We start from the raw sequence: 121,896 nt of genomic DNA on the forward strand, positions 1-121,896 counted from the left end.
CACAAATAATACTAAGACCATTATAAACATCTTTCTTAGTACAAATGCACAGTTCAGATCTTATTCCTAGAAATAAGAAAACTACAAGGAGCATCACCACCACAGATAAAATATGTCTACTTTCCTCAAAGCTGCTAGTGTTAGAACTGGGGAATGGGTGAGCAGTTTAAAAACTGGCAGCTGCTCCCTGTGTTTTGAATCACCTTTTCGAGGACCTACAGAATGACATGAAAGCCAGCAATGTGTGATAGCACAGTGTCAGTGGGGGTCACAGAAACAGGGGAAGAGTGTTCTGATCTAATGAGACGCTGGCAGCATACCCACATGGCTGTGTTATTCTTACAGTCACTGCATCTGGATTATCTGTGCCAACTCTTCTGCTCTTCCAAGGCTTCATCTGTGATGTTTCTGTTTCAGCTACCAAAGGAATTCTGCAAATGTCAAGAACAGTTATGACCAACAGAGAAATCACTCTCCAACATGTTTTTTCCAGAATTTTATTCATGCAAATGATGATGGAAATTACTTATCTGCTTTCAAAAGGCATATGGGAGATTAAATCACAAACAGAGCATCATATCTCAATCTGGTTTTTATCAGTATTTGTCCTCATAGGTCAGAAAATCTAAAATCAAAGCTGTTGCATGTTTCACAATGCAAAGTATAAGAAATCAAAATCTCACAATATGTAGTCCTATCTCAGATACTCTTTGGCCTTAATAACGTTTCATAAACTTTATTTAGTTATAAATTCTATGGAATCTTCACAAAACAATAAAAAAATTGTCTTCTCAAAGGTACAAAATGTCCAGAAAAAATGGGATGTGCTTTTTGTCACCATCTTTTCCTAATGTAAATAGGAGGCAATGAAGATCAGCAGCAATATTTTGTTTAGGTTTCCTTCATTCATACACATGCCCACAAGACCTTAGAAGAAAAATGAAAATTAATGCTTGCCTTCAGATAGAATTTAAAGACACAAATATTCAGGACATCTCACTTTCATTCTTCAATTTCAAACCTACTCTTAACTGCTTACCTCCATTTCCTCCACAGCCTGCAGGGAGAGATGGGCATGTTTAACCAGCTATTCACTTCATACATCCTAAAGACTCTCAGGATGCAATGTAGAGGAGATTTTCTCTCACTGAGAATTATGACAGCCCAAATGATTGTTTAAACTGGATATCTGACTTCTTAGAAAACTAACCCACAAAAATCCTACCTAAAACTCTTACAGTTAGATTTCCCATACAAACTGCACAGAAAGCAATACAACAAACAATAGCTGACACACATTATATTTCCCAGTTATTATCAGTCAATAATACAGAATACCAATAGCAGAGAGCCTGAGGATCCGTCTCAGATATTCACCAACCATTGTACACACTTGTGAACGCCAGGTACACCTCTGGTCAACCTGTATCAGAGAACAAGTCTGGAGGGACTTGAGTGAAGGCTGCCACCTCTTGGTGAACTAAACAGCACAAATTTTGGCTTATCTGCTGGTAAATGACACACCATAGGTATTGAGTTAAAATTCGTTCATTCAAAAGTCGGTAATAGGTCCTTTATGTCGTACCAGTGTAGGTTTTAATGTATGTTTGTATGACACTAAAGAAAAAAGAAAAAGCTAAATTATGCAGTCTTCTACAGAGGCCAAGATCACAAAATTTAAAAAAAAAAAAATTGACTTTCATGAGTTTCAATTCAGAAATACACCTAGACTGTCAAAGAGTCACACCAGTTTGGGTGATGTCTTATATTCTAAACAGATGATATATCACGAATAGCATTAAAATGTCCCCTTAAATACACAGCATGTCAAATAAATACTGAGATATGTTAACATCCTTTTTTCCCCTCCAACTGAAATGTAAGATTGATTTGTAATTAGTTGCCAATTTCTTTTTTTTTCTTCTGGTGCAATGTCACAATTTGAGCACTCCAGGCTTTTTCTCTTCCTTGGCATTTGTTCTGTAATATTGCTAAAATCCCCAAAGCAGCAAGAGCAGCAGTGCAAGAGTTGCTGCTGTTACTGTTGTTTTTATCACAGACCTTTATATTGAATTAAATCCAATGATGACTCTGCAAGATCTCAATAAATATCAGCATCCATTTGAAATAACATTTGTCTTGTATAATATTTTACAAATATTATCTTGTCCAACTTGTCCTCATGTCTTGCATGGGACAGCAATCTGACAGTGACATGTGGAAAAATCCACATATTTTTCTTCATGTAAAATCCTACAAGGTAAATACAGCATTTTCAAACACCATTTGTTTACCTCTGTTGAATTTTTGTTTGATGAAGAATGAACATATTGACTCCTCTGGCCAATACTACAAGCAGAAAAATTAAATGAGAAGACCGATTTAAAATGATACTTCTGCTATAGTATGAAGCAAGCGCACGGTGCACTTATTAGCATATGAATACAATTATGCTACTTTTGATGCTACTTTGACATCATCTTTGATGATGCTACTTTTACTGACACTGTATTTTATTTTAAAAAGTCAGATGTAAGTACCTTCTCCTGACTGTACGAAGTAATGCATTTGCATACCCATTGCAAGAAAAAGCAAGAGAGACCATTTTTTCCATGTGCAGTATTTAGCCTGGATTTCAGGTGTTAGGATGGGGGCATGAAGGGAAGAGATGAGGCACTTTCAGACTTTGAACCAACACCCACTGCACTTAATGAGAGCCTCTCAAAGGCAGGTCCCCTTCTTCCTCTACAGAGGAGCCATGGTTAAGTGGACAGTAGGTACCTAGTTAGTCTATAACTCTGTTTCAGGTAAATCTAAAGGGCACAGTCCCTGCAGAGGCCAGTACAGCTGGGGTCTGGGGCCAAGACACAAATGGTGGGTTGATGAATGCTCAAAAAAGTGCTTGTTCTACACAGTACAATATTTGTTGTTCTGCTGGGATCAGCACTGCGAAAAGTTCCTGAAACATTTTTAAAATACCCCATTATAGCTGTTAAAGCCAACTACTTTGAAAAGGAATTGAAAACTTTTGCCAGGTATCTGCAATGCTGACAGATCTCTTTATAAGCCTATAGAATGTGTTTCTAAAAGTTTTATCACATTAATTGCTTTGCAAAAGGCTCACTTTGACATTCCCCATTGGCTCCAAGTTTGTAGCTCACTGTCACATTAGGAAATATATCCACTTCAGTGGTACCAGATATTTATGGAATAAAGAAAAATATTTTAGCATCAAAGAAGTATTTAAGCCTTTAACAGGATGGATTACCAGCTCTGTCTCCAAAGAGGTGTACAGACACATATAAATATTGTGGCTAACCTGACACTGAAGAATTACTCCCACAATAGGCATATCTCAGAGAACAGGAAATTAATTAATTTGCTCACAGTGCAAATAATTTTGCTTTCTACTACAGACCTAATTTAAGGAGCACAGTAAGTTCTGGAGCCAATTTTTTACAGAAGATCTGCACAGTATGATTTAGCTTAACAGTGTCTAATTTGCCAGTGCTTTTTTTTTCCTATCTTCTGCAGAGCATTCCGACTTCTAAACAAAATCCTCAGCCAAAATTTTGTTTAGAGTAGAAAAATCATGAAAGAAACTTGAGTGTCCACATGAAGAACTTGATTTTATAATAGTAAATACATTCCTAGGAGAATGAAACATTCTTGTAGCCACTTAAACTCTGCTTTCTGGACTTCGAAGTATGAATTACTTCTAAAGACTGAATATCGCCCTAGCAGGCATTTTCATATTATATATGGATGGCTTGGTCTGTCCTGCTACACACAGAACATACTCCAGAATATGTTCACTTGGCACAGGGATTTCATGTCTTTCCCTATGGCTGGTCTCTGAGCATTGCCTATACCCCAACCCCACGTTCATATGTACCTACCAGAGCACGCAGTGTTACCACGTAAAAAATTTGGAGTCATCCCAGCCCATAATGAAAAATATGACACAGTATAAAAACCAAGTTGGGATCAAGCCAGGTTTTCACCTGGCTTTTGGCCTCCTTCATATTTGTCACTGGCTCTCTGGATACTTAATAAACCTTTTCCATCCTGTTCTGCTACCTCTTAATAAGGCTGACATTCTTCTCTTAAAAAGCTCAAACACACTTTCCTCCCACAGGAGAGCTACAACTACCCTGTAAGTATCTGTTCTAAACAGACTGACATATTAGGGGCAACTTGAAAATGTGGTAACCAGGGTATGCATGTAGTTTAGTCTAACCACTTTCTTCAAAATTTTGCTCCAGTGCATGGACCTGTTCCATCTGGAAACAGATGATTTGAGTTTGGGAGGAATGGGTTGCTTCTGAGGGGTCAGCAGGTTCCTGGGTGGAAATGGGGGTGTTTGGTGATTTGATAGAAGGAACTACTTTTATCTTCAGAGCAAAATGAGTTTTCAGGGTAGAGATATGAGGAGTAAATGTATCATTCATATCTGAACAGGTGTTAAAAATCTTATCCCTCCAGTAATGCAGTAAAGTAGCTGTACTGTTACGTCACTGTGCTCCCACAGCAGAGTCACATCTATGGACAGTATGTCTGAAACGTTGCTATCTCTATTTTAAAATAATCTAGCATAGAATCAGAGCAGGAGCTCCAGACGCTGTCACCAACAGTTTGTGGTGTCTAGGTGGGTGAGTCAAAGATAATCCATATGGTGGTGATAATACAATATGGAACTTAAGCTTAAATCCTAACAAAACCTACAGTTATCTACTATAAGAATATTTTTAAAATCTGATTTTAGGATCTTCAAGGAAACATGTTTAAATTATGGCCCACACCATTTATAATTAAATCAATAGAGAATCATCCTTGCTCATAATGTTCAGATATACTGAATATCTGAATAATCTGAATACTTTTTGTTGGACATTTCAAGGTTACTTTTCTCATAAAATTTACATTCAATCTGACTAGACAAAGGCATGTAAATAACCCCAAAGTCATAGTACAGTGGCTTTCCCTATATAAAATATGTAAGTTGATTAAGTAATAACAGAGCCTCCTCATGTATCAAGATAATTACATGATATACCAACACTTCTCTGGTCGTCTTAGCCACTGCTCAGTAATTTTTAATATCAGCTTATCTTGTACTTTGACTAGCTGTGAGCTGCCTGGACTAACAATAGTAGAGAGGATATTAATTTAGCACTGGAGATGTGTGCTGTAGTTTGACCCAAATACATCCTATTGTTGAGGACTGCTTGGTGCAATTTTATGGCTTCTGTTACTTAGGAATTAAATTCAGTGGAAATGTTCTGATGAATATTTGTCAGAAAATGTCAATGTGTGGAACACAAAATTTTATTTAAAATGTCTTGGACTTGACAACTTTTTGCCAAATGCTTGAGTGTTCTAGGCCTGAGTGTTTTAGGTCTTAGAGCCTATAGCAGAATCAAAATCCCTCCATGGTGTGTCTCTCCCCAGGACCTTCCCAAAGACAGGAGCACAGCTCTTTCAAGGTCCGCATTTTCAGGGTTATCTTTTGACAAATAACCCAACATTCTGGCTCTGCAGTGGAGCTGGGAATCAAAACCCCTCCCTCTATCCAACACAAACCCTGCCACTGTAGACCACTCCTCAGTGAATTCAGCACCTGGCCAATATGAATTGGACAAGGGTAAGAGGTTCACAGACTATCTCCAAAATGCAGCAAACATTTTTAATATTGAAAAAAACACAAATATTTTAAAACAATTTACTTGGTAACTTTTGAAAACAAGGTGGTTCCAGTCCAGTTCTTATCTGAAAAAAAAAATCATATACTTACAGTGGGTAAGGACCCAGCCTTGATAAGTGACCTTGCTTACTAACAACACATTAATGCCTGCACCTCTGTACATGAGCAGCACATCTTGAAAAAGCATACATTTATGCCTACTTATCTGATTCTAGAGCTGAGAGCTTTAAAGACAGATGTTTCCCACTAAACAAAGAAAAAACTCTCCCTTGCTTCTGAGAAATGTTAAGTTCTTGCTAGTAGATAGAAGATTCTTTAGACTTTACAGCATGGATGTGGAATGGAAACATTGATGGTTCCCTTATGATTTCATTGACCTTTCTGTCAGTAAGAGAACTCTTAAGGTGGAGATACTCTTTAATGAATAAAACCTGATTAAACTCTTTTCAAGCCAACCTGAAAAAATGAGAGCAGAAGGCACTTGCAGCTGCTTTTCTACCTCAAATAAGCACAAGATAATAGAATAAAGTATATTGATGCACTGGAAATATTACTTAATCTGATTCATGTGAGGAAGTCAAATTGCAATTACTATGGTGATCCATCTGAGCAGTGACCTGTTTAAAATGTGCATTTAAAATATGAGTTTTGGATTTGAAATCTGGTAGTATCTGCCTCTAACACAGACTTTCTCATCAGCTTAAGCAAACTAGTTGACACATCCATATGTCCTGTGCAAAATGAGGAGAGACTTACAAAAGTCACAGGAGCTCAGGAAAATATCCATTGAGAACTGCAGAGTGCCCAGGAAACTTAATAAATGAGCTTCTGAGGTTTTTTTTTGTAAATATGGTGGGGTTTTAATGAAAACTATCCTCACAAAGTATAATATGTAAGCAGTCGTACTGATCGTTCTTGCAGTTTTCATGTTTTCTATACTTAGAAATAATGTATCACATTCAAAGGTATTAAAATGGTAGGAAAAAAACTCAGGATTAGAAAAGAAACATAATGGAAGTAGCAATCAAAACAGATCACTTATGATTTTTACTTTTTCCCCAGTCTCACTGAGAATCTGAAGAATTACTATGTCTTATTTGAGGAATAAAAATGAAGCCTCTCTTCTGTAATTTATTTCTGTTGGGAATAGCATTAGAACTGCTGTAATAGTTTAAATACACAAACTGTGTGCATAGCAAATACTTCTGAAAAGAAATAGTTATAGTCCATCTCCTCTAGAAGATCACAGTAATCACGTGAGTTTTGCTTCAGCAAACTCAATCCAACAAAAGTCTTCAATTCACTCTCCATCAAGACTAGATGTGCCCCCCCTTTAACACCTGGATGTTCCCAGGTTAGGTCCTCAGGCTCCCCTCCATCTTTCATCCTTCAAAGTGCTTTTTTTGCCTCACATCCTTCCATAACTCCTCTCTGAGACCCTTTCCTTGGGAACTGCTCTGGTATCTTCCTGCAACTGCCTTTTGCTGAAACATTTTTAAGCAGAGAAAGGAAAATTATCTCAACCTTACCAGATGGGAGATAGTGATGGGATCAGGACACGGCCTCTCTGCAGTTTCCTACACTGACTGTCACTGTGGGAAGGTGGCTGCTACATCCTGAGTTTCTGAAGGCAAAATACCTCCAGGAAATACTATTATAGATATGTCAGATTTAAATAAGCAACAGAATATATCATTGACTTTCATTCACAACATAAGGGCTGTCTGTAAATAAGTTAAATGTTTCTGAGTCTGGACTGAGGAGCTCTTCCTACTCCTGTGCATTCAACCATCTTTCTCCTGCTCCTCCTGGAGGAGCCTCTTTCCTCCTCCGTAATCTTCTCTAGCTTGACTTTGCTTGCTACTTTACTTCTTTTTCTCTCTTTTTGTGTCTTGCCTTCTCATTGACATCCAAGGAATTGGTACTATCTTATCCTCTCAAATAAAATCCTTTTAACTCCAGTTTCTCTCTTCAACCTTTGTTCCTACGATTACCAATGAGTGTGACCCCTCTGCAAAAAGAATCAAACACACATTTGTGATTCCCCTTCATTTAAAACTCCTTTAAAAGGGAGTAAACCTCTACTACTCTCTTTTTTGTTGTTTTGGAACTTTTCTGGAATACATCAAGCAGAGTTTGGTTGTGAAGAGCCATTACTGTCTATACAAAATCACAGACTTTCCATTTGATGAGCACTTAGTGAACATGTGTAAATACCTAGATGCCTGTACAGAAAAAAGTTGTGCAATGAAAATATCCTCTTCACCAGAATATTAAGTGCAAGCTTATGCTTGGCAGACCTCCTCATATTTTTATAGATATTTTAAAAGAACTTTCAGGAGATCCTGGATGAAAAAGCATTAAAAATTAATTCCAGTTCACGGAATCGCAGAATCACAGAATTAAAAAACAGATAAGGTTGGAAGGGGCCACTGGAAGTCATCCAGTGCAACCTCCCTGCACAACCAGGGTCATTCTAAATTACATTAGTCAGGATTGTGGGCAAAACCTGTCTGGGCAACCTGTGCCAGTGCTCAGTCACCTTTAAAGGTGATTTTAAAGAAGCTCTTCCTTATATTCAGGTGGAACTTCCTGTGCATCAGTTTGTGCCCACTGTCTCTTGTCCTTTTGTTTGGCACCTCTGAGCCTGCCTCCATCCTCTTGACACCCTCTCTTCAGATACTTATACACAGTGATGAACTCCCCTCTCAGTCGTCTCTTCTCAATGCTAAACACAGCCAGCTGCCTCAGCCTTTCCTCACAGGAGAGATGCTCCTGTTCCTTTATCATCTTTATAGCCCTTCACTGCCTCTTAGACTCACTCCAGGAGATCCATGTCCCTCTTTTACTGGGACCAGAGCTGGATACAGCACACCACATGAGGACTCACCGGGGCTAAGTAGAGGCATCAAGACCTCCTCAAGAGGGATGATAGTAGCAGGCACAAACACTTTTAAGAAAACCTGCCACAGTCAAGGACATCAAATTTGCTTTGCTGAATGGTTCTCTTTATACCTGCTACCACAGCTCTATCCCAGAACTCCACAGCTGACAGAAAGCACAGCTGTCACACCAAAGGGAAAGGCAGCAACACAGGCTTTCACAGCACAGGGCACCCTTGCTACTGCTGCAATCACCTCACAGGCCTGGAGAGCTTTGTCCAAGACATGATGCTATCTAGAGCTGGATGGAACTGCTGCTTCCACCCTCTCAAATGAGCACATTTAACTCTAGAAAACTTTTTCTATAGAAGATAGGACAGCCTGTGATATGACACTTGTTAAATTATGACTAGAAATTAAAGGAAACTAAATTAAGCAAAGTGTCAGATGAGACAGTAATCCACAGTTTGTTGAAAAAATGCTGGAAAGGATCCTCATTCTCCCAGTAAGAATATGAAATAATATTATCTACTTAAGCCCATGACACAGAGTTCCAGAATGCACAATTCAGAAAACAGAAGCTTGCTCTTTTTATTTTCTTTAATTATTATTTTTTATTTTCTTTCTTGTTTATTTTGGATAATTTTGGTTTTTGTCACCCAGTTTGGTGGAACTACTGAAGCTAGTTTTCTGCTCAACATTTGCCACTTTGTTTTGCTCCTAAAAATTACCAGCCTTCTTTGCAAGTACACAGGGTCCTTTGTGACCACCAGGACATCCAGGAGGGCAGTCACTCTGTGAAGACAAGTGTCCAGTGCAATATCATTCATTCTGCTGTAGGGTGTTTGTTTCTGGAATGCTGCCCAGTTACTTCTGACAAGCTGGTTATGTTGCAATCCCAATAATGTGTTGTGACACAATTAAAAGGGAGGGGATTTTGCGCTAATTTCTATTAATTTAAAAATACTGATCCCAGTTGCTTCCTCTGTCCCCAAGAAAAGTGCACCATGAAGCTTACAGATTGTGCTGCTCAAACAGTAGGTTTTTCCTTTCATTTGGGCAAATAGCCAGGCAATGAAGAATTTCTTATCCAGAAGAACTAATGGCTGCCTCTGTCACCTTTTCCCTTCAATTATTTAGACTTCCTCCACACTTATGCTGGCTTCCTGCTGGCAGCAGTGTGGACTGTGTCTATTAATCATTAACTGTCATTGTGCTTTAAAAGAAGGAAAGTGAAAAGACTTTTTAAGAACAAAAATAGACCTTTCTTCTTTTCTCGTGAAAAATAAATGACAGCTGTATGCTACCTGGATTTACAGTGTCTTCAAATATTTTTTTTTTTCTTAAGGAATAATTAACACCCTGGACAAATGAGAAAATTGGCTGATCCAAGTAAATACATATTCCAGGGCTTCCTTTTTCCTGTCATATCAAGGTTGGTAGCCTCTGATAAAGCTTAAAAGTCATCCTCTGCCACCAGCTCCAGGCAAATATTAGGAGAACAGGACTACTTTCTCTATGTAGCACTGAAGGCTTAGACCATTAAATCAATGGGAAGCTGTCTCTTCCCAAGGACACCCCTCACTGTTTTCCAGGAACCCTCCCAACAGCATGTGCCCTTTGGCTCCTGTAACAGACTTAAAAATCATAATTCTTAAACACTGTTAAGATCACCAGAGGACTTTGTCCTCTGTAGCAAAGTGTTCAAAGAAGGAACTGCTCATCTCCATCACCAAAGCCCACCCTCCCTGGGCAGGATGCCTCCTGGATTTTGGGAAATTGGACAGTGAGTTAAGCCACCTGACGGGAACTTGAGATAAAACAAAGGTGGCTCTGTAGTCCAATTATCTCAGGTCTAAAAAGACATAAACAAGGCTGGGGGATGCTATAGCCCACAGACTCATTTGCTGAGTGTGGGTGTCCACACTCTTCCCCAAAAACTGAGAGGGAGCAGGAGACTTTTTGGGGTGATGGCAAAACCTCTAGTCTGCATAAAACAGAGGAAGTGAACATCCACCACCAGAGATTACAAGCCGAGTTTCGGGCCAGATAGGAAGCAGACCCTGCAGATGGTGCTTTTTATTCTGCCAATTGTCTTCTCTTATATAAACTAGCTTGGTTATAAAACTCCCCATCACCCCAAGGGAAAATGACATTCACACGGGGCATTCACATGTGCCGTGTCTCAGGAGGGTGCACAAACCACCAAAGACCCCTGAAGTGCCCCTCAGACACTTTTCTGAGGCCTTCCACCAGAGGACTGCACACAATCCACAAATGTTACAACAGTTCCAGTATTGTAAAAGACAATGTAAATCTACCCCCAGAGAATGTGCTTGGGCATTCCCACCTGTACCTGAACATATCCTAACTCATTGAGCTCTGAGTTTTGCGGGACCCCCACCACTGAGAGGACCAGAAGAAGAGGACCAATGGGACACTACTGTATCTACAGAAGTGGTGACTATATTTCTACTTAATTTGCCTTTCTGTCACTCTCTCTCCCCCACTCTCTCTGTTCCCTATTTCTTTCTATCTCTCTCTACCTCATATTTACTGTTAAATAAAATCCTTACTATTGGCTTTGGCATATGGTGTTGTTTGCACCTTAATTCTGGCAAGGCATCTCTAATATTGGGTCAGAATAGCTCCTGTGCTATCCTTCCCTGTGCTATCCTTCCCTGGTAGACCACAGACAGGATCCTCCCCTGCATGTCCTCCCAAGTGGCCCTCTCACTGAGGAGTCCACAAGAACACTCCAGGTCCAGATGATCTTTCCCTGAGCTTGGATTCCCCACAGCTTGTTTTCCTAGAAGTTCTTCCTCAGTTGTGTGCTACTATGGAAGCTGCAGGCAGAGCTGAATGCTGGCCTGTACCAGGCCAGACAGAACAAGAGCATTCCCCAAGCCTTGAGCTTTAAGAACACATAAAGCTCATGCCATGTCTGCAAACAGGAAAACAATCCAACATCCACTTCAATACATACTCTCAATTTTGGCTCTTAGAGACTGAAAAGCCACTATAAGCAGAAAATCACATCAAACTGCTGCTATCCACTGCACACTGTTTTTCACTGTTTTGAAATACACTACTGCCACATACCTGACACAGTCACTCCAATAAATAATTCATGGTATCTCTCACTCCAGTGCTTTCCTACAGGGTCCAAGAAAACAGGATTTCAGAGAAAATAACATGTCCATTGAAGAAATGGCCATTTGAGTGTACATAATGAAAATCCCCCTTGAATTGTAGCACATCCTGACAGATAAAAGTCAGCCCCAGTTGGAAAGGCAGAAGTGAGGACTGAAGAGAGCTGAATCTATATGGCAAAAAAAAATCTGATCATTGATCATCTTGGTGTGTCCTGAAAACACAGCAAGACTCTGAAATGTAGCAGCTATAAGGTGCCATCTGTTTCTATACTGTTTCAAAATATCCCCAAAGCCCTTAAGAGTACAAAAGTAAACAGCTTTATACATTTCACTGATACATAATTAAGTTTGTGAGTAATAAGTTTATTAAATTTTGTGAGACTTTACTATTGTCAGACATTTTCAGTGCTGTTTTCTCTGAACCATCATGATAATGCTGCACTCTGAACTGAAAAGAATTATTTGCTCAACAAATTATTCAGAACTGTGCTTTTATCTTCTGAACAGCTCAGCTGCCCATCTCCTTTGGAGAGCAGCAAGCAACCTCTATGACACCTTCTCTGTGAAGAATGAAACTTTAATTCATTGCTAAATACAAGTCACACCTATGTCAAGAAACCTCTGTGGTGCTGATGTCCCAAAATACTGCCAAACTGTAGCCACATTACTTGCCCAGCAGTGCTGCAGAGGTGGACAGAAACAGCAATGCAAATAGCACCAACACCTGCTCTGAGCTGCTAATGTTTCACACCTCAAGTTTGTGTCTTCAAAAAGAAACGTTCAGTCTTAAAAACTCGGTTGTGGTGTTATACCTTAAAACAAAAATTGAAAAAGGGACAATACAAACACACCATTCCAGCATGCAGTGTTTGTGAAAAATTCAAAAGATACTGCTGCTCAAGGGAACCATGAAGTGGAAATCACCAAGGAGGTGCCATGGTAACTTGTAACACCTATCTGCTCTCAGTGATTCAATGCCATAAGCTGAATTTAGCAGAGAATGTGGATCAAAATGCTATTTTCCAGGTGAAGAGTTAAATGACATCTTATGCAGTTGTGTTATGACAGCACCAAAAGTAGTCCTCTCAAGACTAGTAGACTCAAGTCCATTGTCCTGGCCAAATTCTGATTTGGTAAATTAGATTATTTCATTTTTTTTAAATTAAATTCCTTCATTTTAAGTATCACAACTACTGAAATTTGTAATGGGCATCCAGTGTAATCTGGAGGGTCTTATGCTTATGTTTTTCTCATGATTTCTAATGCTTTCATCATTCCTGGAGGCAAGGAGATACTACAGCTTGTATCTCAGCTCCCTCACCGCTTACTAATGAGGAAATGATGCATATAAACTTACTGCTAAACCTATTCAGTCATCAGCTGCAGCTTTGACTCCCTAGTTTCTGCATATGCCTGGAAATAATTATTTTCTAAGGAAGGAGGCTCTCAAAAACCATAAGGCTGAATGACCTAAATTAGCAATTATGGAACTAGGGATTCAGCAGCAGCCAAAGATGCATCATGATCACCTGGAATTATATCCTTAAATTTCTCAGATGAGCTACTCCTAATTAACTTGTTTAGTCATTGCAAATGTTGACAGGTCTTGGAGTTAAATCCTGACACCTTGACCATACCTCATTCAGTAGAAAATTCCATCAGCAAGTGGAAGAGAATACATAACACATATTTGAGGCCAAAAAAAAGCCTAAAGGAAAACCATTTTACTTAGCAGCATATTATAATACACCATAACACATTTTTCAACACCCAGTAACAAACTGAAGCCCGCATACTTTGTCATGCATACGGCACTACAAAGACAAAAAATTACTGTTGGCATGAGAATTAGTGGGGTAAATACATTCAATGCCCTGCCTGGCCTGGAGGGAATCATCTTCCTGACTCAGATTTAATAATTTGTTTAACTGTATGTGCTTCATCCCAGTTCTAGCTCTGCTCTGTCTCCTACTGAAATCACCAGGTGTGAATACTCACATCCTCAAAGGAAGACACTTCTCATCTTTCACATTTTTATGTGCTTTCATGAACAAATGAATTGGGGGGGGGGGGGATAAAATGCTTTCAATTGCTTTGATTATTTTTTTTTTAAACAGAAAAAGAGTAAAAATAGCCACCTCAACTGAGACTCGAGGAGAATTTGGGGTTGGGTTCCCCAAACATGCTTGAACTGTCCCTTTGCATCTCCAGGCCTCACTTTTGTCAATCGAAGGCAGCTACAAAAAAGCCAATAAAGCAATTTCACACACTCCTACTGGGAGAACAAGCTCTTATTCTGAAGAGGGAATTTATTATTTTTAGATTTTTTGTGGGTAGTTGGACACCTTAAAGCAAAGCTTTTACATACTTGTTTTTATAAAAGATTTAAAGCCATCCAACTGGTTTCAGTTGGCATCCAGACAAACAAGAGAAAACTGTGTCTCTTGGAAGAGCATCTGCCAACTCTCTTACACAGGAAAACTAAAAAAGGAGTGATTGCACCCTTCAGGCAGCTCAACTGATAGGAAATATCAAATGGCATGTAAAGCACACTTACCTGCTCACAGAGAACTTGGCAAAGATTGAGTCAGAGGTGGGTGCCTGGAGTTAAGCAGCCACTGAGTGTCCAGACACTTGTCTGTGCCTGGTACCTGCTGCTGCTCCCATCCAGCTCAAGGCTAACAGGCAGATCTTCTTCCAAAAAAAGGAATGCAGAAAAGGGGCTGGTACATCATCTCACCCTAACAGCAACCTCAATGACTGTAGAGCTGGGAGCCCTGAAACATTTTTGTTGTTCCTCATAGGACAAAACATGTTCTGTGAGGAACAGCTGAGGGAGCTGGGTTTGTTCAGCCTGGAGGAGGCTCAGGGTGGACCTCTGCTCCCCACAAGCACCTGAGAGGAGGTTGTAGGGAGGTGGGGGCTGGTCTCTTCCAACACACCTACAGTGAGAGGACTAGAAGAAATGACCTTAAGGTGAGACAGGGGAGATTCAGATTAGATATTAAAACAAAGGTTTCACTGCTAAGGTATTCAGGCATTGGAATAGGTTGCCCATGGATGTGGTGGAGTCACATCCCTGAGGTGTTGAAGACACATCTGGATCTGGCACTGGGTGATGTGGTTTAGGGGTTACAGGGGCAGTGTTGGGTGGATGGTTGGACTTGATGACCTTAAAGGTCTCTTCCAACCCTGACGATTCTATAATTCTATTTTTGTATCTGCTGGTTTATACACACCTACATTGATGAAAGAACAGACTGATGTAATTCCCTACAATAAGCAATGCATAGCTCATGGAAGAGAGTTACTGAATTATTTAAATAGCTCAGCAAATATGATTAACTGCCAAGAACAGACTAAACTATTCTTACTTCTGTAAAAAAAAAGAAAAAAAAAAAATTAAAAAATCATTCTACTGAAGCAATAAATCAAATGACCAAATATTTTTGTGGCTAAAGATTATGTTGAATTAAAGTTCACCCTTGGATGATGATAGCTGTCTTCATGATTCTTCAGCAAATGATTTTACACTGAGGCTGCCTAAGGGCCTTCACAACACTTCAGAGCACAGCACTGTACAACTGTGACATGGCAATGATTGCAAAACATGTCTGTGAAGACATTTGGTAATAAGGTACTCTGTGCTCCATCAACTTACAGAAATCACTATTAGCAACAGTAGACTAGACACAGAAATCCACTGCCACCACTTCTGTGCCAGATTAATCAGATTCATGCAAAGACTCTCCCTTTTGTTCTCATTGCTTGCCTCCAAGATCAGGTATATTGTTCTCAACTTGGAAGGTGGAAGTTTCCTTTTCCTCCAGCACAGCTGTAGTATCAATTCAGGATCCAGATGAAAAATGATGGCACATACTAAATAAGACTTTAAAAAGTGACAGATGCTTTTCCAGAGCCCCTGCAGGTTAAACAAAGCTTAGCAAGTTTTTTTGCTTTTTTTTCTTTATTTTGTTCTTAGCACAAAGAAGACAAATTAATGTTGTTGTTATAATCCTACTCCCCCAGGTCTTCATATGTCTAAAATAAACTTGCAATGTCAATAAATCCCATAAAATCACATTAACAATGGAGTGTAAATGGCATCATTTTCTATTAGCGCAAACACATCAGAGAGCAGTGACTTTATTCTGCATGTAATGTGCACAAATAAATAAATACATGCACAGAGACACAAATGCAAAATCAAAATCAGATTGTTGCATTTTATTCACCAGCAACCTTGCAACATGAATATTTTGACTTATGCATCTAAAGTTGACTTGCCACTTGTGCAGTAGGTAAATTTTAATTTCACTTAGAAGAGGAAAGCACTCATGAAACCTGCACAGCAGATGGGCCTCTCTTAACTCAGCTGCAGAGAGGCACATTCTCCCTAGGCTCAGCCTCTCCTAATTTCTGTTTCGGATATGATTCCAAGATTCCTTGCCACAACAATCTATGCAAAAGCAGTGACACAGAAACTTGGACAGGCTCTCAGAGAAACATCTCAGCCTTCTGTCCCTCCTCTTCCTTTACTTTCTGGTTTGTATTTGGATTGCATTTCCCCAGAGACAGTGCAATGTGTATCTTCTTTTTTGCCATAAGTAACTTCTAGACCCAGAAGACCTTAGGTCCATCTCAAATATCGTAATCATATGGGACTTTACCATGCTTGCCACCACTACCAGTATATATTCCAGAAGACTAAAGCTCCTTTTCACTGTCCTAGGAGAAGTGTTTGTCAGGGGAGAGCAGGGCCACTGCCCTTGCTGAAAGGGAAGAATTAAGTAAAATAGGGAACAGGGGAGAAGAGAAGCTCAAAACAGCTAAGGGAAGTCACACGTCCCAGAAAGCACAGGGAGAGATGAACTAAAAGTGAGTGGTTGGCCAAAAAAATTAGGACAAGGCGGGGAAAGGAGGGGGAGGAACAACAAAGGGACACTCACATTGCACAAAAAGCGGACCTGTAGCTAGAAGAAGGGAAAAACAGGTGTTGGGCAATGGAAAGAGACAAACATATTGGACAGGAATCTGGGAGATGTATGAAAGAGCTGGTTAAGACAAGCAGAATGGGATAAAGAAATGGGGAGTAGAGTAGGATAAAGTCCCTAGGGAAGCAGACCAAGTATGTGAGAAGACTCAGAGGGTGGGCTAAGGAGGGAAAGTGTGGCTTAATGAGTAAGTTAAAAGCACTTGGGAGCACATTTTGCCTATTTTATTGTAACTACCTTTAAGGATGATGCGGGACCATAAAATAAAGCAGATTGCAAATTTATTTTTAGCTGAGGTTAAGAATGGGACAATGAATTAAAGGAAAGAACCACTTTTTTTTTTTTTTTTTTCACAGCTAAGAAAGTGAACATTGCAGAGGGGGAGGGAATGACATTTTGTCCTGGCTCCTACCCCAGATTTCTTATGATGCTAATTAAGTAATTTAAATTGTCAGGGGTGGTCATTAACTCTAGGTTCTTCATTTTCTGGGAACCTGACTTGGAAGTCCTAAGGCTGATACAAAAAAAACCACTGAACACTCTCAGCTATAACCAAAGCTGACAAAAAATCATGCCTTTTACTGAGTACCTAATACCAGTTACTCTGAAAAATGCAGTCCTTGCTGTCTCGGAGAGGGCATCCAAAATTAATTGATACTTTAGGTGTTAGTTTTCCTGTGCTTCAGTGGAACAAGTCTGCTTCAATAAAGAAACATGAAACTTCCTCTGGCTTGGGTGTTACTCAGCTTTTGGAAATGCTTATATACTTACTAACTTAGGAAATTATATGGGACCCTTCACAAGTTAAAAATCTGCTTCTAACAGGGTCTTCACAGTGACCTGCAAGCGTGCCTCCAAACACACCCTGACAAAGAGCTGAAAACTGTTCATTAAATGAACACCCCTCTTTTCTGCACTGAGTTATGAAAAGGGATTGTAAAAGAGAGTGATGGGTCAGTTAATTATAGGTTGCTAAAACACTTATGTGCAACAAGGCAAAATTTAAAGGCATATAGGCAAATTTGAATTTATTACTGCATACTCCATGTGAATTTAGTTATCCATACATTCTTGTGTGTCTTTTGTGTGTACATGTGTGTATGCACCTATGCTTGGAGAGTGTACATCTACAAATGTGTGCAAGAGAACTCTAACTCTGCATGAATTAAAAGGATTCTTTTAATCTTCCAGTAGAAATAAACACACACCAAAAAAAAAAAAAAAAATTAATCATGTTATTTTAGGTCTGAAGAACCTTTTTAATTAAGTGTGAGACTAGACAAAACCATATATGTGCTGTAGCCACTTAGAACATTAGAGAAAAGGCTATGTTTGCCTTGCTCAATACCAAAGAAAACAGAAAATTTCTAAAGGAGATTTTAAAAAAAAAAATCCACACCAAAAAAAAACCCATAAACAAACAAACAAAAAAACCCCAGGGTGCACACCTCTTCAATTTCCAGTCCGTTGTCAAGCCAGGGGTCAAGGCAGATTCCCAGGTGCCAGGATTTAGAATAAAATAACTAAAACTTGGAGGTGGAAATGAACCACAGCTGTGCTTACAAAGGTACAAACCCAATCAGGTATTAACCTCTCTCTTTTCCTTGAAATACAAAATAATCTGTGTATTGTACAGATGCATAATCACATTGCTTGACTGCTCCTGAAAGCCAGGATTGCTCTTATTCCTCTGCATATTATAAATCATACTCTAGGCTGGAGTTCTCTCCTTAGCATTTGTGAAAGTGAAGTGATTTGACAACCTAACACGTATCCCATTACTACATATTCAAAAGCAAAATAACATAAGGGAAAATTAAAAAAAAAAAAAAAACTTCAGAAAATTGTGCAAAGAACACTGAGAAGTTAGCAGAATTTTATTACAGGCTCAACCACAAGAAAAATGTATTCCTGGATTAAAAATATGGAAACTCGAACTTGTCCTTGTTTTATGAAACCCAAGTTTAGCATCCTCTTTTGGATGAAGTAATGTAGGTGTTACAAAGCGTAAGAACATTCCAGTGGGCCGATGTGGGATAATCTGGCTCCCCTAAATCTCTTTTTGATGACACAGTGATTGACTAAAGTTGCAAAGTATAATGAAATGTAGTATGTTTTCCAAATTCTTATTACTTCTGATGAACTAGATTGTCTGTTTTTTTGTAATTGATACACATTTCCTTTCTTTCTATTACAGACCTTGATGTGTGGTGAAGGCTGACCTAGCAATGCTTTCAGGGCATGCCTTCGGATGGCACGATAAACCAACTGAGAACCTAAAGCAATCTAATACAGTGTCACCTCAGTCCCTGCAGTCAGCTCACAAATCTCTGCTGCTCCAAGCAGCTCCTCTAAAAAGCAGTAGGGCAAAATGACTGTCATTTCTGACAGGTTCTCTGTTACAGCTTGTTAACCATGTGGTCAGAGATACTGGTCTCCAGCGAGTCTATTAGCAAAGCCTGATACAGCAACCTATTCACAGCATGGAAGAGAACCATCCCAAAATTCTAGAGGTGTCAGAGCACAACCAGTGGAGCAAATGATGGAAACATTTTTAGCACCCAAAACTGGGTGGAAAATGGAAGCCTACATCAAGTAGTGTTAACTGAACCCTGAGATGGCAGTAAAATGTCCATATAGCAATCCAGTACCCATGTAAGATTTACTATTGTAAATGTACATGTCTTATTTCTTGCAATCAGTTTCTTGACATAAATATAAACTCAGTAAGTCTCAGCAGCTTGTCATTCCTAATTTGCAAGGCTAATAATAACAAGGGGATTTTTAGTGAAGCATGAATTTTGTGAGCTCTCTAGTCTCAGCACATCTGTCCCCGCTCTCCTGCCAATCTAACCATTTTGGCAAAAGTAATACAGCACTGTCAAGAAAAAAGAACAGAGGAGGAGCATATAAAGTTTCTCTACTTAGTTTCAGCAGCAGCAAGTTGAAGCAGAGACAAGCATAAATAGATGGGATGTTCAGGCAGCCACGGCCATGGCTCCTCTAGTAAGGAGCTTGCTCAGTCTCAGCACATCAGCACCTTGAGGCGAATGGTGCCTGGGGAATGCACTTGAGTCCTCATTAAGCCACCAAAAACAGGCACAGAGTCACAGGGTCTCGTTCTTGCTTAGAATGTGATTTTATTGCCTCCTTCTGTCTGTCGCTCTAGGCAACTGCCTTCGTCGCCTGCTCGTAAAACCGGGCCAGCTTGCTAGGGAGCAGCAAAGTAACACTCAGCTTTGAGTTACTACTTCACCAGATGATGTAACTCTACACAGGAATCTTTCAATTTCCACACAAAAGATGAGATGCTGGTCAATTTGCAGATGCTTAAACCTTGATTTTTGACCTGATTTTAAAACTTTGCCTTCCCAACTCCCGCAAATAGTTACTGGTTTGGAATGAAGACAATAGCAAGGTTGCACATGCAGCCCCTAGCAGAACCAGGCTCTAAATATCTGAGGACAACTGATGGGTATTTTAGGTATATACCACAGTGCCTGTATTTTAGTGCACAGCAAAACATTTTACTTTAAAGATATAAATAAAACCCCTCAACTATTGTGACCCTGTCACGTACTTGGTACAGATTTTCCAAAAGTGCCAGCTACAGGCATGCCTTCAAACAGAAGTACTGAGCCTGTCTCCACTGACAGCAGTGAGACTGAAATTTAACTACTACCAAGTGCTTTTGCACACCCCACAATATATATTGAAATATTAGAACACGTATGAACAAGAATGTAAATTTAGCTTGCAAACAGAATAAGTGTTTCTCATAGTTAAGTTCGCATCACAACGCTACCTGTAGCATATCATTCAGATCACTTCCCAAGCTCTTCAACATAGTAGAACTGATCTGTAATGCTCATTTTCAGACAGCTTGACTCAAAGTTGGCTTTAACTTGCAAATCCATATCATGCTGGCTTTAAGCCAAACAACTTGGTACATTTCTTGCTGACCATGATGGATGTGAATCAGGAGTACTGAACTGTTCTTCCTACCTTCAGTATCTTACCATTTCCTGCGGGACTACTCAAGAAATAAAGCACCACTCTGTTTGAATTACAGCAGGATCAAACCATCAGGAACAACTGGACTTCATGTGTTTTACCAAGGAATTAATTCTGTAGCTCCATTTAAATGTAACTCAACTTGGAGCAAATAAGCACAAAAGGATAACCAGAAGAATGTTATGTTGAAAGGGAAAAAACATACACCAAGTGCATATGTGCAAAGATTCCCTGCTACTATGCAGATTTATTGTTCTTCACGATCAAGCCATGTTTATATGAAGTGATTGCAGAATTATAGATCTGCTTTTACTCCTGTTTGACACAAGGAGACTTCCTGCACTAACTTTAATGACAGACACTGTAGATCTGCTGCAAGTACAACAAAGTCAGGGTGAAAGTTTGGGGATCATGACTTCAGGCTCTACCATCTTCCACAGGACAAGAACTTCTGCCCAGGTGGGTTCCACATAACTAGTGTGGGGACTCAAATACAGACACTGATTTTAACAATTTAAAAACACGTTATTCAATATGGAACAGGGTCATTTTGATGTATGTTTATAACAAACACAGAAGAACCCTAGACATGATTTTTATTTCAGTTTACATACTGTTTTTTGATATTGCTTTATTTTTTTGAATTAACAAAATAATTATTTTTAATTTGAGAAAAGCTACTAACTAATCTCCCAACTGAGTTCACCCGGAGTACTTTCATGCTGATGAAGTCACAGGTACAGCAACAAATCAGTTTCTCTGTAGTTATCTCTTTATCCTCTCCATTTCAGCCTCACTGTACTTCATTCACAGCATTTTATATTCACAGGTGCTAAAGCTTAGGACATTGAGCCCCAAACACAAACAGATTGAAGCTGAGCAGCAGAAGAGATTACCACTCTGAGGCATCTGTCCATTTCAGCTTTCACAGAGGTGGCAGCTACCGTGACAGGAAGCTGAGTCATGCATAAAGGCAATCCAGTGTACAGATCAAAATAGTAATATGGATCAGCACAGGTTCTGAGCTGCACAGTGGCAGCCTGCAAGCTGCACGGACTACCTGCTTCATATGCAACACAGCTATGCCTGCCACCAGCACAGCATCAGCCAGGCAACAGACAGGGTGAACAGCTGGAAGGGATACGCCTGCTCCCATTTCATTCAGCCTGGGTTCATGAAACAACATGTTCAGTTAAAGGCTGATGTTGTTGTCAATGCTGTCAAAGACGAAATTTCAAAAGAATTCAAATTATGCAAATTCAATTTTTCAACTTAGTAAAGATAACTGCCAAAAAAAGTCTTAAAAAACCACTGGATTATGGCTGGCATAGTAAATGATCAATGAGCCTCATCTTCCAAAGAAGCTGTCTGAGAAAATGATGATAACACTAAGGCAGCAGCAATGTGAAGTGATAGTCTCTGTATCCTTACCAGGAGCTGCTTCCACAAGCAAATTCCTACCTAAGAACTGCCTAGTAGTTTATGCAGGAGAAGCAATGGAGATGGCCCAGCTGAGAGTTAGTCTCAGCAAAGTACATAAGATGTAACTCAGCTCACACTATAAATCATTTCCTTTGTGCACTCATTAACTGTCAGCAGCCTCAAGGAGCTGCTTTTCATCTCTGTATTAGAGAAATTACCTGTTCATGACACCAGCCAGAAAAAGGCACGCCTAAGCGTATTGGCTACACAAAGGCTAAGGGAAGTACAGATAAAACCAACAGTCTTGTAGGCAGTGACATATATGAAGCCTCATTTCCTAGGGAATTGCATCTCATGACTGTCAGATTTTTAAACCAAATTATAGCAAAGCTTCAGGCTTGTCTTAAACAGAGCGTCAGAGAATCCAGAGAGAAGATAAATATGCATGTCTACCATGACAGGCTTCAAGTGAGATTAGCTCCTTATTGGACACTGCTGAATCCTACAGGAATACATTTGGATTAGAAGTGGGATTTTTCCAGTTCCTGGACATTCAGTTCCCAACAGTCCCACAACCCTTCTGCCCAGTGCTGACATTTCAATATTAATGGTTGAAATATATCTTGCTTTTTTTTTTTTTTTTTGCACATAAGTACATTCTCCCCTGCCCAGCTATGTTCACAAAATTTAGAGGAATGTTCTTTCTTTGAGAACTAATATCTCAAAATATACCTCTCTGTTTCATTTGTTTGCAATCAGCCCAAAATTTATGGGGTGCAGAACAAAGCAACAGCAAGCAAACAGCACCAAATTTACTCCTTTATACTCACATGCAAATGCATACGGGATGCAATTCTACATAAGCCATATTTCTTTAAGAAATCAGGATTTTTTTAAACAAATCTGCTCATCAGTACTTAAGGAACCCATCTGGCTGTCACCTTCGTTTCTGAAGCAGAGCTGAGCAGTTTGCTTTCGCCTACTTTAGTAGCATTGCCTCTGCGAAAGCCAGCTCAGGCTCCCCTACTGCTGCCACAGCGGGCAACTCGTCCGGCTGGGACCACGGCAGCGCAGGGGTAACGCAACCGAGTACAGGTCTGAAATACTACGTTTAAAAACACACTAAGACTGTTTCGTGTACATTGTACATACTGTGTTATATATCTGGAAATAGACAAATCAGCTTTGTATCAGTTACAGCACATGAAATGGATAAATACCACCCGCGTTAAAGACTTTTGTCACCAGCCTTTCAAACACGGACAAACACCTGCAGAGTGTTTGACAAATCCCTCTGTCTAAGGCTCCATCCTCCCCCCTAGAAAGGATTCCCACGGCCAACAGACCCACCCGGCTGTCTGCAGCCCCGTGCCCACCCCTCCCCTGCCCCTCCTCTCCGCCCTGCTGCCCGCCCGCCCCCGCGCTCGGCGGAGCCGCGGCCCGACCCCGCCGCCCTCCTGAATATTTCATCGGCGCTGCCCAACGGGATGCCCCGCCACTGACTGCTGCAAAGGGACCGCATCCCGCCAGCGGCGCGTCTCGCTGCTTCCTGTCTCTTTCATTCTTCAAACCGCAGCTTTTCATTTATTCCGATAAATAAATAACTGATTAAAAACAAAGGAAGTGTTTGACAAATCCCTCTGTCTAAGGCTCTATCCTCCCCCCTAGAAAGGATTCCCACGGCCAACAGACCCACCCGGCTGTCTGCAGCCCCGTGCCCACCCCTCCCCTGCCCCTCCTCTCCGCCCTGCTGCCATGTCCCTGCCTGCCCGCCCCTCCCGGGGAGGTTTCTAAACTCCGCGGCTCGCCCAGGGCCCGCTGGGGCTGGGGCCGCCGCTCCGCTCCGCACCGCCCCGCGCCGCCGCCCTCCGGCAGGGACCGGCCCGCCGTGCCCCGCCACTGACTGCTGCAAAGGGACCGCATCCCGCCAGCGGCGCGTCTCGCTGCTTCCTGTCTCTTTCATTCTTCAAACCGCAGCTTTTCATTTATTCCGATAAATAAATAACTGATTAAAAACAAAGGAAAGAAAAAAAGCAGCAAGAGCATCTGTCCTTTGTATGTGAGCAGGTGGGACTCCTGTGCAGGAGATTACGGAACACAAGAAGGGCTCTGAACTCTTCCGAGTCCAAAGGATGAGCCGGCAGCAGTTTTCCTATAAAAATCCGATCCCGGGGCTGTGACACACTCGAAGGAGCGAAGGCGCCGTCAGCCTCACCGGAGGCGTCCCCGCTTTGGACACCGCAAGCCCTCGCTGGCGGAGGGGGAACCAGAGCGACTCGCCGGCCNGGCGCGGGGGCGGTCGGCGCATCGTCGCCTCGCTCCCCCCGCGCTCCGGCGCCGGGCGGCGGCCACAGCCCCAGCCGCACCGCCGCCGCGGAGGCAGGCGGCGGCCCCGGGCAGCCCGAGGGTCCGTATGGCCGCTGCCCTTCAGCCGGTGGCGAGAGCTGCTGGCGCCGCCGCGGCGCTCCAGGGGCTGCTCTGAGCCGGCGGCTCGCCCTGCGGGATGTGGCCGGCCGGGGCGGGCGGCAGGCTGCCCTGCCCGCGGGACGCGGCGCTGCGGCGGGCGGCGTTCTCCGGCAACCTCTCTGCGCTGCCGTCCCACCTGGTGCCGAGCGGCAGGAGCGTCCGCGTCTTCATCAGCGCCAACCCCGAAGGTAACCGCGGCTGCCGCGCCCGCCCCGCAGCTCCCCCTGCCGCCCGCAGCGCCCGCGCCGCTCCCCGGCCCCGCTCCGCCGCCGCTGCTCCCGGGCAGCCCCGCTCAAGGGCCGGGACCGGCTCCTGGCCCTCTCCGCAGCGGATGGCCGGGACCCCTCCGGCCGGCCGGCCGGGCCCGGGCGGTGTGGGGAGCGGTGCGAGGCGGCAGCGGGGTTGTGGGGCGGGCTTTGCCGGGTGTGGGTGTACGAGCTCGGAGCGGGGTTCGGAGGCGCCGGTGTACGTCTCTTCCTAAGTTTTATGTCTGTAAATGACGCGCCTGAAAGGCACCGGGGCGCGGGGCATCCTCTCATTTTTGCGCTGTCGGAGCTGCAGGGCACACGCGGATCTGGAGTCTGGAAATGGGCTGCCTTCTAGCGAAGGGGAGGGAGGATTTTCAGGGGGGATGTTTTGAAGAGCTCTCCTGGGGGGTCTGGTTAATAAGAGTTTCCGGTAGATTTCATAGCACAATGAACCCAGGTCTTAGACGGCTGAGGCTACAGCTAAGGTGATCCTTTGATCCCGGCTGTACTCTGCTTCCAAGGAAGCACGCCTTGAAACCTGCAGTTTTAGCTTAATAAAGTCGGGGTCGTATACCCAGTACCTGAATTAATTAGGCATCCTGCTGTTTAAAGCCTATTTTTAAAATTACCCTTTGATTCGAGGAATTTGCATACATTCAGGAGGTGTCATTCCCACATGTGAGATAGGAGTTGCTGAAGCATATTCCCACTTGAAGCACGGAAATAATAAATTAAGCATTCACACTTGTGACGTTACTTGTCTGTAAAAAAATGAGCCCACTGTATTCACAATTATCTTTCACACCACCACCCACCACCTTCCCCCCAACACTTCTAATTCAACAATACTGTCACCTTTTATGCAAACATCAGAGATTTGAAAATCATGCCTGAAACGACAAAATAGTTTGAACTTTGAAGTGAAAATTGTCTTGGCACAAGTACTTACAGGAGTATGAGAAATAGTGCTCACAACCAAAAAAACTGGGCATAGTGCTGCTTTGAAGAACTCCCCCACACTTCCAGCACTTCTTACTTGCTTTCAACACAAGGAAACTCACTGGTCTCATATTCAACATTCCTGTTTGTTTAAAAAGATGACCTTCTTTAAGGAGGGCATGAAAATGTTTGCAGTTTATTGCTGGAATCCAAGCAAAGAGATATAAAAATAGTGATAATTGGAAAAAAATCTATTTGGCTCTGAAAGAAAATTACTGTGGATTTTTAGAAAAACTGAAACTCTGAAAGAAAATTACTGTGGATCATTAGAAATGGATTTCTGCCAGCATTGCCTTAACTGGGAAGCTGCTGATGCCTCTGCATTTGATGTGAATGGCATTTAGGGTAGCTTGGTATGTTAGCTAGTTATTTGCTAAAATAGAAAACGCACTTAACTCATTCTGAAAGTTGAGATTTAAAGCCATTATATATCCATTTCCAGGATTTTATCCTGGAATTGTAATTTAAAAATATCAGCTTTAAAAAAATCCCAACACTGAAAGAAAACAATTCAAACATTTTAGGATTGTTTACATTATCTTTCTTGTAGTCTCATGTGGTCACAATGATTAACACTCCTCATGTCAAATATTTTACCTGTGACATTGCTCCTGCTTTTAAAAATGATTTTAAAATTTAAAAATTTCAGAGTGGCTACAGGTTTTGTTTATGAACATTTAAGGACTCTCAATGACAAGAAACAACCATTACTAGTTATTGGTGATAACTGTTGTTGAAATATTACTGACTAAATATGACTTTTGAAAAAGGAAACGTGAATAAACAAGAAATTAGCCTATAATGGGGTTTACACATCTTCTAGTAAAGTACTTTGAGATAGAACTGTTGTTGGTAAAACACTTGAAAAAGTTCACCGTGCAGAAATTCTGGATGAAAAGGTTAAAGTATTCCCACTCAGTAAACCTTTTAACACATTCAACTACAATTGATATTTGCATGACTAGGGCCTCTCTTGTTAATTTTCAGCCTATCACTACAGTTTATACAGTTTATACCCATTCTTCTTGATTCAGAGCATTCCTGAAAAGGGCAGTGAGCCCCCAGACTCACAGAGGTAGACTTGAACTGTGGTGTCAGAGAAGCGTATGGGTTAATCCTGCTAGCAGTTACAAGAAAAATTATCTACCACTGAAAGTGTACAAACCTAAAAGAAGTTTTCTTGAATTATATTTAGGAAGTGTGTAGGGGAGAACTCTGGTAATCAGTGTTTGATCTGTTCTTTATAATCATGCTTTAGTATGACTGAAATACATTATGTTTTTATTATGCAACTAGGAAAGTGGTTATTTGAAAAATTTCTTAACTAGAAGTCCCTAAAAAGAACAACTGGAGACAGTGAGCATGGGTAGTAGGAGTGAGATTGCTTCATTTTGCAGTTTTGTTTTCTAGAGGAAATTTTGTAGATAAATGAAACTGTATTTACCTCTAGTAGTTAGCAGCATTGTCTTGCTCAAGTTGTTGATATCAATTAATCCATCTTCACATCACTGCAAATGACTGGATCTTTAGAAACATGGAAGTTGTTCTATTAGTTGTTCTATTTGAATGCAGATAAATCTGTTTTCACATTTCAGTAGATATAAGCAATCAGCAATATTTGAATATGCATTTAAATAGGCATTTTGGCTAAGAGAGGTTGAAGATTTTTATTGGTTTTGGTTTTCTCAAGATATTTTCATTATTTCAAAGTGATAAGTAAGTAATTTTTGCCTGATTGTAATGAGTGCTTACTGTTCCACGTAGCAATCTGTGCACTGTTAAGAGCAAGTCAGTTAATGACAGTTTCTCTGCTACTCAGTAGTGCCTGTGTAGACGCCTGCCATGAACATACAGTTCATGTGAAAAACAACAGGTGTAAACTCCCATATGGTTCCATTACACGGAACTGTGGTATCAGCCCTATATGGGTTCAGAGCAGTCCAATGATTCTCGTCACTACTTCAAACAGAAAATCATTTGTGTTGCAAAGTTGGCTGTTTCGACAAGCTGCGTGGTGGTGTAAGGAAATATTATGAGCTCTCATTGAAACTGGTTCCTGAAATGGAGTTAGGAATTTGTCTTGAGAATAAAATCCAGTGAATTGAAACAAGCAGTCAAAACTCTGAACATTTTAAATCCTATTGGCTCTTCTGAAAGTGAGGAAATCAGTCCTTTGCTAGTTTGACTTAAAGTCATGTTATTGTTTCAATTAGTTAAGACATGGATAATTTTTGTACTCTGAGCTCTTGGAGTTCATGTTGTGAAGATGCCTCAGTAACCAGTAGAAACAAATGAATGCTCTGACAAGGGATGTGTATAAAGCCAAATCCTACACACAGGTGGTTCCACTGCAGACAGGATGATAATACCTTTATATAGAACCTGAGTGTGTCCTGACACAGGTGGTGTTAGCCAGCCAGATCTCAAAATGTAAACAGGGTTGCATCTAGCACTTCACACGGCAAGGATGATCCTTTCCCAGCCACTCTTTCAGCTCTATACTGCACTCTCCTTTGAGCAGCACCCTTGCATACTTCCTGAGTTCCAGCACTGCATTGCTGGACGGTTAATAGTTTTTAGCCATTTTTAGCCTATTAATGCCCTCTGTTGTACAAACAAATAACTTTGATGAGATCATGAACAAGCTTTGTTTTACAGCCCTTTTTAATCCTCATGGTTTCTGTGTCTCCTGTACCCATTTTTTAAAACCATTAAACCAACTACTAGTTTTGACATGATTAACCATCTTAAATATGAAGTCCTATGTATACATGCAGAAATATAAAATGAAGATCTTATTATATTAGAAGATACTGCTGATATTACCACCACTGTAATGATTCCATTCTATACAAGCACAGTATAAAACCAACCTGTACAACTGGAACTTCACCAGCTTCCCCATGATTTGCCAGCGTGAGGTTTCCTTGTCTTACGCTATTGAATGACTTGGAGTTTTCTTGATTTACTATTCAGTTTTTCGCCTTAGTTCGTTTCCATTGACATGCATCATCCAGAACATTGTATTAATTTGAAAAACACTCAGTTTTAGTGAAGTGTTCAATGCCAAATTTACTTACATTCTCGTGATACGTAAAGCAAAATTGCCATCAGCAGTTAGTTTTGTTAACTAGAGAAGAAGTAAATAATGACTGGAGAAACAGGTCTTACTACTGTTTTCATTTGGACCTGCTGTTATAGGCTGCTTTGTAGGAATTACATGTGTTTTTATCTGTTTATGTACATGTGAAAGAAAAAAAAGTCATGTGAATTTGTAGTTTAGAACATGATGGTAGATAAAGCAGATGAAGAATTATGATTGCTTTATTTACAAAGTTATTGCCATATGATAAGAGAAAGGCATAATCTGACATTCTTATCATGCTCAAGGTCTGTTGTATTATTTTTACCTGAAATATTGTTTTCCTTAAGGAAAATATAGTTGAGGAAATGTTAAAGTGGAAAGATATTCAAAAGCCAGAATAATGCTTGGTTAATGATGGTCCTTTGTGACCGGTCCCAAAATACCATATGGTGTCCCTACTTGGATACGTTACATGAAGATCTTTTTATAAAGACAATTTTATATAATCTGAGTGGAATTTATTCCTTAGCTAAAGAAAACCACAGATGTTCAAGTGTATGAAATTGCAAAGGAGGTGTTGCGGAGATGTGGAGACAAATAACTCAGGACTTTTTTTGTGCTAAGTGTTAGTTCTGGTTACCTAATTTTGTACCTATTTATGGTTTTGTGTGACGCACATCACTGTAGTGTTTAAGAGTCAAAAACCAAGCTACCTCTTTGGGGGTGGGGGGGAAGGAGTTCAGTAGTTTTAAAGTATCTCAGAGTCTGGGGGAGAAAAATCATTAAAGTACCCAGGTTTGGTGTAAACCTTGACTTGAAATATGTCTTATTTCAGGAGGTCCAGAGGTCAGAGATACCAACAGTTTATTAAGTAGGAAAGCAGCCTGCCATTTCCAATACTTCTGCTCCTATGTATAATTTTCTCTTTTCTGTTGTGCTCTGAAACAACTCCATTGTTGCGGTGATTGAGCAAAAAGCAAGATCTGACTTTCCTTGAGACTGTATGACCAAGTTTTATGTAGACTTAAATTTTTGAAATGCAGAACCAGCCAGTACAAGATGGCTTTTTGCTAAGTAGATCCTCAACAAGTAGTCTTTGTTGCTGTTACTCTGTCACACAGATAAAACTGTAATAATCTGACAATCTGTATGAAAAGAACTGCTCTTCATGTCCTCCTGTTCTTCGTGTGGGTTTTCTGCTTGTGTAGCCTGTGGACTGGGCTAAGGATTTTCTCTAAATGTACTAAATATGCAAATGGAAACACTGAAAACTTTTGTTTAATTTTCCACAATATTTTCATTCATGACTCAAAAGGTAGGATGTGCATTTGGCAACAGTACTATAACCAAGAGGTGTTGGGTGGGGGTATTTTAGTAAAAGAGCAAGCTATGTAATTTGTTGGGTTTGTGGCTTCTTCTTGCTAATTAGAAATAAGCAGTTGTCTGAAACTCCTGGTCATCAATCATTTTCCTAGTAGCAACACCTGGAGTTATCAGCTTCAAATGGATTAGATATTTACACTATCTACTTAAATTTTTTGACCACATGTCCATTATTTTTAATATTAAAAATATTAAAATTGTAATTTTATGTATCTATAGTTGTCTGTACACACATATGCACGCATATACATAAATTATGTAAAATACTCTACACTGCTTAGGATGGTATAATGGATGTGTGACACTCAAATCACACTGTCATGTACTATATTCAGACTTGCTGGTAGTGCTCAGTTCTCTTGTGAGAACTGAGTATGTTCAAAGGGTATCACTCATGGTTGTATTTCTAGCAATACTGAAGAGCTGCCTAGATTCTGTGGAATGCTGTTGTAAAAGTGAAGGCTTTACAGAGGAGTATCACTGCTTTTCATAGCGTCGAAGAAATAATATTAAAACAAAGCAGAATCTACCTACAATTTCTTTTCTTTCTAACTTGGCAAATGTTGCTTTATTTCTTCAGATGTATTTGCATGCTAGACTGTGCCTCATTTTTAGGGGCAGTGGCTTTCTTTCAGTGATAAAGGGGAGCTTCTGGACCCTTGACACAGTTTCTAAGTACAGTGAGGGACAATGAAACAAGTGTGCAAATTTCATGCGATATTAATTTCTCAAACAATGTATTAGATGATGAGTAGCAGTGGTGTTGAATCAGGTCCTTATTGGGAATTGCTCCCTCAGCAAGGTATGAGACCTTTAAATGAGAGGCAGCACCAAGCAGGCAGCATCCCAGAGCTTTCCCCAGTCAAGAGAGTGGAGCTTCTTTTCTGCCTGCTCAAGGGCAGTGGGATGACCTCTCTGCTGGCAACAGTCTGCTGGGCAGCAAGCTGAAGAGGATTTCCAGGGCTGTGTTTCAAGGAGGCCACGTGTATTCTGTGGTAGGATTTGTGTAATCACATAAGAGCAGCGTAGTACAAAAGGTACATAACTGCATAACTCGGCATCCTATCTGAGCTTATGCAGCAAAATAATTCCTCTTAGGAAACTTGCATACAATGACTGTGTGAGCATGTGTCCACAGATTTGTGAACACGCAAGAGAAAATCCTACATTAGACTTTAAGTTTTTGTTTGGGCAATTTTAAAATATATGTCACAAAAAGAAAACTTAAAGGAATTACTAAACTTCTAACTCAAGACATGAGGGCAGTGCCCAAGTGGTAATTTTTTAATCTAAAACAAATGAAATTTCTTTGAAGTTAGCAGCTGAAGGAGTGTTTTGTGATGTGGTATCATTTCAGGCTGCAGTAATAATACATTAGTAGTAATACCTACAGTAATTTCAGGTTTTAATATATTGAAGGTGGTAGATATAAATAGAATATCATAAATAGTCATGTGCATGGATTACAAAGAAATCTGGCAGATTTTAATATAGGCAGCACTGTTCAAGAAAACTGCTTTAGCCCCTTAGTGGAATTTTAATTAAAGAAGGATAATAATAGAATTAGAGAACACAATTTAATAATGGTTGTGTCAGTGCTCCTCTAAAATAAGGCCTGACACTAGTCTTACTAATATAGGGTTTGTATTAGAGAGAAGTTTTTACTTCCAAAATCTGTAGTCAGAAGGGGAGTAGGGCTAAATCACAGGTAGCTGAAAACAAGCAGTGTAGCAGAGTTAATAGTAAGAAGGCCCAAATCAATGCAGCATGCCACGTGCATGGTGCTGTGCTGGGTAAGGAGGACATGTGCCAAATGCAACTCTTGTAAGCCACCTCACCACCATAATTAAATGGCTCCATCTGTCTTTGACCCGGTCTTTAGATCCCTCTGTCACCACCTGTTAGCGTCCTCTTGGAGATGGGACACTGGGCTGGACAGACCTTAGGCCTGAGCAGCTACAGTCATTCTGTGCAGAATATGCATCTAGAGAAGAAAGTCACCTTTAGAGACTAGATTTATCGGAGTGTTCGAAATACACTTCCTGTCAGAAACTGGAAAGACTAGAAAATGGCAGGACTTCCACACTGAATTTAATCCAGAGTCATGCTGTTGTATGTATCAATCATTGGGACTGATCAAGTAGCTAAACTGTCAGAGCCTGTCAAATACTCTTGTTCAGCCTGCTCCTAGCATTTCCTGGGGTGGCAGAGCTGCATTCTTCAGTATAGTAATACTCCTCTGTGGTATGATTAAACCCTTGAAAATATTTATTCATAGAGCCCATATCACCCTCCTAGCAATTGAGTACCTTCACAGTCTCATCTAGGCTTTACGAATCTCCAAACTGAAACAGGTGTTGAGATAGATAGTTATTATACTGTATGTATGATACATAGCAATGTTATTTGTGAAATTCTTATTTAGTCTCTAACTAATAATGTTTTCTAATACATTAAGATGAAAGGAGAATTAATGACCAAGAGACCTATCTGGACAGCTTTAGATTGAGAGTTTAAGTTAAAATATTAGATTAAGATTACTTCTAAATGATTGAGAACCAATGAGTAACCAAGTGGGTTAAATATTTTTAGATGAGAGGAGTTATCCATACTTAAAGAGTTATGCAAATCAGCTGTTACACACAAGATAAATGAGAAGCAAATGCAGTAAGATCGGGCTTAGTGATTTAGACTAGGGGAACCCAATACTCTTCTCTGACCCTGGCAATTTCAGATGTATGATGAAAGAATAATAAATCATGACAAGGACAAAATGATGAAGGTGATGTCTTTATGCTTAATAGCCTGTGAGACCCTTTGCTTCCATGAATTTGTCTAGTTGCTTTACTAATTAGTCAATAGTCTTGGCACTTGTAACAACCTTTCCAAATCTTGAGATGGATTATTGCCCAGTAAAATGCCTAGTCCTGCTAACTTTATTGTGAATTTTTTTATGAACAAGACTGTGTGCATTCACCCAAAGAAGAGATCTCGAACAACAAACGTGAGAGTTTCTGTGGAGAAAGGGTATCTAGAAGCAGGTCTCCCTAAAAGAGTAACTTTATCCAAAACCATCATTGTAGTGATCCATTTTTGTCTATCTGTATATAGAAAGAAAGGTTAGCTGTGAAGGCCTAGGTATCCAAATGTCCTTATTCCTACAGAGTTATTTAAATGGAACCATAATAAGAAATAAATAAGGAAATGACAGCATTCAGCAATCTAAGGAGCATAAGGTATGAAGTCTGATCCAAAGGAGTGTTATGAAGGTCTCTAATCTAAGGGTTACCTTATTATCAAGAATTTTCCACACCTAATTATGCCAGCATGACACATCTAGAGGATCTTGCTTTACTATCATAATTAAACATAAATCTTGTATGACCACCTTATAAGTGATTTTTTGAAATTCAGGAGTTGATATTTTTATTTTTCCATACCTACTGCTGTGTAATAAAGGCCCCATAAATTCTGGAAAAGGAGATCAAAAGAAAAATGTTTTCATTCTTAATAATAGTCCTGGTGGCTAGATTCACAGCCTGTACTGTTCTGGCAAGACAAAGTAGTAAGTTCTGAAGAAAATTTGTATTTTTTACTCTATAATATTTCTGATAGCTCAGATATCAGTGAGCAGTACATGTTGATCTTTTTAGGAGTGGTTGCTAGAAAATACTAGGAAAATTATAGAATCATATTATTATCTGATAATGGTCTTGTTTTATCTATATATGTATTGTATTACATTTAAAAGTGATGAAGAATTATACAGTGCCCTTGAAACAAGTTATTGAAGCATTTCTGTTTGTGTGATCCCTAATTTGGTACATCACAACACTAGCAAAATTTGGATCATGATTTACTTTGAAATGCAAGTCATTTCTGACATGAGATTATAAAGAACTGAGCCATCTGTGGTGAGCAGAGTTAGTGCCATTGAGTTCCGTGACATGCCACCTAAAGCAGGCGTGTGTGTGGCTGTAACAGACGTCCCAGGGACCTTACACAGATACTTCATTAGGCATTTCTTGTTGTGCAAATCACAGACTACAGGGGCTGCAAGGGACCTCTTGAGGCTTTCAGATCTGTCCTCCTGTCTGAAGCAGGAGCAAACGTACCTGTGCCATTCCTGGCAGATTACCTCACTCTTCATGAGCTCCCTCCAAACCAGTTAAGAAAACACAGAGGAAGGCAGACTTTAGAGCATGCTGCAGTGGTGTGTCTTCAATAACACTATGGTTGTGCTTACAAGCAACATATGGGCACACAATAAGCTCATTAGTCACTAAAATTACCAAAAGTAAAAAAACTACTTAAAACTTCCTTGTTTAGAATGAGTTTCAATAACTTTCAGTAACTGGTGTAAGTAATTATTCACAAATTTCTCAAATCCAGATTCTCCCTCCTCATACTTTTACCATGTCTGAGCATCTGTACAAAAGATAGATAATACAAATCAATAAACTCCTGCAGTGGTCTGCTTGTTTCAGGTAAAGCTTTTTTTAAAATGAGGCATTTATGAAGTGTCTATAATGTTATGGCTCATGTTACAGCTTTTGCTTTGGTGGTTTATATATGAATGGGAGACTCATTTACAGGATTTCTCTTATTTACATGGTGATTTGCTGGTCTGATTTGTTTAATGTCAGTTAATGTGTTAAGAATACTTTTCAAAAGAGAACAGAGATGTAGAAAATACAGTTCATCACTTATTCCTCCATTTTTTTAGAAAACGGAGATTAAAATGCAAATAATCTCTTTACACTCTACCTGTTTTAATTAAAAATGTTCTATTTTACACTTTCTATAATCAGCCATGTATAATATTATATAATTCTATTAAGCAATTCCACTGCTGGTTTATTGTTCCAATGTTAATGCCACAGTCAGCTCCTCACAGTCATTATGTAAATTCAAAATAGTTTCAAACAAAATCTCCAGTTATAGATTCAGTTGCCTTTAAATGTGTGTAGGCGTGGCAGATAACAGATTAATTTTTCTCTATTCTGTGGCCAAGGGACAATACCTTTGCAAGCACTGAGAAAGACTGATACTGTCTGGCAGTGGAAGAAATAGAAATAAAGTCAAGTCCACCCTTTCAGCCAGTTTCTACACTGCCACTGAGACCACAGCAGCACAGAAGGTCTTTATCCTCCTTTAAAGGTAATTATAACTCATTGGGTATTATAGTCAGGAAAACAAGAGTAAAGAACTGGGGAGGATGGTTAAAGTAATTCTAAAGTGCTAATCTGGGAAATATTCTGTAGTTCAATCATGGATTAAGTAAATTGGTATGCCATTTGGAATTTTTCTTAAATATTATTTTCTATATCATACTTTTATAAAGTATTTGTGAGAAATTAAACTTATTGTTTCAGCTACATCTGTTTCTCGAAGTGGCTAAAACATATGTTGTCCTTTTTCAATTGCTAACTCCTCAAGATTGTTAAACTGCAAATTTACTATTAACTTTACTATAATTATCAAAATGTGCTTAGCACGAAGAAGAAATTAATAAAACCTAGAGCAAGAAAGCAATAGCTAGGAAAATCAAGGCATCCGAAGAATGATTGACTGATAAAAACAGTTACATTTTAGAATTTATTAAAAATGGCCTTTTTGACTGGATTATATAATCTTCACTAAAAATAATGCTTAGATGAATCATTAGAATTGGAAGGGTAAGGAGAACAAGGTCTGATAAATCACTCTTCCTTTACATGTCAGTCACTGTTTGCCTCTCAGACATTACATAATCCATCAAAACGAGCCAGCTTGGTAAATTATTTGGCCATGCTCAATGAGTTTCAGTGCAGGCCCTACTTGGAATTCTCAGTTTAAAAACGGTTGTACTGCAGGGCCTGTAAGTGGGTGTTAATAGCTAGGTTGAAATTGTCTGCCACTAAGTGAAGTAGTCCTTTAAAATCAGTTGAGATCCTCTTCTTCAGGCAAGCCGTAGTTGAGAGTCTGGCGTCTCTCCCTCATGCAGTCCCATTGTCCTGGGCTTAATGCCCTCTTGCAGCTGCTCTCCTTTGCTGGGGTTTTCATTTCATTTATTCATCTTTGATAACAGTTTCTACAACAGCCACGAGCTGTTCTGACTGTTCAGTGATGTTATTTAATCCTCTCCATTTAGCATCAAGGAAAAAAATCCATTGCAAAGGAAACTCCTACTGTATTGATGCAAACCTACTGCACTGATAGCAAGCAGCAACTCTTATTCTTATGTGGGTGCTTCTGCACACCCAAAAGTGTCAGGTTCGAGACTTTTCCATCTGCTGGCATAAAAGCCTTCACATCTTTCACTTGAAGCCCACACTTTTCTCAGTCGTGCTTTTCCAGTTGGCCCAACAGACCTCACCAGTTTTGTAGTCACCCAAATTGTGGCTGTATCGTACCAAATTTAAGGAAGAATGCAAGTTGGATTGGAACTTGGTGACTTGTGCACTTAAAGCAGAAAATTTAGATAAAGGAAGGGCAGCTTTACTGAGGAGCCAACAGTGCTTGCAGAGCTCTTCCATTGTTTTGAAGTGCTGCCAGATGCAAAGTCACATAGGAGTGTCTATTGGCATTTCTTCAGAATGAGGTGTGTGTAATGGTCCTGTACCAGGCTGTACTGTGAAATAAGTCTGTGCTTTTATGAGACTGGCTTTCTTGTGGTTTTTTTAGGGCTCTGCTGTGCTTTATGCTTTCTGAAAGAAAGTACAACATACTACTTCATTCTCTTCCACCACTTAATCTGCAGTGAGGATGAAGAATGTCTGTGACATCCTTTTGCTTTATTGACTGCCACAGCCTCATTACCTTAAGTGCCATAGTAACACACCCTGATGGTTTTCTCTTTGGTTTAGTGAGGAAAGAAAAAAAGTAGCAAAGCTATTGCAGTGCACATAACTTAATTGTTAAAAACATTTTTCCAGTGTTGTAAGCCTTTTTTCTGCTTTCTGGGAAATTCCATAATTTTTTGAAGTGTGAGTTGACACCTCTCAATGAATCAATGGGATTTTTGCCCATAAATTTTGTAGTGCACTGGTCCTTATTTCTGTCATCTGTTATTCATTTTTCCACAACTCATTCAGAACTCCTCCTTTAGATTTCACAAGAATTTTTTCTTTCACATTAATTTTGATCATAGTAGCAAATTCTTGTCCTAACAGGCCTTGTTGTTTTCCAGTGTTTATTTTTCATAACCTTTGGTGTTCTGCAGAGATAATTTTCAGACTTAATTTTGGTGTTTCAAATTGTGCTGTGTCTTCAGTTTCTCCTGTCACATCATTTAATTGTACCACGATAATGGTTTGCAAATTGTCATGTTTTCAGGAGCTTTTCCTTACTTGCTTTATTAAATGAAGGAAGTGGACTTTTTTGAATTCTTCCACGTGTGCGGTTTGCAGAGTGCAAAAAGCTCTCCCCCTGCAGAGGTTCTGCCTGCAGCCTGCGGTGTCGCTGAAGCTCCTGCTGTTTGTGGCATTTGTGTGCAGACGTGTTTGCATCCCCATGTGTGCCACGAATCACGGTCAGGGGACACCAGGACACCTGTGCACCCGAGCAGCGCTCTAGGGAGAACGTGCAGGCTTGGGGAAGGATTCCAGGTCAACCTAACTCTTCTTGTTTTATTTAAGAACATCTATCTATAAGGGTGCTCCGTTCCCAAGGGGTAATGTGAGGTTAGTTAAGTAGGACACGTTGTGAGATAAAATTCTGCTTCAGAGTTTTCATCCATGTCATCACCACTAGAGTGACATAAGAGTATGTACTGTTTATTTGCTGGTTGATTGATTTATTTATGGATTGAGAGATTTCATTCAGACTCTGGAAGTCAGTAAGGTATCAAAAGATACAGGCTTTCAATACATGCCAAATGTAGAACTTCATTTAAAATCTGCTGGGATTGGCAGATCTTTCCACTAACTTCACCAACTTTTGCATCCAGTTCCAAATTTGTTTCATGTAAGCATGCTGCACACAAAATAGACCTGTCAGAAACCAACATTTGTTTCAAATTGGGAAGACAATCATGTGAATAATGAAAATTTGAGTCTTGATATTTGGATATAGGAACCACTTCTTCCCTTCTGTTATATCAGTTTAATACTGATGTTTCCCCTAAATTCTGTATTTTAATATGGGTCTGGACCCCTCTGATTTACTATCCAGCCTTTTTTTTTTAACTTATTTGGGTGTTAGTGTTAAACCAATAGGTGGCACTGGTTAAGCATATTACCAGTCAAGATGCAGGGTATTTTATAAAATGACACTGTGAAATCTGGCCATTATAATTTTAAAAATTTTAATTTAAAAAAATACATGTTTCATAGGTTGAATTAATGTGTATGTGGTTCTTATATTTGTCATCTTACTGAACTGACAACCTGGAACATTTCAGAGAAAAACATGTCTCATTTCAAATCAGGTATTGTTTGATTTGGGGCTAAAAAAGAAGAGGCTATTGCTACAACTAGAAGTTTTAGGCTTATAATGACACCCTACATTTTTGAATCCTGCCTAGTTAGGTCTTTTGTTTTGAAAGTGTGTTTGTTTGAGTGTTCTGGTGTAGATCACAAATTTGTAATCACATCCTGTCATTTTTTCCTACTTGAGAGACACATTTCAGAATTACTTACGATCTTAATGTTATTTTTCATTATTTCTTCTGACTTTCATGACAAGCAGACATTCCTTTGGGCTGAAATGCTTAGTCCAGTCTTGTGTTTATGTTTTTTAAGAACTGAGAAGGTTGAGTCACGCAGATTTTGTGCGCATCTCCTGAGAGAGCTCTGACCATCAGGTGGAGTGAGGACACGCAGCTGTGTTACATCACAGTAAAGTTGCAGTGTTTTGCTAATCAGGATTTATTTGGATGGTTAGTTATTTTTGGGGTTTAGTTGACTTAATGAATGGTCTTCAGTCTGTCCAGTTTCTTATTTGCCTTCCAGAGAGCCAGTAGAGACCTCAAGGTTGGCATTGTTGTATGGGGAAGGGACACTGGGAGAATTGACTCAGATCAACCTGTTCCCATTCCTGGTCTACCTAATCTTGGGAAGCTTTGGATGCCTATTTTAATGCTCTCTCCTCACAGAAACTCCAAGGGAAAAAAATGACATCAGTGTCTATGGAGTTCATTTTCTAGGAAGGCAAGGGTAGTAGGGAGCTCAAGTCTTTTTTCCTCTCTCTTACCTGCTACATGATTCAAACTCACTGCAAAATGCTTTGGGATGAAAGGCACTATAGAAATGAAAATTACTTCTTATTATGGTATTATTTTCAGAGGCAAGTTTTCCATAATATTTAGGGACACGTTACCTCCTAGTATTCAAAGTTTGTAGTAGCACGGGTAATACCCAGTGCTGTTGTGCATTATCAGTGAAAAGGGCAGTATGAAAGGAATAATTCAGTTGAACACTCATATGAGTCAAGAACGTACTAGCATTAAGAGGCTTGGCAGCCACTTCTTACTTGGCACTGCTGCTAAGTAATTTTTAACCTTAGATAATTAAATTGCAGAAATTCTCACTGCAGTTAACAGACAACGGTTATAAAGTACCCACATTTTTTAATATTGCAATGCATTAAAAAAAATCCTACGGTAGGAATCTGTTCTACCCTTCTATCTAATCTAAGCATTTAGAAAACTTAGAGAAAGCAAATAGCTGGGTATGTTAGTGGGCATGCATTCAGGACTAGATCAGCAGTTCACTGCTCATCCAGGGCTTCCATAGTTGCACAAGAGACTCCAGCACTATGTGGTAATAAATGTAACGGTGTGAACTATGGCAGCAGAGCAGTGGGCTGAAAGACATGAGGTGAAAACCTCCAGCAAGTGTCTGTCCTGACCTATGGCAAAGCACGAGATCACCAAGAATGGATGAGGTGACAGAGAAATTGTTTCTTCTGCGTGTACTGGGAGGAGCTGCTCTTTCTTGGATGACTGCCTGGAGATGACACCTGTAGACAGCTCTGTGACCCCATATGACATTCCTTTCTGTGGTGCCTTGAACAGCTGCAAGAGCAGCTTTTTTTCCCTGAAAACCTGCAAAAGCCGTTTTTTTTTTTTTTTTTTTTTTCTTTTTTTTCTTTTTTTCTTTTTTTTTCTGCCTGGGTTCTTCCAGGTTCAGCTGCCTGCCTCAACTTGTTATGTCAGTCAGCAGTTTTCCTGCTGGCTCTCTCAAGCTGGGTATTGCAATGTTCCTCTGTCAGTCAGAGTGGCAGGGCAAACACCCTCCCTGCTTAGGATTTTCCTCTGTTTGAGGACCTTAGCTTGCACCATGCATGGGTACTCACAGGTTACTTTGCCATGAACAGATTGTCCACTGGAATGTGCTGCTCCTTCGACCATGGTGAGTGGGGCTCACTGTCCCCACGTTGGCACCTCCTTTGCAACATGTGATAGGAGAATGGGGCTGAGCAATCTCCTTGTTCTGCTGCATCAAGCCTTGACTGAGTAGAGTCCATCTGTGACTGCAACCCACATACATCAAAACAGCCATTCACATCACTGTGGCTGAACTCAGACCAGTACAGCACCAGCAAGAAGATAAAACTATTTGGTCTTAGGACAGAATAGCTGGTGCTTGAAAATAGACAATTTCCATCAGGCCCATGTTAACTCTTCACTTGCACATACATTTTGAAATTTTCTTCAACAGGGCTGTGTTCCATGACTTATTTTGTCCCAGAGATGAATGTTTGGCAACTGTTTGTAAATACACATCATCTGTTTACTAATACAAGAGTGGAAAAAAAAAATGTACTTGCTCTATTAAAATAAGTGACTTTAATAGCAGAACAGCTTGTGTTTGAAGGTCAGACTTTGGCATGGGAATAGTTCACGCTGAGAAGCAGCACCTTGGCATACTCTAATGAAAACTGGCAGTGATTTGACTGAGCTACAAGCCTTCAGAAATCACACTGCACACAAACAATTGTGTTTATTGGACAGGAGAAAGGGTATAAATGGATATGTGACTCATTCAGTTCAGTCTTCGGGATTACCCCAGGGAACATGAGGAGAAGGAGGGTGGGCTGACGTTCTCTTGTCAGTTTTAAGTGCAGGGGTGTGCAGGACAGTGTGGGTATGGAATGGCTTAGGAGGCAGCCATCTGCAAGAGATGGCTCTTGTATAGAAGATGTGTGCTCAGAAAGTCACTGTCTCGCGGGTTTGGGTTTGTTTAAATACTGGAGACAAGTTCAGGGTTGGGGGGTTTTTAAGTTTTCTCTTATGTTTTTTCACATGTAGGTTCATTCCCACAGTTTATTGTGAACTATTATTTGTATTTCTGAGTATCAGAATAACATTAAGAGGTGTAGCAAGCTCATCTCACAACTACTGTCTCATTTTCACTGCTGGAAGAATGTAATTTAGTTAATCTGTTCATCTGCAGCAGCAGCCTGGAAGGTGGAATTTGCCTGTGTGACGTTGTTAGGAGCTGCCAGCTTCACAGATTTGCCGTCACTTTAAATCAAGTTTAGATTATATTTAATTAAACCAGCTTATCTGCCATCCATACTAATTACCAGAGTTCATCTTAACTATATACACTTCTGTTTCCTTAAAGTTTCAAAGCTGATTTCAAATACAGGAATTCTTAAAATTAATTAATATAAGCACCAGACTCAAATTCCAATTAGATAAGCACACTCCACTAGATATGAAAGTAGGAATAAAAATACAGAATGGGTGTGCCAAGTGTCTTACCCAGACCACAGTTCTAGTTGAAAGAATGTTTTATATATTTCTTTTCTAAGATATTACAAAGTAGCACTACTCCTGCAGTGTGTTGCTTCATTATCTGAACGAGACTCTGCGCGTTAAGCTGCAGGGAACAGCCCCATGTTCTAAAACCAGAGTCAGTGGGGTTCTGCAGTATAAATCCTGTGGGCATAAACAAAAAGTAGGAGAACATGATTTTATCTGCCGTAAACCTCAGGCAAAATATTTCCTATTTATCATTTAAAATTCTGCTTTTTTCCAGTACTTCCTTTTTGTTGTTGTTTTTCCTGCAACTTCACCTATTTTATATCCCTAGTAAGACCATTTTGTCTGCTGTCACATTTAAGTAACGGCAAACAATAACTGTGGATTGTTGCTTCCTTAATAACCAAGCTGTAGTCATGATTGATTTTCATTTAAAAATGCAAGAATCATTTTGGTTTATCTCAGTAACTGAGTAATAACTCGGTTTTCAACAGAGTTTATTCTATTTGATCATGAAGGTATGATGCTCTGTGTTTTCATAAACTTGCATGCCAAAATTAACCTGTGTTAAGGCAAAAAAAAATAGAATACAAATTCTTCTATCACTGACTGATCTAAGCGTCTCAGTTACTGTGAAGGTAAAAAAATGAAGTATTTAAAATAAAGCAAACTACACATTTAGCTTTTATCACAAGGTACAGCAACACCATTGCTTGGGAGCCAAAATAATATTGCTGTGTTGGCATCGTGCAACCCTCTGACTAATTAGCCTTGTTAGCTGTGTACTACATTCTGCAAGGAAAGGATGACTTAGACACTGAAGTATGAGACAAAATTAATGACTGTGGATCCTAAGGAGGGAGCAACTCATCCATCCCTTTTATGTACTGACACAGGCAGCTCTAAGCTGAGAGTGCTGGTTTTTTTCACTCCATTCCTAAATATTTGTAGGACGTGTCTGTATTCAGCCAGATCTGCAAGTGAAGTGAATCTCTTGATCATCACTATCTAATACACTTTGATTCACATCATAGGGGGGTGTTGGTGTGCATGGATTCCTTTTTGATAAAAAACAGGAAGACAACTCTGGGTTCTCACCAAATGCATTCCAAATGTTTGTGAGGGTTGAGCTCAATGTAAAGTAAAATGCCCTGAAAAATACGTGGCATTGACACTGAGTCCTTGGGACCAGCTACTTTACAGCTTTGCTCCCACTAGCCCAGACAGGAGCCGAAGTCTTCCCAGGCAGTGTCCAAGCAGCCTGGATAACTAAGCCAAACCTGCAAGTTCTCCTGAGGATCGCCGCAGGTTTCTGCAAGGGGTGCTCAGGTCAGGTCACTGGGGCTAACCTCCCTCCTGAGGTGCTGTCAGCAGAAACTTGGTCAGCCATGAACTTGCCTAGTTGAGTCTTAAAGAGCTCCAAGGACGGAGGAGCTTCTCCTGGTGCCCAACCTGAACTTCCAAGCTGTAGTATGTTATCATTGTCTTTGTTGTACTCTCTGGCATGAAGAGCTTGGCTCCATCATCTTTGTAAATGCCTTGGAAGTAATTGTAGGCTGCATTGGCTCCCTCTTACACTCTTCACTGGACTAAACATGTCCAGATCCCTCTCTCTGTGTAAGCCATGTACTTTTGGCCTCTGTCTGAGAAGCCTCTCCAGTTTCCTCCCCATCCTCCTGATTTGGGGTGCCCAGGGCTGGGCACAGCACTCCTGGTGCAGCCAGGGAGTGTCAGGGAGAGGAGCATAGTGACTGCCCCAGAGAAACTGAGGCTACACTCACCCAAATGTAGCCCAGAGCAGGGTCTCTTATTAACGGTGTTCAGATTGGATATATAAGAGATCTGCACTTCACTGAAAGTGAGACTTAGAATCTCACTTTGCATGGCGTGTGGACAGTCAAATGGAAAGCCTGTGATGTAGCAAGGACTTTAATGCTTCCTGGACCAGTTTTAGAACACATAAGATTGTATATTTTAAAACATTAAAGCATAAATGCATTGCCTTACATTATTCCACTTAGAGGGGATGTTTTCTGAAAGCATCTCTGACTTCTTTCCACATCAAAAGTTTGTGAAGGAAGAACTGTGGTAATTCCGATGAATTGAATTAAACCTGACTGTACTTTTGCACCTTTTGTTATAGACTTTTTTACCTTGATGAAGATTTCAGGAGAAATAATTATCTGGATGTTTCTGGATTGCTTTCTGATCATGAAAATAAGTGGTAATTACACCACACATTTGTGTAATATTTCAAAGATACACTTAAACAGTGAGAAGGATGTTATTCATTTGGTGTAATAAATTAAATTACAGATTTCACACTTTCCTAGATTTTTTAGATGAAAACTTTATAAGTCTGTGACCATGATTTTACGAACAGACATCTGACTCAGGGATATCAGCTATGGCTCTGACTGTGCCTCTAAAGCATTGTTAGATTTGCAGATATCTCTTCTTTGCAACAATATGGGAAGCGTCAAATCAGTTGTAATCTATTGTTTTGTTTCAGGGCAGTTACACAAATAATACAATATCTGAAGTAGATGTTCCCTATCATTTATAAGTTAACATTTCATTTTTCATCACATGGCACTCACAGCTAGTGGTTTACAACAGCTTTTTTTCTATTTTTGAAAATAACTTAGCAACAGTGCTATCTCTGTGTGGTCTCAGCTCAGTTGCAATGTAGCAAAATCCATCACATATCATAGTCTTGTGAAAGAGAATAAAATTTATTATCTATTCAAAATTTCACTACTAAACAAGTTTATTTCATATTTGACCAGATGTGCAAGCGGTATGTTATATATAAATGTGTTGAGATTTACTTGGATATACTGAACTTAATAATAATTTTGGTGTCATTGCCATATTTTGGTGTCATAATCAAAACGTGTCATTTTGCATGGTAAGAATTACATGATATCAGAGCTGGGTATTTGGTATTGTAGGAGGAGTCACCTGGGCAAAAGATAAATAATGCTAATAATGATGAATAATGGTTTTAAGATACTATTAGATTAAAGATGATGAAGAAAGTTACACATTTGGGACAATCTTGTTAGTTCATGTTATTGATTTGTTTCTAAGTATTGAGATCTCTTTCATCTTTGGTGTATCTCTTTTTTCCATAGTGTTTCTTATTTGTAAAATTCAGCTTTCTGGAAACGAAATAGAAGTCAAAACAATAAAGAAATTCTGAATTGCAAAATGAATTCAGCTCTACCGAATTGTAATATGCTGCAACATTAAAACGTGTATGAAGCATAATTTTGACACATACAAACACATTTATGTGATTTTACGTATATTTACACATGCTAGCACTTCCCTGTGTTTGTACAACATACAATTTGGGGTTTGGATCCCCACACTTGATTTTCATTAGCTCTCTGTGTGTGTTAAGGGTTAATTTTTAAGTGAAAAATCTGTATCCCTGACTAAAAGAAGAGTTTATATAAATATTGTTAATAGCATCTTTTTCAACAACACAGATACAATAGCAGAAAGGAGAGCCTTAAGAGAACATGTGTATCCTAAGCTGAGAGAATTCTGCAGAGAAAACTATGGCCTGGAATTTCAGGTAGGTTTCATTGTGTTGAATCTTGTATTAATTTGTGTTGAAATTAACTCTATTTAGAACAGATAACATTTTAAATATCATTGGTAAAATAGAAAATTACAAAAACCTGATTTCACATAATCACACTCAAAATTGTTGGAGTTGGAAGGGATCACTGGAGGTAGACTAGTCCATTCCCCCTGCCTAAACAGGTTCACCTGGAGCAAGTTGCATAGGATTGCATCCAAATAGGTTTTGAGTACCTCCAGAGAAGAGGACTCCACACCCTCTCTGGCCAGTCTCTTCCAGTGCACTGTAAAGAAGTTACAGTTACTCCTCACAGTAAAGAAGTTCTTCCTCATATTTAGGTTGAGCTTGCTTTAGGTGCGCCAGTTTCTGCCCATTGCCTCTTACCCTATCGCTTGGTGCTACCAAGAAGAGCCTGGCTACTTCCTCTTGACACCCACCTTTAGGTTATTTGGGTGCTTGGGTAAAATCCCCTCTCATTTGTATCTTCTCCAGGCTAAACAGGCCTAGCTCTCTCAGCCCTTGATGTACTTAAATTATTTTACAAGCAGATTTGAGGTAAATTCTGAATAGATGAAAAAGCACCACCTCTCTTTTAGGTATTCAGACTATATAAGAAGAAATAATGTTACATCTGAATTACTGTGTTGTGTTTCTAGAAACCATATTTAAGTTCCACAGTAATGTGGGAAATAATTTAACCAGGTGAATGCCAAAACTGATTACCAAAATGAATTGAACTTGGTGCATTTTTATTGTGACTATATACTATGGAACTTGCTTTCTTTAATGTCAACTGTAGCATTCCCATTGCTCAGTCAGTTTATGTATTCTTCTCTTTCTATGAGAGACATAGACCCATACATGTCTTTGGCAAGAGCCAGCTGGTAATAAAAAGAGGTGTATTTGATTTAAAACAGGTGTGTTTGACATCACTGTTAAAGTCACTGGTACTTTAAATCAGATATGTCCTAATTCACAGTCCTCCATATGTCAGCAGGCCTGGAACCATTTCTCTGCTAAGAGAAACAAATACAGCTTGTGATGTTGCAAAAATGTTGTTTAGTCTTCCAAAAATTCTGGCTCTGCATCCACAAGTTTTCCTTGCATACTTAGTGACCCCGAAAATTCATCTCTCCAGAGTGTAGCTTGGAAACAGCTAATGCCTTTTATGCAACATCCTGTTCCTCCCACTGTATTATTCTCGATGCACATGCAGCTGGTTTTTAATCAAAATAACAAGTTCTTAAATTAGGATATTTGGTTTTAATTCCCTGAGTCACAGTAGAGTTGCTGAATCTGCATGATGGTAAATTCCAGTGATTTTTGATAATGGCTATAAAAGAATTTCATCTGAAGGTCCTAGCTCATCAGCTGATTGGGAAGTCCCAGCTGCAGTGGTACATGAAAAGAATAGCAAAAGATATTTAAATAATGTTTTTGTTGTATTACTACCATGTGATATTAATCGAAAATATCAACCCCTTATTTCTGTTATCTTTGAGGAGACTTCTTGGTGAAGGAAATGTCTCTTCCAAGTAGATCATAATCCACTGAATTCTTTGTGAGAGGACACATGTCTTTCTTCAAACAGATTGTAATGTAGTCTTTAGGGGAGGAACAATTAACTTTACTCTAGTTGATATTTATGGTAGCAAATTATTTTATCATGTAGTTTCAACACCAGCATTTTTATGTTATATGAGGTCTGAAAGACAGCTCTATTGACACAATTCAGAAAACTGCTAGAAAGCTATCACATTTCTGGGGAAGCAAAGTAGGAAGATGTACAAAAATAACCAAGGAAAAGTAGCAAAGCCTTTTGAAAGAGACTCTGAGGTAGACTTTAGTAAGACCTTTTTATTTTCTTATTCCAGTCCTGATACACTACATTTCTTACATTAGCATGAAAAATCAAGACTACATTTTTTTATGCAGTGTTAAAATATTATGTGATTTTCAGATACAGTGGTAAATTTATATTTCTCTGTACTGAGCAGAGCACATAAGTTTTCATCCTGGTATGTAATCTTCTACTGACCAAACAAGAGCTACCTCTCATGTGACTACCACAAATGCACTACTCAGGACACCCTCTACCTAATAAATCATGACTCAAATGAAAAGCATTTGAGAACATGCATTACTCCAAGTTTCACTGAGTAACCTGGCTGCACTCTATTTCAGCTGTTGCAAAGCATGAGATCTGTGAGGTGTCATCGATCTGGTGGGAGCTCTTACTGAACATAATCACCATATGAGTGGAAGCAGAACTGATTATCTTCAATCATACTATGAATTTGTTGGTTTGATGCCCTTTTTTTTTTCATTGTAACAGAAAATATTTCAGAAAAAGACACACTTATTGGCTAAGAAGGCAGATAAGCTGAGAAAAAACTTCCATGGTGGTTTTGACCTGAAATACAGTACTTTTAGAAGAGAGGATGGAGAGGTTAAAGAAAGTAGTTGTAACTGAAAATTTTGGGAGGCTCACCAAACATACTTAATTAGCAACATACACTTCTTCAAAACAATGAACCATTTCAAATAATTTTCAACGGGATATATGTGCTAGAAGGAAAGTAGAATTTTACATGAATGGAATTTTTAGTTCCTTTTTAAGCTCATGAAAGTGATTTAAAAAAAAAAAAAAATTGTCTCCAAAGCAAAACCTGTGAAACTGTAAGATTGGTAGGACAAAAGCTAAAGTAAGCAAAAGGAAACACTGAATAATGAATTGAAAATCTCTTGTTAGGTGACTAGTGTGGAATTGAACTAGAGCACTGTCAATCCACTGTAGGTAAGGAACTCTTGCAGAGGGCACTACTTGTCATATGACCTTGGCAGCCCTGCTAAAAGTTTGAGTGTTTGTCACACAGTTTTCCAAGTATAAGTAAACACATGCTTCAAAATCAGATATAATTGTCTCTTTGTTCTATTTCTTTAATTTTGTAAATCCTGTTTATTTTAGTTGGCATAATGATCAACTGATGAGACCTTTTCTTTGAAATTTTTGGTGTCTTCGGGGCTTTGTTTGGTAAAATATTTACTCTTGCAGGACCAAATTGTATCATGTTAAGATACTATGCACCAAAACTGTTACCCCATAAATAACAAACAGCCACTGAGCCTCTGCAATTATCTGGTACTCCAGGGAGTTTCTTCTTCACATTTTCAGAATTAATGTGATTTCTGAACAGTTAATTAAAATAGAAATTGCTTTCACATTTCAGAGGAACCTCAGCAGCACAATAAATTCATTCAACAAGTAATTAAAACATTTTTTTACTGTATGCTAAGATTGGTATCCAAAGGATTTTATAATGAGAATATTTAAGTCTTATCATACATCATGCAAGTAATCACAGATTAATACAATGTGAAGTTCGATAATAAAGTTGTATTAATAAATAACAGAAAGTAGAGAGGAAGAGTGGAACACTTTTTTTCTTAATGAGACTAAAAAGAAAGGACAGAAAATAAATCTGTGCAAGTGAGAGAAATAGAAAGGTTATTTGAAATGCAGTTTTCTAGAGCAGAAAATGCATGTTCCTGCAAAATTTTTCAACAGAGTTTCTGTGAAAAATAAAGATATTGAGTGTATTTTCTTGGCAATCTAAGCTACACTTACACTGCCAGGAAAACACTCTCAATATCTTTTTCTACACTCAATGCATTCCATACCTGGGTTTTTTCACTCATCATGAGTCACACAGGACACTACCTGCCATGTTTAGTAACAATGTGCCTGCTGCAGCAGACACTGATATGAGTCACAAACTTTTAAGGCAGAAATAATCAATGAGACTATTGGTAGTGCAATTACACATGGGCATAAATAGCTCTAGGATTTGGTCTTAAACTTCGGTATTGGTAAGAGAAATTTCCCAAGAGTAACCAGCTGTAATCTGCTGAAATTTAGTTTTAAATCAACTCATTTTTAGTTCTTATATTAAATCTTCAGGATATTTTTATAATCTGTTTGGACAACAGCTAATTTTATGATTCTGTTTCTTGCAGAGTCCTTCCTTATTGAAAAAAACAATATTAAAATAAACTGTAATTTTGTAATATATTTATGTATTAGCATAATTTTGATTGCTTTTTTTAAACTATCCATTTAGACTTTTTTTTTGTTAAAGTTACATGTAAGATGTTAATCAGTAGCAATCAGTAGTAAATAAGAGAGTAGTAGCCTGTACCATGAGTTTTGTTCCAAAAGTAATTCACACATATGATCACTATCCTTTTAAATTTGATTTCCCACTGTAAGAATTCAGTCTTTTAGTTAAAATGTATAGTGAAATCACAGGTCATCACTTAATTTGTTCAAATAAGTATAACATGAATAGTTTCTTCCAGGAGAAAGATCATGATTTGTTTGCAACTAATTAGGGTCGTGAAACTGAGTCTGTAGCTAAATATGAAAGTCTGGACAGCAAGCTCTCTACCACTGCACATCTCTACAATCTCTGCTTCCAAAGTACAAGGATCAGCTAACAAAGGAAGTATGATAATGTAAAACCATTGCTATTCTTTCTTTTGAGCCATGTGCACAGGATGAGTTTGTGTCCTGTGGATACAAGTGACACTGGATGTTAAGTCATGGTCTTGACTGTGATCCACAGTGGGATTCCCATTAATTTTTATGGAGCCAGGATTTTTTTTCGATTCTTTTGTCATTATTCTTACCTACCCATTATATGCAATCTAGTAGCAAATAAAAGACTGCATCAAATCAAGATCTTGTCATGCTAATCTCCATATGACTATGAAATGAGAGACTGTCCCAGGAGGGGCTATCTGGGAGGGAAGGTAAGAGGCTGGAATTCTCATTTGTATGAGGAAACCCTGACAGTCTGTGCAAGGACCAGATGTAGAACTCATTGCATTTTACCACACTGAAGGGCAAAGCTTAGTGCAGAGGATGTTGGCAAAGCTAATTTTCAATTTGATTGGTAGAAAGGGCATATGGTAAGTAACTGTTGCATACTGTTTTCCAGGTCATAGACTTATACTGGGGAGTTGAAGCAGATGAATGGGACAGTCCTGAGCTGCAGAAGACTCGCATGAAGCTGCTTGAAGATTGCTTGAAAAGTTCTGCAGGTCCATGTTTTGTTGTGGGTATAAAAATAATGTTTTACTTTACAAGAAAAATGTAATGTTATCTATCCTAGCGTGCATGATTCAGTAACAAATGTGTGATTTTCTTTTTTCTAAAATACTCTATGCTCATTGCTGTGCATTTGCTGTGCAAATATTTCCCTATGCAGCTCTGTAGATTAACAGTGATTACTCAGTATTAGTGGAGAGGAAAGAAGGATCTTTAATGATCAGTCCTCATATCGCAACAGAATTATTGACAACTTGTTTAAGGAGGCCACAGTTAATTAATTCTTGGTACTTCTCACACATGCATTGTCAGCTGGCCCAGAAAGACTTATAAAAAAGCAGCAGCAGCAGCAAAGAACTACCTGGTCTGATCAGCATTTGCTGTTTCGTGTCACAAACCCTGGACAATTTACTATGGCAGGTATTAGAGACTGAAAAGACTGGAGGTCAGTGACAGCCTGAGGAGGCTCTGAGTCTGTGGTATCACAGAATCACTAGGTTGGAAGAGACATTCAAGGTCATTGAGTCCAACCCATGCCCTAACAGCTCATCTAAACCATGGCACCGAGTGCTACATCCATTCTGTTTAAACACATCCATGGATGGTGACTCCTCCACCTCCCCAGGCAGACCATTCCAGAACGCTATCACTCTTTCCGTAAAAACATTTTTCCTAACGTCCAACCTATATTTCCCTTGGTGAATGAAGCTTAGGACACAGCAGAATATGGCTGTGTCCTCTGGTTCTGTCAGTTGTTGCCTGGAGAAAGAGACCAACCCCCACCTGACTACAACCACCTTTCAGGAAGTTGTAGAGAGTGATAAGGTCACCTCTGATATACTGATAAGCAACTGATTGTTCTCTCCATGGTCACTTGCTAGACTTCAATGCAAAACAGTCTTAAGACCATGCTTTCACTATCCCAAATTTTCTTTTCTATACTGTATTTGCCAAAAAAAATACTTTACAAAAGGTACAAAGTTTTTCTCATTTGTGTCTAAACATAGCTAAGTCAACTCTAAATCTGAGTCTTGTCATAATAAGGCAAAGAAAAAACTGCAAGTCCTTGATTATTTTTTTAAGTGAAGAATGTTCAAGATTTTGTGAACTGAATCCAGTGGGAGTGAAAGGATACAAAACACTGCCTGCTGTGAAGGCTGGAGATCACGTCTCTCCATGCCGAAGATCAGACAAGGAACAACCTGTAGCATGTGTCATTCTGTATTTCTATCACACCCTTACAACCATCTCTCTGGCTCTTATTCATTCACCTGTTTGCCTCACTTCCTTATTTAGCTTCAGAGCCCTGGAGAACAAAGACTTTACCATAAGAACCCAGCATCTGGAGTACAGAGTCTGGGTTGGGTTTGATGCTGTCATGACACTGTTTTTCACAAGCACACACTGGCCCAGATCTCTAGAGAGTTTGGGTAGCTTTCATCTTGTGTGACTATATTTAATTTTCAGGGTTTATTTTTCTACTTTCTATCTTCCCTTTGATGAAAAAAACGGATTTGGAACAGAAAGGCATGGAGGTTTTCATGTAGCAACACCCAGAGTCCTTAGACATGATTTGTAAAATCTCTGATAGTGAAGGAAACCTTGTCACATACTCTTGCTGCATATTTTAGCAGCTCACAGTCTTGAAGCTTTTAAAAACTGCCTGCCTGATATTGTTACTAAAGAAATCAAGCTGAATGAGAATTTTTAAACAGAATGAAACTGTTAGCAAAGAGGTTGCAGTGACTTCAATGTTTATTTCAGGTTTTCCAAGTATAGGCCAAAGTAGTTGCTCTCCCAGTGACTAGACTGGCAAAACCACAGAAATCTGTTTATGCACGTTTGTTTTTCTCTCTGTTGTACCATAGTGAGATGAAGTTTGTTTCATTTACAACAAAAATTGAAGACGATTCTACTCCAACAAGCATAATTATTTTTAATTTATAGTAACATTATGAAAAATTGACTTTGGCACTGCAGGCTTTGGGCAACTTTCCATTTCTTGAGGAAGTTCTATAAAATGTGCCACTTCTTTTCAGCTGTTTTTTTGGGGGTTTTTTTTGTTGGTTTGGTTTTGGGGTTTTTTTTTGTAGTTATCAATTACCACTTTTTGAATTGAGACACTGATCTGGGATTAAATGGAACTATTCAGAATTATCTACTTGATATATACTGATTTTAGAAAGTGTTTTTAATGGCAATTTTTGCCTGCATTGTAATATTGGATGGAGAGAAAATGAAATTCAGTCCTTAAATTATTGCAGTGAATAAGTTGGAAGTCCCAAGCTTTTCTCCAGATATGAAACAATATAATCAAAATTAACACATACTCATAAGCACAAGGAGGAACACAGTTCTGAAAAAAATGCAAAACTCATTTCCTGTGAACACTGACTTTGGGAATGTACAGTTCTTCTCTTAACTGCTGCCTGACCTCTACTGATACTAGATTCAGTTAAGGGAGAGGGAAGTTGTTTGGATTTTGGTTAGGCTGGTGTTGTTTGTTAAGTTGTGGTTTTTGTTTGGGGATTTTTCTGCTGTATAAAATCAGTGCCTATTATATTATCATTTAAATCATTTAAATACTCATAGCTTTTACTGTAGGTAAATACATACCATGCTATTTTTGATCTACAGAATAATTTATGAAGACTCATTTATGAGGGGAAAATACTTTTCATACAAATTTTATGCTGATATCTTGTCTTTGGAATCTACATGGGAAGATTGAAATGCAGTATATTGTGAACTGCTTAAACTCTACATTGCACAACAATACTAAAGAAAAAATTGATTTGGTGCATCACTGGCACCTTGACATTTACATACATCCTGCAAATTATAACACATAGGTGCTTTTCCATCTGCATAGCACCACACAGTCTCTGCCTGAACTGCTGTCCTTGCGTGACCATGTCCTAAAAGACTGTAAAATGAAAAAGAGAAATGGAAATTAAATGTCAGTCTGTTACCTGTAAAGGTTTGCTCAATTAATGCTTGGGACTGTGCAAATCTTAAAGGTTATCTCCACCTATAATTTAAAATATCTGGGCCAAAGAATATTAAAAACATTCTCGACATACTCTGAACAACTGGAATTTAGATTAGCCCTCTCAAATTACCAGCAGCTTGTTCTTAATCTGAACCTGTTAACAGCATCCATAACCAGTTCTCTTCCTTGTTTGCTGATGGGGAACAGGTGACCACTCAGAGATACGAGATTCACCAAACATTTTGAATTGGGTCTCACCACGTCCTCAAGAGCTGCCACATCTAAACAAATGTATGCTGAGCTCCTGCATCAGGCTTTGGTGTTTTCACTGGTCTGCTGAGGTACCCACAGAGTATTTCTGAAGCTCCTCTTTCCATAGACCTACTGGGGATATATAAAAGCTCTTTCCTTCACTTTCAGTCCAGGGCAAGAGCAGGAGGAAGCGACTGACAGGCCTGAATTCAGGAGCAACACATGATTCCCTTCCTGAACAGTTCCTAGGGAAGCATAACACTCTTCCAAGTTCCATAGACCTAAAGAACCTAGCATTATAAATTTGGAGTTCCAAAATCCAAAGTAGGATTTTAAAAGAATATTCGCAATTTACAATATTTGGCGTGTCCTTAAATCACACTGAAATTGAAGAGGAAGTATGGTAAATTACGGAGAGGAATGTTTCTACTGTTTGTGTCTTTGTGTTCTTCAGTATAATGCATGCTTTAATTGTTCCATGAAATATATTGCTGCAGTCTCTCTTCTTAGTACAAATGGTTGATAATTAATTTTGAGTGCATTCCAGCTCAGAGAAAATTCCAAATTATATTATTACTGCTCTGCTGGATCTCCTCAACTCCAGTTTCAGTTCTGGTGTTACTTTAAGGTTTATTCCTAATGTAAAAACGAAATAAACAAGGTCTGGAATGCCTAAGTTATATTTTGCTTTTGCTTTCCTGGGAAATTCTACAAACACTTTAAGTTAGGGAGGCAAAAGTCAGTCAAATGTATCTATGCTAAAACATCCAGTTCAGGGGGAATGATAAGGACCCAGTGCTTTTGGGGAATTCAGCAGGAGTTATCTGTGCTTGGGCATTTCAGTATTTAATTTTTGCCAAGGACACAGCTCTATTTATTTTTATATATTTGTTTTTAAGTGAATGAAGATAAAATATGTGGAGCCAGACATGGCAGAACAGTCCACCTCTTCCAGTAAAGTAAATTCCAATTACTTTTTTTCTCACTCTGCATCTGATCTAAAAACCATCCAAACAAGAACTCCCTCTAATACAAGTGGCTTTGGCGTCATATCGGGAATGGCTCCATAGGACTTCTTGGCATTGAATCTGGAGTAAAGTACATGTCTGCAGATATTAATCCTATTTTAGATGGACAGGAAAGATTCTTCTGTAAATAAAGTAGAGCTTTGAAACCCTTCAAAACAGACAAAGTGATGAATTTTAAAGGCAAAATACGCATCTTTCCCCCCTGCAAACTTGCCTCTTCTTTCACAACCTCAGGACTAAAAGACAAAGGATGTCTATCCCTTTCCCCATAGTTTGGCTCCGAACAACACATATACACAGAAAGTGAAATCAAGCATGAGGTGATATGACATGATTAAGCTATTGTAAGTTAATTCCTTCATCTGCTTTAGGGATGGGAATATATTTTCCTGTGAATCATCTCTGATTCTCTAAATCTTAAATGTACTTAGCCCATTGGAAACAGGCACAAGATTGATCAGACAGCTTTTCCATGTAACACAGAAACTGCATGGGTTTTTTTATGTAGTCTAAAAATAACTTGCATTTTCAGTCAGAAGACTGCACATATTTTCTGCTAAGCCACTGTACTTCTTTTTCTTGACATAAATACAATTTCTGGTGCTGCGTTCCAGAAAGGTTAAGTATTATATTTAATATGAATGACCATATTAGCGAGAATACGATTAACATGAAGTCATATTTCCATCATTCTATGTAATGTGTAGAGGAAGAAATAGGCTGCATGAGATTTATGCAATTTATTTTCTCATGACCCTCAAGAACTTTACCAAACCATCTTCTGAGGTAGTACTATAATCAGTTAAATGTAATGATCTGCCCTACAAATGAATCTGTAGATCAAAAATCCAGCATCAGCTCTTCTGCAGAAATGAGAGAGATGGAGGGGATTCTAAACCTCGCAATGCTATTTCTGTGTAAAGAAACAGCATACTTTACAATATTTAGCAGGCAGCTGGTAAGTTCAAAGAGAGAGATTAACAGTGCTACTTGCAGCTAGCATATATACTTTCCCTTTTCTCAAATATGGACATCCAGTTCAGAGATTCTTTGGTTCTCCAATAACAGACCCAGAAAGAAACACCTACCCCAAAAATAACTAGTTCACTTTTCAGTCTGATTTTTGTTACATCCAGCTAGCAGTAGCTGGGTCTTTTTTTTTCTTTTTTTTTTTCTTTTTTTTTTTTTCCTTTTTTTTTTTTTTTTGAATAATCAGCATGTATAATTTTACAGGATCCCTCTTTCTTCAATGAAAGATGCTAATTTACGAAGTAAAATAGAAAAAAGTATCGGTGTGATACATCATGATGCTGTTATGCATCCTTAAGTTGTTGCCTCTTTTCTCTTAAAATATTTGCATTCAGTGCAATGTGCTTTCTTGAAGTTTGTATCCTGTTAATATGCAATGTAATAAGTTTCTTTCTTTCATAACTGGAGAACTTCACAGAGTAACTTTTTATTTCATTCCACCTTGAAAAAATGAAGCATAGAATATTTGCTTAGAAAACTAGGGAGACTGCAATTATTGTGAGTAAATTACGTGTTCTTTTCTTGTTAGCTCTTTTGCATAGTACAGAAATTACTTTTTACTTTGAAACTGTTTTAAAACGCTTTAGTATACCAATGCTGCTCATGGCTAGAAACACAGATCACCAGCTGGCCACATGCTTTGGCAGACTGTATCCTCTGCCTCTCAGTTATACATGTGCATGGCACAGGCAAGACAGTGTTTTTATTCAGGTGAGTGGCATATATATATATATATTTGCTATGTTTTTTTCATTTCCATGGACATCTGCTGCAGAATTTTTGAACTTTTGGCTAATGATCTGACCCGTTACCTGCAGGCAGTACTTAACAGTCACTGTTTTGTATGCTTGCCATTAATTGTAAGTCAAATAACCTATTATGTAAAAATTAGTGTTAGAAAAGTCATGAAGATATCCCAGTAGAAAGGCACTGTTTCATTTTTAGCTCGATCTAAGCTCTTTGCCTCACCGTTTAACACATAAATACCATCCCAAAATGAGGATGCAGAAACTAAGCTGCCTTTCTGATAAATACAAGAGCATATTTAATAGAAAATAAAGATATGGCCCTTTCGTGCATACAAAGTATACCAAAGAGGTCAGTAAAAATGTGGAGGACTGCCAGCTTTTGACTCCAGGGTTTGGGGTCCAGAAGCCAGTGCCCTGTCCTCCCAGGGACTACACTGATAGGCTCAGAGTATCTTCCTCTTTTCTGACTGCATGATACCTGTGTCCCTGGATACTCAGGAAGGCACATTAAACAGCAGGAGGAGGAGAACCTTTTTCCCATTAGCCACTCTTCGCCCGTGAGATGCAAGACAGAGCTTCAAATCACAATTCTTTTTGGCTTGGATGAGTGTTGTGATTATTTTACAAAGCAGGGAAGGTTACACCACCATGTCTTCCTCTAAAAGACAATATTGATCTCCTTGCTGTTTCCAACAAAGGTGCATGCCCCATTCTCTGTAAGAAGGGCAGTGATTTCCACAGACAAAGTTATTGACTTCAGTCTGGGCTATTTGCAGCAGTCTTTTAGTAAACTTAACCCTTTTGATTTGTTTTTCTACCCAGTTCCTCTCTTGTCAAGTGTTACAGGACCTGTCAAAGAGTTGACAGAAATCTGGACTGCAGTAGGAATTACCTGCAAGGTCCTGAGCTTTATGTGAAAGGAAAAATATACATGCCTGTCAAGAAATCTCCCATGCAATTTCAAAAATAGAGCAAAGTGAGAATAACACATTTGTTTGGAGGAGAATCAGAGTGAGTGAGCACTTCAAATCTTTAGGCAGAGGTAGGCAAAAATCTCCAGTTCTTCCTCTATGCTATCTTTATTCGCTGACCTCTTCCCTAAATATAATCTTTTTGACTGATTTTCTCACCTGCATCTATGCTCAGGCTGATCAAAGACCCAGCAAAAATAAGCAGTGAAGGAAAAGGCAACAAAATTAATTTGGTGCTGCATGATCCTGTAGAAGACAGGGAGATTTTTGAGGAAGACCATTGATACTTTTCTCAGCCAGGAGAGAGTTCTGAAGAAGCAAACTGTATCAAGGAAGTAGGTCATGAATTTCTTCTGAGGAAGCACGTTCACTCTGTATGATAGACTGGTAGCTCCTACACACTATGTCCTGAGAAATTACTCATCCTTTTTTCATATCTCCCTACCACTAGGGAAAAGCTTTGAGATTTAAAATACTGCACTGTGGGTGAAGTTAGTTCAGAGTTGAGGAAATTGGCTCATTTACAGCCAGGTTTGGCTGCTGTCTTTAATTTTCTGAAAGACAGGTCAAGCGTCAAGAAACTTCACCATCTTTTTTTTCTACACCCTTTATGTCAGGAACTGTACTCACAAGCAAAACACTTCAGCACTTGCACCTCATCCTTCCAGTCCCAAATGCAGTCAGTTTTCTTACAAGGTAGTTGAACAGTCCTTTTTGTTTCTCATGAAACTGAAACCAAGACCTGCCTCAAGTTTCTGAAACTCATATAGTCCCCACAGGGTGCTGCTGCAGTGCCTCCAGGGAAAAAGGGAAAACAGAAATTAGGGCATGGTTCTGTGAAACAACACACTGCAATATTTCTCAAGCCAGGGAACATAAATATGTATCCGGGCAGGTGGGAAAACAATTCTCAGTACAGAAATGTCTTTATTATGCCTTCAGTTTCCTATTTGCTTCAGCAACTTCAATTAAAAATTGTATTTCTTGTGTTTCCTATAGTCAGCTGAAGTTCTAAATTTAATTCTGTTTATCCACAGCTTCAACACATCTCCATAGGTTGAAGCAAATGAAATGAAAAAGCAAATGAAAATGTTTGATACTGCCTATGGTATCATTGACAAACAGTGTAAAATAACAGTTCCATCGCTGCTGGTACATAAATATCCATCCTTTGCATATCAAAATAGAGTTACTCAAAATAAAAGGCTTATTTTGCAAGCTGTCATTAGCCTCATTTTATGGACAGGCAGTCTAAATCAGTGGCAAAAATATGAGGAACTTACAAGTTTCCATACTGAGATGTAGTAAAAGTAGGAAAGAGGATTTAGGAGATCAGCAGCAGCTCTAATGTTCTGTCTGATAAGCTGCACTGCCTTACAGCTCTTGGCATATAAGAAGAATTTAAAAGACACTGACCTGTACATCTCAGAAATCACAGATTATGACATTTTTGTGGTTTTTTCATATTTTTAATTTCTAGTGGTAGTATTTTTGGAAGACTTAATACCAGTGCAACATAACTTCTCTCCTTTGATAGGCAAGAAAAGCCATCAAATGTAATTATTTATTTATTTGGAGGACATTCTCCCTGTGTTTCTGTCATGAGGTCCTTACACTGTACCTCATTGCAGCTAGAAGTACAATAAAAAGGAGTAGAGGCAGTTATTTTCAGGACATCTCCTGGGCACCAGCTACTCTAGAACTCCAGCTTCCTAAAACTTGGCTCAGTTTAAGAATAGTATTACAGCTTTCTTCACCTTGATTTCAGTTTCTGGTACAGCAGCTTGGAGTTTGCCCTGACAAGCAATTAACATGTATATTCCATTGAGATAAATTGAAGTAACATACTTTTCTGGCTGATGATCTGATGATTCACTGTTGTTTAGCCATTAGCATTTCTGCTTTGAATTTGAAATGTTGGCTATTGTTCCCTTAAGTTATAAAAAATAATAAAATAGGACATTCTTTTTTGTTTGTTTTTTTGGTAGTAAATTCTTGGTTTCAAGGCCTGGCAGGCAGGGACCCAGCTATTCCAAAAAATATGTCTGGCTGGACCTGCACATTTTATATCACATAAGTGATTTCTACAGCATACTGTTAGAGCAGAGTTATCATATACCTGCAAGAAACCAGAAAGAGCTATAGTTGCACTAAATTTCTTAGGATGGGATGTTAAATAAAAGGTCCTTAAAAGCTGATATCCAGACTATTTGTTTCAGATTTTCAAGATGTGGTTTATTGTATATTTGGTTATATCAGCTAAGCCCACATTTCTGCAGACAAGGATGCCAACATGTTACAATTCTGTGTGCCTTCCTCAATGTGAATGGCTTCCTAGGCAGGTTTGCATGTGCAAATGTGCTGTCTCACCACCTCCAAATGCAATATGAAATACAAGACGTAGAATGTAGTCAGCATGCATGTAAAAAGTAAGATTTGAAAACAATGGAGCATTTCTTGTAGTGACGCTGAAGTGATTCTGTCTCCATACATGCAAATATAGTAACTGAAAGAAATTGAAAGGTGTTGGAATCTGGTTACAGTAAGTAAGCTTTTTAGAAAAAAATATTTGGATTAAATCTGAGGTCTTTTAAGTCTGGTCCTAAATAGAAATGTCAATATTTCACTTACTTCTGTTCTTTATGTGTCTCTTTTGTCTAAAGAAGTCTGATCCACTGCATAGTAACATACATTTTATCAGTTAATGAATGTGTGAACATACCAGTAAGCAGTAGAGAAAAAAAACGTATTTGTCTGAGAAAAAATGGCGATTTGACTGAAAGGTGTGGCTTTAAAGAGGAAAAAAAGGTTTTATTTCATGAGAAAGATTTTACTACAAAAGGGAGGAAGCCTAGAAGCAAAGGCTGAGGGTGCCAGGAGTTAGGTCTCTAACCCCAGGATAAACAGAAGGCAAGGAATAGTAAGTGACCATAGGGGAGAGAAGGATTCAGAGGACTTTGTAGCCCTTGTTACTCATGCAAACCATGGAAAGATAACATTCGTGTTCTGTTGCAGTTAATATTCAGTTGCTAATATTCAGTGCTATGAGATTGCTTGCAGAGAAAGGAGCTGCAGTAGCAGGGCCTTTGATGTGTGACTGTGACCCCATCATTCACGCTCTGAGGCCTGATGAGTGGGGTTTATACCTGGTCACCACAGACTTGTCCTTCTTCCAGTTCAGGGGAGGTTTTGAAACTGGGCTTTTGCACCATGGGTGTGCTTTGTTATTCCATGGTTTGCTCCAGGTGGTTGCCCACAAGCTACACCAGATTTCTGTGCGAGGCCTCCTGCTGAGGCATGGCATGACCTGGACTGCAATGCACAGCTCTCCTAGGAATGGTAAGAAGGACACCTCTGGGACATCAGTAAGACCAGCCTTTCCTAACCACTGACAGCAGGTGAACTTAATACCCCACAGTGTTTTAAAAACACTTAAATCCCTCCAGTTTTCAGCCCACAGTGTAAAGCATTGAGCACCTCTTCAATAATGTGAGAAATTCATTGTCCTAATGGAGCTGTTCTACTTTGAATAAGTGATCTTAGACTAAGCTTATATTAATTTAGCAGGCTGAAATGTGAGTCACTCAGGATATCATCACAAGGGGTCAAGGCTTTCCTCCTTCAGTAGTGAGCGGTTCCTGTAAGAATGACAGAGCTGAGAATTAGGAAAAAACAGCTTCTACTATGTGGTTATGACTAACCATTGCATACCTGTCCTAGGCCAGGCTTAATTCCCTGCACTTAATTCCTGTGTCGCATGGGGACAAAAATACTTCTAATTTCTCATGGATCTTGCAAAACCAAATTGTATAAGGAGTGCTTAGTCCTATACACAAGGAAGTATATTGTTAAAAAATTAGCTGTGGTTAGATTTCATTCCTTCAAAAATGATTTGTTGAATGCGTATTCTTCAAAAAGCTGGCAATCCAGGACTGGTCTGAGAAGAGACAGAGAGGCCATATGTATGCACTTCAGTGTCACATGTCTTCACAAAGACCAAGACATAGGACTGATTTCAAGTAACTCAGCAAAAGATTGTTGGATCAGATCTCTGTTGGCAAAATGGCAAAAAAATTGTTGCTCTTAAGTTGTCAAGTACCTGAAACCACTCCATAAATCATTACAAATCTGACTTGTCAAATGTCTTCATTTGCAGATGTCAATATATAATTTCGTAAAAAAAGATTAATTAAAGCAATCAGTAATTAATATAATTTGCTGTTATTTGACAGCTGTTTTTTATTAAAATTACCACCATATATCTTAGCTGGAATTAAATATATCTAAAATTTCAGCTTGTTCTGCTTTAAGATAATGTATGGCATCAGAATTCATGAATATTTTAGTGATAATGTCTGAACTAATCATACAACATGCCGTGTGAATCCCTCATATCTCAAGATCAAATCTAAATCTTCTTTGTGTCCTCGTTTTGATCATGATTGTGACTGCACCTGTAATTTTACTGTCTTTCGACACCAATAATATTAGAATGAAAAACACTTCCCATCATACAGACAGTAGTTTTTTAACCCTCATTTAGTAGTGATTTCAGCCTCAACAAAGCACTCCTGATGGGAATGACAGTGGATGCGGCTCTGAGCAGCCTTGTCTGTTGGAAGGTGTCCCTGCCCAAGGCTGAGGACTTGGAAGTAGATCATCTTTGAGGTCCCTCCCAACCTAACCCATTCTGTGATTCTGTGAAAGCTAACAAGGCTACTGCTGAGGCTGCTCTGTGTTAGTTCTGTGAAGTTTAGTTAGACACAAATGGTTGCGGAGGGTTTTATACATTTGTCAGCCTGGTCGTCTTAATACAGTTCAATCACCTTCAATCTAATGAGTTTTTAATTTGTTGTTTTACTATTAGAGGAAAATGACTCACCAGGTGGGAGGTTTTGGTTCACGAGCCTGCATATAAAACTGTCTATTGATAGTGAACATAGTGTAAACATTACTGTTCCCTTTAAAAATAATTCCCTATAATAATCATCAAAATGCTGCAATGTTGTTATCACAAATTGAAGTTTTGGGTTCTTACTGTTGAGTACTATAATATATGTCAAAAGGATCTGAAAATTGTAATTCTTGTTTACAGACTAAGTATGAAACAACATGCAGATTGTGAGAAATTCTGTTTACTTTCAATCCTGTTGCTTCATTTTTCTTTATTTTTCTAAGAAGAAATCTCCATTTACTTGAATGTATAGAGAAATGGAGATGGGGCAAATATTTCCAGAGGCTGCTGCAAGCCTCTGACACAGATGCAGTTCACACACTGAAGCTCCTGAAGGAAAAGTGAAGTTCAGAGATTCTTATTGAGGCATCTAAGGTTTGAGTGGTTTTGTGGTACCCTGATAGATTACATTTATACAGATAGGAATTTAACCAGAATGACACCAAAAGAGTGAAGGGAAGGAGGTACTTCCAATCCTCACCTCTGACATGGGAAGATGCAGTTTTCACAGCCTGTGCCTGCAAATGCACCCATCCTAAGGCTGTCATGCAGCCTTAGAAACAAACAGTGGATTAAAATTCCCGCAAATACATATAGTCTGTTTATATCCCTTAGTCTTTTTTTTAAATTTACTAGTGCCACTGCTAATGGAAAACATGCAGTGCATCTAGAGAAGGTGCATTTGGGTGAAGAACTGTTCCCCAGGAGCCTGGTGTGTTTATGTGGCATAACCCAGCATTTGAGTATTAATTGCTCAGTAGAAAACAGCTGCACTTACTCAGCATGCCTCCTGCTCCCAGCCTGGGCTGTGATACCACAGTCCTTCAGAAAACTACTCCAGTAAATGAAGAGTACTCTCCAGTAAAATGGAGAGTTTTGTTTCAATGCCTCCATTAAACGGCCAGTAAAACTCGGCTGTAGGTTGAGGCTGGTCTGAAGTTACCAGAAAGCACAGGAATGACTCCATTAAGAGTTTTCTAGCTCATAAAGAAATTTTCTACTAGAATATTCTTCAAATGATTACATTGAGTCAGGTATTAATACCAGAAGCTCAAGTAGCTTCTGTGGAACACAGCTGCAGTGCAGTGCCTGGGATGACCCTGCTCTAAATGATACACCTGCTCAGCAGTGTTTTTTAGGGTTTGCTGGATCATGTCAAAGTTCTTTTTTATTGTGTTTTGCTCAAGTAGTCAGGAGGATAATCCCTAATACAAGATTATTTACATAATGTCTTTTGCAATGACAGATGAGAGGTATAAAAAAAGTCTTGTCATTTCATTTTGAAGTAAAACCAGTCATTATTCAGCTATAGTACAGTGAAGAGAGAACAGCATAACCTGTACCAGAGAAGCAGAAAAGTACACAGAATAATTCTAAAACAAATTTAGTTGATTAAATGCAGTACATTAAAATCAGACATAATAATGTTGACATTTTAGTATTGTTAATGAAGGGCCCAGTTATTGATCTTTGCTGAGGGAACTGTCTATTGAATCAACTGGACTTATATTTAGAAAAAGTGGAGCCTAATAAATTCTAAGTAATAATTTCTATACAAGGTAAAAGCTCCTCTGAGAGAAATTTATGAGATTTCTACGTCAACCTGAATGTGACGAAGCTTTCCAATTCAGCATGATATAAGTTATTAACCTCACTTGAATGAAGAAGGAAAATAATACTATATTTTGTTTAACCTCTGCAACTTCAGAATTCCAAAATGACAGGGCTCTATGAATAGATCAGAACAGTAAAAGCTTCAAAATTTTCCCCAGCTATCTCATTATGTGAAGCAACATAGCCCTCTCTGAGGGGAGCTACTAGCAGGAATGATCACAAATCAAAAATAAATTTAGATTATAGAAATACTGGATCATTTTATTTCATTTCATTTCATTAAATTATTACTATATGATTCTGCTTGCTGAACACATTCATTCCATTCTCATGACTCCTTGATGTGTGCCCTGAATGGAGCTATGGTGGGATCTGATTGGGCAGACAGGAAAACTCAACTTTCCCCTAAAGCCTCTCTTCTGGAGAAGCTTCTTGAAGGACTTGGATGCTGTGACTTGTCAGAAACTGGATCTTGGGCTGTATGAACTATCAGAATTCCTACGTTCCTTCGCTTCTCCTGGGCAGGAGGCAGACACTGACTTGTTCCTGTCCAGCAGCTCTTTGTCAGTGCTGCTCTGTGGAGGGTGGCAACTGCTTGCCATCAGCATGGTAGTTCATGAGTTCTCCCTGGTGTGCTCCAGGCAAAAATCAGCCAGGTAAGTTGACACAATGTCAGGTGTGGTCTGAGCTAACTGCTTTTCCCTGGAAGGATAAGGAAGTGTTGGTGCACTGCTCTGGGACTGCAGCACCTGGCATGGTGGGCCACTGGAGTGCTGTGTGCCAGCAGAGCTGGGTTCAGCAGTGTCCTGCTGCTTCCTGCTTTTACAATCAGTGAAGCAGGCTTCATCATCATCATCATCATCATCATCAGTTATTTATTTTCAGGGTGTTCTGCTGGAAGAGTTTAAAACAGCTTCTCGTTATGACAAGTGGTTTAAAAGTAATGCATATTTAGATATTATTTACAAACATGCTCATTTACACTTTTAGGGCACTGCTTTATTTGCATTAGCATTACTTTACCAAGAGATCTTTCTGATTCAAATCAGCATTCTGATACTGTTGGTTCCTCTCCACATTAAGTACTCCTTCTCATTAACACAAGATATTTGCTGAATACATTTTAAATGAGGAAAAAATTTTTTAAAATTACATTTTAAATTAAGTAAGAATTCTCACTGACTTCTGTGAACCAAGTATTTAATGCAGAATTGATCTGATGGTCACAAATTTGAAAAAAAAGTCAAAAGATTGTAGTAATTTCCTATAACACTATTGTCTATGAAGTCATAGGACATTACAATCATATTTTTACAAAATCTTTACAGACAGTAAACTACAGAAATAAATTTCTTTTAAAAGACTACATTTAGACCACCACAGCCAGTATTTTAATCCTCATTTTTTAAGGGAAATGTCTCCTGTGCCCCAGTTTAAGAACTGACTTCCACAAACCTTTACCTTTATGCAGCAGTACGAAAATTGGGTTTGATCAATTTCTACTCAGTATTTGCTTCTTCCTTGCCCCACTGTTCATTCAGTGGCATGCTACTGTGGCAAAGACAACAAGAATACAGTAAAGCAGCTTGTGATTCTGCAACACTGATCCTTGCTGGTATAAGCCACTATCTCAATTTGCTTTTGCATGTCAGGATAATCTCAACCTGTGACTAATGGAACTCAGTAATACATGAGTCAATACCATGCTAAGTATATTGGCTATTTTTTACATTCTTTTGAATGCCTTTTTTTAACTGCTAGTTAGTACTATGAGAGACAATGCATCTACTTGAAATTTTCTAAGTCGTCATAGTAAAATATAGTTCAGTACAGTACCCTTAAAAGCAATTCCTGTCACACAGTATCTGTTTCCCTACCTAGTAATTTCAAAGTCATTACACTACTACCAGACTTACTTTTAGGAAATTCAGATCCCGAGGATGCTTTTTGCATAATAAAAAAGAAAAATTTAATCCCTACTTTTCTGTAACTACATAGGGCCTATTGGGAGAGAAGTATGGGAACATCCGAATACCAGGGGAAGTTGACTCAGCAGAATTTGAAATGATCCTGGACGCTGCTATAGAGGCCAAGCTAGAGACAAGGATTTTAGAAGAGTGGTACTGCAGAGATGAGAACGCAGTGCCACCAGCATATTACCTCAGACCAAAGTCAGAAATGCTGAAGAACTACCAGAATACGGTAAGTCACAGTCCCCTGCTCACAAAATGTTCTCCAGCCGTTACAGTGGCAGGCAGTCCCCAAGGCCAGGCACTTGCTGTTGTCTTTGACTTGGGTTCTACAGCCCTGTCCACAGCTGAGCAGCTGCTGCTGTGGTGCTCCTTTCCTGTACACGGTGAAGGAGCAGCCACAAAACACCAAGGAGCACGACTCCTGCACTGATGTGCTCTCTGATAGCTAGAGCAAGTGAACTTGGGTTATCTGTGCCCTGTTAGGGCTAGTGGGACAGTTGTACAGATTTCCCTTCCCTGATGTTGTAATATGGAGAACTCAGGTTCTTCTGCTTTTTACTGTGCATTTGCTAGATTTCAGTGAACAGGACTTGCGGAGGAAATACACATTTTCCCTTCTATCCCCATAGAAGAAAACCTGTCAAACAAGTGCTTAGCACTGTCCTGAGTCAGATATCATACTTTTAACTTATTAACTATATTATAACATAGGAATTTTCAACACTGTTAATTATAATTTTTAAAACAGGCATTTGTCTTTAATTAATGATGATAAAAACTGTTTCTCAAGGCTCAGTTCTACCCTCCTACACATTCAGTATATACCTAAGGACATATTTTAGTGTACAAAAAATGAAGTTCTTAAAAGAGTTTTCACTTCGAGTGCATATTATATTATTGGGGGTTTTTGTTCTTAAATCTTTGTACTTTTCCTGAAGCTACTGACTAACATGTTACTAAATAAAAATATGTTCATTACTTAAATTACTTAATATTCATAACTTAAAAGTGATGTTCATAACTTAAAGCTGTAACATAGATGTTGCAACTTAAAGGTGTAACGCAGAGTTACATCTCATAAACTTACAGAAAGTAATAAAAGATAGTCAGCTCTGTCAAGAAAGAGTTGCTAGGGAATTTATCCTGGAGATTCCACACTCCAAAGAAACTGTAGACCCCTGAAATATTTCACCAGCAGTATATGAAACCTAGCTGCTTTACAGAAAGCACCAGCATGGCATTTGCAAGATACCATCTGAAAGGATTAGTGAATTTATATTAGAGTTCCTCTCTGATGACAGTTAAGATTAGTGTTACTATAGCAATGAATGAATGATCGTAATGTCACATGTAATCCTGCACTTTTAAAATATGGTTGCTAATAGAAGGCACTTAATTACAGGTACCAGGAACTCCATTTTCAGTTTTGAGATGCAAGTTTAAATTATTACCATTGTTACGTCTCATTAAAGGAGCAATAATTTTAGCAGTATTGCTGCTGCTTTATTATTATTTCAGGCTTGGTTTTCAAAACCCTCTTTCTATAAAGGTGTTATTTGCCTTATTCTTGAAAAATATTGCATTAGCTGCCTACACTACGGATTTAGAAAATACTCCAAGGAGCTAACTCTCAAAATTCTAAAATGGAATACAGTATGATCATCTGCAGTATAAAATGTTTATCTTTTATTGATTTTTGATAGCGTATGTGTGTCTCTGTTACCATGTTATTTTTTGGCCTTGAATATTAGACTTCTACTTTCTGAAGTTGTATATGTATGTATTACACCTACTTTTTAATTATGGATATTTTTAAAAGATGGAATCTTCTTCAAATTCCATGAATGAGAACAAATGGCAAGATATATCAGAAGAGATTAAGAAGATTTTTAAGACTGCTGTGAAGTTGCTGTATGAGAAAGGAAAAATGAAACACAGCCAAGCAAAGAGATACCTTTCCTCTGGTAAGGTTCACACTAACAATTTCTATGTATTCATTTATTGTCTGTTCTGTCAACCTTTCCACAAACATGAAAATATATTTCTGTTGGCATTTCTCATATAATTGAAGGGGGAAAAAAAGGTTTGTTGTGCTTGCTTAAGACTAAAACCCATACAAAAGCAGTAAGCAAATTCTCTGTGTTTGTTTTTTCTGTTTTTACAGAGAACAAATGCAGTCGAGTCTGCCTGTTGGGGGTAGGGCATGTTCTTGAACTGTTTATAAAGAAAAGTTGACAGAGACTCTGTGTTCTCTTTTCATCCCCAGCTATTGAAGATGAACTTGATTTTGCCTTGGGTAAACAAACACCAGCTTTCCTAAAGAAGTGTGTTTGCTACATCCGGAAAATTGCCAACATTGAGCGTTTTGTTAAAATTCCAGAGATGGGAAAATACATGGACGTGGTACATAAAGCTGGGAAGTTTCTACGAGATCCTGAAGCCCATGAGAAACTGATCAAGCTCAGGGATGAATTCATTCCTACCATTGTCGCATCATCCAATCTGAGAGTGTACACATCCGTCACCCACTGTGACATGAAACTGGGTTACTCCCAAGAAGTGGAGAGCCATTACATTGAAGGACTTGGTAAACAGTTCTATGAAGACATGATTGACATAATCCAAGCTACAGTGCAGCAGAATTTTGACACGGAGACAGACATGCTGTACGATGAAGTTCTTCAACACTCATCGCTATGTAAAACGTACTCCACTTTTTATGAATATAGATGTGAGGCATTAAACATCGTTCACAAATATGTTTTACCTAGAAAAATAGGACACATTAACCCTCTTATCATATATGGAGGACCATGCACAGGGAAGACTCTCTTGTTAGCTGAAGCTGCAAAGAAGGTAAATAAGTATCTTACATACTAAGGTCATGTTGAGAGCATTACTGTGTGTAAAGGCCAACTTAGTTTAATTCCTTCTTTTCTCAACAGATCTATCAGCCCTTGATACATAAAATAAAAATAACATGTATATTCGGCATATTATTGTACACATGCAGAAAAATATTACCTTTCAATAATAACAACGTATCTGTATCATGTGCTTAGCCAAAACAAATGTAGTTTATCAAAGCTCTTAGAAGTCTAATAGGAATCAACATATTCTGAATTAACATATATTAGAATTATCTCTTTCCTTCTTGTTCCTCTGAAGCCCTATGAATCCAAAACCATCTAAACATCTTATTCTGGTTTTAGTCTTAAACACAAATGCAGTATGTCTTTCCATGTCATGCCATCTCATTTTCTCCTAAGAAACTATTCCAGAATTATTCTAATACACTGGCTACAAATCTATATGTAATAAGCAGCAAAAATACCTGTACTTACTTATCTGGCATATGCTGTTTAAGTCACTGAGCTGAGTACTGCAGGGAAATGAATGAAACACTTTGTGCAAGGCAGGACAAGATGCAGAAAAAGACAAAGCTAGCATCACCAGACCTAATTCTGCAGATGACAGTCACAACTTTGAGATCCCAGCAGGATGGTCAGAGAATTTAGCACAGTGAGCTGGGAAACAGCCATATCAGCCAGAAGGAAATGAAGAAGGGAAGAATACTTTTTAAAATTGCTGTCGCTACTTCCTGTGGAGTCACATTAGCTGTGTATATGAAATTGGGAGTTGCAACTCAAGATCTCATTTCATATATGAGTATGTAAGTCAACCTAGAGACTCTGATTCTGCTTTTCTTTTAAAATACTTTTAAAATAATATTTTTAAATACTTTTCTTTTAAAATAACATAAAGTGAGGTGAAGAGATGTAGAACCATGTGTGTTAGCCTGCACAGACTGGGAAGATTTAAAGAGGTTACATTCCTCACTGGCTTGGAGTGCTCTAACGAGGAAAACTTCAAGAGACAAGACACTTTTTCTTTGTTGTGGCAGTGTTTTAGAGTAAAAGTCACAGGTACGCCAGGGCAAAGTGTAGTTCTATGGGCCAGGGATCTGTACTCTGATCCATGTCCTCTAGAGACATGTCTTTATACTCAGCCAGAATCCATGCTAAACAGGTTTAGGTGGTAGGCTGGTGTGGCTGACCAAAGATGACATTGTGTAGAGTCTAAGTCTATTTATAAGAGACTCTATCTACTTACTTACAGAGGTGAGACTGAGATTTTGTGAAGAGTACCCTGGGATTTGTGGAGTACATTCTAGTCATGCCCCCTCTGATGTGAGCCTTTTTGTGCTAAACAAAGATGATACTGAATTTCATTCAGTGCACCTGCCTTGAATTCTGCCAGTGAAAGGATTTCTATTCAACCAGTAATATTTTCAAATGTTTATTCATGTATAGACTATCACTATTAATAAACTCTATTACTATGCTTCATTGAGATATAAACTAAATTATGCTCTGTATTCTAGGCCTATTCCTGGTTGCAAGAAGAGATGGGACCAGATTCTGACCCTGTGGTAGTTATAAGATTTTTGGGATCCACTGAAACAAGTACAGATCTGAAGAATATACTTCAAAGCATTTGTGAACAACTAGCAGTCAACTATCGCTGCCTCGTACAAAGTTACCCAAAAAAGATTCATGACCTTCGGGACTTGTTCATAAATCTCTTGAATGAGTCTTCATTTCACAGGCCACTGGTGATTATATTTGATGCTTTAGAACAGCTAACAGATAGTGATGATGGTAGAAAGCTCTGGTGGCTTCCCATTCACCTTCCACGTTCAGTACGGATAATTTTGTCAACACTGCCAAACAAGCACGGGATCCTGCAAAAACTGAGGTGCCTTATTCATGAAGAAAGCAACTATATTGAGTTGACTGCAAGGGACAGAAAGATGTGTAGTCAAGTACTGAAACATCAGCTGCTGCGAGTTAAAAGGAAAGTAACATCAGGGCAACAAATCTATGTCAACGAGGCATTCTCCAAGTGCACACTGCCTATGTTTGTAAACTTAACCTTCAGGGAGGTCAGGCACTGGAGATCTCACAAAGATGTGGATGAGTCCTCCCTCTGTGTTACTGTCCACGAAAGCATAGAGCAGTTGTTTTGGTCACTGGAAAACAAGTGTGGGTCAAGACTGTTGTCAAGAGCACTTGGCTACATCACTATGTCCAAATCTGGCCTGAGTGAAATGGAACTGGAGGATATTTTAGCCCTTGACAACAGTGTTATGTATGAACTGAATGAGAGAGTCAGAGAGAGTAACCCATTGAGAATTCCATATATATACATTGCAAGACTTAAGGAGGGCTTACAGGGGTACTTAATAGAGCGGCAGGTGAAAAATGTAACGCTGCTTCTTTGGGCAAATAGGCACTTACAACTAATTGCCCAGAAATTGTACCTGCACAATGAAGAAGACTTGCGTGAAATGCACACAGTCATGGCAGAGTATTTCCTTGGTGTTTGGTCAGGTGGACGAAGAAAACCTTTTTACAGCAATGACCAGTATCTGAGTGGTTGTCCTGACCGTGCCAGTAGAGCCATGAACGAGGATGAAAAGCACTGCGTGGATCAGGCGGCTTTTGACAGGCAGGCTCCAGATCAGCCTTGGGTCTTTCAGTGTAACCCATTGGAACCTGATATCTTTTTTATTAATCACAGAAAAATGACAGAGCTCATTCATCACTTAACGAGATGTGGAAGAACTGATGATCTTCTGTACGGAGTCATCATGAACTTCAGCTGGCTGTACACCATGATTAGAATAGGGCAATTTGATAAAGCACTTTCTGACATAGAACTAGCTTACACTTACTCTCAAGAAAAGGAGCTGAAATTTCTGGCCAGTACCCTCCGCAGTATAAAGTTCAAAGTAGTAAAATACCCAGGTTCACTCTCCGCTGAATTGCAGCAGAGACTTCTCCCAGTAGTAAGTTCATTGCCCAAACTCAGACATCTCCTCCTAGAATGTGACAAGGATGGACCCAAGTACTGCTCTATCGTCCCTTTGCATTCCTCCATGGATGTGACTTACAGCCCCGAGCGCCTGCCGCTGTCATCCAGCTGCATGCATGTCACCGAGATTTTGCCTACATTTAATCCCAGCACAATTATTGCTGCTTTAGAAAATGGCTCCATTAGTACTTGGGATGTAGAAACCCGCCAGTTACTAAGGCAAATTACAACTGCTCCATCTGTTATCTTAGGGATGAAGCTTAGTAGTGATGAAAAGTATCTTGTAGTAGCTACAACAAACAACACTCTTTTGGTGTATGATAACATAAATTCCTGTCTTCTTTCTGAGGTGGAAATTAAGGGGTCAAAACACTGTGGAATTGCAGGGGACTCCAGTTTTATAAATGGATTTACATTATCGGTCAACCATGCGCTTGCTTGGCTGGAGGCCAGTAAAGATGTTACTGTAATAGATCTGCTTTACGGTTGGCCTCTCTATCACTTCCACTGCTGGTACGAAGTGACCTGTGTGCAGTGTTCTCCAGATGGAATTTATGCATTCTGCGGGCAGTATTTGAACACCGCAACCATTTTCCACTTGGGCAGTGGAGAGAAGCTGACCACTGTGACCTCTGAATTTTCAAGTGGATTTGTGAAATTCCTTCTCATTTTAGACACAGCCCAAGAAATGGTGATGGTGGACAGTGAGGGTAGCCTCTCTGTTTGGAATACAGAGGAAATCGCAAAACCCCAGCTTACAGATGACTTTGACTGCAGAAGAGAAGACAGCGAAGTTGTCAGCATAGAGCTTTCTGAAGACCAAAGTGCAATTTTAATTTGTAAGGCTCTCAGCATTGAACTTCTTGACACTCGTGTGTGGAAGGTGGCTGAAAAGTTTAGAGCTAAACACAATGAGCGCTTTATATCTGCCGTGTTGTCCAAAAATGGCAACTGTATAATTGCTTCAATGGAAAATACCTCAGCCATTTTTGTTTGGAGAAGAGATACTGGACAGTGTATGGCAAGCTTACAGGAAATCTCAGGAACTATAGTCAGGCTAATTAAATCAAATCATCATAACATGCTGCTATCCTTATCCACCAGTGGTGTCCTTTCTATCTGGGATATAGACATCATAACTGCTATGTCCAATATTGACAAATCTGGCAAACCCATCCGAAGACTGGTGTTGCCAGCCAGAGGTGAATTAATATACACATTGGATGGATCAGATTCTGTCCACAAGTGGAACTTCAGCACTGGATTTATTGAAGCTGTGTTCAAGCATGAAGGTATTGTTGAAAACTGTGTGCTGACCTCTTCTGGAGAGATAATGGTTACATCAGATGATAAATGCAGCCAGTATGTATGGCACACGGTTAGCGGTGAAAATATCTTTCGCATTAATGGACAAAAAATCTCAGAGCTAATGATTACTCATAATGACCAGTTTGTAGTCTCTCTCTGTGAGCAAAATGCATCCAGAGTTTGGCGACTGGCTACAGGACATAGGGTTTGCAATATTTTAGTTGCCTTACAGAATGCGTTTATAACAACTGCAAATACATTTGTAGTTGGAATGGCAAAGAACAAAGTTTTGGCAGTGAGTCTCTGGACAGGCAGTATAACAAAGAAGTTTTGCTGTGATGATGGTGCAAGCATTGTGGACATTAAGTTGATACCAGACTGCCCAGATATTATAGTATTTATAACATCTACTGAAAGTGTGAACATCTGGAGCCTAACAGAGGAAGTCATCTGCAGACGTGTACAATTGCCTACCAATTTCTTAAAAAAATTGGAAGACTTTGAAATATCTCCAAATGGGAAGCTAGGAATTATAACCCGTGGTGATGAGAACATCAATGTGCTTGATCTACACAGCGGAAAACTTCGCGTGGTTCACGCTCCAGGTGTCATCTGGCGGCAGAGGCTGTCTCGCGATGGCCGCTACCTGGTGTACATTTGTTGTCGTGGGGAAGAAGATGATGACAATGGTGCAGTCTCTAGTTTAATTGTAATGAGGCTAGCAGATGGCAAAAACATCGGTGCCTGTTCTCTTTATAAAACTCCCACTTTTCTTGCACTCTCACAGAGACATTTAAACATTATTATTGGATTTGATGATGGAAGTATAGGTACTTACACTGTAGTGGATCGAGTTGATGCTGCACTGAAAATCAAGATTGCTACTTCAAACAGCCGTCAGATTTTCAACAACGCAACACAAGTGATTAGGCCAAAGTGTCACAATTATAGTTTCAAAGTGACTGCAGACTGCATTTGGAGGGAATCAACAGAAGTATTTGCAAGGGATAGCCCCATTACAGTTACAGAAGCTGAGGTGAGTGAAGCAACACCAACCAAAAGACACAGCTACTGCTATGAGAAAGTGTGCTCAGCCATAGATTGCAGACACAGTTTTGCATCTGACAACTGAGTAACCATCTGGGTGAGCCTATCTGAATAGTACACTTGCTTAGGTATGTCTTCTGAATTCATGTAAAAATCAGTGCGTTTCTTGGAAGACAGATAGAAACAGCAGAGGGCAGACCAGCTGTTTTTTCCTGTCTTACATTTCTGTAAACATAAAAGCAAACATAAAGCAAATGGGCTGCAGGGTTTTTTTTTTTAATTTCGGAATACAAGGTTTAGTCCACAATTTCACCAGGGCCTTGATTAAAAATTTCTAGCAATACTGTCAAAATTGTTATGCTATTACATAAGTTAGAAGTTAGGTGATAATATCTGTGGTTGACAGACTGTTTTAAATAAAGCTCTAAGTGACTGGTGAGAAGTCAGACCACTATTTTATATTCCAAGTCACCTAGATGGGTCTATAGCTAACAGTCAACTTTATACCCACTTGCAAAAATGTGCTTTTCTGCTTGATGGTGCAATGACAAGATGTCACCTGCCAACCTGGAACACTTGATACATTCCATCATCATTTTAAAAATACCTACTTTTATTTTTCTTTTTAATTGGGTTTAATCTTTGGGCTGAAAGGAGTAGGTGCCAGTCAGTTGCTAACATGTCAGCATGTGAGGCAACAAGTATTTGTTCACCTCAATGAACAGAATGAAAGCTTTTTTGTTTAAATTGCATGCAGGGATTTCAGGTTTCTGTATTGTGATAAAAATTATAAGAGTTCTAAAGGAAGTATATGGATTGGGGTTTTATTTTTGGTTTAGGGAAATGTTTCGTCTTCATAGTGTGTATTAGTACAGGTCGTAATGAAAATTTTTCAACGAGAAGGGTGTTACTGCTGAACACTTTTAAAGACGTTAATTTCTTTATGTTAAAAGGTTGCTGTCCATTTTGTTGTAAGAAAGTCTGAAGTATCTCCTATGTCTCCAAAGTAATCCTGGTAGTTTTCAGACATGCCATGTATTAGTCCTTATAACATTTGCCTTAGTATTGTTTCTCTTCTTTCCCATGATAAATACAGATCAAATGACCAAACACTGAGACTGTTTGTGTACCTGCTGAAATATTCCACTAAATGTAAAGGCTGTCAACAGGTTCCTTCTTAGTCCAGTTTGTAATGGGTTTTTCTTACTTTCACATGCATACAGCCTTCACTTTCTGCTTCAGAAACTGTTCTGAGCCTTTTGTACAGTTTTACCAGTTTCAAGGCAGAAATTGTGAAATAATGACAAATGCTGTAAAAAAAAAAAAAAAACCCCTACATTTTCCTAAGTAAAAAAAAAATACTGGATAACATCTGAAAGTATAAGAAAAATTTCCCCTACTTACATATCTTAAAGATGACACACCCATGGAAATATTTTCAAATTATTTAAACAGAATAATCTTATTTTTTAAATCAGAATTCTGTATCACAAATTTCCAAGAAATGAATGCTAAGTTAGAACTTAATGTAGTGTGTGAATGTTCAATGTACAAGCCAATATAGTATATTAAGTGACTTGAATGATTTTTCCTAACTGGTTTGCAACTAATAGATCATATTGAATGTTTTTATGTAAACTTTGTATTGTTGGGAGAACCTACCCAATCAGAGATTTATATTTTCATAAATGTCAAATTTAGTTAAATTTTGTTACAGAGTTGTTAAATTAGAAATCTATTGCAGTCTTCAAACAAATATACAGTCTTGTGTATGCATTGTTTGTACTAATAAACTGTGGAAGCAAACTTGTGTGTGTCCCTTAATTTCATGGAAATTCCACTCTGGCAGAGGGACATGTGGCCTTTGCAGCTTCCTTTGGTCTGTACATAAATAATTTTTAAGGACAGTATTGATAAGGAAAAATTCCAGTATTCCAATTTCTCCCATTGCAGCTAACTAAATCAAGCATTCAAAATACAATGATTTGCCAAAAAAAACCCCAGCCTTCTTAGATGATGTTTATGACTAGATTGCATACTGACAGTATGCAAATCAACAGACATGAAGGCTTTTGTGACCAACCCAGTAAAAAGCACAAGAAAAGGGACCTGAAACCCCACTCCAATTCAGACCTGTGAAGCAATGGGAGGAGGCACCACAGTTCCCAGGATCCTGTTCCAAAGGTAGGCAACTTCCACCTTCTTTCAAACATGGTGCAAGACTTGTGCATTTTGACCCTGAACTCCCTGTCCATAACCTGTGTAAGACTGGAAAGTTAGTTCTTTCATTATCTTGGAAGGGTAAAATCCTCTGTCTGCCAGAAGAGTGGCTGATTTGGGGTAGTAATGGAATATAATGTAATCACAGAACAGTGAATAGTATAATTCACTTTTTGTTAAGAAGCACTGTTTGCATCTCTAGAACAAAGCTTTCATTTATCTTTTAGATAAAGTGCATCTATAAACAAGCTCAGGTGGAGTCTGTATTTTCTGACACAGAAGATTCTAGGAATAGGCTGTAGCTGCAAGAAAGCTTTAACAGGGAATTAGCCGGAAATTCTTAGGCAGACAAAGGTAAGCCAGAGGTCAGCTAGAAAAAATATTTTTATCAGTCATTTCCTTTGCACCACAGCTGGGGAATGCATGGCCCGTGACTTCATTTCAAACAGCCGGTGGCCATTCGACTTTGTTTCACATTATTATCAGATAACATCAAAATGTGGTTTAACATGTAGCCTGGAAAAGGTTGCATTCAGAAGGCATTCAGGTTTCAGTGGTTCCCCAGCCCTGATTTTTCCATGATGCACACTCAAGCCCTTTACCTGCAGAAACAAAAGTATTGGCCATTTTGCAATGAGAATTTAAAGCAAATACTGATTGCTGAAATGGTGTTTGCATGCTGAGGGGACTGTTTCAGTTTAAAACCCTGAGAGTTTGCTCTTTGTCAAAAATTATTAATGTGTCTGTATACTATGTTATAAAATGGGTCCTCTGGGGCACTTCCATAAAGCTGTTAACAGCAATCTGCATTGTTTCATTTTGTTGATTAAAGATTTAAAAATACCTCATTTAGTATAAATATTAAGACTGCAAAAGGACAGGCTTCTGAAATCTATTTTTATTCTATTTTTTTAATATAATCATATTTTTAATATAATCACTGCATTTTTTTAATATAATCATAAAATTGATCATGTAGTCATCCAAGTGTGGACTAGGGCCTCTGGATAGGTTTCACTAACAAGGGTTTGTTACTAATAATCATTATAAAGTATTTATGCTACAGATATAACCTAATTCAGGTTCTTGTAACCTGTTATGGACATTACTCTTCCTAGATCACCACATGGCTGCAGGGAGACCAGTGAGCTACATTTTTGCCTGTGGTTTACCTTTCCAGTCTGGTTACAGAACACCATTCCTTGCATTTTTGAGGTAGTCTCCTGACTTTTATGGCATTAACTGATGGTCTCAGTGAGGGTCCAATTCAAAATCTCAATTCTCAGTTTCAACAGGAAAGGTCAAGGCTGCAAGAATAGTCATCACAATCCTTCCCAAGGCAGGATGAGGCCTTTCATCACGTGTTTCTCCAGCAGGAGCAGTTTGAACCATCACCCTTCTGTGAAAAAGAGTCTTTCACTATCAAGGACAAGTTATACAGTGCTCAATTCACTTGAAAACAGAGGCCAATAAGCAGAAGAGCTGAGGGAATGTTTCCAGTCCAGTATAACATGCTCTTAAAATCACACATTTCCCCAAGTGACTGTTAACATCTGTCCCTACCGAGCTCCTCTCCCTGCCTCTGCTGTCCTGTCATCCCAGACCTATGCTGCCCCTGCTTGCCGGGGTGGGTGAAGCTCCCACCCCGACTCAGCCATGGTACACTCTCCATGTGCAGCACCTGCTCTTTTGGTGATAGCTCACTGGGCTCCTCTCCAGCCTCAGCAGGGAATATACAAAAATGGATTTAAGGCATGTTCACATGTTCCCACTGTCAGAGCTTTCACCACGTAGTACTGTATAAATAAAATCATCTGCCTGCTCTCCTACTACATCTCTGATTACACATGCATTTCAGTGCATGTGAGAAAGCTTCCAGACTAAAATAGATCTAGTCAGCATATTTAAAGTGAAATACACAGAATTGCAAGGTGGGACTTGAAGCGAAAATCCAGACATGCTGTAGCACAGATGAAAACAGAACATCCCCAAAGCAGCTGGATAGTTTGCTGCCATTTGTCTACATTATCCCATTGCTTGCTAGTAAATTGCCCAGCACTTCCCACTGTAATATCACACTGACAATAGCATATAAAGTCATAAAGTTAGCCTTTTAGGCTGCAATTTTTCGAGGCAGCCTTCTATCTCAGCAGGAGCATTCTTTCTCCAGAAAACCACAGCCAAAACAGTGAACTAAGGTACAAGAATGAGATTAGAGGGAAAAGAGGATGTCTGAAGGCTGAATGTCTCAACTACTTTTCCTTTGAAAAAGTGTTACACCCGTGTTATTGAACAAGCACTATGGATTGGTGAGACAAGTGATCCTTTCCTGCAGGACACATCTGTGAAAACCTGTCAGGCAATCGACCCAAAAAGACGCCAGCAGTTCGCACATACTCACAGAAAACGATAGTTTCAGAAGCACAGCACGGTTGGGTTTGTAGGGGCTGGGCCAGAACTGCTCTAGTAAGACAGGAATACCGCGTGCTGGTTCGAGAAATCTCAAGAATGAACAGTCTGTGGAACAAAAAATACAGTAGCCATGGAAGGGGTCTGAAAAGGATGCCGAGCATCAGGAGAAGGGGGAACGCAGCCTCGCTGTGTTTGCTTTGAGTGGCCTCCTGGCTTAAAACACAGCTTTTCTACTGGACGTTTCTCGGCCTGTTAGCCCACCTCATTAGCCCAGCAGCCACAAGAACAATGGTAAAATACCACAGGCAAAATACCACAGAGCCGGCCATGGGGTGACCCCCGGCTGGGTAGGACCATAAGGCCGGTCCGAGCACAGGGCTGCTCGCAGCTGCAGATCCGCGCTGAAGGGGAAGCCCTGCACTCTGCATCTCCCGCCTCCATCACCTGCCCTCACAACCTGGGGATATGTTAGCCTGGCAATTCTTTACGACTTTATGACTTACTTGTCTGCTTAAAATAAGAATATCCAAAGCAACTTTTATTGATTTCTTTGCTGGCACATGCCGTTTCGGCCCCTATGTGTGCTGGCTCCTGCAGCGCCAGGCTGGGGCCGGGTGGCGCATGCGAGTCCCTGCTCCGGGCCGGGCCCGGCCTGCCCCAGCCCGCTGCTGACAGGGGTTTGACAGCCTCGGCTTCAGCTCACTGCAGAGGATACCAGGGAAACCAAGCCCTTGGTGATCTTAATCCAGCACCCTCCTTCCACAGGGAAGGCGAGGATGCAATCCCTGCAAGGCAGGGAGGCAACTGTAAATGCGGCGTTATTTAGAGTGAGAACAGCACGCCTACTCGATACAGCAGCCTAACTTCATGTAAGTGCCTCCATGAGGTTTAACACCAAAAAAAAAAAAAAAAAATTAATGAAAACAAACAACCACACCCCCACACCCTAAGGGATTTAGTTATCGAGAAGGCTTTGTTAGCCCTGCTTTGCACCCCCCCAGCTGCGGACACAGCCAATCTTAGTGCCAGTTCTTTCTTTCCAGGAGGTTGTTTTACAGTTTCCAGGTACATCGACATATGGTAAAGATCACACATGACCCAGGTGCTTGCCTTGTACAGGGAAAACTCTCTCAGCTGGTTGTGGCAACGGAACATCTTTCTTATCAGTTCTGGAAACACCACACTCAAATCCAAATGACTCCAGGAAAGTCGGCACCTTTCAAAGGTAAATGTGACATGATGCCTGCAAATACACCTCAGAGCTGATTTTCTCTTTAGAGAATCACGCGAAACAGTGGGGAATAAATGTCATTGCCAGGCAACATGCAACAGAGGAACTTTCTGCCAAATCCCTCCAGCACTGTTTGTGATACAGGGAGATTTAATTTAAAGAATACGCAAATGGCAGCGTGAATACACTGACAGGCTCGGGCTTTGTTGTGGTCGTTGTGACTGTCCCGGAGGAAAGGAATTGCGTGGCACGTGTTCTTCCGCTTCTCCTTCTTTTAACCCTGGCCAGAAAACGGTGAGCTCTATCAGGTTTTTATCCAGCTTGCAGGTAAAGGGTTACAGATTCTAGGAAGTATTAAATGCAAACTTTAAAGGATTTTATTTTCATCTACAGTCACATGATGCCTTAATACCCAATGACACTAACTACAGAGTCTCATTAAGAGGTCATGCAAACTCCCAAGCTAAACAAGGCATTCTTACATATTTAACATTCAAATGCAGAAGCCAAGCTAAGCCATGGAAGATTGTAATCAGGAAAAGCTACACTTCCTGATCCACACAAAAGCTACAGGTAGGAAAAGTTCTTTTAAACTTTTAATATTGTGCTTTCTAGAGAAACAGTTTACAGGGCATGTTTTGTACTCTGTTTTCTGCCTTTCAGAACAGATTAAGAACATTATACTGAAAATATCTGATCTCACTTGTTCCACCTGTTGTAGAGTCAGGATTGTTTTTACACTCAGAAATAGAGTTGGCTCAGTGAAAATCTAAAGAAAACAATTTTTAAGCCAAACCTATTTAAAAAGCAATGTTTTTAGAGATCTCTTAGTTATTGAAATGGTGGAGTTGGAGTATGTGGGGTAAAGGAGGAGTTAATATGTCTTTGATGTCTGAAATGAAATGATTTAGAACTCTTCTAACTTCCTTATATAATGAATTGCACATTGTTTCATTTACACCAATCCTACTGTATTTTAATGGATTTGACTTCCTCAATGAACTTACATTATTTCTACATTCCCCTCCTAGAATTTGGTACATTTAAAAATAAAATCTTACAAAAGCAAATGAAAGATGGGGAGTACTACAGTGTTCCATAAAAGCAGAATAAAATAGCAAAATACAGAGTAAGAGGAAAGTCAGTTAAAACCAGTTTATTTTAAATTAAGAAGTTAAATTGCATTAAATCAAATCAGTTTTCACACGGCATGATAAAGTTTCACTGACAATTACTGGCAATATTGCATGAGTTAATTTTTTTACTTGCAGTGGAGTTTTCCAGGCTACAGCATTAACATTTTTATCACAAAGATCTTTTTCTTATGACAATTTTTGGTAAACTGTAATTTTTTTCAGACAGTGTTCTAATTACTCGGTTTTTAATACCTCTATAGGAATTTAAAGACTGCATTCTAGATGGTTACACAATCCAAACTTACTAAAGATCTCTAGTGCATCATAGGATTGCCACATCCTGAGGATTCCCACTGCTTAAAAGCAGCAAGTGTTGTTTATTGTTTTCCTCCTACAGAGGTTGGATGTCGATTGCCAGTAATGTAATTTTTCCACAGTTCTATAAATTCTATAAAACACATCTCTTTTTCTTGTTTCTACATAATCCTAGAAGATATTAAAAGAAGTAGAGAACAATAATACCTGAAGCAACTTTCTTCAGATAAGCTCTCAACTTTCTTTGGGAAAAGAAAGGGAGTTGTCTTTATCAGTATTAAAAATAAATTTGAGTCCTAACAAGTTTACCAGTGGCACTTCAAAACACTGTCATTCACTTTCAGGGTGCCCATCTTGAAAAATAGTAGGTCTCGTGTTGAGGAGGGCTAAGATGTAAGCACAGTCTAGATCAGCTTGAGCCATGAGTTCTCTTTATCAAACTCTTTGTACCAAGTCCTGACAGAGTAGCTCCCAACTGTGCCGATGGGAGTGCAGCAATAAACCACTACACTTTAAAAGAACTGCTCTGAGCTTACTGTAACTGGCTTCTGAGCCTATATTATTTACAAAAATCTATTTAGAAACTGTTGTAGATAAGGGGCTTATTTGCTAAGCTACATTTATATCTCAGGAGAGGAACACCACAACCCCCAAATAAACAGGCAACCACAGGCTTTCGACTGAGAAGGCATTGCACCCAAAACATGAAAAGCAGCCTGCCATGGCCAGTCTCTTCTAAGAAATGTTTGTGCAAGTTGCATGTGTCATGGTAAACCAGCTTGGTAGCTCAGTAGTTATATTTGTTGCACATTAATTACACAAAGTGTCTTTGTAGGGTGGAAGGTAAAATACACACTGAAGTTACTCTGTGACTGAAAAGACAGAGTGGAAATTGAATGAGAGAGAGCCTTCCTTAACTCCTTTCCTAAAGAAAAGAATACAAATCACTCCAATAATTCAGATATGTTTTCATGCCCACAATTTTACTCTTAGTGCGGAAATTTGTACTGCTCTAATTATTACCTTTTATTCTTTTCTGATGAAACAAACTAACCTATTTTCTTGCTTTGGCACATCAATATAGATCCAAATGTAGTGTTGTTTCACAGGGAAGACACACAAATCAAATACTTCCTGCTCATAAACAAAAGAAGAGAGAGGTTATTCTCTCTGAAAATGAGACAATTAGAAACCTAAGAGAGAATTTTCCCCCAGAATTTTGGGGAAAGCCAAGCAAATATAAAAATCAAAACACTGTCAGAAGTTTAGAATAGTTTTCTCTTTACGCCAAAGCTGAGACAAGCATTGATCAAAAGGCAATCCAGATCTTCCAGTTTGCAGATCTCAGGGAACTTGCACCACATTTAAGGCTAGTACTGAAAATCAACCCGATGATTTTTTGCACAGCTCTAGGTAGGTGGCAAGATAGGGCAAATCTTCAAGGGAAGGGAATCGTGCCTTCCTTCCTTGGAAAGCCTGCTTAAAAGTGGTTCACCGTGCAAGGCAAACACTTGTGAGTGCTGAGGCCCTTCTCTAACCACACTGTTGTTTGTACCTGACCTCAAGGAAACAAACTTGCTAGAAGTATTTGCTCTCAGACTTTACTGAATGAAAGCTTAGGAAAGCCTTTCTTCACATCTTTCAGGGAGGGATGGTCTTTTGCTGTGTTTACACTGTATCCAGTTAAACATGGTCTCAGCATTGTCTACGTCTTCACTGATACTGCTTCACAAAGGACAGGGGAGGGGAAACACTCAACCCACTGAAATGTGATGAAATGTAGTCAGGCAATAAATATTTGTTTGGAACTTAAAATTTTTCCTTCAGACCCTGCCTTTCTGAGGATTATATATGATCACCTGTCAGCAGAGTATGCCCGTGCCTTCCACACAGCAGTGGGGAGGGCGTAGCTAACCAGAGCAGGTGGCCAAACCCCACTGCTCCTTAACCAGGAGCACCTCATTTAGCACCTGATCGTGCTGGAGTCCAAATCCAGCATGATGTCAAAACTTCATGTCCAAGCAATGATGCATGAAAATTGTTGATTTTTGCTGACCTACAGAACAGGGCTGGCAAGCAGGATGTATTGCTAAGGAGAACAGGTACAACATGCAATGTAATTTTACTTAATGAAAGTTTGATATCAAAATGGACAAAATAATTGAGTTACCATAGAAAGGTCAAAAGGGATTGCTGGAAAGGGGGAAAAAAGAAGGCAGCAATTTTCCTGTAAGTTCTCCTCAGGGTCACTTTCTCTTAGACATATGGAGGAACTTTAAAATTTTATTAAGAACTGAATACATTGTGTGGAGACCAAACATTTAATCACTTACAGCAGAGGCAGGGGGAAAAAAGGCCCAAGTTGTTTTTTGGTTTTTTTTCTGTGTGACTTTTTTCCCTGTCTGCCATTTTTATACAAGTTTATTTAACTCTCTTTTTTTTTCACTTTATCACAGATGTTTGCTGCAAAGGCACAGATGCTTTCTGGTTAGAAAAATATTTCTGGTTGAATATTCTATTATTAATTCACACAAGTTACTTTTCCATTTAGGATAGCAAGGAAGAGTAAGCCTTCTCCTTGGGGCTTACTCTTACCAGTTTGACATGGCTCAACTTTGCATCCCTTCTAGCTTTTTAATATAGTTATGTTTTTTCATTAAAGAGCAGTTATTTGTATGAATTTGTGTAAACAAGGTCCAATGCCTTGCTGTTGCAGGCAATCTGATTTTCTGAAGGAGCTGAATAACAAGCAAAAGAGTACTCCATATCAAGAATAACACACACCCAGTGACTAAAAACCCTTTCAGTATGAAGTCCACCCTGGCAACTCTTCTCACTGGTTCCAGTAGGAATAGTATCAAATCCTCACACTGCCAGCAGAGGACAGGAGAAAAGAAATAACCCGATGCAAATGGGGTCAGTGCTACCCAGCACAGTGCTGCCAGCAGAAACAGCCTGGCATCAGCACAGGTTTGCCTGTGCTGGACAGAAGCTCTCCAGACCATAACAAAACATATTATTTCACATCTGCCGAATCTGCCGTGCTCAGAGCAGGTGCTGGATGTTAAGGCCCTTTTTCCAGGCAGGTTAGCATTGCTGTGCTCTTATGATACACTCTGATGCAGTGCATCTGACAGCAGCCTTCAGGCAGGAGAGGCAGGGAGTGACCCACATGAGCCATGTGGAGCCAACATGTCCACAGTCCTGAGAGCCCACCAGCCTGCAGGTCTGCTCCTCCCCTGACTACCTACCCTCCCCACTGGATTTATTGCAATGGCTGTATGTGTAGACCGGACTCTATGTCTTACACTCACTTCCCCCTTCAACCTACAGCTACTTTGAAGCCCTGTTTTATCAGCAGTAGATGTGGGAGTGCCCAGTTTTATCTACCTTATTAAGCACCTGAGCTTTGTGCAATAGCCTGGGATGCAGAAGCACCACTTATTCCCTGGCACAGCTACCCAGCAATCTCCTCCTCTCCATTCTGGGCTCTGTGCTCCTTCCCAAAGCCGAGTTGGTGCAGAAATCCCCCCACCAGGACCCAGGACCACTGTGCAGGGGCAGCTCCCAGTCCTGGCACTGCAGCCCGCAGCCAATCCAGGCTCCACTTGCCCAGCTAGTGAATCCACACTTTCCCATTACTGTACAGACAGTTTATTACCTCCAAAAAAAGTGTTATCCGCTCTTCCTCTCTTATGGCAAGCAAGCTTGATAGCAATTGCACTAACATGACTTTAACACTACACATTTCCATGGAGCTATTCTTCTCAGCTACTTCTGATTGACTCATAGTAAAAGAAGCCTAAGTCTCAGGCTAATTCATGCTTTTGAAGTTGGCAGTCTCATTCACCTACAGCTCAGTGGAAAACAAGCAGTTGGTGTCAGCTGTCAGGAACCTGAATCAAGCTTTGTTAAGGCCTCCTCTGTCTCTATTTCTGGTTTGGGTGTGGCATGGAAAAAACAATATTTACCATCTCAGTAGCTGTGCCCTTTGTGTATTTATTTTTGTATTCCCTTTCCCCATGTGAATTTAGCATATGTTGCATGGCTTGGTATCAGCTCTGAATTTTGTTGTCAGAGTACGTGCATGTCTCCACTGAACATTAGTAGTGAATAAGCAATGTCTGCACAGAAAAGATAATACAGATTCAGCTGCCAGGCACCATTTCAGTGGCAAATGTAGATAAAGAGATAAACACCAAAAATACCATAAGATTTCATTTTCAATGTAAATGAAAGAAAAACTACAGCCATCAGCCCTGAATGGAAGACTACCAGGGGCCCAAGAAGCTACCACCATATACCATGTCCAATTTTTGTCTTTTAACATCTCTTTTTAAATTAAAATCACTTGGGAGTGTTTTCCATTGCTTTGGATGAATGCACACAGATTACTAAAAGGCTAGTTTGTATTTACCAATATACTTTAAAAACTAATGCTCAGTGTAATTATCCCATTAATTACCTTCTATACAACATGTCCATTCACTTTTTGTTTATATAGAGTAAAAACATAGGGATTTGCTAGGGTTCAGATGATAAAAAACCTCAAAGACAGTTTAAGAAAACAGTGGAAAGCCAAGGGCAAAAAGCTAGAGGAAGCAGGGAAAAGTCAGCTTGCTGTTTTCACAGCCAATTACCAGCACCCGGTATCCATCAAACTACAGCCTCAGCTTTCTTTCATTTCCCTACCATCCTTCCACAATAAAGTTTTACAGTGGCACCACAGAAATCAGTGTGGCTGGACTTTCCTCCTGGAAAGTGAAACTATTTGTCCCAGATTTTCCATGTGGGGCAAAGCCAGGTTTGAGAAGCAAGGAGGTAAATCAGTCCCCATCTCTGGGTAGGAGGCAGAACTTGAACCCAAGTCTCCCAAATGTCCTGAGAGCCAAATCTGCCTCTAGAGACTAACACTCTTTAGAAATCCAACCCAGTGACTTTCTTGTCACAGGGCAATATGTCAGACTGACCAATAAATAAAGTTTCAACACAAGCAGCAGATATTTGCTTTATGACAGTGTGACCTGAGACATTTCATTTATAGTCCCTGGAGAAAGCAGTTCTACTGGAAATGTCAGCCTGGTGTTAGCATACAGCATCATGAACAATTCCACAGGCAAAACATGCTCCAGCATATCACACCTGATGGTGCAATCTTCATTGATAATTTTGGTGAATATAGTCCATTCTTTTGCACAGGATTAAAGGAAAAAAAAATACTAAGCATCTTGATGCCAGACAAACTAAGTCTTTTAAGGCAATGAATCCTTTCCTATAGTTTTCAAGTATTGTTTTCCTGAGAGACTAAAAAAGATTGCAAATGCAATCAAGATCAGAAATTCAATAATACTACAGAAATGCAGCTGTATTTCACTGCTATCTCACTATTATCACATTTTAGCAACATTTGGACCTTTTTGATGCAGTGGTCAATACATTGGATCTGCCTTGTTCTGATAAATAGTTACTGTAATTATAACGTAAGAGCTCTTTGCTCTTGTTCAAGAAATTGCTGTGTGCAATCATTCCCTTAGCCACCCATAATCACTCAATGTCTGTGAAGGAAATTGGTTTAAAATAACAAAATGGAAAAGTTCACCTGCACTCTAAAGAGCTCTAGATTAAATTAACTCTATGCTTTACACTTTAATCTAAGTGATGTATTTAAAAGCAAAGAAAAGCCCATTGAATCAAAAAGAATTCATGTAAGAAAGTCATAAAAGGACCTCTTTTAAAGTATTGTATCAGAGTCATTGCTTGAAAAATCTTGAGTGTGACTTATAATTGTTTTGAGTATTTTTCTGTTTTAAAGGTTTGTTATCCATTTTCACAGCCTTCTTTAACTATGCTTTTCTACTTCTTTAACTATGCTTTTCTACTTCTACTCTCTGCTGACCAATCTATGTCAAATCTTCAGGAACAACGAGGTTAAAAAAAGCATCCTGGTATTTTCACCACACTTGTTATGTAAAAGCAGCTTTGTGTAGGAGAAGCATCTTGAGCAGCGAATCTGGGGGAAAAGACACACCCTACTCCACCACCATCACCTACCACCACCCCACCCCCCCCAAAAAAAAAAGGTGAAAGAAATATAAATGCAGAAGACAGCTTTCAGGCTGTCTGATCTGAAAGAAGACACAGATAAAATCTGATAAGGAAGCTGAATTACATAGCTTATACTGTTTTAGAAGGATTCCTAATTTTAGTGCACATACTTGATTCTTCACAAAAATCCCCACAGGAGTCTAGGTCTAAGCAGTTCTAGATTACAGGCTGCAAGATTGTCTCAGAAATAACTGCCCAAGCCAGGCACACCCCAGCCTCACCATTCACTGAAACACCTGATCACAAACAATTGCTGCCCCTAACATGCCAGGCATTTATGTGAACTCTGGACCACCAATACCTGTCATAATTAACAATATTATTTTGCTCACAGAATAAACTAAATTTGCTCCCACAACATGTAAAATTCTTCTGATGAGGAAAGCATCTTCTCCAGGTGTCATAATGCAAGCCATATTACTTATCTAGATTTCGTGTTATGATGCAATTAAAAAGCAACAAGAATAAGGAATAATGAAGAAAGTGATCAAATTATTTTTACACTGTTTCCAAAGAGGACAACTTGGTGAGGTTTGTTTTTTAAAATGAGCAAAATCAATTTTTTCTTTCAAACCTGACTCTTCTGCACCAAGTACATTGTTCTCCAGGTTTTACTTTCTCTTCTCAAAATCCATTATCCTGTATGTGCCTTAGCCCACACATCGTGCCCTGTGCATAGCTGTCTGATTTTCAGACCTGCTAGGAGCTATAAATTTGGGCAGGTGGCCAAGCTGTTAATTCATCATCTTCTGTTTCAGTCTTGCCCGGAAAATACAGGTTTGAACAATGAATTTATAGCATGTGCTTTGTGGGTCATACCTACTCCTTTGTGTAGGACTCACTTTGGGCTAGCAGTGACAAACCAAGGGTGTAACTCTGCAAACTCAAGCTATTTATAAACAAGTTTCAGTACCTTTTCCTTCTGTTTCCATTCCAGTTGGAAAATACAGTTATAACTTGAACTCTTACAGCCACAGAAAATGCAATTTTTTTCCTCTATTCCACTATAAATTTTCTTTAAAATAGAGAAACCAACATTGTCTCTTTTCCCTGTGGGTTCTGTTTTCCCTCCAAGAGGTTAAATGTTCATATTTCCCCCCAAATCTGTTGATTCTTTAGCCTGTTAAGCTGCTACATATGTTAAAATTGCCTCTGTCGAACAATCATGATGTTTTTAAACCACTGATTCTTCTTATTTTCTGAAATTCTTTTCCATTCTCTATATCATTCTAGCTTGATGTAAAAAAGAGAAATGTGCAAAAAGAAATGTTTTACAAGGCCAGTACTTGAGATGAGCCCCAGGAGCATGGCGTATTGCCAGCCTGTGATTTGCACTGCTGTAACAGCTGCATTAAATGAGTATTTGTTAGCATAAACTTAACCTGACTGAATTTCTCTAAAGTGCGTTTAGGACAAATGATCCAGCGGTGGTATGCTCTGTGCTGCAGGGCTTGTATCATTCAGTAGCACGCCATGATTTGTACGTACTGGATTTGTACGTTCTGCTCTTGACATGAAATGAAGTTAATCACAGACTGAGATTTCTTTGTTCAGTACAACAGACTTTTTTCTGGCCTGTACAGTTCTAGTTTATCTCACATTCCTGCAGCCTGCAATATTGCTCTGTCCACAGACCTCACTGTGCAGTGCAGTGCTAACTTGGTTGAACAGCTTACCTAGAGACTGGCACTGCAAACTCTCTAACCTAAGGACTCGGTCCCTTAGGAGCCTCCTGTTTTCTAGATTTGACCTTCTGTTTCCCAACCTGTACAGGTCTACTGCTACCCTGCAGGATATGTTCTTTATTCAGGTTGTTTTGGTTTTCCTCATCTCCATGACATTCCCAGTAAGTAGCATAATATTCAAAGATACATTAAAAAAAACCCTTCTGTGCTTCGTACAGAGTTCCCTGAGTAAGGCTCTGGAAAAGAAAGTTTCTTGCAAAAGAAACTACATGAGTAAATACACTACTGCACAGGAAAAGTCATGCTCCTTCTCCCAGAAAAAAATGGAAAGGTTAATTCCATCAAGGCCTGCAGATAGTGGAGTCCTTCATCCCCAAAACATCCTCTTCACACAGCTTTTGCAGCTCCTTTGACAGAAGGAAAATTAAGTTTAAATTGGCAAAGACCCTATGCATTTATGCCAGGAAAATCCCACACAATTTGAAATTAATCAATAGCACAGAAACCCCCTCCCACCTACCACATGGAGCCCAGTCTCCAAAAATCTGCAGCCTCTCTCTAGGGTGGTATTTGAAATATGCATGTTTGCAGAACTAGCTTCACTCTCCTCCCATGCCACCTTCCCACACAGAGAGATCTTTTGATACTTTCCTCCCAAGGGAAAAATAACACACCTATGTGGAAAACAAAGGCTAGAAATGCCTGATTTGAGAAAATCTTCTCCTCACTGAGCCAATTCACTTTTCTCCCACTGAGAAACAATGTATTTTAGTCCAGCAAAACACAACACAAATATGATTTAGGCTTCATGCCAATAAATCTTTTTGAAAGACCTCGTAAGAAAGGCTTGCCTGAAACAGAGCCTGAGCTCTACCCTGCTTTTTCCAGGCCCTTCCTTTGCTTTCCAGGAGGCCTGAAGTTTTCCTTAAGGAAGCAAGACAGCAATGGATTACCACAGAGCTTTCCATTAATGGCCTGTTGAAGCATCTAGGTGAGACACCTGCAAGACTCCGAGGTGTTTGTTACTCACAGGGTACAATTACCCAGCTCCCACTATATTTTGGGGTTTTGTCCCCTCCCTTCCTGCAGAGTTTCCCCAGGCAAGGAGGCTCCAGGTATCTTGTCTCTGAGCTGCCATCAGGGGTTTGCAGCATTTCCTTGTTTGTGTTACAGCAGCATCTACAAGCACCACAAGGGATAAAGGCCTCACTGCTTTGGCTGTCCCAGACACATCTAATAACACACACCATATTTAAACCATATTTAATTTATAGATTACCAGACTGTTCCAGACTGGATCCAACCTTCCTTACTTTAGGGAGAATAAGGAGGCACAACCCAATCACATCTTTCTTATTGTTAAAGAATGCATTATCCCTGAGAAAGAAATGCTCTGGGTTTTAATCCCTTTGGGTTTGGAAGGCACATAATTGCAGATACCTGAAATCCCATATGAAGGGTGTCATCAGGAGGGTATTGCACAACCTGTGGTGACCACTGCCTCATGTGGCTTTGGCATCAGTGGGTTCCAGTGTCTGCACTGGGCATGAGGTGGCTCAGAGCTCACCCAGAGCAGCAGGGACTCTCCAAAGTCAAGGAAACACCAGGTTTGTGAGCTTTAGGTTGCTTTGAATAATGCAGCTGTCAAGCTGCCTTGCTCACACAGGAGGGATCTACCAGTAGCATGCTGCTGTCAAGCCTAGTAACAGGACTTAAGACAACTAAACAGATTTTGCTAGGCATTGTCTCATGCATTAAAAAACTAATATCCCATACAGTCAGACAGGGAATTGTGAATTGCTCTGCCAGGGAATGGCACTTGACTGCAGCTGGAGCTGGACCAGAGCTGTGTCCCATGGACCCCTCCTGCAGTGCATCCACATCTAGAACAACAGAGAGCACAGGCAGGCAGTGCCAGCAGGAAGCACTGCCAGACTGTTGGGAGTTAGTCAGGCCTGTTAATCACAAAGCTGTCCTCCCCAGTCATTGCTCCACCCAAAACACACTGTTAATTGCCCTCATATTAATATTTGCCACCTGTTTTCCTTCTTCTTAGACTTTGTCTATGGAATCATCATTTCTCAAGCTTCCAAACTTTCTACTATCTGAAAAGGTAATAAATGAAAAAAAAAACCCACAAAACCAAACAACAGATCTTTCAATATAGCTTGAACTAGTCAAGCTTTGTTCCTTTTGCGCAGCATCACATGCAGAGTGTTCCTTTCTACAGGTAACAATATTGAAGGGGTTTCTCTTTCTTGTCCCAATTCAGGCTTTAGCAGTGCTAGTGTTTTAACACCATGTCACAAGTAGAGGTATTGCAGATAAAGCCACAGGCTTGTTTTGCAAATTCCCATGTTGGTTCTTGGCTGTTAAACACCACCTGAATAAGGAACTGACTAACAAACACAACCCTTGTTACAGGAAGAAAGGAGAAAATCAGCAGAGAGCTGTCTCTCTGCCTCACCTCTGGGGAAAACCACTCCTCCCTGTTGCCACTGCGGTGCTGCACCCAGGGCCAGGGGTCACCTTAGAGACACCCTCAGCTCCAGCTGTCTCGGGGCAGTGCAATGGTTTCTGCAGGTGCCAAGGCCTCTGACCACAGGCTCTCACCTTATGAACTCGGTTTAAACTCTAGCCACAGCAGGCTGCTGTTGATTTCAGCACTTTTGTTAATTGTGAAGCTTCAAATTCACTTTTTCCTGTTGAATACGTACAGCACAAGGAACAGGTGAGAAGACAGCCAACTCTTAGCAGCAGTTCAGCATCACAGAAATTTAATTGTGACAGGAAAATTCACAGCAAGTCACTCATAAGTCACTTTTGCAAGAACATTTTGCTACAGAGAAAATAAAAACATACAGCTGGATACAATTAAAGGATTTCAGGAGGTAATATGCCAGATAGAACTGTGTGAAAAGGCCTTCTTTCCTGTAAAGGACAAAAATATCTTATTCCTTCAGACCCCTTCCTCACCTCATGACAATGAGATGTGTAGACCGAAACTTGATCAGATAGCAGAAGGGTTAGGAGAGCACTGACTACATTTTTATGCAGATTTGTCTGTCCATCCTAGCTGAAATGAATTCTGATGTCTTTTTGACATGAACAAGGCAGGATTTGATAGAATCTAATAGCTCTCTGGGTCTCCATTAGTAACTCAACCATTTTCCTGTCTCTTCACCATCTCATCTTCCCAACACTGTGATCCAAACTGGGACAGCAGCCCAGTTCTTTGGATATCAGACTGGGAAGGAGCACAAAAACTAAGCCCTGATATTTTTTCCAGGGGCCCAAGAACCTCAAGGCTCACTCAAATAGGTAAAGACCATCACAAGGAGAGTGCTATAAAGGGAAAATAGTATTTTCACAAGGAATTTTAAAAACAAACCACAAGAAAATTACATTTTCTCAACCAGAACAAAACTACATCTTTGTGGCTTCTGTAAATCAGACTTACCTTTCCCTACTCATCCCTATTAACACATGCCATTTGAAAAAAATCTACATATAATAAATAGGAATGCCTCTAGATGTCAAAATCTGGGAAGTGTATACAGTGAATCACCACAAGAAAAGACTTAGAATGCTGCAAGGGACAGCACAGACCCCTACAGGCTCCAGTCCCTGGTCCACACAAGCATCCCTGTCAGTAGAACCTGAGAAAAAGTTTAAACAGCTGAGAGGAAAAAAAAGTTCTTACTGGAGGTATTCTTTATTCTGAGTTCCCATAAATCACTTAGGCCCTCAGTTAAATGTGATTTGTAAAAGATGTGCACTGCATCAGTATTTGCTTTGGAATGCATTGAGCTCCAGGATTTTAACTGATTTTAACATTAAAAAATAGCTTTTGTCAAAGCTGAGGAAACATCCATTGACAGAATGCAATCACATGACTGAAGGACTGGTATCAGTCGTCTGTGACTGCATTGCAGGAAAAGGAAGTCTTCGCTAGACTTATCTATTCTCAGCAACTTCAAAATTTCGATAAAGCTCATTCAAGATGTGATACATCTTGAAAAAAATCAAAATTTTACATTTTTGAATTTAAAATCAAAAGAAATATTGAGTAATAATAACAACTTTTCATTGTGTTGTCGGCTTAAAATCCCTGGACTGCATACAAATCACACCAGTTAGTACTTAAAACTACAACAGAGAAACAAATACCTGAATTTCAGATCTTCTTTACATATGAAGTGAACAAAGACTGCAAGCAGAGAGGAGGTCTCTTACCATTCAGAACTATCCCTTTGGTTTCAATCCTGCATATGCATATTGCAAGTACATACCAACCCCAGCCAAGCAAGGCAGACTCACAGCAGCACACGGCAGGGGTCTCCTGCCACTGGAAATGTGACAACCCAGCCTGCATTAAATGCCACAGTAGCACTGCTTTAGCTGCAAAACCATTGCCAAAGCACCGTGTGGAAAGACCAATGTGTACTGCTCACAGTTCTGAAAAAACGGGTGGGGTTGCACTGGCATAGTTAAACTGAAGCAATTCTGTATAAATGAATGATGTGCTGATTTAAATCTGGATTACTTATTAGTTTATTTTTGCTTCACAGCAGCGCCATTTCTATGGCTAAATTAGGCTTCAGGCTTAAACAGTTGCTTGGATTGTCAGTCTCACAGGATTAGTGATTTTAATTTAAGGAATGGGTTACAAGAAAAAGTAATTTCATGCTTTGAAAACAACTTTTATTTATTTCGAAGGCTTGGAACCTAGAACCATCACACCATAATCTTATTCAAATGTTGATGTCGTCAATGCATTTTAAATCAGCATTTAATTAGGTTAAAGAAAGAAAACAGTAGCTGAAGAAAGCCCAGTAAGGATTTCTATTTCTAGATAAAGCTGCTTTAAATGCATAACCAATTCTGCTAACTGTGGGATGTGATGCACACGACTGAGTTTATAGGTGTTCAGTGAGAGTTTGTGCCACTTCATGTATCACTGTGAGCAGTCAGCACAAAGAGAATGATAGAAATATAGAAGAGTGGGCCTATAATCTCTACTCCTAATTTAAAAACTATATTTGCCCTGGACTGCAACAATGCTTACTTTCCTTCTAAAAACTTTCATCTCCCCAAATCAAAAAAGTCCTTTTTAAGTTTTTTTAGCTTAAATGAGCATACATAGTAGGCAAGCTTTAGGGAACATTTCCTGTATTTAAACTCTGTCAATTAACAGTGCTGTACCCAAATCCCTTCCAAGCCATAACATGATTTTAAGAAAATTAAATTGCATCAGTGTGGAAATCTGTAGCAGAAAGAGAAGAAATAGAAATTAGGTCAATCTAATTGAATTGCAGTAGCTTATCTGAAAAACACCTTTGCTACCCAGTTTGAAAAGGCATTAGAAACCACATTAGGGAACCGTTTTCATTTTGAAAATCCTCTTCATTACTGCCTGCTTCACTGAAACGACTTTCAAAATCTTCATCTTTGCTACTCCTGCTTTGCTTAGAGGACTCACGGCTGATGCCTCTTCCTGAGCTTTAATTTGTCTGGAGGATGAAAATAATGCCAACATTAAAGCTAGAAATTTCAAATGGATGAGGAGAATCTGGCTTCAGCAGGATTTTATGTGTCTTTTAGGCCCTTATGTGAACATTCAATTTTAACAAAAAAAACCTCCTGTTTCTCACCCAGAGGAGGTGCCCCACCACAGTCTGGTCTCTGCACACACAGAAAGCAGAAGGAGAAAAGGGTAAAGCTATTGCCTACTTTAGCAATGGGGTTTTCTGGCCTTTGGGTACAGATTTACACCTCCCACACACGAGCTGGGGAGCTGCAGGAAAGGCAGTAAGCATTCAGTAGCCTCATGTTAACACTTCACCTCACTGACACCTGCTCCAGTCCCGGCTCTCCAGGACCAGGTGCTCCTGCTGCTCTGAGGCAGACTCCAGAAAGCTGGCAGCCCAACTCCCCTGTATTGCAAACCCCACCCCACAGATGTGACAGGAGTGTTCACACTGTGGGTGCAAGTATTTCGTAACAAATAGTAAACCAAATATATGTGTCATTTTTAGCAAGGGTGATTACACAAATACTGATGTAAGATGAGCTACCTAAATGTATGTCAGCTATAGAATAAGGGCCCATCCATTTGTTCCACTCTTCATCAGTGGAACAGTATCAGTATCATAATTCTGAAGCAAGACAAGACGTGGTTCCACCCTCTCAAGAAAAACTCATTCACAAAAGGAGGATGCATTCTCCCAAAAGCAGGAGGAAGAAGCAACAGCCACTTCAGTTCATTTATCTATCTAGAGGAATGTCCATTATTAAAAACTAAATTTGGTAGTGCAGGACTTTCCACACATATATATATATATATATATGCATATAACAGCAATGATGAGGAGAACCTGTTCCCAAGTCTGTGTTTCCTAGCACTAAGGATTCAAAATGTCATCTGAAGCACCTCTGTTTCACATTGGCTCATTCTTTAATTGTGTCAGTATAATACTCACACAATTACAAATTATAATGAACAAGTCCCACTCTGAAATCTGAGCCCTAAAGGCTACATATGTTATCCAAATATATAACCAAATGCTAAGCACACTGGGATTCTTTCAACCACAAATTTAAGTAATTATGACTATTCCTAATGTTGCAACAGAAATATCATGTTCAACTAATTATAGCTCAGAACACTTTTCTACTACATATTCTGCCATTTTTCAAAGTCACCCAATTTTCATCGCCTTAAGCAAAAGACTTCATCTAAATTTCTTACCTCTATTAGCACAATCTTTACTATTAAACCATTTGTGTAAGTTAGTTTTTGACTGACTCTAATCTTCTGACTGACAGAATTATAGGTATAATGCGTTTCCTCAGGGGATTTTCCTACTTAGAGAATCAGTCTGCAAATTTCTCACTCTCTGAATTACAGCCCATGATTTAATGTCATCCATTTCCGCATCCTCAAAACCACGAGGGAGACCCTATTTCCACAGGTGGCTCCCCGTGGCTCTTTGCCAACAAAAGTGCTTGCGACAGTGAATTACACTCTTCAGAAACCTTACTAATTTTTGTAGCTAAATTAGACTTTGCTTTGTCACTACTGCCTGCAAACAGTCAGAGATGGGGATGTGCCTGGGTGTTCCTATTTACAGAAACAGGCCCTAAGCAAGATACCTGCAATCCAGATAAAATCTGGCAAGACTAGCTTTAATATGTCATAGGGATATATTTGCATCAGATAGTGTGTGCCACATCAGAGAGTTTTAATGAAAAAGGCAGAGGAAAGAGGTATCTACAGCACATACATCTCCCCTTCCCATTCACCAGTAAATACATGATTTGTTGTAAGAACACAGACAACACAAGCTCCTCAGTAAGGGCAAGCAAAGAGAAGGTTCACAGCAGATCTACAGAGAGGGCCTGCAGGGAGCAGAGCATCAGGGAAGCATGAGGTCAGGCTTACAACACACCCTTGGCTCTGCCTAGCTCTAGGTCATCTCTTACACCTTGGTGACACCACAGCACTACAGGCACTGATCCTCAGTGGTTTCCCCTACAGCACAAAAGGCTGAAAACAAGCCTTTCCCCCAGGGCATCCCCACAAAGCTCCTGGCAGATGTAGACACAGGTGAGATTGGCTCAGCTGGATGGAGCATGGTGCTAATACTGCCAGGGCTCTGGGTGCAATCCCTCTATGGGCCATTCACTTCAAGTTGGACTCAATGAACCTTGTGATCCCTTTCAACTCAGAATATTCCATGATTCTGTGAACAGCTAAACTCAGGATATAATTGTGGATAAGGCCTTGCCTTTAATTTGTGAGAAGCTTCAGCAATCAGGTAATAAAACAATACAGAGCCAAGTTTAACACTCAAGTACAAGTGATTCACAGTACAACTTCACCAAGTTTAAGGACCAAACAAGTTTCTTCCCCTTGAAGGAAGGCCCACTGCCATGGAGAAGACACAGTAGAACACACAGCAATGATGGCTAAAGAGCAGTAAATTACAGTTCATATTAATACATGTGGCAAACCTAGGTAAAAAGGAGTAGAAGAAATGCAGCCTCTTCTATATTCCTTATACTGAAAACAGCCTTATCCAGTAATGCAGATGGGATGATGATTTACTTTTCCAATCACCCCTACATAAGACCTCAGGGTATGCAAAACGGCCTTTACACAAAGTTCTGTTTGATGAAATCAGGATGATGAATTCTTTTTATGCTATAAAATGCTGTTAGATATAGCTGTAGTAATAACTTCAAAAAATATCAAAGTCTTCAATTGACCATGTTATACATAGAAGAGAAAGGTAAAATATTTATTCTATGGTTAGATGAAAAAATGTTCTTTTATAATAAACACAAAGACTAGTTGCTCAGTGCCTGGCATTCTTTGTGAATATTTCCTGGAATTACTGGTGTCAGTGTCAAGCCAGTGCAGCTATAGGTGTGTTTCAATATTTGAATGTAGAAAAGGAGAAGCATTTTTGAATTTAAATTTGTCTTGGATATTTTTGGCATGAATTTTTAAAAACCAAGGATCATGGACCATGTCAGGATAAGAGCATTATAGGGAAAGGAAGAGAGATTTGAGGATTTTGCCAGATTAAAATGTTCAGTATCTTGTGTCTTGCACTCCTAACACTTACTCCAAATATTAACTTCCAGGTAAATATTCATAAATGCATTCACCACAGGTCTGGCAATGTTGTTATGAATTTTAGAGGCCCCAGATATGTCCTTTCCTAGAAGACTCTCTAAACAACAATAAAAACAAGAAAATAGCAAGAATTGATACTTTTAGTACAACATCACATGGTTCCAGCAATCATAGGAAGGTGAATGCCATTCTGCACCTATAGTTTTCAGAATGCTTTCTCACTTGTAGGCTACATGGGGCATAGGGCATATAAAGCAACATTCAACCTTTTTTGCAGTATTTTCAATCTTATTTTTCAGTATTTGAATAAAGAACCATTATTTTCCAACTTACTTGGAGATTATCAACATATCTCAGACATCCACAATAATCAAAAATCCCATCCATATAGAGGAGCTCAAATAATGTTCTGAATAACTCCCCGTTATTTAAAAAAAAAAACAAAAAACATTTCTTAGTACACATTTTTCAGGTCCTCTAGATATCTAAACAATGAAATCCTGCACTTTGCAGACTAAAGGGGAAGTGTCACCATTATGTTACATAACAACATAAATAAGGGGGAACATCCAGCCAGGTCAAAAAGGGCACTAGCCCAGGAGCAAAGAAAATTCCTCCTCCAGCATAACAAGTCTGGGCAATTGCCATCTATAAATATGTTACCAAAGGAAAGAGTACATAATGAGTTTCCATAGAAAAACCTAAACACTGTCCAGCACCACAACAGTGAACATGACAAAATCAAGTTTAACTTTTAACAAGTTAAATGTTCTAGGAGAATGTAAGTCTTCAGACACATGAGGTTTAAAACCAAGATTGATGTGATGTAAATGTTATGTAATTCCAGCTCCCCATAATACCAGGCGTGTTTGCACAATTCCTTCTGAGGTACCTGGTGCTGACTACAGCACTGAACTAGAGTCTGATCCAGCCTCACAGTTTCTGTGTCTCTTTGACACAGAATAAGGTAGAACTGAAAATACAATAAAAATCAAACAATGCAGAGACATTCCTGGTGATCCATTGCAAAGACAAATTGAATTCCCAATCATGGAAAACAGACAAATTCCCTCTTTCTGTTTTCTCCTGGAGTTTTCTGCAGCAGTCATTACCTTTGTTAAGCAGAAGTCGGTTGGAACCAAGAAAACAGGAGCTAACCTGCTGCTGCTCTTATCCAGGTGTCCAAAGAACAAGGATTTGTTGCAGTCATTGCTTTGCCACCTGCCTGAGGCATTCAACTGTATCTAGCACAATGGCACTGGAAATCATTCAGGAGTAAATACACAATAACATTTGTATGTTTACAGCATCTGTGAAAGGTGTGGGTAGGGTGATTTCTCTACTGTGTGTTTCCAGAGCAAGTGAAACCCATTAATTAAATTCATGCTCTTGTCCTGCTTCAAAAGTAAAAACAGAGATGATTTATGGGCACTGACAGCTGCAGGAACTGGTTTTGCTCACTCCCTCTCATTAATTAATTTTGAAGCATCTGGAAAGGTTGATTTCTCAGATTCTAAACATTCAAAAGGCTGCACATCCTCAGTTTCTGCAAAGAAAGAAAAATGCCTGTTTCACGCAAAGAACTGTCTGTCATGGTTTCTCAGTGCTGGCTGAATAGTGTCTACTGAAATTGTGTACCTCAACAGCCCTGTGCCTACCCAGGCAACTTGTAGGATAAAGCTGTAAGAGATGCCAATGACAAAAAACATTTCTTATCCAGTAATTAATTTGTCCTATCAACAAAATCTCTAAAATGAGAAAGTGGCACTTGTAGAACAGTGTAATCTACAAAACAAAACAAAAAATTTTCTCTAATAACAGACCCAGGGAAATTGCCACAAACTCTCCCTTCTAGAGGGAATATCAATGTCTCTATATTGCACGTAATGATATATGCAAATATAAATATATACAGCAATACACCAGTGTGTTTATTTCTTCTTCTAGGTTCCTTAAACAGGAGGCAGATTGCTAGCATTTGGGGCTGAAAGCTGGAGGTAAGCAATCAGAAGACATTTAACATGCAAGATAGGAACAGGAAATTGTTACAGAAGTGGAAAATTTTGGGTACTGAACTTTCACCCTCAGCTCCTGCAAGATTTTTGCTAATAAAGAACTGTATAAACATAGACAGATTATATTGCATTACTGCCCAGCAGAGCCATATGCTGCTTCTGCAGACATGGCCAAAAAGATCAAAGCTTCCTGTGCATTAATGAGCTAAACCTGGGTGTTGTATGTTTCATATCATGCTGTAGACGTATATTGACCTATATTGACAGAGTGAAGGGCTGGGCCAGAACTCTGGATCTGTCTTTCAGTCAATTATTTTATGATTCTGTACAACACTTTGTAAAACATAAGGCAAATTTATTTTGTTGTGATTCATGGCCAGACAGCAGAAAGCCTGCCAGGAACAAGGATACTGCCATCTAAAGCAGCTCACGATCACTAGTTACCAGGAAGAAATAAAAAGTATCCAGCATGGTCTATAAAAGTGGTGGAGCAAACAGAACGTAAAACTCTTTCTGCCAGTGACCCAAAGGGGCCTCACTAACAGTTGACTGTAACTAAGAACCTCTACCTAGGCATGAATGGGCACATGATACTAGGTTACAGAATCAGCAGACAGCACCATCCCACGGTGCCTTAGCTAACAGAAAGAGAGTAATTCTCCAGAAAATTCTCGTACAACTGGCAAGACCACAGAGCTCTTTCAAATAGCCTATTTTCAGTTGTGAATCAAGATCTTTCCTTTTGTCAGCTCTTTTTGCCACTCAGGAAACAACCTGTGCCTTTTGAGTTACTGATGAGGTGCTTCACGACTCAAGGAGATCTGTCAGATTTCAAATTGTTAAACAGTGTTCATTAAATGCTAACTGGTGCATAGCATCTTACCTGCTCACATTCTTCATGTTGTTGGTGACAAGTTTGATATTTACAAGGAGCAATGTGATGACAGAATTCAAGAGCTGACATACTGATATATTTAAAAAATTAAATTCAAGAAAGTTTGACAGAATAAATAATCTCAACATGTTTATAATTCATATGTACTTTTTGTAAAGAAAACTGTCTATTCACTTCTCTTCCTCAATTCCTTCAGTGAACCAAGACCCAAGACCACTATTGTATTTCCTTCTTCTCATCCCTACAGAGTCTAAGAGAGAAGTGTGCAGTTTGACAGTCAGAAGATTATTTCTTCACTCCAAGCATTCATAGAAACAATTCAGGATTTTCAAATTCGGCTTTGATTTCACAAAACTGCTCCTTTTCCTAAACTTAGAACAGAATCTTAAAGGCTTTGAATCCACTCCTAGCAAGGTTAATTAGAGTTTTACCATCAAAATGCAGTGAGAGAACCTTAATACAACCATATGTAAACAATCCATGTGTAAACACATGGGCACAATCACAAAGAATGCATGGAAATCAGAGGTTTGTTCCACTGAAAATTAAATTGCAATGAAGAATTGAACCTATCAAAAAGAACTCCCAAAAAAGTTATTGAACAACAGACTTTGCAGCAGAGAAAATATTTGAATGGTACAAAAAGCACAAGGTTGTTAGAGAAGGGGAGGAAACTATGAAGGAAATGCAAACCTCAGGACATTAGAATTAAATGGGCAATTAAAATCACTATTGATAGCTAAGCATTTGGTGAAACTCTAGGGGATAGCATGGAATTCTAACACTTTTTATCAACAAAGGAAAACACCTAGTGTCTACAACCAGGTGATCTTCAGCTCAGCTTGGAAGGCCAAGTTATGATTTCCAGAAAGAAAGAGTTAAGCCCTGTATTGTTTGATAAACTACGTTAGTTCTCTTTGATCCTTAGGGTGAGGGAAACTTTTCTTAAGAAAATTGCTCATTGACTTCACTCACTGTGCAAAGAGAGGCTGTGTGTGGTGCTTGAAAGCTTCACGGTGGGAGCTCCTAATGGAGCACAACCACAGGTGGATCACAGTGACAACTGTCCAGCCTGCTCAGAGAATGCAGCACCCCATGCACCTCTCCAGTGGAGGACAAACACAACTTTTAAAACCAAAAGCCTAGAAAGACATTCAAGAGGAGCAAAAGAAGGTGCTCAAATAACTGTGTCAAAAAGGTTCATTTTGTTCAGCATGAAGCACACCCAGGATCTGAAGCATACCTATGGTCTATGTCAAAGCAGGTTTAGATAATTTCATTTTCATTTTGGTCTTATGACTTTGAGATAGCATGTTTTCAGCAACTGAATGAAGTGGAAAATGCTAATATGAGCTTCTGAGAGCCTAAAGATTTTGTTTAAATTCCAGGTTATTTTGGAATGTGAAAGCTACTTGCTGCTTGGATCCATGACAACCATGTAGACACTCTTCACTTTAACAATCTACACCAGCATGGTAAGCCATATTCCAAAGGCTGAGTCTCAGGGTGATTGTGTTGTGCAATAAGCTGGAGTGACTAGGTGTGTAAGGCTTCATGCTCCTGGCTCAAATAGAGTAATATAAAAACTATTAAACAACATGAGCAAGAAGCAAGTAGGATATGGCAACATACCTTGATTTATGAACACTGTTTTACACACCAGACAAGTATTAAGTTTCCCAGAATATCTCAGAAAGGATGTTGCTAAGCAAAGATGATGGTAAAAAGAATACTTAATTAAGATGTCTGAATGCAATTTATGGGGCTAACAGCTATGCTCCAAACTATCACCAGCAAGCAGACAAGGAAAAATGTCCAAATGCAATGAAAAAAAAGATACTTCAAACTCAAGTTTAAGGACAAATATAGAACGTTTTGTCTACTTTTGGGTAAAAAGCCAATTGTACACACATCAGACAGAAGCTGACAATCAAACCAGTTATCATTGGACATGATATAAGGAGTGTGCTGACAACTTACCAGCAGCTGTGACTCCTTTTTGGCATTTTCATTTCACATTTCTACAGAATTATAGGAATTTCCTAGAGGATTCACAATAAACAAACAAAACCCAATAATAAATTAAAGGAAAACCCTGTGGCTAACCTACTACTTCAGAATTTGTTAAACAGACAAAAGGAATTTACAGCAGTTAAGAATGCACTTGAAAGTTTAGTTGAACAAGCTACCTGCATCCTTTCATAACTGGACCATGGATTTTATTTTTCATTTATTTTCACTGTATGCATAAATGTTTAGGCCATGGCTTACACAAAACAAATAAGGACATCAAGACAGAATTATGCTGCAAGTAAGATTGTTAGAGATCTGAACAAAAATTAAAAGGAGGACTCTTGTAACTAATTAACTAATAATGATACCTATATTTAAAAATAGAATGCAAAAAGGACATAAAATGACCGCAGTAAAAGGTTGCCTAAAAACAGGAACACACCATGACTCATTCTTCATAAGCTTTATTATTCACTTCACATAAAGTACTGATCACACCTTTAACAGATGCACAGAAAGATTCAACCCTTTGCAACAGTATAGTAAGATTGAATAGGGCTATAAATCTTCAAAGTGCAGCACAAACATAAGCTCTGAGAAGGATATGAAATGGTGACATACAGGACAGCTTAAGTGACTTGCTCTAAGGGCACAGAGCAACGCAGTGAACCGAGGCGGAATGAATCCCAGGTTCTCCTTAGCAACGAGACACAGATACCCCGGCCACTCAAATTTGCATTTAGGTTTCAATCATATTTCAGGCTTTTAATAGAAAGTCTTCTAAATGTCACCCACGGGTCAGACACGATGCAATGTTGTCCTCTTGAATTTGTAGGCAAACAGCAACCATGAAACTACATATACAGCCCGGGGTACTTCCAAACCTGAAGCTAGGTAGTGACATTTTATAAAAACTTGTCAGAGTTTACCCATAAATTATGAAAACTATAACTGCAAATATGTATACAATGACAGTATAGCAAAAAGAGCAGCAGCAGCAGCAATGAGTATGTTCCTTGTACTGTCCTTGTTGCCTTGTACTTTCCCTCCCCAGCCCCATTGCCTATGGGTGCTGAATTCAGGAATGAACTGCCCTGGCTTAGATCCTAGGAGTGTTCTGCTGAAAGGGATCTCAAGGACAACAAAAACTTCACTCTCTTACAAGAAAAACCTTGCAGGTTTCAAGAATGGTGCAAGCATAACTCTGTGTGGATTTGTTGTTTGTAATATAAGCTACACTGAGATTTTTGAAGTTATCACTCACACAGAGAGATGGTGAGAATGAAAGAAAGCACATGGACCTGTTTCTAAAACCCACGGCAAAATACATTGCCCATTTCACAGAAATGAACTCAACTTGGTGATTCATGGTAATTATAGGCTTGCATTCAGGCACAAATCCTCATGAGCTCACATTTCTCTCACTCCAAGAAATACTGAAAATATTTGTATTTTTAAAGGAGGAAAAGCATCTGCATTGCAGTATTGTTATACTCTAATTCTACAATTATCCCATTAATTTATTTATCTCTTTAGAAATTCTTAATACAAAACACTTTGCTGAGCTTTCCATGTAGCTGGAGCATGTCTGAAAGAACAACAGCTTTACCAATATTTATAATATTATTGCAATGCCAGAGGCATTTCTTAAGTTTCAAAGCTTGTGAAAATCTGAAGGGTGAAATTCCCACAAGCACACATGAAGTTTTAATGGATACTGTAAATATCCTGACTCCCAGAAAGAAAAAGAAAAAATAAAACACATAGGAAAGAAAGTCCCATAATACTGCATATTTGAAAGTTTTCTAATTTTACTGTTGTTGTTTAAACACTTCACATGAGTCCTAATCCACTGTAGCAAAGCTTATGCTCACTTTAAGCAGGTTAGCATTCCAGTTCAGCTCAAGGGGATGAGCATACTACCCAAGTGATTTATTTGATCACTGTCTAAATTTAAAATTCACAATGGTACCAAGAGGAGGTTGTTCTATTTCCACATTGTTTGCAGTAGACAGTTAATGCCTCAGAGGTACCTTCTTACTTATGTGTGCACATGAAGAAACCACTTGCAAAGTGTTTTACTCTTGCAGGACCAAGACATTTAAAACAAATCATTCAAGCAGTCGATGGAGTACAATTGGAAAGGTAGGATTATTTTTTTTTCTCCTTGTGTAGGTTTAAAAATTACTGGCCATTCACTATTGTAACTTCAGCATTCCACAACATAAACCATGTCTCCCTACAATACTCTACATATTTTCTAATGACAACACTACACTGCTACAAGCATTAGTGACAGAACAGAACTGTATTTCTTTCCAACCCGTAAATTTCCTGATGTGGGAAATAAATGCTTGCCAATTTCCTCTCTGAAGTTTAGAAAAAGACACTGTACAGAAGAAATGCAGGAATAAAAAATTGAATCAATCTAAGACAGTTAACACAGGTGAAAAATAGCAAGAGAAAATGTGAAAATGCAGGCAAATGGTATGGAAAGAACAAGAATGGAAGGCAAGCAGAGGAAAGAGGGGGATTTGGGAAAAGAGAACTACTTGGAAAACATAAGGATTGTTCACTTGGATTGAGAGGGAAAGCACACTGACTTCTAACAGTTTCCCTATAAAAAGCTCCAGGTTATGCCATTAAATGGTCAAACACCATTGGTCATTAAATGGTCAAAGCACAACTTCCTGACAATGTTAAGAAATCTACTTGGTCAACATGTTGGATGTGGGGGGGATTTTGTTTTGTTTGGGGTTTTTTTTTGTGCTGGTTTCTTTTTTATTGGGGCAAGGGCATAGTTTTTGCTGGGTTAGGGTTTTTTTTTACTTTTGTTTTTACAAAAGAGAATCATTGACTCGTTCTAACTGCTTATGGCTTTATCCAGTTTTCTTGGTTTTAAGAGAGGCTGATGTTCTGAGCACAAAAACAATACCACCACAATACCTGCCCCTAGCAATATTTCATATGATATAAACAAATCAGAAGCATCTGAAGTATTCAGGACAAGATGATTTTTGGGCACACTAAGCTACAGCTGAATACCAGAGCTGAGATCACATATCCTGCCTGGCCTAAATCCTGCCCAAACACATATACACAGAACACTCCAGTCCTGTATTTGAAGCAATCTCCATGGACATCCAAGTCTATTTTCAGAATATTGCTCCCTGAAGTAAAAATGTATGGCATACTTAAAGGATAAAGGCCTGCTAAACTCCAGAAGTGTCTCTTCATACCCTCTTCCTGAGACTCAACAGGGAAAAAACAAACAATCAAAGAAGCACTGAGCCTTTCCATAGAACTGATGTACAACCAAGAGTTTTCGATAAGATAGAATGACAGGATTATTGCTTAGACTTAATTGCTGATTTCCTACGTTTTATTTTCATATTTTAACTTGCAAGAATTTCACAGTATATAAAACATATGAGATCTCCACCTCTCTCTCCTTTTCCATCTTACTCTGTTCACCAAGGTCACCTAAAGATTCAAAGTCTTTCAACGGCGTATTTTAAAGGTTCTGTTATCTTTGGCCCCAGATTTCTGCAGAAGGCCAATAAATTATTTTTGCACAGAACTCACAGGCAACAGCTTCCAGCAGATGGGCCAAAAAAGAGCTTGATTTCAGAGTGTACAGCATGCTGCTATGCTGCTAGTGAGTGGCACTGTCTGGCAATGTACATGGCACAACCACAGAATCACGGAATAAGCTGAGTAGGAAGGGCCCCACAAGGATCATCGAGTCCAACTCCTGGCCCTGCACCATCCCCAAGAGTCACACCGTGTGCCCAAGAGCATTGTCCAAATGCTTCTTGAACACTCAGACTTGGTGTTGTGACCTCTTCCCCGGGGTGCCCATTCCAGGGCCCAAACACTCTCTGGGTAAAGAACCTTGCCCTAATATCCAACCTAAACCTCCCCTGAAACAACTCCAGACCATTCCCTTGGGTCCTGTCACTGGTCACCACAGAGGAAAGATCAGTGTCTGCTCCTCTTCTTTCCCTCACAAGGAAGTTGTAGACTGCAGTTAAGTCTCCCCTCAGCCTCCTCCAGGCTGAAGAGAACAAATCGCCTCAGAATATACTTAGGAAGCATTCTGACTTGTCAATTTTTTCTCACAGACTAAATCCTACAGCAGTAATGCTGTAGCTTTCATGCTCGCTGTCTGACATTTTCAGTTTTTCGAATGTCCCAAGTATGATTTCTCATACTTGGATGGACAGCATCCATAAAACTGCATGGAATTATTCCAGGAGGCTAAAAAATAAGCCTGTATACATATATATGCAGTTGAGAAACAATCCACATCTAGAAAATACTTCTATATTTAAGCAGGCTTAAATCATGATTCTTGAATAGGTATCTAAGAAAAAGTGACTTCCAGGCCAGAAGACAGCACCCACATCAAGTCCCAGTCAAAACCACAGAGGAGACAGTGATTGTTTTACACAGTATTCAGAGTTAGAGAATTCCATCATAAATTAAGATCCCCAGCTCAGTTTGACCCTCAGTGTCTAAGACACATTCACGCTATCAAAATCATGTCCTTGATGGCATGCTCTCAAGCAGGCTGCTCAAGCCTGCCATTGGGAAAAAAAGGAAAGTATAAGCAAGGGAACTTTGTGAATTGTAGACCCACGGCAGCACCATCTCAAGATCCAATTCTAGAGTTGTTTTTATGTTAAATGTTTTAAAAAGACATCGGATACAACCAAGGATTTTCAGGTGAAGGGCTGGAGCCCAGAACCCATCCTCCGAAGTGCACAGTTTTACAGAATCACATAGAGAGACTTTAACCTCTCAGGAAAAATGACATTTCACACACGGTCCTTCTGTTACATAAAAATTGGCTATAACTAATTTGAGGCTCCACTTGTGTTGCCAAACACAGATCCCCACTCAGGCCTAGCCTAACACAATTACTGACTCAAATATAGCTCCTCTGCTGATTGTTTCTCTCACATTTACATGACCATCTGCTTCCCATTTTTGCCTTGTCACACATTTAGACCATGAATCCCTTGGGAAGGAGCACATTTCTATGTTTGCCTCTATACAATATGGGACTAAACAGGACTCAGGGTTTTAGGCCCCACTATTAAACAAGCTATTATACTTTATGGGATTGATAATTTTAAAAGACAGGAAACATAAACTTCAGTAATTTAAACACTAGACTGTGTAAGTTTGGAAAAACCAAATGTAGAAAAGAAGCTTAGCTGAAGAGGAAATGAATGGGTTTATGCAACCAGCTATATTTGGTTTTCCTTTATGCAAACTGGCTAATGATTGTGAGAGTTGTACCCTTTTCCCCACTCTTCCTTTTACTCCTTAAAAATAAAACAATCATTTTGTATGGTAAATACTGGGGGTAGGGAAATGTTCCGTGACCTAGTGCGGTGAATGATGACGAACTAGCCAGAGAGAATGTATTTCCTCTTAAGTATCTTATAAATATTTTAAAGGGCATAACAGGAAAAAAATTGTATGTTCAGATCACCTCCAAATTGTAGCCCTTGTATCCTCTAGGACACTGCTACAGCAATAACACCTCACAAAAAGGTCCATCTTCCATGTGAGCTGGCCCTACTCCCTCAAATGCTTATAAAACAGTTGACAGCTACCAAAGATAATAGCGAATTAAATAGTACAAGAATGTCTGCTTAAAAACAAAACAAAACAAAGGAAAAACTAACTAACTAAAAACAGAACAAAACCAACAACAACAACAATGACACAAACCCCAAAACTGTCAAGGTAGAAATGAGAATCTACTATGAGAATAAAACATGGCACTTCATGCTGACTAATACAGTCAGGAAGCCACCAGGAGGAAGTGGAAGATCTGGCTGACCTTACTGGTTTGAAAAGAAGGACATTTTGAGGAGGAGCCTAGCAGGATTTAACATAGCTATGCATATTATTATCAGCTTACACAATGACCAACAGTTACAAATCAAAATAGAACACCTTTTGTAAAACTGATAGCATCTACCTTTCTTTGCCTTCCCCTACAGCAAACACACATGCAAACAAGTGCAGGTGTGCTCAAGCAGTACTGGTAACACCCAAACTTCCCTGCCTTGAGACCTGCCCACTGCTGCCTCTTAGTTTGATGCAAAAAAGCTGCATGGAAAAGCAAGAACGTGAAGGGGCAATGTGGGAGCAGAAAACCTGTCAGCTAGATGCCTGGAGGTATGGGAAGAGAGCAGCTGTAAAGAAGTGGAGCAGTTTCTAATGCTGCATTTGCCTCAATCCAGGTGCTCCCCATTCCAGCTGAAGTATTCACACAGGCACATAACAATTAGCAGGTACTGCCATTGCCAACTGTACTGGTATAGCTTCGTGGCAGTACAGCTACACATATGTAAGATAATTAGCATGTATTTTTCTATTATAAGGAGTGCAGACTAAATCTGACCTTTCTCTGCATTTTGAGAAAACGAATGTAGCCAGATATTTCCACTACTCTGTCCATCCTGACTGCCAAAGGAGCTTCCCATCAGGTTGCAGCCAGACATCACGCTGGCAGGATGCTCTTCCCCTGTGCTGAGAAACGTCACAGCATGCACCCACAATTAGGGGGCATGACTGACCCCTGCACAGTAGACACACCTCTCAGCTAGGAGACTGTACTCTAGCTTGGATGGCATTATGAACAATCCAAAGATATAATACACAATTTATTCTATTACAGTACTATTTCATGTACATGGCAGTTAGAGTTGACTGCTACTGTTGTGATCCCGGAACTGCATATTTTTGGAATTGCATTTTTTCAACTGTTACTATTGCAAATTTCCTGGATAAACACTTAATATATGTATACCTTTTCAGATAACACAAATAAAGGTTAAAATCATGACAGAATATTGGTTATTTGGTGAGTAGGCCATACTTAGGTGATTAGCTATGCCATATGGATGGTTCATCTGGCAAGTATAGTGTTTGTTATTTGAGTATTTGATATTGATAGAATCATAGACAGGCTTGGTTTGGAAGGGACTTTAAGGACTACGTAGTTCCAATCCCCCTGCCATGGGCAGGGATGCCACCCACTAGACCAGGTTGCTCAGGACACCATCCAGCCTGGTCTTGGACACTTTGAGAAATGGGGCATCCACAGCTTCTCTGGGCAACCTTTCCAGTGCCCCACTACCCTCTGGGTAAAGAATTTCTTCCCAACATCTCATTTCTCCTTTTTCAGTGTAAAACCATTCTGCCCTGTCCCATCACTATCTACCTGTATAAAAAGTTGCTCTCCTTCATTTTTATAAGCCCCCTTTAAGTACTGGAAGGCCACAACAAGGTCTCCACAGAGCCTTTTCTTTTCCAGGCTGAACAACTCCAGCTTTTGTAGCGTGTCTTCAGAGGAGAGGTCCTCCAACCCTCTGAACCATTAAATCACTTTCTTTTTAATCTCCTGAAAAGTGTGGGATTCTGCCAATTAGAAACAATTCTGCTGAAGTGTCACTTAGTTTGCTTTGCCCCTTGCTATGACTGCTCACATACCTTTATCATTTAAGGATTCAGTTATTCTGCTGTGCATCACCTTGATGAAGCAAAACCCTTTTGTGACATCAGACCTACTTCCTCAGTAATGAAAAAACTATGTCAAAATACAAAGCATCCAAATTTATGAGGCTGTAACTGTGAGACTTCTTTAATTTTCCTGATAACAAGAAACACATGCTTCTGATCAATGAGACCCTCTAGATTTTGATAACCAGACTGATTAAAGCCACTTTTCTTCCTTGAAAACTACAAGTCTAAATCAGTTTCATGGCTTTACTATGAAGAAGCCTAACTTATATCACTAAATCCCACACACAAAAGCAACACCAGCTTTCGTGTCTTGAATAGCACACAGAACAGATCAAATTCTTCCCTCACTGAAATAAATAGCCATTGTCTGTACACAGCATCTGTGTGCAATATCACCCAGCAGTTTGACACTTTAGTCATGAAAATGCAAAATATCAGGCCACCTTGTACAATGTACAATCCATGGGCTTAATTCAGCCTGGCCAGGGAGAAAGAGAAAAAATCACCTTTGAAAATGCATTATCAGTCTTAACAACTGATGACAGTGTATGGATTATTTGTATTCAAGCAATAATCATATTTATCTGTAATAAACAGGGGGTTCAGTTTGAAAAGGAACAAGCAGAGGGTGGCAGTGGGAGCCAAACATCCAAAACTGACAGCCATAAGTCACCACTGAAGTTAGGCTGTGGCTCAAGAAGTTTTATACAAGTTTTTGAGGAGTCTTGATGTGTCAGGTTCTCCTGCCCTCACTGTTAGCTGCACTAGAAATACATGCAAGCTGTCCAGTAGGCAAATAATATTCTCAGTGGAGAATAAAAGTGGCTGACAGACCTGTGCAGCTCTTCAGCTCTGTAAAATAAAGAAAAATAGGACAATCAACAATAACCTTGGCAATCACCTTGTGCTGGCTGGATAGCATAAGGCTCTTTCTGTCAGACACTGACACTCCTTATTCCCAAATATAGAGCCTGCCTCTTTCAAAAGAGGAGAGTAAGCTGCAGCAGAAAAAGCACTTGCACATTTTTCTTTTCTTGCAGAGCAGCACAGATAGGAAGGACTGCAGGGGGACTCAAAGTCAATCCACAGGTCATACTCTGTCAGCAGGATGGCACAGCCAGGTGTCTCACTAGGGCTGGACTGCAAGATGGCTGAAGCACAGGAACAACACCTCAGTGCTGCATTTTAAGAAAGTATGAACAAAAAGACCGAAGTCAGTTCAGCTAGCAAAAAACAGACAGACTAAAATAGCCCATGAGGTGGGATCTGCTTCCTATAAGGGACCATATTACAGTTCCTCAGTTTAGTTCATTTATTTTAAATTATATATGTCAATTGAGTTATTCCCTGAAGTAGATTTAAAATAAATTTCCAGATTAAGATTCAGTCCAGAAAAATGAAATTAGATTTTGATCCAGCTCTAAGTATTGGTCTCAGTGAAGATTTGAGCACAGACTGTGCTCTCCACAGACCATGGTATAATAATAGTACAGTTTGGGTTGGAAGAGGTCACCTAGCCCATCCCCTCTGCAATGAGCAGGGACATCTTCAAGTAGATCAGGTTGTTCCGATAATTCTGGGCCCAGGATGGTTTGGGTTCTCCTACTCCCCAAGCCTGCACCTGTTCCGAGGCCCTCTGGTCTCAAAACACGTCAGGAAAAAGCCCACAGGCTTTGGAGGGTTCTCTGTATTTTAAGTAAGATAGTTCTTACAGATTATATTCAACCAATAGTAGTGATTAGTGTGTGGCTAAGTTATGTTCCTCATCTTTTTTCCTTCACATGGTTTTTCCTGTTATTCTCTCCCCCCCTCTAGCACGGGCTGGTATTTTTTTCTACTGTATGTTTACTAAATTTCTAAATATAGTTCCTCTCAACTCTGCCACTCCTCCTACAGTTTTTCTGTGCCTCTTTTATACTATCTGTCATCCAGATCAATTATTCCTCTGCCTCCACGCCTCAGTAACACAGAGACACACAGAATGGATTGGGTTCAAAGGGAGTTTAAAGGTCATCTCATCCACCTGCCCTGCAATGAGCATGGACATTGCGCTTCCTTCCTCCAGCCTAGGCACCTCTGAGCCTTTGTCAGACCTAGCACATGCTGAGAACAGTCTCTGAAATCTTCTGAGAGGTGTGAATGCCTACTTAGCACAGAAGGCAACTGCACCTCCTGTTAGGAGAAGCTTGTCAACTCCTAGAGCTCTCTAAGGTTATTCCCACCCCACATTCTCTGTATTTCCTCTGCACACATTTCCATGCAAACACTTTCTCTTCCCATACTTGCTTCTGTGCATATGTCTCCTAGCTGGTTAGAATTTGGCATCCATGTTAGCAAAGAAATACCAACAAAGTCAATTGTGTTTGCATTACTAGTGAGGCAGACAGACTTAATTTTGATGAACAAGGATTTCTGTCCATGACAGAGACTGGTACCTCAGGGCAGTAGCCTCAGGTTTTACTGAGGAGAGCAAAACACAGCAAACTGATGGGGAAGACACTGGCAGGATCAAGTCTGAAAGATGCCTCTGCTAGAAAAAGTCATCAGAAGGAGGTGCCTCAGGCCCCTGGGAGATACATCATTCAGGCTCAGCCCAGATAATACCCATGTAGGAAAAATCTCCTTACTTGCTAAGGTAATCTAAAGTGGGAAAGGATGGAGGAGAATAAAAAGCCAAACAACAGAAGCATCAGGGTCTGTGGGATGAAAACTCCAAACAAACTAAAACAAACAAACAAAAAAAGAGACTGGATTAAAAATAATGATCCAAAATCAGAATTTATCTGTTGAGATCTACTAGAGAAGCTATTTTAATATTGTCTCCCTCACCTTTCTGCCTCTGCTCCTGGAGGTGTCTAAAAGGAATTTAAAAATAAAAATCAAGACAGAATAAAAAATACACCATGAACAAAAGTAAGACTGACCTTTTTCTGTTTCTATGTAAACTTAAAAAAAATACTGGAAAAGGTGCCAAACCATTTTTATGACTCAAAAATATTTCTTCTTTCTTTTTCATGACATTATCTCTTGTTTTCCTTTTATTTACTCATAACACAGCCACAGTTTAAATAGTTTAAATATGAGTTATGTTATTACCTAATCTAGAGTCAGATACCTTGTGTTTCTCAAATCTGATAAAGAAAAGCAGACTTCTCTTAAAGCACACTGTGACTTGAAACACAAGGCTGTGGGTTTGGAGTCAGACATTATTCTTTTTATCTTCCCCAAGGTCTCACACTTGAAAGAAAAAGAAGTCCCACCTCATTCTCTTAGCCGGCGCCACCATAAATGTTTTCAACCACCTTCCCTTTTTCAGCATTTGTTTTACTGATGGGAATTGTGTCCTGCCCTCCTCAAACTAAGACTAATTAGTACCTCCTTCCATTGTTCTAATTTTTTCCAACTTTTTTTTAAGAAGTTGCTCTTCTGTATCATATTTCTTTAAAGGAAGAAAGTCAGTCTTTCATAACAGTTCGTCCTTGTCTCCCTGTGAACACTTCTTTAATACATTGCAAGCACATTATATCTAGACTATCTTTTGACACGGTCAGCTAAAGGTCAGCTGGGGTAAACATCCAAAGCTGGGCCTCTTCCATCTCTTTCACTGAAGAAAAGAATCATCATTTTAAATGAAACAAGCACTGATACTGAATATGCAAACCACAAGGCTGTTCTACACTGTCACACTGCAAGAATCTGATTATTTTGTAGAACCTGGTACAAGTTCATCCACAGAGACATACTTCAGGAGATTCAGCAGCTACTAAAAGCTGAAAAATTCAAGTTCAAAATTTGGGACAGTAAAAAAATTTAATTCTAGGCCTCCTTCATTCATTTTACCTCAACAGCTGTCTTATGCCTGCAAAAGCTCCAAGTGGTCCAGTCCACATCTAAAAAAACTTCTAAAAAATCTCTACTGAACATTTTTGCAGAGCTTTAATGCCAGGTGATCTATTAGTGTTCAGGATTAAGTAACTGCATAATTACTAGTGACAGACATTTACAGGCCTTCAGAAATTTCATGGTCAAGAAAGAATAATATCTAGGATTAATGGCAGTTTGATCTCAATTCTGAGAATCTGAATGTTAAAGCCAAGGATTTTACTGCCACTTTAGACAGGCAGCCTTTTTTCAGGGGAAAAATAGCCCCCAAAGTGTTCTACAAGACAGCATTCCACATCATGTCATGTTTTTCTGAAATTATCAATTTAGCAGCAAGGCATATCTGACAGGACAAACATTTAATAAGGATGCCAAGTTTCTAAATTCAGTATCAGTTAACATCCATCAGTTAACATCATCCATTGTTGAAGTTTCTAACCCTCTTTTGTTACAAGCCTGCAGAACTTGCCTGACTCAAACTGCTCCAGACAGCAGCTTATTGATATTATTTATCCATTAACAGAACTATGAACATCACACAGTACACAAGCCTTTAGAGCTCGGTATCTAAAACAAGATAAGTAGGATTAAAGCATGATTTTTCATGCTATAAAAGCAATTTGTTCCCCAGAATGATGCTTGACTTGAAAGATTAATAGAAGGAAAGGGCAAGGGGGAAAAAAAAGCCAGCGTTCAGACAGTGACATTGTAAAACTATATTCCTATTTCAGGGATGTGAAATAATTCATAAGATAATACAATGTACACTGTTTTCCATATGTAATAGTTTATTCATGCCACAGGACAGATCCAGTTGTAACTAATCAGTGGAAAAGCATAATGCAGTAGCTGCAGAGATAATTCCAACAGCAGCTGTAATTTAAAAAACAAAACAAAACAAACACACACCAAAAACCAGGAAAGTGCTTTCTGTGAAAACTACAAGAGCAATTTCAATTTATAATTGCCTTCCATGACAGGCACAAATGTCTTTACAACAGAATAAAGGCCAGCATTTACAACTTCCCAATGCTTAAAACCTATAAGCAATATTTTTTGCTTTTAAAAAAAAAAAAATCACAAAATTTGTAAATAAAATCCCTGACTAGGAAATCTGTCAGATAAAACTCTAAGCAGAAGCACCCTGACTTGAAGTGCCCACTCTGGGCTAGAAGCAACATCTGTTGTTGGAGCTGGTCTACATACAAATCAGAACTGGGTTCACCAAACCTATAAACTTTAAAGCCAAGCCAAGGGCTACGTGGGCATTTCAGAGGGCAATCCTCTTCAGATGAAAAACCCTGAATCAGAATTCCTGCTGTGATGTTGCTGAGCTATGTGGGGTGAGAATACACAGTACACGGTCTGCAGAGATGTGGAAGGGAGTCTGTAATCCAGGGAGAGAAGCAGCTGGCTTAAAAGCCATTCCAACAAGCACTCAGCTACATCAAGGTGGTTACTCCTGATAGAAATTTCTGCTTCAGAACAGTTCATGTACACAAAGACAAAAAGCATAGGTATGAGCAGCTATACCCTGGGATAAAACCAGCTGCTGAATGACTTGTAGGCTGCTAGAGGCTCCAAGAATGAGACATCTGACATCAGGTATTTAGTTCAGCGCTAACACCAGAAGTACTCAGATTTTAGAGGGGAACTGTTTTCATTTACATTTCTACTAGCATAATTGCTGGTGTGCAGTTCAAACCATGCCTGAGAAGAATAAATCAATACTACTTTCCTTGGATGTTTTGTAAATAAATTACTCCAGAAAATACCCTGACCTTGCTTCATCAATTTCTGTTTTATGGAAAGTGAGCCACTGTCTTTAGGCATTGGCAAAAATATGTGAGTTTGTAGAGCATCTCAAGAGAAAAAGAAGAGCCTGAATAACAACGGACAAAACATATTAAACAACCTGCCCTGACTTATTAACTTGAAACAAGATAGCCACCACCCATAAAGAATATTGGGCATTTTAGGGGTTTTGGATGTTCAGATCTGGGACTTCAGTTTAGGTTCAGAACAGGAATGTTCTCAAGGGTCCAAATTAACAAACCACTTTTTCTTATAATAAAAGGCTCTGGCATAAGAACCATATAATAGATAGTTCTTAGCATCTCACTGGGTCATGCAGTGGTGTAGCAAAACACAGAGAGACTCCAATTCTAGGAAAACTCTGGAATTTTACTGTAGTACAATGGAGGTGCAACATACTGCTTATAACAAAATGCCCATTCCAGGAATTCGTCTGTGCCTCAGAAAAATGTCACCTCAGTGCTCAGTGGATGTCACAAGGTCAAGTGAATGGAAACAAGAAGATACTAGGAAAGAATAAATCTGCTTCTTTCAGGTTTCAAACACCTTGAGAACTCTGCATTTGTAGTTCCCACACTTAAGAGGATGCTAAAATGCAAAAAGACTCAGAGAACACCACAAGGACAGTTCATATGTTCAAAACAATGTCAGTATGAGTAATATTTAAATACATGAGCACTGAGGGGACAGTACAGGACCTCTCCTATGGTGACAATTGGACATGATAGTCACTACTTCTTCTAATACAAGAATTACGAGGCACCAACTACTACTAGTAAAAAACAGGTCCAAGTCAAACAAAAGCAGGTGATTCCTCACACAGGCAAGGCTGGTCTGTGAAAGTACTAAGTAAAAGATGTGGTAGATGCTAGCAGTTTACTGTTTCCAAAAACAGCTGGGCAAATTCATGGTAGAGAACTTTACCAACAGGTGTCAAGTGGAAAAAAAAATGTAAAAAAAAAGCCCAACCAAACAACAAACCAACAACCCACACCCAATACTTGACTTACTTGACTTACAATTCTCCCAGTCATAAAATTGCTTAGGAAACTATTCTGAGAGAACATCACTAAGAATTGTTAAATTCTTCCCCAGATTTTTCCCCAATTAAAGACCATTGCCAATGCACAACAACCTACAAAGACCTTGAACAGTACTCCATTCATTCCTGTGCAGACATCTTTGTTTTTAGCTAACAAACCCTTCTAAACATGAGCATCATTTTCAATGCAATTGCTCATATTTTAATTTCATAATGCTTCACTCACTCTGTCTCTCCCTTGCCCTCCCTTTCTCTCTTTTCAGATTAAGAAAAATCCAGATGGGGTGCAGGTGCTGCAAAATGATACAAAGGTACAATAGAACAAGAGTTGCTTAGACTGAATAAAAGAAAAGCATTAAACCATGTGTCTTTGCTCCCTCACACCTTTTGCTTTAATTAGCCACTGTAAAAGGTTAGAGTTTTCTCAACGCTTACAGCATCTTCAGGTATAGGCATAGAGATTTCCTATGAAAGTCCTTTTAATTTACTGTAATTAAGGTCTGCTTCTATAATTCCTATCCCACAAAAGGAATTGTGTTGCATTGAAAACTCTTCTTCAGTAAAGTTTTTATCTAATTTAGGTAGCATGGGCTTTCCTTAATTCATGAGGAACAAGGAGCACACATTATGTCAGATCCTCCTCTCTCCCAAGCAATGTAAATGAACAACAGCTCCTTGCTTCCATCATAGCTGTTAAATGTAGCTTGCTGGGGGAAGAATTCCCATATCAAAACTCTCCCTAGAGAGGAGGACTAGCTAGTTTTATAAAGACCACATTTCAGCTCCACTTGAGGGTTACTACTTTCCCTTGGCCACTTCTGTAGAACAGGCAAGGAACTAGGGAGAAAATAGAGCTATGAGAGAAAAAAGAAAGATAAAGAAAAGAGAGAGGCCCTGGGAGAGGTAAGTAAAGGAAATTACAGAGCAAGAAGAAGAAAATTATTCTTTGGGGGGGAGCGGGGAGGGAGAAGGACAAAAGACTTGAAAGAACACCAGGAAAAAATGGAACCTATTTTAGCATCTATATGAGGACATATTAATTAACAATCCATTTCATGACTACTCATTGGCTAATCAGCTAATCAGCTCCCCAGAGAAAATAAAAAAATAAGGCTGGAAACAAGCAATGACTAGCACACAGTTCTCCAACATCCTCCTTATGCTCCTGGTGAATCTCAGTACAGGGGTTAGTTAGGATCAGTCCCAGGAGACAGCAGCCAACAGCATATTCAGCATTTCCATTTGGTTTAACTCATTCTCAGGACCCAAGGTAAAGTTCAGTGACACTCCTTTCTCAAGATCTTCAGTTTAAAAAGGAAGCTTAATCTTTTTTTACTAATTATATTGAACATCATAAGTAACATTTCCTTTACAAATTTTTCTTACTCCAGCTACATCTTTGATCCAGAAGAAGTACAATCATCTGGATGCATTCATGAAGTAAACAGCTATAAACACAATGAACAAGGCAGCAATAAATCCAAATTCAAAGAGAACAGTGAAAATGAAGAACCCAAAAATGAACTGCAGAAGGATGAGGTAAACAAAACAGAAAATAAAAATCCAGTCAGCAGTATAACAGAAACTCTCTGGAATCACAGAGGCAATGATTCTCAAGAGGATGGCCTTGTGAAGTGTGCTGCAAAGCTTGATGTTGCAGTCAACGGCGGCAACTCCTGTGCTCAGCACTCCATACCCAACCCCAACACAAGCCCAGTGAAAGAAACCAGTGAAAAGGGAACCTCCAGCCAGTCAGAGGCTTCTCCAGCCAGCAACAGAGACTTTTACACCAAATCAAACAGGTCTGGACAAGAGCTTGACCTAGAGACAGGCAGTCAGAGTAAGGCAGCCAGCAATGTGCCTCACAGTATTCCAGACTCCCAGTCTGCAGGAGACAGCATCTTTCTCAAAGGAAACTCAATACTGGAAAGAGAAAACAATACCATAAGACTGCCAGATATTGATTACCCCCAAAATGGCAATCAAACTGGGAACTATGTTGAAAAGGACAGCTTTTCAGTCAACTGCACACATTCAGACCAAAACACTGGTGCTTCAGCAATACAGGACCAGGACCTTCGTGTAATCCCACCTTGGCCTGTGAAAGAGAGCAGTACTGAACCTTTTAAAACTGACTCTGCAACTCTGAGTGAGAGCCTTACTGCTGGTATCACTGCAGTGGCTGTCACACAGGCATCCACACACACCAACCATAAAGATGTCAATGGAGGAATTGAGGAGGAAGATGCAGAAGTTGCAGCAGCTCTGGCTGCACTGGAGGCTGCAACAGCAGGAGAAGACGTGGAAGATGATGACGAGTACTAGATGGTTTCTTTCTAATACACCAGGAAAGATCCAGATGTTATTTCTGGATCAATATGAACAGATATACAGCACACATGGAGAGCTGTTATGAGCAGCATATATAGAAGGAGTTGGGACTAAACCTTGGTCCCTTCACCTGTTTTATACAGCCTTTTAATTTCTACTGCCTGAGGTACAGAAGACCTCCATTGATTAATGGTAATACTCTTCTCTGGGCCCAAACAAAGGAGGGCAAAGTATAATTTCCTCCACACAGAATATTCAGTTGTACACCCACCTCACCTGCACTCGTGCAAGTGTTTCCTTTTTATCTCATGAGGGTCTGTGCACACTGCATGTTCCAGGTTCACAAAACTCCCATTATTTAAAATAAGACTATTGAAGCCATGGAGTTAGAAACCACATATTTTCATCATTAGCAGAAAAAAACTACATAAATGAGCCAAAGTTCTGTGATCTACTGAAACATGAAATAGGGAAGGCAGCTTGGACTGAACTTTACTGTGGCTATGGTTCCATTATGGATTAAGCCTAAATCTGTGCACGTGCACCTGGCATTGGAATGATAACATCATTTTTCCCCACACACCTCTCCCTTGACTGTGTTTGATACCCCAAGTGTTGCTGCTTCAGTTCCTTAAAACAGCAGAAGTCCAGTCAAATCCAAGAGAGTGAATAACTTTCTGTCAGTTTAATGTGCAAAAGCAGCTAATGTAAGAACTGCACACACACTCTGTCAGAGAGGCCAGAGAGATCAAGACTCATTCCCTACCAGTTTGGATATATTAAAACTGTTGTAAAACAACAGCCTGAAAAGTCTGAACTCAACTAAATTTTACAGGTGCATGTCACCTGTCTTAACAATACAGCTTGCAAACAGATTGTGTCTCAAACATCTCCAGCAAGATGTGTTTTGTTTATATTAAAACAGCAAGAGCCAATGTGGACTCCTCAGCTCCTACAGCTCTGCTGTAGTGCCTAAATTTATACCAGGAAAGGGACCAAGCTTCCAAACTGGATTAAGCATAAAATCTAAAAATAGTTCCATTCTTGGAGGGCTGCATTTCTAATGGGAGAAAAAAAAGGAGGTAGAGACTAATTTGGTGCTGCCAATTCAGGAAAAGTATGGTTGAAATAGAAAGTGCTTAACATTTTATACTGAAATTTTGTGGTTTCCAAGTTTTTGTTATAAACTCCTAATAAATTTTTTACCATATGAAAAATAATCGGGTAGCTTTTTTACTTTATGCATTTTCTGAATATAAAAGTTACATTTAAGACATTCAATAAGATATAGCCCTCATTAGATACATGAAAAACACCAACAATGTATTTGCCTACAGTATATGCTGATTTTGATTTCTCAAAACATTAATGGTACTCCTAGGAGCAATTAAAACAACCTAAAGTCTCAGCTTCTAGAGAACTATATCCAGCTACAGGCAAGAGTCACAACATTGTATCTGTAAAATAAAAAAGCTTTATATGGTTTTAAAGTATTGTAGTACTGTTGACTTCTCTACCACTTTACTATTTTGATAGGCCCTTCTAAGCCTTCTCCTACGTGCATACGAGTTTTACATAACCATTTGTCTTTCAAAGACTGCTACAGTACTGAAAGTGGGTGGAAGCGCCGGCACATTGCCAGTAATGAGTTATGCTGAGAGTGTCACCAGCCCTGACCGTCCCTGCCCAGCCCCATTCACCCCCGGGGGCAGACCTGCCAGCCCAGCCACGGGCCCTGCCGGAGGTGCCTGTGCTGGGGCTGTCCTGGTGCTGCTGGCTGCCCCATGCCCTGGCTGGGCAGCAGGACAGACTGGCTGTGGGATCCAGCCTTGCTATCCCCAGGGAACCCCTACTGCTCCCCACATCCCAGCCCCAGGGAGCCAGCAGCCCCTTGCTGCACCATGACATGAACCATGGAAAACAATTCAAGTAAAAAAGATGTTACAGAAAGAAATGCAACAAACACCCCAGAAAACTTACCTGATTTTTTCAATATTCACTCAATTAGATTTTTCTAACCTGAGCTCCCAGCTCAAACTTCAAGTGCAAATCACAGCAAGTTTC

The 121,896-nt window shown here is 39.4% G+C and overlaps 2 protein-coding genes across 2 annotated transcripts; both read left to right on the top strand.

Moving 5' to 3' along the window:
• The first annotated feature begins 24,502 nt into the window (after window positions 1-24,502).
• Window positions 24,503-76,328, top strand: NWD2 (NACHT and WD repeat domain containing 2). Its single transcript, XM_041459299.1, has 7 exons — window positions 24,503-24,825; window positions 45,542-45,630; window positions 50,640-50,756; window positions 66,337-66,540; window positions 68,131-68,275; window positions 68,578-69,167; window positions 70,696-76,328. Exons 1-7 carry the CDS (start codon window positions 24,675-24,677, stop codon window positions 74,626-74,628), a joined length of 5,229 nt encoding a protein of 1,742 aa, XP_041315233.1. The 5' UTR covers window positions 24,503-24,674; the 3' UTR covers window positions 74,629-76,328.
• Window positions 76,329-80,857: 4,529 nt separating this feature from the next.
• On the top strand, window positions 80,858-121,263 carry CUNH4orf19 (chromosome unknown C4orf19 homolog). Its single transcript, XM_041490437.1, has 6 exons — window positions 80,858-80,979; window positions 100,239-100,288; window positions 102,590-102,676; window positions 105,305-105,359; window positions 117,765-117,812; window positions 118,893-121,263. Exons 5-6 carry the CDS (start codon window positions 117,781-117,783, stop codon window positions 119,824-119,826), a joined length of 966 nt encoding a protein of 321 aa, XP_041346371.1. The 5' UTR covers window positions 80,858-80,979; window positions 100,239-100,288; window positions 102,590-102,676; window positions 105,305-105,359; window positions 117,765-117,780; the 3' UTR covers window positions 119,827-121,263.
• Window positions 121,264-121,896: the final 633 nt, after the last annotated feature.

This window comes from Pyrgilauda ruficollis, unplaced genomic scaffold, assembly GCF_017590135.1.
Source record: "Pyrgilauda ruficollis isolate IOZ18807 unplaced genomic scaffold, ASM1759013v1 scaffold1, whole genome shotgun sequence".
NCBI lineage: Eukaryota > Metazoa > Chordata > Aves > Passeriformes > Passeridae > Pyrgilauda > Pyrgilauda ruficollis.

Excerpts from the sequence above, each read along its gene's own strand:
- NWD2 (XM_041459299.1), top strand. The coding sequence starts at position 24,675 with ATGTGGCCGGCCGGGGCGGGCGGCAGGCTGCCCTGCCCGCGGGACGCG. Across the intron at positions 50,757-66,336 it reads CTGCAGGTCCATGTTTTGTT|GGCCTATTGGGAGAGAAGTA; the intron begins GTGGGTATAAAA and ends GTAACTACATAG. Across the intron at positions 66,541-68,130 it reads TGAAGAACTACCAGAATACG|ATGGAATCTTCTTCAAATTC; the intron begins GTAAGTCACAGT and ends TATTTTTAAAAG.
- CUNH4orf19 (XM_041490437.1), top strand. The coding sequence starts at position 117,781 with ATGGGGTGCAGGTGCTGCAAAATGATACAAAG. Across the intron at positions 117,813-118,892 it reads TGCTGCAAAATGATACAAAG|CTACATCTTTGATCCAGAAG; the intron begins GTACAATAGAAC and ends TTCTTACTCCAG.